A 144,179-nucleotide genomic window follows, 5' to 3' on the forward strand; every position below is an offset into this window, starting at 1 on the left:
AGAGCCTCGTTTCACAAAATTTACCCTTAAATGCTTGTAGTCCCCTCAACCAGACTGTACCTGCAAGGGTAAATTTACCCACTGTGAGCTCCCGGTATGGAGCTTTCCCCACTGGGATTCCATGTCAACATTTTCTACACATACCTCCCCCCGCCCCACCCCTCAGGAATTTTCCATTTTTCAAATTAATGTTGGCCAGGCTCCATGTTGGGAGTGTACATTTAGAAAATTTACCCTCCAAGGAAATCCTCAAGGAGAAGACTAAGGAAGCTGATGAAGTTTTGGTAAATACTGTGAAGGTTATATTTCGAGGAGATTCTTAAATACAAGAGTTGTTCTTGAGGACAAGAGGATATTTCATGTAATCCTAATATTTAGTCAAGGAATTCAGCCAGTTGGCGAGCAGTGCTGGTGGGGATCGTGCTCTCATTCATTTTAAGTTACGCGACCAATGTCTCTCAAAAGTTGATATAAAGAACAGTCTACATGGCTTTGGAAAACAATATATCATACCTGACAAATCAAACATAATTTTTTGAGGAAAGAGCTAACTTAGTGGTTCAGAGCTGTCATGTGAATAGAGTGCCCTTGAATTTTCACAAGACTTTTGGTGAACGGTCCATGTTTGAGAATTTGAAAGAAGTTGGAAGTAGTTGAAGTTTATAGGGAGTTAGCTAGGTGGGCTGAACAGTGCCTTTTGATTAGGAAGTAGAGGTGGGTCCAGTAACTAATGGAACGGTGCGAGATTGGGCACTTCGGGGGTGAATTTCGATTAAGCTAAAAAATGGGCGTGGGGATCACAGGCAGCACATAAACTCGTGCTCCCTACTACTTTGCATGATTGCAATGCACAGCCCAGCGCTGAACATGCTGCTGAAAGGCAGTGTGCTCAGCAGGGGGCCAAAATTTGAGATGATTACACGAGGCTAGCTTTACTTAAAGCTAACCTGCGCCTCTTAAAGTCAGCCTGCACCTCTTAGAAGTGAGCTGCCTTCTGGTAAGGAAAGATGTTAGAACTGCTTCAGCTCAAACCCAATTAGCTCAGCAGGCCAGGGAAAGAACAACCAGGGTCTCGCACGCAGCACTCGAGACCTATCTGCAGGGGGTCAACATTGGAATCAGCTCACCCCCTTGGAGGAGATGGTGCTGGCCATTCTTGGCAGGGGCATGGCTGAGCCCTTGGCCAGTGACAGGGCTGAAAGGATACAAGATGCCGGTATCCTCACACGTTATCCCCCTTCTCATATGCCACTTCCCCCTCATCCAACATCTTCTGATGTTCAAGCTGCACATAGTGTAAGCAGGCACCTCTTGCTTTCCTGCTCTCCCCTCATCACAACTCCACCCTTGTGCCTTCCTCATTTTACACACACGAGAAATGCAGCCCGCCCAGCGGCTGACCAGGAAGAGGAAGAGGAGTGCAGAAGAAGAAGAACCACCGTCACTCGATTTCACACTCCCAGCCACCAGCTCCTCGAGGTCATCCTGCAAAACCATCGGCATTGTTCCCCCACTGAAGGTCACCAGGGTCACACTGAGTAGGAACACTAGGATAGGCAAAGGCACCCACAAGACAGTCACTAATGGTCGGCACCAAGGGTGATTGGTTGAATTTTTGATATAATATTGGATGAATATATGGATACAGTTGGATTAGATTGCATTGTGGTGGCTTTTAATTCAGCATCGTAGCCAAGAGGACGCTGTGATGGTCAGTAACAGAGGGAAGGTAAGGTGTTGGACAAATGTTGAAATGGGAATTGGGGTTGTGGTCACTGGCACCGCAGGCAGATGATTTGCCCGGATATCCCGGCCAGAAAGGGGTTGTCTGGGTTGATTGCTTGCTTCCAATTCCTTCTCTTCTGCTTCTACTTCTTCTGCATCTTCTCTTCCTCCTCCTTTTTTCTACTCCTCCTCTTTCTCCTTCTTCTCTTCCTCCTCCCTCTGCGAGCAGCTTGTTCCCTTTGCTGCCTCGGCTCCATCTCCATGTCATACTGCAGCCCAAGAGGGACTGTGACTAGAGCCCCCAGGACTGGGAGCAAGTGTCTTCCTTTAAGAGCAAAGCCTTGCAAATGTCCAGCAGCACTCTCTGCACATTTTAATAACTTTTAAAAAATTTTGCACCAAGGCACATTCTTTGAGGATGTAACGAACAGGGTGGATAAAGGGGAACCAGTGGATGTGGTGTATTTGGATTCCAGAAGGCATTTGACAAGGTGCAGCATAAAAGGTTACTGCACAAGATAAAAGTTCACGGGGTTGGGGGTAATATATTAGCATGGATAGAGGATTGGCTAACTGACAGAAAACAGAGAGTCGGGATAAATGGTTCATTCTCGGGTTGTCAATCAGTAACTAGTGGGGTGCAGCAGAGTTTGCTGATGATACAAAGATGGGAGGAAAAGCAATGTGTGAGGAGGACACAAAAAATCTGCAAAAGTACATAGATAGTCGAAGTGAGTGGGCAAAAATTTGACAGATGGAGTATAATGTTGGCAGAAAATAAATCAAAGAGCAAGTTATTATTTAAATAGAGAAAAATTGCAAAGTGCTGCAGTACAGCAGGACCTGGGGGTACTTGTGCAGGAAACACATAAGGTTAGTATGCAGGTACAGCAAGTGATCAGGAAGGCCAATGGAATCTTGGTCTTTATTGCAAAGGGGATGGAGTATAAAAGCAGGGAAGTCTTGCTACAGTTATACAGGGTATTGGTGAGGCCACACCTGGAATACTGCATGCAGTTTTGGTTTCCATATTTAAGAAAGGATATACTTGCTTCGGAGGCAGTTCAGAGAAGGTTCACTAGGTTGATTCCGGAGATGAGGGGGTTGACTTATGAGGAAAGGTTGAGGAGGTTGGGTCTCTACTCATTGGAATTCAGAAGAATGAGTGGTGATCTTATCGAAACTTATAAGATTATGAGGGGGCTTGACAAGGTGGATGCAGAGAGGATGTTTCCACTGATAGAGGAGACTAGAACTAGAGGGCATGATCTTAGAATAAGGGGCCGCCCATTTAAAACTGAGATGAGGAGAAATTTCTTTTCTCAGAGGGTTGTAAATCTGTGGAATTCGCTGCCTCAGAGAGCTGTGGAAGCCGGGACATTGAATAAATTTAAGACAGAGATAGGGGATTAAGGAGTTATGGGGAGCGGGCAGGGAAGTGGACCTGAGTCCATGATCAGATCAGCCATGATTTTATTAAATGGCGGAGCAGGCTCGAGGGGCCATATGGCCTACCCCTGCTCCTATTTCTTATGTTCTTATGTTCTTACAACTCAAATAAACTGAACAGGAACCAGTCCAAAAGCAAAATAAAATATTACCTCAAAGTTGTGTATGTGTCTTTAAGTAGTGCTGGTGAGGGGTCTGTCTTGCAGCTGAACACAAGGTCAGCTGTGCGTGTTTTGAAGTGGGCATACAGTGGAGTGATGATGTTCAAAGTAGCAGGTCATGTGTCAAATCAGCATTGCATGCTGATAGACATCAAGATCTGCCTCATTACCATTTCACGAGTAAAATGGCAGCCGCCACAGGCTACGCCCAAGTGGGCGGAAGCGAGGCGGCCGCCATTTTTTTTTTCGAATTCAGCCTGAACAGCCAGTGCTAAGGTGGAGAATTTCACGGCCTTAAACTTTTACGCTGGATCGGGCCTCCACTATTACAACACGATAAAAATTGATTGGCGTGCCGTCAGGTGACTAGCGTATAGAGAGTTTGAAAGCTAGCACTCAACTGCATCAGGAAAACTTAAATAAGGAGGCCAAAAAATTATAGGTAGATATAAAGGTGAGTTCAGCGGTACTGTGCTCCAACCCATTGAGTGATGCTCCACCTCAGGGTTTTAGAACTGTGGAATGTTCCCTGTAAAGAAAAGCATGTCGGTACAGGAACCATGAGTTGTGTGTACATAACAGAAGGGAGTTTATTTGAAAAGGTGGAAAAGAAAAGGATATGTGTGTAATTATTGACCATTCGCTAAAAGCATGCCGTAACACAAGAGCTATCATTAACAGGAGGCAGGTTAAGAATTAGGATGCAGCTCAGGATCTTTGATAAGAGTCATAGGTTATCTGTAGAAGACTTTCGCATAAATTTCTGTCGGATAGTTCCTGATTTTCCTTGTAACTTTGCTGGAAAAATAGCAGAATGCCCGGAGAAACTGAGTAAACCTCGTTTATATTTCTAATGCTGTGTCCAGTTCTGCACTTCATGCTTACGAAAGGACATTGGTGGTTTGGGGAGGGTTCAAAGAAAGGTCACAGAACTGAACTTGTTTTCATTGAAGGAACGAAGATTGAAATGGGCCATAATTGCAGGTCTTTAAATGGTGAAAGGCATGGACCATATAGATGGAATCACATTAACTGACTTAAACAGTGATGAACTGTGGGCATGAACCGCACAGTACAAAGTGTTGGGGAGATTTTACATTCGTACGAATTCACTGCTGATGGGCTGAACGAAACTTTGTAATTTCTTACTTTGTCATTCCTCTGATCCTTCTCCACTTGACTCCCAATACCCCTCTACCCATTCAATGGCTCCAATGTGCCTCATTGCTCTGCAGTTAGAGAGGTTAATGCAACATAATCAGAGACTGGGCTACCTCACCTACCTCACCTCACACTCTACTACTATCACCGTAGACAACAGGCCCGATTCAGACCTTGAGGGAGAAATCCTAAAGTGCAAGACTGAAACACAAAGGGAGCAACATTATTTTAAAGGCATATCAGGCCAGCACGAAAGAGACTTCACAGCCCATTGAGTGGGCAAGGGGGGGACGGGGAACTCAGAGACACTGGGCAATTGAGGGGAGGGAGCCCAATTGTTTATACAGAGCAAGTGCCTCAAAGTACTTTAGGCAGATGCCAATACTACCTGAGTGCCTGAGGTGGAGGAAGGGCATCCATTAATGTAAAGTAAAACCTAGAAGGGTAGATTTTATGAACTTGCTGTGCTGGCTTGGAGCTTGGCAAGTCAGTGAAATATATCAATGATTTGAATGGATAATCCTGTAGGACTCGCTGATCTCCAAGCCCGCTAAACTCCTGGTATGCAAAGCTCCAGGTTGGGAGTGTGAGTTAATAAAATCTACCCTATGGTGTGCAATCTGAAAATACACATTGCCCTTGGTTCTACCAGAGTTCACGGAGTCAGTGGGAGGCCCCCTTTGCCTACCATTGGACGGTCCCCCAGGTACACCCCAAGTGTCATCAACACCCACCAGCAAGAAGGATAAACCTCGGGGAAAAGCGGCCTGGATGTGAGGAGGGGCTATGCCACAGTTCTCCCCACCCCTCCAGCCCCCATGAAGCAAGCTGCATGTGGTTCCCTGTTGTAAGGGTGGAGCGTGTGGCTGCTTTAAAAGTTACTAACAATGCTCGTTGCTGGATCTCCAGGGGGATCCATGCCATGATCCCAGGCCTGGACCTCCAGATGGAACCCACAGCCACCAGTGGTTGGGGAGGTGCTTCAGATCTGACTTCTGCTGATCTCTGTCTGAAGCCCACTGGTTTAGGTGCTCCCAAACTCCCTCCACTGATGATGATTTCTAAGGGCAGTAAAAACTTCGCCCACACAAGGCCATCCCAGGAAGTTGTCTGCAAGGTCAAGACCTGGTGAATCTGGGTCATGGAGCAATTTCTAGCCATTCTGGTAAACTCCCATTGTAATTACAATACTAGCCATTCTGGTAAATTCCCACTGTAATCATGGTGGGAGAATGCCAGAACGACCCTGGATTTTTGGGGCCTAGATGTTTAAGGTTCACTTAGGCACAAAAGATAAGGCTCAAAGAAACAGCCTCCTTGTTTTGTCTACCTATTTAAAGCTTCCTACAACATCCCAGTGAGAGATTAATTTCTACATTGTATTTGTCAGTTGTTTCTGAATGGAAACAAAACTGTCACAGCTAAAGTGATTTGACTGAGGCAACTAAAACCCTGATTTTGCTAACCAACTTCAGCTTAAGCTGAAACTGGCCTTTTCAGCTATTCCAACGGTACTTTAGAAGAGTTAGTGGAGACTGAATGACTAGTCTATGATAGTCAGCATAGCTGTTCCTCAGGAGATCAAATTGCTGATGTTCCCACCTCTGGAACTCTGTTCTTATACATTTGGGTGAAACATCTGTCATTGCCTTGGACATCTCCAATGCCTTTGATAGTGTCTGGCACTGAATACCTCTGAATATGTGACCACCAAAGCTATGTTCAAGGTTATCTGTTTTTTTCTCAAAGCAGTCTCAGTGCCCTGGTTGATATCTCATTCATTGACTGGAGTTCCATTGAACTCTCCTCTCTCCATGTTCCTTGCCCATATCAATGATTTTCTCGACTCATCACATTTTGTGAGCTGCTGATTATTCGACTCCACATGCATAATTTTCCATCATTTCCCACATAGCCAGAGCTCACAAACTCAGTCCAATTACAGTGCAGTAACCAACCCATTGTACTCCTCTAATGGGGCAATGAACATCTCTCACAAGTCGAAACCACTACCAATATCTCTTACTTTCAATGGCACCATTATTCATTCTTGACCTCACTACCCCCAATGTCATCAAGTGGACTTCCGACGTCTCCTCCATTACTGAAGCAGCCTTCGAGAAGTGTAGTTTCCTCTTTCTTGTCAAAGACTTTACTTTCCATCATGAACTCTCAACTCTGTAAAATGTCAGCACTCCTCTCAACTTTCTTGTTATTTCTGAACTCCACATGAACTGTCCTCCGTGTTCCTCCTCCTCCCAGTCTCCTACTGAAATGTCCTGTTCCAGGAACTCAACACCCTGATGTCCTTATCTCTCTCGGTCTTTCCTTCCTGATACCCAGCTTTGTTCTCACCTGCTCACCGCCTTCTGATTGACATTGACTTTGGACATTGTTTTGTCTGAACTTTGGTGGCGTACTGCACAATAGGACCTTCCAGCTTTCTCTGTAGACTATAAAGCTATGGTTGAGCATCCAAAGACTCTGATTTCTAAATGGATTTCCAGCTGGCAGATGCTTTGTGCCTCCAGTTTGCAGGTTATGCTTGACAGATGGCATTCTGTTTTAAGGCTGCGATTACTTTTACGATCTGTTGGGGAAATTTTACTGCCCGCGCAAGCGATAACCTTCATCGTTGCAAAAGTAAAAACATTACATCTGCAGGCGGATATTTCCATTTAAAAGCATTTAATATGTGCCGGATTGCAGAAGTCACCTATAATATAAATAGAAAGTCACACCAAGCAAACTATAAACCATGGTTTCAAACAGTGCTGGGGAAGCAAGTGACATTTACGTTTAGGAGAGCGCAGAAATAACCTTCCATTATCTGCACTGGTTTGTCAGTTACAGAAATCATTAACTTCTCTGATTCAAGTATGTGTGCAACCAGTATTGGGCAAAATGTCTGATTCTGTTAGTCCCTAGTCCACCCTCCAGCGTGAGCTTTTATGTAGAATTACAAATAATTTTACAGCACAGAAACAGGCCATTCGGCCCATCAGGCCAATGCTGGTGTTTATGCTCCACTCGAGCCTCTGCTCATCTAGCTCTAGTAACATAACCCTTTATTCCTTTCTCCCTTGTGTACTTATCTAGCCTCCCCTTAAATGCATCGATACTATTCGCCTCAACCACTCCCTGTGGTAGCGAGTTTCACATTCTCACCACTCTCTGGGTAAGGAATTATCTTCTGAATTCCCTATTGGATTTCTTGGTGACTATCTTATATTGATGGCCTCTAGTTATGCTCTTCCCCACAAGTGGAAACATTCTTTCTGTGTCCACTCTACCAAAACCTTTCATAATTTTAAAGACCTCCATTCGGTCACTCCTCAGCCTTCGCTTTTCTGGAGAAAAATGACCCAGCATGTTCAGTCTTTCCTGTGAGTTTGGTTAGTTGTTTGTCCTCAAAGAAGTGACATATAACACACAAGCTGCGACAATGCAGTTTTAAAAACTTTTTGGGGGTAGCTTTAATTAACGGGCGGTAATGACCCACCCCTGTTATGCACACGGCTCGATTTTTCTTTCCATTGATCCATTAACCCCCCATCTCCACCACTGCCAGAAGTTAAAATCAGCCTTTTATATTCCTCATCTTCATGTGTCACAAGACATATAATCGGGGCTGTGTTTGATCTGTTAGACCTTGGGGCTAGTTCTGCCTTTCTGAATCAGCTGGCCACTGTTTGCTAGCTTTCTAGGTTTGGGTGTGAGAAAGATTTTGTTAGTGATCATGCTGAAATACCGACCAATCATGACACACCTCCGATCGGTGATCCTTTACTACTTCTCAAGCAGCTTCTGAACTATTTAACCTTTCTAAATCTCCCAGAGCCTATTAAACCAACTGAGCAGTGACAGTCATAGTAGGAGATGGCTGAATGGCAGTAGATTGGGTAAATCCCCACTTACCCATAATGTTCGGCACGTGATCAAGACCCGAGTGACAGTGACAGACTGGTGCAGCTCTGCACTGAGATCTCAGCCCTAATACTTTGCCAATGCTTTATGTTCCATTAACACACGAGAACTGCTGAGTCACAAACTTCCAGTCAAGGCTTTGCAGGAGCCTTATTTATGACAGATCAAAATGTAAAATGATTCCACTGACAGGTAAAGGTCTTCAGGGCAGCAATAAATGTTTATGTCTAAGCTGAAGCTCTGTATAAATGTCACTGCATCCATTTTTAAATGGTAAAATGTACTCATTTGCAAGTTTAGAACAATATAGATTTTTAAATCATCGATAGGCCAAGACACAAGTTAGAATGAAAGCTTCATTTAATGCCTATGAATCTAGTGTCAATTATCTGCTGTAAAAATAATTAGAATCGTTCTGAAAAGGTAACTGATTCGTTCATAACAAAGGATGAAACTGAGTACTGTGTACACTGAGCAAGTGTGACCTTAGCTCCATTAATAAGACTCCAGAGTGCAGGTACCTCGTGGGTGGACAGCTTATATACTGTCGTCCCAAGGGCTGCTGGGATCCCTTGGGACTCCAACAGGTAGGCCCTCTGGTGATAGTGTGATACAGGTTACAAAGGGTTAAATACATCACATCACTCCCCTGTGAAGTCAGCAGTACACTTATTTACAAGGTGAGACGATCTGGGGCTTTTCACTCCCTTGTCGATTGTCTCGGTACAAATTCGGGTGTGGGTAAGTTGGTTAGTTCTTCACTGCGCTGTTGGGCAGCCGGCTTTGCCAGGCCCAACAGCTGGGGATGGTGAGTTCGGCTTCGTGGTCAACCATGATGTCAGTTGTCACTTGTGTGTGTGTTGGAGCGTCAAAGTTGATGGTGTCTTCTTCGGATTGTTCGTAGCTGTTGGTGAACCGCAATTTGATTCCAAATGTTTTCTGCATGGTAGTCCATTGGCCAATTTGATCTGAAACACCCTACTCCCCTCTTTGGCTATGAACATGCCAGCGAGCCATTTGGGGCCATGTCCATAATTGAGTACAATCATAGGATCATTGACCGCGTGACAAATTTGCGCGGTCATGGTACACATTTTGTTGATGCCGCCTGCCCTCCACATGATCATGGCGATCAGGCTGGACAAGAGAGAGCCTTGTTTTGAGTGCCCTTTTCATGATAAGCTCGGCTGGGGGAACTCCGGTGAGTGAGTGGGGTCTGGTGCGGTAGCTGAGCAGCACACGGGATAGTCGAGTCTGCAGGGAGCCTTCCGACATGCGTTTCAGGCTTTGCTTGATGGTCTGAACTGCCCGTTCTGCCTGGCTGTTGGATGCGGGCTTGAACGGGGCAGATATGATGTGCTTGATCCTATTGCGGGTCATGAATTCCTTGAATTCAGCACTGGTCAAACACGGCCAATTGTCGCTGACTAGGACATCAGGCAGGCCGTGCGTGGCAAACATTGTCTGTAGGTTTTCAATCGTGGCCGTGGATGTGCTTACAGATATTATTGCACATTCAATTCATTTTGAGTAAGGGTCCACGACAACCAAAAACATTTTGCCTCGAAATGGACCTGCATAGTCCACGTGGATCCTCAACCACGGTTTGGAGGGCCACGACCACAAACTTAATGGTATCTCTCTGGGTGCATTGCTCAGCTGAGTACAAGTGTTGCACTGGCGCACGCATGACTCTAAATCTGAGTCAATGCCGGACCACCACACGTGGGATCTGGCTATGGCTTTTATCGTTACAATGCCTGGGTGGGTGCTGTGCAGTTCACAAATGAACGTATTCCTGCCATTTCGTCTTTGCGCCTGTGGAACGGCTTAATCACCTCCTACATCTCCGCTGGGACACAGTTTTTTACCAAGGACAGTAAAGGGTCCTGTCTGGTCTAGGTCCTGATCTGGCGGGCCGTAACGGGGGACTTTTCGTTTTCGAATGCATCCATTACCATGAGCAAGTCCGCTGGCTGTGCCATTTCCACCCCGGTGGTGGGCAATGGCAGCCGACTGAGAGCCTCTGCGCATTTCTCTGTGCCCGGTCTGTCGTGGATTACATAGTTGTATGCTGACAGCGTGAGCGCCCATCTTTGAATACGGGCAGAGGCATTGATGTTAATCCCTTTGCTCTCAGAGAACAGTGATATGAGTGGCTTGTGGTCAGTTTCAAGCTCAAACTTGTGGCCAAATAAGTACTGGTGCATTTTCATTAACCCGTAAACGCACACCAGGTCCTCTTTTTCAATCATGCTGTCAGTCCTTTCGGCCTTGGACAAACTCCTGGATGCATAAGCGACCGGTTGCAAAATCCCCGATTCGTTAGCCTGTTGTAACACACACCCGACCACGTATGACGACGCATCGCAAGCTAGCACTAATCTTTTACAAGGGTCATACAGGACAAGCAGTTTATTTGAATGCAACAGATTTCTGGCTTTCTTAAAGGCAGCCTCTTGTGAATTCCCCCATACCCAGTCGTCAACTTTGCGCAGTAGCTTAACCCAGGTAGGAAATTATCGAAATAGTTAAGGAGTCCCAGGAACGACTGCAGCTCTATCACGTGCTGTGGTCTTGGCGTATTCTTGATGGCCTCTGTCTTGGCGTCGGTGGGTCTGATGCCGTGTGCTGCGATTCTTCTTCCCAAGAACTCGACCTCCTGCGTCAGGAAAACATACTTCGAGCGTTTCAACCTGAGCTCCATGCAATCCAACCGACTAAGAACCTCTTCCAGGTTCTTCAAGTGCTCAATGGTGTCCCGACCTTATACCAGTATGTCGTCCTGGAAAACCACGGTGCGACAAATCGACTTTAGCAGGCTCTCCATGTTCCGTTGGAAGATTGCCGCGGCCGACCGAATCCCGAACGGGCATCTGTTATAGATGAACAGACCTTTGTGCGTGTTGCTGCAGGTGAGGCCTTTCGAAGACTCCTCCAGCCAAGGTCGCAAATAAGTCATCTGCCTTGGGTAGCGGGTACTGGTCCTGTAGCGAAAAACAGTTAATCGTAACTTTATAGTCCCCACAAATTCTGACCGTGCCGTCCTCTTTAAGTACCGGAACAATCGGACTAGCCCAGTCATTGAATTCCACCGGTGTGATGATGCCTTCTTGCTGCAGTTTGTCCAGCTCAATTTCCACTTTATCATGCATCATATAAGGTACCGCCCGTGCGTTGTGGTGGATGGGTCGCATACCGGGAACCAAATAGATCTGTACTTTCGCCCCCGAGAAGCTTCCAATGCCTGGCTCGAACAACGATGGAAACCTGCTCAGAACCTGGGCGCATAAGGCATCGTCGATAGATGAAAGCGCTCAGATGTAGTCCCAATTCCAGCGGATTTTTCCCAACCAGATTTAGCCAAAAAATGTGGGGCCATCCCCTGGCACAATCCACAGCGGGAGTTCGTGTACTGCCTCCATCATAGGATACTTTGATTTCTGCACTGCCAATTACAGGGATTAGTTCCCTGGTGTAAGTCCTTAGTTTGGTGTGAATGGGGGTGAGCTTGGGTCTGTGTGCCTTTTTGCCCCACAGCCTGTCGAAGGCCTTTTTACTCATTATGGACTGACTCGCACCTGTGTCCAGATCCATCGATACTGGAATTCTGTTCAGTTCAACTTTCAACATTATTGGTGGACATTTCGTGGTGAATGTGTGTACCCATCCTGCCTCCTCGGTAAGAATCTCCAATTCAGCCTGATCCACAGTGGATCGATCTTCCTCTGCAACATGGTGGTTTGCAGGGTTTGCAGCTCGCCTGTGCATTTGCTGGAGGTATCCCATTGTTCTGCAACTGTTGCACGCTTAGTGCTTGGAGCGGCATTGATGGGGCCGATGATCACCTCCGCAGTGCCAACAATGTGTTAACTACCTCGCATTAACGATTGATGGTGGACTCTGGGTCAACTGAGGTCGGGCAGCAGCAGCCGGCGTGTACGTTCTCCATGTATATTCCTGCTCGAAAACGATGTTACTTTATGCACAGTACTGGCCGAAACTTCTTTACTCTGCAAAATCTGTTTGGTGTTGTCGCTGGTGGACATAAATGCCTGGGTTATTGTTATGGCTTTACTTAGATTCAGAGTTTCAATAGTCAACAGTTTGTGAAGGATTACCTCATAGCCAATGCCCAGTACTAAAAAGTCTCTAAGCATTTGTTCTAGGAATCCCTCAAACTCACAATGTCCTGCGAGGCGCCTTAGTTCGGCGACATAGCTTGTCACTTCCTGGCCCTCTGACCAATGACACGTGTAGAACCGATATCTTGCCATCAAAACGCTTTCCTTAGGATTTAGGTGCTCCCGGACCAACGTACACAATTCTTCATAGGATTTAGCTGTAGGTTTTGCCGGAGCTAGGAGATTTTTCATGAAGCAATAGGTTGTTGCCCCACAGACAGTTAGGAGGATTGTCCTTCTTTTGGCAGCGTTCTTGTCCCCTTCCAGTTTGTTGGCCACAAAGTATTGGTCTAGTCTATCCACGAAGGCCTCCCAATCATCCCCTTTTGAGAACTTCTCCAAGATACTAACTGTTCTTTGCATTTTCGCGCAGTTGTTCGTTACTTCATCGCCAATTGATACATTCATAATAAAGGATGAAACTGAGGACTGTGTACAATGAGCAAGTGTGACCTTAGCTCCTTTAATAAGACTCCAGAGTGCAGGTACCTTGTGGGTGGCCAGCTTATATACCGTCGTCCCAAGGGTTGCTGGGATCCCTTGGGACTCCAATAGGTAGGCCTTCTGGTGATAGTGTGATACAGGTTGCAAGGGGTTAAATACCTAACAGTAACAATTTGTGTGCTTCAGGTCCTGTTCGCAGATCATCCCTCGTTTATCAATGCATGAGTTCATTTGAGCTGATATTAAACCCCCTGAACTCTCCGCACCAATTCAGCTTCAAATCATAAAGTTCATCTCCCATACACATTCAGCCGTAGTGAACTAGAAAATTGTCCACCTTCGATTTACCAAGCTCCCCTCTGGCCCAGCACTGGGCGGGACCAGTGCACCCAGAGCATGCCATACCTGTCCGGGCTGAGGAGCCTCTAAGCTTCCTGTCTTGCACGATTACTGTGAGCCCATGGCTGGGCCTAGGCTGGTAACCCAGGGCAGCAAACAGGAGCACAGCTCAGGGCCTCAGAAGAGATCAGCAGCCAACAGGCCACAGGATCCAATGGGGAGGTCCAACTTACATTCAGGTGTCCTCTTTGTGTTTCCTGTCAGACCCCCTCAGACTCTGCAGTCCGGAGTTGGGTGGGTGGAGATTCCCAATGAAAGCCCAAAGTACCTGCATCTGGGCACTCCATGGTCGTAAATCCAGGAGAGAAAGGCAGTAGAGTGGGAATGATGTCCTGCCTCCATCATTAAGATTCTGCAGACACAGGTCCTGCTGCCTACCTCCTCCAGAATTGCTCCAGAGATCCCAGGGCAACGCAAAAGGAACAGACACCCCTCAGTGTAACCTCTAACCTCTGTACCAGGGTAATGGGCAAGGTCAGGAAATTCAGCTGCTACGTGCAGCCATTAGCCAGTCTCAGAACGGAGAAGTTGTGTTATAAATATAAGCACAGCTCACATGAGTTACATGTAACACTAGTCAAAGGCCTCTGCATACTGTTGGGTACAGTAGTATCGTGATTATGTTACTGGACTAATAATCCAGTTGTTTTGACTAATAATCCAGAAGCCTGGACTAATCTCAGCATGGCAGTTTGAGAATTTGAATTGAATTTACAAAAGAATCAGGAAATAAAAATCTGTTATCTCTAAAAGTGACCCTGAATATGTCAGATTGTCATAAAAACCCAACTGATGTTGTAGGGAAGGAATCCTCCCGTCCTTACCCGGTCTGGCCTATACGTGACTACAGTCCCACACCAACGTGGTTGACTCTTAATTACACTCAAGTGAACTGGCCATTCACTTTAATCAAACTGCTCAGAATTCGGCCTACGAAATTCTTCGGGTCACGAAAGATAAGCAATAAATGCCAGCTTGCCAGTGACGACCACATCCTGAGAATGAATATTAGAAATATATGAAAATGTAATGATGATAAAATAGCTCCAACATTCAAATCAGTAATGCTCACAGAAACCCAAAATAAGTAAATTACCCTCTATAATATATTAAAAATCTTATATATGCACGCATTTCCATTACAGATCCCACTGTGCACATTTACAATGTAAAGATGTCACTCAGCACTGCAGCACCTCAGCTTTGCACCTCCAGGCTCCTCAGTCTGTACTCCAACCAACTCTAGTTCTCTGCTTCCTAAATAATCCAGGTTTTATTATTTAAATATAAATAATGAGGCTGAAATTGGGGTCGGAGGCTTCCTGCGGGCAGATGCCTCCGACCTGAAACATTTCTACGAATTTATCCGGTGGTCCGGGAGGAGCTTGGGATTCCGGTGGGGAGGCCTTCTATTCCCGCGCAACGAAGCGCGCTCCCGTCCTCCAGGTTCCCACGGAGACTGTGCAGTCACATGTGACTGCTCAGCCAATCAGGTACGGTATTCCACAGCTTTCCCATTAATTGCAATGGGAACTCCGTATCTACCAGTTCTCAGTGCTATGAATGGGAAAAAAAAACAAACACACTAAACACAGAAAATAAAAAATAAAAAAGACATCTCACATAATTAAAATTAATTGAAATTAAAGTGAACAAATATCTGAGAGAAAAATCTTTTTCCAAGTTTTTAAAAAGTTTTTAAAATTATGGTTAAAAATAAATGAAACTTAAAGGATTTATAAAAATAATATGAGCTTTTTTAATTTAATTTTATAATATTTGTGTATGTTTTTAAACTCTCATGCCTGCAACAGTAGGCTATGTGCCTCCTTTTATCAGACGCAAGAGTTTTGAGGACATTTGCTGGACAAGATATGGGTAAATCCCGCAATCTTGCCCTTGCAAATGTCCTCGCTCCCGAGATGCGGGAAATCTGTCGAGCTCCAGCTTGACAGATCAGAAAAGTCGTCTTTCAGCGCATGCGCATTGTGCGCTGTGAACCTGGCTTTTGTGATGCCTTCCCGGGTCCGTAGACACTCCGTACGGACCTGGCGAGGCGGCGATTTTCAGTCCAATACTAAAAAATTATGAAAGTATGACACAAAAGTAAGGGCAGAGTACATGACTTTATAATTAGAAACATAGAAACCTAGAAACATAGAAAATAGGTGCAGGAGTAGTCCATTCGGCTCTTCGATCCTGCACCACCATTCAATATGATCATGGCTGATCATGTAACTTCAGTACCCCTTTCCTGCTTTCTCTTCATACTCCTTCATCCCTTTAGCCATAAGGGCCACACCTAACTCCCTTTTGAACATATCTAACGAACTGGCCTCAACAACTTTTTGTGGTAGAGAATTCCACATGCTCACAAATCTCTGAGTGAAGAAGTTTCTCCTCATCTCGGTCTTAAATGGTTACCCCTTATCCTTAGATTGTGACCCCTGGTTTTGGACTTCTCCAACATCAGAAACATTCTTCCTGCATCTAACCTGTCCAATCCCGTCAGAATTTTATATGTTTTTATGAGATCCCATCTCATTCTTCTGAATTCTTTTGAATATAAGCCGAGTCGATCCAGTCTTTCTTCATATCTCAGTCCTGTCATCCCGGGCATCAGTTTGGTGAACCTTCGCTGCACTCCCTCAATAGCAAAAATGTCCTTCCTCAGATTAGGAGACCAAAACTGTGCACAATATTCAAGGTGCGGCCTCACCAAGGCCCTGTACAACTGTAGTAAGACCTCCCTGCTCATATACTCAAATCCTCTCGCTATGAAGGCCAACATGCCATTTGCCTTCTTCACCGCCTGCTGTACCTGTATGCCAACTTTCAATGACTGATGTACCGTGACACCCAGGTTTCGTTGCACCTCCCCTTTTACTAATCTGTCACCATTCAGATAATAATCTGCCTTCCTGTTTTTGCAACCAAAGTGGATAACATCACACTTATCCACATTATACTGCATCTGCCATGCATTTGCCCATTCACCTAACCTGTCCAAGTCACCCTGCAGCCTCTTAGCATCCTCCTCACAGCTCACACCCAGCTTAATGTCATCTGCAAACTTGGAGATATTACATTCAATTCTTTCGTCTAAATCATTGATGTATATTGTAAATAGCTGGGGTCCCAGCACTGAACCTTGTGGTACCCCACTAGTCACTGCCTGCCATTCTGAAAAGGACCCGTTTATTCCTACTTTTTGCTTCCTGTCTGCCAACCAGTTCTCTATCCATGTCAATACATTACCCCAATACCATGTGCTTTAATTTTCCACACTAATCGCTTGTGTGGGACCTTGTCAAAAGCCTTTTGAAAGTCTAAATACGCCACATCCACTGGCTCCCCTTTGTGCACTCTACGAGTTACATCCTCAAAAAATTCTAGATGGTTTGTCAAGCATGATTTCTCTTTCATAAATCCATGCTGATGTGGACCGATCCTGTCACTGCTTTCCAAATGCGTTGCTTTACATCTTTAATAATTGATTCTAACATTGTCCCCACAACCAGTGTCAGGCTGACTGGTCTATAATTCCCTGTTTTCTCTCTTCTTCCTTTTTTAAAAGGTGGGGTTACATTAGCTACCCTCCAGTCCATAGGAACTGATCCAGAGTCTATAGAATGTTGGAAAATGACCACCAATGCATCCACTATTTCTAGGCCACTTCCTTAAGTACTCTGGGATGCAGACTATCAGGCCCTGGGGTTTTATCGGCCTTCAATCCTATCAATTTTCCTAACACAATTTGCTGACTAATAAGGATTTCCTTCAATTCCTCCTTCTCGCTGGACCCTCGGTCCCCTAGTATTTCCAGAAGGTTATTTGCTTCTTCCTTAGTGAAGACAGAACCAAAGTATTTGTTCAATTGGTCTACATTTCTTTGTTCCCCATTATAAATTCACCTGATTCTGACTGCAAGGGACCTACATTTGTCTTCACTGATCTTTTTCTCTTCACATATCTGCAGAAGCTTTTGCAGTCAATTTTTATGTTCCCTGCAAGCTTATTCTCATACTCTATTTTCCCCCTCCTAATTCAACCCTTTGTCCCTCCTCTGCTGAATTTTAAATTTCTCCCAGTCCTCAGGTTTGCTGCTTTTTCTGGCCAATTTATATGCCTCTTCTTTGGATTTAACACTATCCCTAATTTCCCTTGTTAGCCACGGTTGAGCCACCTTCCCCATTTTATTTTTACGCCATACAGGGATGTACAATTAGGACAGAATTACGTCTGTGCATTGTAGCCTGATTGTCCCCTGCAGTCTAACCCTAGTTCATTGGAAGACTATACTTAATCTGCACTCACTATGTGCAACGCCATGGGAGATCAACTAGTTACACCAGGGCAGCAAGTTGAAAATCTACCCTGTGAATTCCTGCTGCACAACCTAACCCCAAATATTGCATTTACAATCTTATAATATCAGACATAAATAATATATATATCTTTTTGAATCAACATTTATTGGGTTTTTGAAATGCCTGCAATAACTCCCCCAGAAGCCTGCCTCTGTCCCTCAGGCTTGGGCCTTGAGTTCGACTACATCCCAGGAAATAGCAGCTTTTTCTGCCGAGATTCCCTAGACTCAGTGCCTGTCAATTCCTCGTTTAAGACCTTTGTGCATGCTTTGGCCTTCAGTACTGTTTTATTTTATATGCCCTTTCCTGCTCCTGCTCCCTCCAACTCCCAAGGCCAGATGTGGCTCCCTCAAGGCCCTTTCCTCAACTGTTGTCAGGTTCCAGAATCCCCAGACGTTACTGGCATCAGCTGCTGTTACTGGGAAACACAAATCCTCTGCTAGAAAATTAGTCAAATTAAATTAATTTGCCTAGAAATTCCATAGGGAGAGATTAAAAGCAGCATCCATCAGAGAACTCCTGTCCAACCTCTCCTTCCTCATGCTGTTCCCTGTCACCCGGGCATAGGACAACAACTTGCATTTATATAGTGCCTCTAATGTAAGGTGTTTCACAATGGAGAGAGATAGGGACGTGGATTACAGGCTGGGGAGGCAATGATCGGGAGGATTGACTCCTCCCTTGATCAACCTCACTAAAACACTCCCACACAAGTGCCAGGCAATGACCATCTCCAGCAAGCGAGAGTTTAATCACCATCTCTTAACAATTAACGGCATTACCATTGCCGAATCCCGCATCATCAACATCCTGGGGTCACCATTGACCAGAAACTTAACTGGACCAGCCACATAAGTACTGTGGCTACAAGAGTGGGTTAGAGGCTGGGTATTCTGCAGCGAGTGTCTCACCTCCTGACTCCCCATAGCCTTTCCACCATCTCTGAGAAACAAGTCAGGAGTGTGATGGAATACTCTTCACTTGCCTGGATGAGTGCAGCTCCAACAACACTCAAGAAGCTCGACACCATCCAGGACAAAGCAGCCCGCTTGATTGGCATCCCATCCACCACCTTCAACACTAACTCCCTCCACCACCAGCGCACCATGCCCACATCCCAGGAACGAATAAAAAATATCCCTGCCTCTCTCTGCCCCAGATTCATCGCGCTTTCCCTCGATGCGAGCAGCTTGTCTTTCTGGTTCTGTTACTTTTCCCTGTTTGAATTTCTCAGGTCTGCACCTTTCGAAGGTTCTGTTTTCATTGCAGCTATTAGTGAATTAAAGATTTTATCCATCAGTTATGGAGCAGCATTACACTTTCTAATACCCCCAGCAGAGAAACTCAAGCAATGGCAATGACAGGCCTTCAAGGCTGAGAAAGCCTGTGTACAAACCAAGTATATTCCCCAAAATAGTAAAGATGGGGCTGCTTGGATGACAACAGAAATAGAAGTAACAATAAAAGCAGAAAAAGGAGGCTTACAGCAAATGTCAGGTACAGAATACAGAGAGTGCAGGGGGAAATTAAAAAAGAATAAAAGGGCAGAGAGAGAATATGAGAAAAGATTAGCGCGTAACATAAAAGGGAACACAGGAAGAGGATGAAATTAACATTGCAGTAGAGGAGGGGGGAGTAGAGATATTAGATAGGATAAAAAAAAGATAGAAAGAAGGTGCTAAATAGGCTGGCATTACTCAAAGTTAACTAATCATCCAGTCCAGATGGGATGCATCTTAGATTACTCAGGGAAGTTAGGGTGGGGATAACAGAAGTTCTGACCACAATATTTCAATTTTCCATGGATATGGAATGGTTTGGATTGGAAATGTTCCACTCCTGTTCAAAAAAGGGAAGCGGGATAAAGCTGGTAACCATGGGCCAGTCAGCCTAATGTCAGTCATGGGAAAGTAGTGGACTAATTTGCAGGTTATGGGGAAAAACCTGGGGTGTGGGACTAAATTGGACAGCTCTTTCAAAGAGACAGCACAGGCACAATGGGCTGAATGGCCTCCTTCTGTGCTGTGAGACTCAGTGGGAGCAAAATTGTCCTGCGTCTCGATTGGAGGCAGTAATCAACTGTGGCTGGGACTTTCTGCAGAAGTCCTGCCTCGAGGCTCCACTTCCTTTAAGAGAGGGTCCCGGGGCGCTGCTGGGGCTACGCATAGCACTCACATGCTGCAACTCCCCTCCCCTTCACTTAAAGTGGAGGGCTCTCTGCGCACTCTGCAAGAGCTATGATGGCCTCCACTAGGCTACCAGCATAGCGTGGTACCAGGCCTGCAGCCCGACACCGAGGACCGAGTGCTAAGCTGCACGATGGTGGCCAGGACTATGCTAGGAAGCCATCAGTGGAGCCGACCCGAAAGTTGCCAATCCACTTAAGATGGTGGCTCGAGGAGCTGGCGCCCTCCCCTTTAAGACCCACGAAGCTGGCGTAGACACCCGCTCGCACCAGGCTCGCGGGCCGTGGGGCAGTTTCGCTCGCACCAGGCTCGCGGGCCGTGGGGCAGTTTCGCTCGCACCAGGCTCGCGGGCCGTGGGGCAGTTTCGCTCGCAGGGTGGTAAGGGGTCAGCACACGGCGCAGAGTGGTCGCTGAGCATGGGGATGACGTGATCGCTTGTTGCACGGCAGCCCAAGGTGCTACCCGCGTGGCATAGTGCTGCCATGGCAGTGCCTCCACATACTCCTGGTAGTGACCCCCCCCCCGCCCCCTGGGCGAAAAGGCTCTTCCATCCCGTTAGCCCCCCTCGGAGTTGCTAATGGGCCATCAGAAAAGGGGCAATTTCTCCCCCTGTGAGTTTACGAAAAACCAGCATGGGCAGATATAGAAACACAAATGGACTGAGCTTCGCTGTGGGCGTCTCACTCTCCTGCTCCCGTGAGAGTTCCATAACTCATCCTAGTAAATCTCCTCTGCTCCCTCTCCAAGGCCTTCACATCCTTCCTAAAGTGTGCTGCCCTGACTTGGTCACAGTACTTGGCTGAGACCTAACCAGTAGATGTTTGGTCTATCTACCTGTTATTTGACACTGTTGGGCAGTCTGACTATGGGAGGTTACTTATGGTCTGCCACCTTATTCCCAGGCCCTGTGGGTACTCCTTCCACCATTGACCATGTTGTCTGTTCCTGTCATACATGTAGCTCTCACTCCCATGCCACATCTACATCTTGTTTGATGCCTCAACTATCTTTATGTTGTCCACAATTCTTTTTGCTTCCAATGGCCACTTGCCTTTAAAAACCTGTTTCGATTTAAACAGCCCTTTAGGTCGCAATCGCATGAGCTGTTTGGAGGGCAGCTGCAAGCATTTAGGAAGAATCTTCCAGGCCCCGGGCTGATTATACATTTACCTCAAGCTCCTGTTCATTCACTCCATGAATAGCAGGATGATGTGCAAATTGGAGCTTGTGGTACATTTATAATGAACGTTGACCCTAGGAGATTCAGCAAGAACAGCCAAGTGGATTGTAGGTGCTATTACTGAACACTTATCACAAAATAATAATGCATGTGTGGCATTTCTGTGAGGTGATATTGTTATAAATAGTGCATTTTATTAATAAAGGCGTAGACTGGAGCCAGGAATTTTCACTCTTTCAAAACAAATCCAATCCTGATTCTCAGGGTTGTTTATGCTATTAGTTCTTGTTATTCTATGTCTAAATTTGGATATGTAAAACTGCAATAGATATAAATCATTCAATATTTGTATATGTGTGCGTGTAGTTTGTAAAGTTTGCTGCAATTTTATGCAATAAAAACTGTGCAATAATTACATTCTTTGAATGCCCCAAATCTTAATGAATTCATATAAATACACACAACAGACCCTAATCCTAAATACATGCTGTTGGCTCCATGATGGCTGTCACAGTTTTCACTGCCTTTTGGCTGACAATTATTTATATAGGCAAATTTTCTTATGAATGAGGATTTTGTAAAACAACATGTACAGGTCTAGGGACATACAGTAACCATAATGATCAACGTTCAAAAGTTTTATGTGCCTTTTATGTGCTGGTCTTAATCCTCAAGTTGCATAATTAAGACTATTCGCAGAGTAACTGCCTCACATCTGAAGGGAGAGATACCTGGGTCTGTGCCCACAAGCTTTGGATTGCCTGGGGGCAGTGATTAGCCTGAAGAAAACAGGGGTTTGGAGCTTCGACTGGTAAATGGCAGTGCCCAGGCAGCTTAGACTGATGACAGTGCCCAGGCAGGCCAGGGCACTTGGGCACAGCTGCAGGAAAGTCCTTTCCGCTATTAATCACTGTGCAGCCAGGAACACTTGACTTCAGAGTAACTATTCATCCAAATGGTGAAATTCAACAGATGGAGCCCAATATTTGACTGGTTCGAGTCTGATTTGCTGGAAGAGTTTAATTTAATTGGGCACCATCTTGTCAACCAGTATCTCTGGCTTTGCTTTTCCTTTTTGTTTTTGCTCTTTTCTACTTTTTATGTTTGCTGCCTGTATATAATTGCCCCAGACAGTGCACATTTGCCATTTTTATTTTAAATGTGATGTTCCCGATTTTAATCCCCATCTGATTCTTGTTAACATGATATATTATGACTGCCTACATAATATCAGTCACGGATCTCCAAAGGAAATTCACTGTGTGCAGAGAGTTTTGGCAATGATAAGGCACTATATAAATGCAAGCACAATATAACAAAAGAAAGAATTGCATTTATATAGCTCCTTTCATGACCTCAGGACATTCTAAAGAACTTTACAGCCAATGAAGTATTTCTTGAAGTGTTGTCACTGCTGTAATATAGAAAACGCAGCTGCCAATTTGCACACAGTGCATGTAACCCTAACCCGAACCTTAAGCTTCCACAAACAGCAATGAGATAAATAACCAGATTATCTGTCTGAGGTGATTACATGGCTGCGGGGGTGGGAACGGGGGGGGCTGGGTGAGGGGCGGTGGGGAAGGGGGGGTGGGGGCAGGGAGGAAAGGAGTGTCTAGTCAGGAGGTCCCGTCCATCGTGTGTGTGGGGTAGGCTTGATGAACCAGATGGTCTTTCCTCCCCATTATTTTCATTTTTTGTCTGTTCATATCGCATTCTCTTGAGTATAGAAGATTGAGGGGTGATCTAATTGAGGTCTTTAAAATGTTAAAGGATTTGATATGGAAGTTAGAGAGAAACTATTTCCTCAGGTGGGGGAATCAAGAAGAAGGGGACATAATCTTAAAATTAGAGCCATGCCATTTGGGAAATCAGGAAGCACTTTTTCCACACAAAGCAAACTGGAAATCTGGAATTCTCTCCCCAAAAGGCTGTGCAATCAGGGACAACTGGAGCTTTTGCGGGGGTAAATTATCTCCGCAGCCCCCCCCTGCCTCTCCCCCGCAACCTCCCCACCGCACTCACACCACCACTACACCATCTGAAAAGGGAATTCAGAAATGTTGTGTTCAATCTTGCCGTGGAAGCAGTTTTTGGCCTGATGGTAATTTCTACCTGTCGATCAGGAGATGGAATTCATTCTGAGGCAAAGGCAGTCACATCTGGTGGGCGTAGCAATAATCCAAGTGGGAAATCGCTAAGAATTTTGTTCAAGGTCAGCTGTGTAGGATAATTAGATCCATCTGTAATAAATCTAACTTCTGAGAAGAATCTATTTAAGTCCTGTAGTTTGGAAATAAAAAGTGTGCATTCAGCCATTTGCTTTCTGATACGTCCTTACTATACAGTATAAATGCACACGAGGCCCATGCTTGAGAGAAGGTTAGTCTGTGACCTGTCCTTTATTCCTTAGCACTCAAGTGATGAAAGTGGGTGGAGCTTCCCCTTTTATACCTGAAGGTCTAGGTTAGGAGTGTCCCCCACCTAGTGGTCAGTGTTCTCATGGTGTACAACTTAGGTCAGATTATATATGGGTTACAATGCTGGTTGAAAAAATAACATCACCTCCCCCCCAAAGTCTTATTGGGATCGCAGGTTGAGTCTCTCTAGTGGTTTACGCTCTCTTGTAGAGCGCCTGAGTTGGGGCTCCGGTTGTTGGGCGCTGGCCTGAGTGTCTGCTGTCTGCGGTGCCTCAGGCCTGTCCGGACTGCCCACAGTGATTGGCCTCTCCTCCCTTTGGTTCCGGTGTGCAGTCACCTATGGTGGAGTGAACTCTACATCGTGTTCTTCCTCTGCTTCTTCTATGAACATAAGAACATAAGAAAATAAGAATTAGGAACAGGAGTCGGCCATCTAGCCCCTCGAGCCTGCTCCGCCATTCAATAAGATCATGGCTGATCTGGCCGTGGACTCAGCTCCACTTACCCGCTCGCTCCCCGTAACCCTTAATTCCCTTATTGGTTAAAAATCTATCTATCTGTGACTTGAATATATTCAATGAGCTAGCCTTAACTGCTTCCTTGGGCAGAGACTTCCACAGATTCACAACCCTCTGGGAGAAGAAATTCCTTCTCAACTCAGTTTTAAATTGGCTCCCCCGTATTTTGAGGCTGTGCCCCCTAGTTCTAGTCTCTCCGACCAGTGGAAACAACCTCTCCGCCTCTATCTTGTCTATCCCTTTTGGGGGTTGCTGAACCTCCTTTTTGTTTGATCCACGTGTTTGCGGCAGATTTGTCCATTGATAAGTTTAACTGCAGCGTAGTTGAGGACAAAAACAGGATCATTAACATCAATAATCGCTCCCTCGCATTCCTGTCATGGTAGTCATATTGTGGCTGGCGCCTGCTCTCGACAATTTCTTTCATGGTGGGGTGTATAAGGGATAACCTGGTTTTGAGCGTCCTTTTCATTAGCAGCTCTGCGGGTGGAACCCCTGTAAGCGAGAGTGGTCGGGATCTATAGGCCAACAGGAGGCGTGATAAGCGGCTTTGTAGGGAACCCCCTTGGATTCTGAGCATCTTCTGTTTGATTATCTGCACTGCTCGTTCTGCCTGGTCGTTTGAGGCCGGCTTGAACGATGCCGTTCTGACATGGTTAATTCCATTGCCTGCCATGAAGTCCTGGAATTCAGTGCTTATAAAGCACGGGCCATTGTCGCTGACCAAGACATCCGGCAGACCGTGGGCGGCGAACATTGCCCGTAGACTTTCTACCGTGGCAGAGGATGTGCTTGAATTTAAAATGTCACACTCGATCCATTTGGAGTAGGCATCTACTACAAACAAAAATATTTTTCCCATGAAAGGACCTGCGTAGTCCACATGGATGCATGACCAAGGCTTGGCAGGCCATGGCCAGGGGCTAAGGGGCGCATTGCCCAGCTGGGCACACGTGGTGCACCTGCGAACACAAAGTTCCAGATCTGCGTCTATCCCTGGCCACCAAACGTGTGACCTGGCAACTGCCTTCATCATGACAATGCCCGGATGCTCATTGTGGAGTTCTATGATGAACACCTCTCTGCCCATCTGGGGCATGACTACGTGGTTTCCCCACAGTAGGCAATCGGCCTGAATCGAGAGTTCATCCCTGCTCCTGTGAAATGATTTAAATTCCTCAGGGCATGCCCTGTAAGTGGCTGCCCAGTCCCCATTCAGGACACATTTCTTGACTAGAGACAATAGCAGGTCTTTATTTGTCCAGACTTTAATCTGACGGGCTGTCACGGGTGAGCCTTCGCTTCCGAAAGCTTCAACAGCCATGACCATCTCAGCAGCATGCTCGGTAGCCCCCTCAGTGGTGGCTAGTGGGAGCCTGCTGAGTGCATCGGCGCAGTTTTCAGTGCCCGCTCTGTGCCAAATTGTATAGTCATAGGCGGCTAACGTGAGTGCCCACCTCTGTATGCGGGCCGATGCGTTTGCATTTATGGCCTTGTTGTCGGCCAAAAGGGATGTTAGGGGTTTGTGATCTGTCTCCAGCTCAAATTTCCTGCCAAACAGGTACTGGTGCATTTTCTTTACCGCATATACACATGCGAGCGCCTCCTTTTCTACCATCCCATAACCCCTTTCTGCCTGGGACAGACTCCTGGAGGCATAGGCTACCGGCTGTAACTGACCCTTGGCATTGACATGCTGCAACACACACCCGACACCATAGGACGACGCATCGCACGTTAACACAAGTTTCTTACATGGGTCATATAGTATTAACAGAGTGTTGGAACATAACAAATTGCGTGCTCTATTAAAAGCCCTTTCCTGGCTGTCCCCCCAGACCCATTCGCGACCTTTGCGTAGGAGCACGTGTAGCGGCTCTAACAGCGTGCTCAATCTGGGAAGAAAGTTAACAAAATAGTTCAGGAGCCCCAGGAATGAACGCAGCTCCGTCGTGTTACGGGGTCTGGGTGCTCTCTGGATCGCTTCCGTCTTGGGCGCAGTAGGGCTGATCCCGTCTGCTGCTACCCTCATCCCCAGGAATTCTACCTCTGGAGCTAGGAAGACGCGCTTCGCCTTTTTCAGTCGCAGCCCTACCCGGTCCAGTCTGCATAGCACCTCCTCCAGGTTGTGGAGGTGTTCTTCAGTATCGTAACCCGTGATGAGGATGTCGTCCTGAAAAACCACCGTCCCTGGAATCGACTTGAGGAGGCTTTCCATATTTCGTTGGAAGATCGCGGCGGCCGAGCGAATCCCGAACGGACATCTGTTGTACTCAAACAACCCCTTGTGTGTCGTGATGGTGGTCAGCTTCTTCGACTCACTCGCCAGCTCCTGGGTCATGTAAGCTGAGGGCAGGTCCAATTTTGAAAAAAGTTTGCCACTGGATAGCGTCGCAAAGAGGTCCTCTGCTCTCGGTAGCGGGTACTGGTCTCGGAGTGACACCCGATTGATGGTGGCCTTGTAATCACCACATATCCTGACCGACCCATCCGCCTTGAGCACCGGCACAATCGGGCTCGCAAAGTCACTGAATTCGACTGGCGAGATGATGCCATCCCTCAGCAGACGGTCCAATTCACCTTCTATCTTTTCCTGCATCATGTACGGCACAGCTCTGGCCTTGTGGTGTACTGGCCTGGCGTCCAGGTTTATGTGAATCACTACCTTGGCCCCATGAAAGTGCTGATGCCGGGTTGAAATAATGAGTCAAATTTGTCCAGGATCTGTGAGCATGATACTCGCTCCACAGAGGAAATTGCATTGACATCGCCCCATTTCCAGTTCATGACAGCAAGCCAACTCCTCCCCAGTAGTGCGGGACCGTCCCCTGGGACAATCCAGAGTGGCAGCCTGTTCTCCGAATCTTTGTGGGTCATGACTGCCGTGGCGCTGCCTAGCACCGGAATGATCTGTTTTGTGTAAGTCCGTAGCTGTGCGTCAATCAGCGATAATTTTGGCCTGGCCTTGGACGCCCACAACTTTTTGAACTGTTTGATATCCATCAGGGACTGGCTGGCCCCCGTGTCTAGCTCCATTGATACTGGGATGCCATTGAGGAGCACTTTCATCATTATCGGTGGCATCCTGGTGTATGAACTGTATACGTGCTCTACATGAACTCGCTGAACTTCAGCTTCCAGCGATTTCCCCCAGCGTTCATTTCTGCAATTTCTGCAGGTATATTGCTCATCTCTGCAAACTCCGGTTGAGTGTGTGCCTCCACGCCTCCAACATGAGCTGCTTTTGGAAACAAAAGGTCACTTGCCAGTCGATCGTCCCTGACTGCCCCTGTTATTGTCTAGAGTGTGCCATTAACAGCTGTTGATGGCCCCATTACTGGCCGCATTGTCCCTTGCAATGGCGTGAATTGCTGTTCAACTTGCCATTGTCTCTGTCGAACTCCCCCTCTGGGTTCGACTACATGTTGGGGCATGCCCGACTGCCCTTGTCTGCCTGGAGAACTGCGTGCTGCTTTAACAATGTTGAATCTCTGTCCCAACCATTCCTTAACACAGTACCTCTCGTCTGTTCTGCTAGTGGCCATGCTCGCGTGGTTTAAATCCCAGTTTCTCATCGCCATTGATACGTCCTTACTATACAGTATAAATGCACACGAGGCCCATGCTTGAGAGAAGGTCAGTCTGTGACCTGTCCTTTATTTCTTAGCACTCAAGTGATGAAGGTGGGTGGAGCTTCCCCTTTTATACCTGAAGGTCCAGGTTAGGAGTGTCTCCCACCTCGTGGTCAGTGTTCTCACAGTGTACAACTTAGGTCAGTTTATACATGGGTTACAATGCTGGTTGAATACATGACACTTTCAGTTCGGTGTCGAGGCTGGAGAAGCTCAGATTGTTCTCCTTCGAGCAGAGAAGGTTAAGGGGAGGCATTCAAAATTAGGAGGATTCTTGATGGAGTAAATAAGGAGCAATTGTTTCCAGTAGTAGGAGGGTCGGGAACCAGAGAACACAGATTTAAGGTAAGTGTCAGAGGAACCATAGGGGAGATGGGGAGACGTTCATTTACGTAGCGAGTTCTTACAATCTGGACTGCACTGCTTGATAGTGTGGTGGAAGCAGATTCAATAATAACTTTCAATAGGGAATTGGATATATACTAAAAAATGAAAACATTGCAGGGCTATAGGGAAAGAGCAGGCGGACTAATTGGTACTATTATTAATGTGTGTGGGTGAGTGTGATTACTCCTCTGAGTTTCATTGTGACTGTAATGCATGTATGCACGAATGAGAGTGAGATTGTGTGTTTAAGAGAAAAAAGCATGTGAATTTGCATGTTTCTGAGTTAGAGTCTGAGTGTATGTGTGATTGTGAGTGTGTGATTGTGAGTTTGTGATTGTGAGTGTGTGATTTTTAAAAATGTGGGCGTCGCTGGCTAGGCCGGCATTTATTGCCCATTCCTAATTACCCTTGAGAAGATGGTGGTGAGCCGCCTTCTTGAACCGCTGCAGTCCGTGTGGCGAAGGTACTCCCACAGTGCTGTTAGGGAGGGAGTTCCAGGATTTTGACCCAGCGATGATGAAGGAACAGCGATATACTTCCAAGTCAGGATGATGGGAAATTTAGGACTGAGATGAGGAGAAATTTTTTCACTCAGAGGGTGGTGAACCTGTGGAATTCTCAACAACTGAAGGCTGTGGAGGCCAAGTCACTGAATATATTTAAGAGGGAGATAGATAGATTTCGATTAACAAAAGGCATCATGGGGTAGGGGGAAAAAGCGGGAATATGGTGTTGAGATGGAGGATCAGCCATGATCATACTGAATGGCGGTGCAGACTTGAAGGGCTGAATGGCCTACTACTGCTCCTATTTTCTATGTTTTTATGTTTCTATGTATGTTACTTGGAGGGGAACGTGGAGTGATGGTGTTCCCATGCGCCTGCAGCCCTTGTCCTTCTAGGCGGTAGAGGTGGCGGGTTTGGGAGGTGCTGCCGAAGAAGCCTTGACGAGTTGCTGCAGTGCATTTTGTAGATGGTACACACTGCAGCCATGGTGCGCTGGTGGTGGAGGGAGTTCGTGTTTAAGGTGGTGGATGGGGTGCCAATCAAGTGGGCTGCTTTGTCCTGGATGGTGTCGAGCTTCTTGAGTGTTGTTGGAGCTGCACTCATCCAGGCAAGTGGAGAGTATTCCATCACACTCCTGGCTTGTGCCTTGTAGATGGTGGAAAGGCTTTGGGGAGTCAAGAGGTGAGACACTCCCCGCAGAATACCCAGCCTCTGATCTGCTCTTGTTGCCACATTATTTATGTGGCTGGTCCAGTTAAGTTTCTGGTCAGTGGTGACCCCCAGGATGTTGATGGTGGGGGATTCGGCGATGGCAATGCCATTGAATGTCAAGGGACGGTGGTTAGACTCTTGCTTGTTGGAGATAGTCATTGCCTGGCACTTGTGTGGAGCAAATATTACTTGCCCTTTTCAGCCCAAACCTGAAAGTTGTTAATGTCTTGCTGCATGTGGGCATGAACTGCTTCATTTTCTGAGGTGTTCCGAATGGAACTGAACACTGTGCAGTCATCAGCGAACATCCCACTTCTGACCTTATGATGAAGTAGTTGAAGAGATTGGGCCAAGTCACTGCGCTGAGGAACTGCTGCAGCGATGTCCTGGGGCTGTGATGATTGACCTCCAACAACCACAACCACCTGCCTTTGTGCTAGATATGACTCCAGCCAGTGGAGAGTTTTCCCCTGATTCCCATTGACTTCAGTTTTACTGGGGCTACTTGATGCCACATTCAGTCAAATGCTGCCTTGATGTCAAGGGCAGTCACTCTCACCTCACCTCTGGAATTCAGCTCTTTTCTCCATGTTTGGACCAAGGCTGTAATGAGGTCTGGAGCCGAGTGGTTTTGTAATGTACTTGTTTCCTGGGTTCTTTGCTTAAGAGTTCATAGCAACGCATTGCTATTAAGAACGAGTTGGTTTATTAGCAAAAGGTTTAACCATCACACTACACATTACCAGTTCATCCACCAGGCTCACAACTGCACACCTCATCGTGCATCCCCCGAGCCAAGCTGGCTGGGGTTTTATTGAGTCTGGTGAATATCGCGTGACTGGCTAAGCCACTCCCAGCTCAGCAGCTCGACAAACCTGTGACCATACTCAGGTGTATACATTACACTGCTTCCCCATTTTTTTGGAAGCAAGATATTTATACAATATTTCAAAAGATTATTTATCACGATTACAATTTTACAAATTCGACTGCTGAGTCTGAGTATATTCTCAATCTTCCTCGCTGCCATGCTCCAACCTCATACTCAACAAGCTCCCCACTGGAGTGGCACTAAACTACAGAACCAGTGGGAACCTGTTCAACCTTCGCCATCTCCAGGTCAGGTCCAAGACCACCCCAACCTCTGTTGTCGAGCTACAGTACGCGGACGATGCCTGCGTCTGCGCACATTCAGAGGCTGAACTCCAGGACATAGTCGACGTATTTACTGAGGTGTACGAAAGCATGGGCCTTACGCTAAACATCCGTAAGACAAAGGTCCTCCACCAGCCTGTCCTCACCACACAGCACTGCCCCCCAGTCATCAAGATCCATGGCGAGGCCCTGGACAATGTGGACCACTTCCCATACCTCGGGAGCCTCTTATCAACAAGGGCAGATATTGACAACAAGATTCAACACCACCTCCAGTGCGCCAGTGCAGCCTTCGGCCACCTGAGGAAAAGAGTGTTTGAAGATCAGGCCCTCAAATCCACCACCAAGTTACAGGGCTGTAATGATACCCGCCCTCCTGTATGGCTCAGAAACATGGACCATGTACAGTAGACACTTCAAGTCGCTGGAGAAACCACCAACGATGTCTCCGCAAGATCCAACAAATCCCCTGGGAGGACAGACGCACCAACTTTAGCGTCCTCGACCAGGCCAACATCCCTGCATTGAAGCACTGACCATACTTGATAGCTCTGCTGGGCAGGCCACATTGTTTGCATGCCTGACACGAGACTCCCAAAGCAAGCGCTCTGCTCAGAACACCTTCACGGCAAACGAGCCAAAAGTGGGCAGAGGAAACATGTCAAGAACACCCTCAAAGCCTCTCTGATAAAGTGCGACATCCCCACTGACACCTGGGAGTCCCTGGCCAAAGACCGCCCTAAGTGGAGGAAGTGCATCCGGAAGGGCGCTGAGCACCTCGAGTCTCATCGCCGAGAGCATGCAGAAATCAAGCGCAGGCAGTGGAAGGAGCGTGCGGCAAACCTGTCCCACCCACCTTTTCAACAACTATCTGTCCCACCTGTGACAGGGACTGTGTCTCTCGCATTGGACTGTTCAGTCACCTAAGAACTCATTTTAAGAGTGGAAGCAAGTCTTCCTCGATTCCGAGGGACTGCCTAGGATGATGTTGCAAGCTTTTAGCTTCCTCCTGCCCCTGCCACTGCCCCTACTCCTGCCCCTGCTCCTGCCCCTGCCCCTGCCCTTGCTCCTGCTCCTGCTCTTGCTCCTTCTCCTGTTCCTGCCCTCAGCAAAAAGCTGATATGGATCATCCACGCAGCACTTCTGGCTGAAGATGGTTGCAAACCATTCAGCCTTGTCATAAGAATATAAGAAATAGGCCATTTGGCCCTTCGAGCCTGCTCCACCATTCAATAAGATCATGGCTGATTTGATCTTAGCCTCAACTCCACTTTCCTGCCCGCTCCCCATAATTCTTTACTCCCTTATCATTCAAAAATATGTCTATCTCCACCTTAAATATATTCAATGACCCAGCCTCCACAGCTCTCTGGGGCAGAGAATTCCATAGATTCACGACCCTCTGAGAGAAGAAATTTCTCCTCATCTCAGTTTTAAATGAGCGACCCCTTATTCTGAAACTCTGCCCCCTAGTTCTAGATTCCCCCACGGGGGGAAACATCCTCTCTGCATCTACCCTGTCAAGCCTCCTCAGAATCTTATACGTTTCAATAAGATCACCTCTCATTCTTCTAAATTCAAATGAGTATCGGACTAACCTGCTCAACCTTTTTTCATAAGGCAACCCCTTCATCTCAGGAATCAACCTTGTGAACTTTCTCTGATCTGTACAATATAAGTATATCTCTCCTTCAACAAGGAAACCAAAACTGTATGCAGTACTCCAGGTGTGGTCATGCCAACGTCCTGTATAGTTGTAGCAGGACTGCCCTACTTTTATATTCCATTCCCCGTGCAATAAAGACCAACATTCCATTTGCCTTCCTGATTACCTGCTGTACCTGCATATTAACTTTTTGTGTTTCATGCACAAGGACCCCCAGATCCTTCTGTACCTCAGCATTTTGTAATCTCTCCCCATTTAAATAATAAGTTGCTTTTTTATTTTTCCTACCAAAGTGGATAACCTCACATTTTCTCACATTATACTTCATCTGCCAAATTTTAACCATTCACTGAGCCGATCTATATCCCTTTGCAGATTCTTTGTGTCCTCCTCACAACTTGCTTTCCCACCTATCTTTATATCATCAGCAAATTTGGCTACATTACACTCGGTCCCTTCATCCAAGTCATTAATATAGATTGTGAATAGTTGAGGCCCCAGCACCGATCCCTGTGGCACCCCACTAGTTACTGTTTGCCAACTTCAAAAATTACATATTTATCCTGACTCTCTGTTTTCTGTTAGTTAGCCAATCCTCTATCAATGCTAATATATTACCCCCAACCTTGTGAGCTTTTATCTTGTGCAGTAACCTTTTATGTGACACCTTATCGAATGACTTCTGGAAATCCAAATACATCACATCTACTGGTTCCCTTTATCCTCACCCTGCTTGTTAAATCCTCAAAGCTCTCCAGCAAATTTGTCAAACATGATTTCCCTTTCATAAAACCATGCTGACTCTGCTTGATTGTCTTACAATTTTCTAAATGTCCTGCTACTACTTTCTTAATAATGGACTCTAGCATTTTGCCAATGACAGATGTTACGCTAACTAGTTTATAGTTTCCTGTTTTCTGTCTCCCTCCTTTCTTAAATAGGGGCGTTACAGTTGTGGTTTTCCAATCCACTGGGACCTCTCCAGAATCTAGAGAATTTTGGTAAATTACAACCAATACATCCAATATCTCTGTAGCCACTTCTTTTAAGACTCTAGGATTCAGGCCATATGTCCAAGGGACTTCTCCACCTTTCATCCCGTTATTTTGCCTAGTACTTTTTCTCCTAGTGATAGTGATTGTTTTAAGTTCCCTGCTCCCAATAACCCCTTGATTATCAATTAGTGGGATGCTTTTAGTGTCTACTACCGTGAAGATCAATATAAAATATCTAGTCAAAGTCTCCATTTCTGTTTCCCCTTATTAATTCCCCAGTCTTGTCCTCTAAGGGACCAATGTTTACTTTAGCTACTTTCTTCCTTTTTATATACCTGTTGAAGCTCTTACTGTCTGTTTTTATATTTCTTGCTAGTTTACTCTCATAAACTATCTTCTCTCTCTTTTTTAGTTTTTTAGTCATCCTTTGCTTAATCTAAAAAATTCCCAATCCTCTGGCCTTCCTCTATTCTTCGCAATATTGCATGCCTTTGCTTTTAATTTGATACCATCCTTTACTTCCTCAGTTAGCCACGGATGGTTCATCCTTCTCAGAGTTTTTCTTTCTCACTGGAATATATCTTTGCTGAGAGTTATGAAAAATATCTCCATAAATGTTTGCCATTGCTCATCTGCCATCTTACCCTTTAATCTTTTTTCCCAGTCCACTTTAGCCAACTCTGCCTTTATTGAAGTTCAGGACACAAGTTTGAGACCGAGCTTTCTTACTCTCAAACTGACTTTGAAATTCTACCATGCTATGATCACTCTTTCCAAGAGGATCCTTTACTCTGAGATCATTAATTAATCCAGTCTCATTACCCATTACCAGATCTAAAATAGTCTGCTCACTGATTGGTTCCACAATGTATTGTTCTTGGAAAACATCCCAAATACCTTCCTCCAGGCTACCTTTGCCAATTTGATTTGTCCAATCAATATGAAGATTAAAATCGCCCATGGTTATTGCTGTACCTTTCTTACAAGCCTCTATTATTTCTTGATTTATATTCTGTCCTTCAATGTAGCTATTGTTCCCACCAGCAACTTATTTCCCTTATTATTTCTTATCTCCACCCAAACTGATTCCACATCTTGATCTTCTGAGCTAATATCATTTCTCACTACTGCACTGATCTCATCCCTTATTTACAGAGCTACCCCACCTCCTTCTCCTTTCTGCCTATCCTTCCAAAATGGCAAATACTCTGAATATTCAGTTCCCAGCCTTGGTCATCTTGCAACCACGTCTCTGTAATGGCTATCAGATCATACCCATTTGTCTCAATTTGTGCCGTCAACTATCTTGCTACAAATGCTGCATGCATTCAGATAAAAGAGCTTTTACTTTTGTCTTTTTACAATTTTTCCCGAATTTGACCCCACTTTCTGATGCACTCTTATGTTGAGATGCACTGTCCCTATTTATCACACTGGTTATCATTACCCTTATCGCTGCCCTGCACTGTTGCTTTCTTTCTTTTAGACTTTTAACATTTCCACTCACCTGATCCCTCCCCCGCACAATTTAGTTTGAGGCCCTATCTACAGCCCTAGTTATTTGATTCACCAGGACACTGGTCCCAGCACGGTTCAAGTGAAGCCCATCCCGATGAAACCGCTCCCTCTTATCCCTCTTATCCCAGTACTGGTGCCATGAATCGAAACCCATTTCTCCCATGAGCTACGTGTTTAACTCTCTGATCATATTTACCCTATGCCAATTTGCTCGTGGCTCAGGTAGTAATGCAGAGATTATTACCTTTGTGGTTCTGCTTCTTTATTTAGCTCCTAGCTACTCATACTCCCTCAGCAGAACATCTTTCTTTGTCCTACTTACGTCGTTGGTACCCACGTGGGCAACGACAACTGGATCTTCCCCCTCCCACTCCAAGTTTCTCTCCAGCCCAGAAGAGATGTCCTTAACCCTGGCACTGGGCAGGCAACACAGTCGTCGGGGCTCATGCTCTCAGTTGCAGAGAACCATATCTATCCCCCTAACTCTACTCCCCCAACTTGAATGGCCCCCTGCACCATGGTGCTGTGGTCAGTTTGCTCATCCTTCCTGCAGTCTCTACTCTCATCCACAGTTGACATGCTGGGCTCCGCCATCTTTGAGGATGGGGATATTCATGGAGCCTCCTCCTCCCGTTAATTGTCTAATTGTTCACCACCATTCACGACTGAACATACCCAGGGATGGTGATGGAGGAGTTTGGGACATTAGCGGAAAGGTATGATTCTGTGAGTATGACAATGTCAGGCTGTTAATTAACTAATCTGTGGGACAGCTCTTCCAATTTTGGGACAGGTTCCCAGATGTTAGTGAGGAGGAATATGATAGTGTGTGTGTGATTGTGACTGTGTGATTGTGAGTGTGTGTGAGTGTGAGTGGTTTTGATTGTGAATGTGTACATGTGTGTGATTGTGCCTGCGGGTGTGTGTGATTAATACTGTGTGATTGTGTGTGCGATAATAAGTGTGCATGTGATTGTGAGTGTGTGTGTGTGATTGTGTGTGTGTTTGTGAGTGTGTGTATAAGATTTTTTGTGTGTGTGCTTGTCTGTGACTGAGTGTTTGTGCGTGATTGCTTGTGTGTGATTGTGACTGAGTGTTTGATTGTGAGTGTGTGTGAGTGTGAGTGGTTTTGATTGTGAGTGTGTAAGTGTGTGTGATTGTGACTGCGGGTGTGTGTGATTGTGTGATTGTGTGTGCGATAAGTGTGAGTGTGATTGTAGGTTTGTGTGTGTGTGATTGTGTGTGTGTGATTGTGACTGAGTGTTTGATTGTGAGTGTGAGTGGTTTTTATTGTGAGTGTGTAAGTGTGTTTGATTGTGACTGCGGGTGTATGTGATTGATAATGTGTGGTTGTGTGTGTGATAATAAGTGTGCATGTGATTGTGAGTGTGTGTGTGTGTGCTTGTGAGTGTCTGAGTGTGATTGTGAGTGTGTGGGTGTGTGATTGTGAGTGTGAGTGTGATTGTGAGTGTGTGTGCATGATTTTGAGTGTGCATGTGTGTGATTGTGATAGTGTGTGCGCGATTGTGAGTGTGTGTGTGATTGTTAGTGTGTATGTGATTTTGAGTGTGTGTGCATGATTGTGAGTGTGATATTGTGAGTGTGTGTGTGATTGTGAGTGTGTGTATAAGATTTTGAGTGTGTGTGTGCTTGTCTGTGACTGAGTGTTTGTGCGTGATTGTGTGTGTGTGATTGTGACTGAGTGTTTGATTGTGAGTGTGTGTGAATGTGAGTGGTTTTGATTGTGAGTGTGTAAGTGTGTGTGATTGTGACTGCGTGTGTGTGTGATTGTTGCTGTGTGATTATGTGCATGATAATAAGTGTATGTGTGTAATAGTGAGTGTGTGCATGTGATTGTGAGTGTGTGTGAGCATGTGATTGTGAGAGAGTGTGTGTGATTGTGAGAGTGTGATATTGTGACTGCATGTGTGATTGTGAATATGTGTGTGTGAGTATGTGATTGTGAGTATGTGAATGTGTGATTGTGATTGTGAGCATGTGTGTGATTGTGATAGTGAGTGTGTGATTTGGAGTGTGATTGCGAATGTATGACTGTGTGATTGTGAGTTTGTGATCGTCATAGTGAGTGTCTGAGTGAGTGATTGTGAGTGTGTGTCTTTGAGTGTGTGAGTATGAATGTGCAATTGTGAGTGATTGTGAGTGTGTGGAATTGCGAGTGTATGATTGTGTGTGTGTAAGCGTGTGTGTGATTGTGAGTGCGGGTGTGTGATTGTGAGTGTGTGACTGTGTGTGCGATAATAAGTGTGATTGTAATTTTAAGGTGAGTGTGAGTGTGATTGTGAGTATGGGAGTGTGTGTGTGATTGTGAGTGCGTGTGTGAATGTGAGTGTGTGTGTGATTGTGAGTGCGTGTGTGATTGTGATACTGTGTGTGTGTGATTGTGATGGTGTGTGTATGATTTTGTCTGTGTGTGTGTCTATGACTGAGTGTATATGTGTGATTGTGAGTGTGTGTGTGAATGTGATTGTCTGATTGTGAGTGTGTGTATAAGATTTTGAGTGTGTGTGTGCTTGTCTGTGATTGAGTGTTTGTGCATGATTATGTGTGTGTGATTGTGACTGAGTGTTTGATTGTGAGTGTGTTTGAGTGTGAGTGGTTTTGATTGTGAGTGTGTAAGTGTGTGTGATTGTGACTACGGGTTGTGTGATTGATACTGTGTGATTGTGTGTGCGATAATAAGTGTGTGTGCGATTGTGAGTGTGTGTGTGCTTGTGAGTGTCTGAGTGTGATTGTGAGTGTGTGATTGTGAGAGTGTGTGCATAATTGTAAGTGTGCGTGTGATTGTGAGTGTGTGTGTGACTGTGATAATGGGTGTGTGATTGTGAGTGTAATTTTGAGTGTGTGTGCATGATTGTGAGTGTGTGTGTCTGATTGTGATTGTATGTGCATGATTGTGAGTGTGTGATATTGTGAGTGCGTGTGCAATTGTGTGTGTGTGTGATTGTGTGTATGTGATTATGAGTGTGTGTGAGCTTGTGATTGTGAGAACGTGTGTGTGTGTGACTGTGATAGTGAATGTGTGATTTGGATTGTGATTGCGAATGTACAAGTGTGGGATTGTGAGTTTGTGATTGTCATAGTGAGTGTTTGAGTGAGTGATTGTGAGTGTGTGTCTTTGAATGTGTGAGTATGAATGTGCGATTGTGCGTGATTGTGAGTGTGTGGAATTGTGAGTGTATGATTGTGTGTGTGGAAGCGTGTGTGATGGTGAGTGCGGGTGTGTGATTGTGAATGTGTGACTGTGTTTGCAATAATAAATGTGATTATAATTTTAATTTGTGTGTGTGTGAGATTGTGAGTATGTGAGTGCGATTGTGTGTGTGAGAGTGTGATTGTGAGTGTGATTGTGAGTGTGAGTGTGAGTGTGATTGTGAGCGTGTGTGTGAATGTGATAGTGTGCATGTAATTGTGATTGTGTGATTGTGAGTGTGTGTATAAGATTTTGAGTGTGTGTGTGCTTGTCTGTGACTGAGTGTTTGTGCATGATTGTGTGTGTGTGATTGTGACTGAGTGTTTGGTTGTGAGTGTGCGTGATTATGAGTGTGTGTGTGATTGTGAGTGTGCGTGTGTGCTTCTGAGTGTCTGAGTGTGATTGTGAGTGCATGTGTGTGAGTGATTGTGAGAGTGTGATATTGTGAGTGTGTGTGTGTGATTGTGACTGAGTGTTTGATTGTGAGTGTGTGTGAGTGTGAGTGGGTTTGATTGTGAGTGTGTAAGTGTGTGTGATTGTGACTGCGGGTGTGTGCGATTGATACTGTGTGATTGTGTGTACGATAATAAGTGTGCCTGTGATTGTGAGTGTGGGTGTGTACTTGTGAGTGTTTGTGTGATTGTGAGTGTGTGAGTGTGTGATTGTTAGTGTGATTGTGAATGTGTGTGCATAATTGTGAGTATGTGTGTGTGACTGTGATAGTGTGTGCGTGATTATGATTGTGAGAGTGATTGTGAGTGTGAGTGTGATTATGAGGGTTTGTGTGATTGTGATAGTGTGATATTGTGAGTGCGTGTGTGATTGTGAGTGTGCGTGTGATTGTGAGAGTGTGATATTGTGAGTGCGTGATTGTGATTGTGATTGAGTCTGATTGTGAGTGTGATTGTGAGTATGTGTGCATGATTGTGAGTGTGCGTGTGATTGTGATAATGTGTGTGAGTGCGTCTGTGTGTGTGATTGTGAGTGTGTGATATTGTGAATGTGTGTGTGATTGTGAGTCCGTGTGTGTGTGATTGTGTGTGTGTGATTGTGAGTGTGTGTGAGCATGTGATCGTGAGAGTGTGTGTGTGATTGTGAGAGTGTGATATTGTGACTGCATGTGTGATTGTGAGTGTATGTGTGAGTATATGATTGTGAGTATGTGAATGTGTGATTGTGATAGTGAGTGTGTGATTGTTAGTGTGAATGTGTGATAGTATGTGTGTGATTGTGAATGAGTGTGGGATTGTGAGTATGTGATTGTGAGTGTATGAGTGTGTGATTGTGAGTGTGTGAATGAGAGTGTAAGATTGGGTATATGAGTGTGTGTAAATATGAACAGGTGATTGTGAAGTGAGCTTGTGATAGTGAGTATATGATTGTGAGCATGTGTGTATGATTGTGATAGTGAGTGTGTGATGTGGAGTGTGATTGCAAATGTACGAGTGTGGGATTGCGAGCTTGTGATTGTCATAGTGAGTGTGAGAGTGAGTGATTGTGAGTGTGTGCCTTTGAGTGTGTGAGTATGAATGTGCGATTGTGAGTGATTGTGAGTGTGTGGAATTGTGAGTGTGTGATTGTGTATGTCTGTGTGATTGTGAGTGTGTGAATGTGAGTATGTGTGTGTGATTGTGAGTGTGTGTGATTGTGAGTATGTGTGTGTGCTTGTGAGTGTCTGAGTGTGATTGTGAGTGTGTGAGTATGTGATTGTGAGTGTGTGCATGATTGTGAGTGTGTGTGGTTGTGATAGTGTATGTGTGAGTGCGAGTGTGTGATTGTGATTGTATGCGAGCATGTGATTGTGAGAATGTGTGTGTGATTGTGAGAGTGTGATATTGTGACTGCATGTGTTATTGTGAGTGTGTGTGTGAGTACGTGATTGTGAGTATGTGAATGTGTGATTGTGATAGTGAGTGTGTGATTGTACATTTGTGAATGTGTGATTGTGATAGTGAGTATGATTGTAAGTATGTTAATATATGATTGTGAGTACGTGAGTGTGTGATTGTGCATGTGAGTGTGTGCTAGTGAGTGTGTGATTGTGAATGAGTGTGTGATTGTGAGTATGTGATTGTGAGTGTATGAGTGTGTGATTGTGATTGTGTGAATGAGAGTTTAGATTCGTTGTATGGGTGTGTGAAAATGTGAACATGTGATTGTGGAGTGAGTTTGTGATTGTGAGTATGTGATTGTGAGCATGAATGTATAATTGTGAGCGTGTGTGTGTGTTTGTGAATAGTGAGTGTGTGATTTGGAGTGTGATTGCAAATGTACGTGTGGAATTGTGAGCTTGTGATTGTCATAGTGAGTGTGTGAGTGAGTGATTGTGAGTGTGTGTCTTTGAGTGTGTGAGTATGAATGTGCGACTGTGAATGTGTGGAATTCTGAGTGTGTGATTGTGTGTCTGTAAGTATGTGTGCGATTGTGAGTGTGTGACTGTGTTTGCGATAATAAGTGTGATTGTAATTTTAAGTGTGTGTGTGTGTGTGTGTCAGATCGTGAGTGTGTGAGTGTGAGTGTGATTGTGAGTGTGAGTGTGGGAGTGTGGGTGTGATTGTGAGTATGTGTGTGAATGTGAGTGTGTGTGTGATTGTCAGTGTGTGTGATTGTGACTGTTTGATTGCGAGTGTATGTGAGTGTGAGTGGTTTTGATTGTGACTGTGTAAGTGCGTGTGATTGTGATGTGATTGATACTGTGTGATTTTGTGTGTGATAATAAGTGTGTGTTTGATTGTGAGTGTGTGTGTGCTTGTGAGTGTGTGATTGTGAGTGTGATTGTGAGTGTGAGTGTGATTGTAAGTGTGTGAGTGTGTGGTTGTGAGTGTGAGGGTGTGATTGTGAGTGTGTGATTGTGAATGCGTGTGTGATTGTGAGAATGTGATTGTGAGTGTATGAATGTGTGATTGTGATTGTGTGAATGAGAGTGTAAGATTGGGTGTATGCGAGTGTGAAAATGTGAACGTATGATTGTGGAGGGAGTTTGTGATAGTGAGTATGTGATTGTGAGTGTGAATGTGTGATTGTGATATTGAGTGTGTGATTTGGAGTATGATTGCAAATGTACGAGTGTGGCATTGTGAGTTTGTGATTTGCATAGTGAGTGTGTGAGTGAATGATTGTGAGTATGTGTCTTTGAGCATGTGAACATGAATGTGTGATTGTGAGTGATTGTGAGTGTGTGGAATTGTGAGTGTGTGATTGTGTGTGTATAAGTGTGTGTGATTGTGAGTGCGGGCGTGTGATTGTGACTGCGTGACTGTGTGTATGATAATAAGCGTGATTGTAATTTTAAGTGTGTATGCGTGAGATTGTGCATGCGTGAGTGTGATTGTGAGTGTGTGAGTGTGATTGTGAGTGTGAGTATGGGAGTGTGGGTGTGATTGTGAGTGCGGATGTGTGATTGTGAGTGTGTGTGTGTGTGTGTGTGTGATTGTGTGTGTGATTGTGACTGAGTGTTTAATTGTGAGTGTGTGTGTGCTTGTGAATGTCTGAGTGTGAGTGTGTGAGTGCCTGTGATTGTGAGTGTGTATGCATGCTTATGAGTCTGTGTGATTGTGATAGTGTGTGTGAGTGCAAGTGTGTGTGCAATTCTGAGTGTGTGATATAGTGAGTGTGTGTGTATGTGATTATGAGTGTGTGTATATGTGATTGGGTGTGTGTGTGTGTGTGTGTGATTGTGAGTGTGTGTATGTTATTGTGTGTGTTTGAGCATGTGATCGTGAGAGTGTGTGTGTGTTTGAGTATGTGACTGTGAGTATGTGAATGTGTGATTGTGATAGTGAGCATGATTGTAATTATATGAATGTGTTATTGTGAGTGTGAGTGCGTGATAATGTATGTGTGATTGTAAATGAGTGTGTGATTGTGAGTATATAATTGTGAGTATATGATGGTGTGTTTGTGAGTGTGTGAATGAGAGTGCAAGATTGTGTGTATGAGTGTGTGAAAATGTGAATGTGTGATTGTGGAGTGAGTTTGTGATAGTGAGTGTGTGATTGTGAGCATGACTGTGTGATTGTGAGTGTGTGTGTGTGGATGTGAAAGTGAGTGTGTGGTTTTGAGTGTGATTGCGAATGTACGCGTATGGGATTGTGAGTTTGTGATTGTCATAATGACTGTGTGAGCGAGTGATTGTGAGTGTGTGTCTTTGAGTGTGTGAGTATGAATGTGCGATTGTGAGTGATTGTGAGTGTGTGGAATTGTGAGGGTGTGATTGTGTGTGTGTAAGCGTGTGTGTGATTGTGAGTGTGGGTGTGTGATTGTGGGTCCGTGACTGTGTGCGCGATAATACGTGTGATTGTAATTTTAAGTGTGTGTATGTGGGTGTGTGCGATTGTGAGTATGTGATTGTGATTGTGAGTGTGTGAGTGTGATTGTGAGTGTGTGAGTGTGATTGTGAGTGTGAGTATTGGAGTGTGAGTGTGATTGTGAGTGTGTGTGAATGTGAGTGTGTGTGTGATGGTGATAGTGTGTGTGTCTGTGTGATTGTGATTGTGTGTGCATGTGATTGTGAGTGTGTGAGTGTGATTGAGATTGTGAATGATTGTGAGTGTGTGGAATTGTGAGTGTGTGATTGTGTGAGTGTAAGTGTGTGTATGATCATCAGTGCAGGTGAGTGATTGTGAGTTTGTGACTGTGTGTGCAATAATAAGTGTGATTGTAATTTTAACTATGTCTGTGTGAGATTGTGAGTATGTGAGCATGATTGTGAGTGTATGAGTGTGATTGAGATTGTGAGTGTGTTTGGAGTGCGTGTGTGTGTGCGAGTGTGTGATTGTGTTTATGTGTGTGATTGTGAGCGTGCGTGCGTGATTGTGAGAGTGATTGTGAGGGGTGTGCGTGAGTAATTGTGAGTGTGCATGTTATTGTGCTTGTGTGTGTGTGATTGTGAGTGTATGAGTGTGATTGTGAGTATGTGATTGTGTGTGTATGTGTGTGTGTGTGTGATTTTAAATGTGTGTGTGCTTGAGTCTGAATGTGTGTGTGATTGTGAGTGTGTACATTTGTGTGTGATTTTGAGTGTGTGTATGTGTGATTGTGAATGTGTGATTGTGTGCGATGATAAGTGTGTCTGTGATTGTGAGTGTGATTGCAAGTATGTGTGAGCGTGTGATTGTGGGTGCGTGTGTATGATTGTGAGTGTGTGTGTGAATGTGAGTGTGTGTGTGCTTGTGAGTGTGTGTGTGATTGTGAGTGTGTGTGTGTGATTGTGATTGTGTGCATATGGTTTTGTCTGTGACTGTGAGTATATGTGTGATTGTGAGTGTGTGTGTGAACATGATAGTGTGCATGTGATTGTGATTGTGAGTGTGTGCGCATAAGATTTTGAGTGTGCATGCTTGTCTGTGATTGAGTGTTTGCACATTATTGTGTGTATGATTGTGACTGAGTGTTTGATTGTGAGTGTGTGTGAGTTTGAGTGGTTTTGATTGTGAGTGTGTAAGTGAGTCTGATTGTGACTACGGGTGTGTGATACTGTGTGATTGTGTGTGCAATAATAAGTGTGGGTGTGATTGTGAGTGTGTGTGTGTGCTTGTGAGTGTCTGAGTGTGAGTGTGTGAGTGTGTGATTGTGAATGTGTATGCATGCTTGTGAGTGTGCGCCTGATTGTGATAGTGTGTGTGAGTGCAAGTGTGTGTGCAACTGTGAGTGTATGATATTGTGAGTGTGTTTGTGTGATTATGAGTGTGTGTGTGTGTATGATTGTGAGTGTGTGTATGTGATTGTGAGTGTGTGTGAGCATGTGATTGTGAGAGAGTATGTGTGTGAGTATGTGACTGTGAATTGGCTAGAATAGACTGGCGAGTATTACTTAAAGGGTTGATGGTGGATAGGCAATGGCAAACATTTATAGATCACATGGATGAACTTCAACAATTGTACATCCCTGTATGGAGTAAAAATAAAACGGGGAAGGTGGCTTAACCATGGCTAACAAGGGAAATTAAGGATAGTATTAAATTCAAGGAAGAGGCAAATAAATTGGCCAGAAAAAGCAGCAAACCTGACGTCTGGGAGAATTTTATAATTCAGCAGAAGAGGACAAGGGGTTTACTTAGGAGGAGGAAAATAGAGTATGAGAGGAAGTTTGCTGGGAACATAAAAACTGACTGCAAAAGCTTCTATAGATATGTGAAGAGAAAAAGGTTAGTGAAGACAAACGTAGGTCCCTTGCAGTCAGATTCAGGTGAATTTATAATGGGAACAAAAAAATGGCAGACCAGTTAAACAAATACTTTGGTTCTGTCTTCACGAAGAAGACACAAATAACCTTCTGGAAATACTAGGGGACCGAGGATCCAGTGAGAAGGAGGAACTGAAGGAAATCCTTATTAGGCGGGAAATTGTGTTAGGGAAATTGATGGGATTGAAGGCCGATAATTCCCCGGGGCCTGATAGTCTGCATCCCAGAGTATTTAATGAAGTGGCCCTAGAAATAGTGGATGCATTGGTGATCATTTTCCAACAGTCTATTGTCTCTGGAACAGTTACTATGGACTGGAGGGTAGCTAATGTAACACCACTGTTTAAGAAAGGAGGGAGAGAGAAAACGGGTAATTATAGACTGATTAGCCTGACATCAGTAGTGGGGAAAATGTTGGAATCAATTATTAAAGATGAAATAGCAGCACAGTTGGAAAGCAATGACAGGATCAGTCCAAGTCAGCATGGATTTATGAAAGGGAAATCATGCCACCAAATCTAGAATTTGTTGAGGATTAGTAGAGTGGACAAGGGAGAACCAGTGGATGTGGTGTATTTGGACTTTCAAAAAACTTTTGACAAGATTCCACACAAGAGATTTGTGTGCAAAATTAAAGCACATGATATTGTGGGTAATGTATTGACGTGGATAGAGAACTGGTTGGCAGACAAGATGCAGAGAGTCGGGATAAACGGGTCCTTTTCAGATTGGCAAAGAGTGACTAGTGGGGTGCCACAAGCCTCAGTGCTGGGACCCCAGCTCTTTACAATATACATTAATGATTTAGATGACACTAAGCTGGGTGGTGGTGTGAGATGTGAGGGGGATGCTAAGAGGCTGCAGGGTGACTTGGACAGTTTAGGTGAGTGGGCAAACGCATGGCAGGTGCAGTATAATGTGGATAACTGTGAGGTTATCCACTTTTGTGGCAAATACACAAAGGCAGAATATTATCTGAATGGTGGCAGATTAGGAAAAGGGGAGGTGCAACGAGACCTGGGTGTCATGGTACATCAGTCATTGAAAGTTGCCATGCAGGTACAGCAGGAGGATAAGAAGGCAAATGGTATGTTGGCCTTCATAGCTAGAGGATTTGAGTATAGGAGCATGGAGATCTTACTGCAGTTGTACAGGGCCTTAGTGAGGCTTCACATGGAATATTGTGTTCAGTTTTGGTCTCCTAATCTGAGGAAGGACGTTCTTGCTATTGAGGGAGTGCAGCGAAGGTTCACCAGACTGATTCCCGGGATGGCAGGACTGACATATGAGGAGAGACTGGATTGACTGGGCCTGTATTCATTGGAGTTTAGAAAGATGAGAGGGGATCTCATAGAAACATATAACATTTTGACGGGACTGGATAGGTTAGATGCAGGAAGAATGTTCCCAATGTTGGGGAAGTCCAGAACCAGGGGACACAGTCTAAGGATAAGGGGTAAGCCATTTAGGACTGAGATGAGGAGAAACTTCTTCATTCAGAGAGTTGTTAACCTGTGGAATTTCCTGCCGCAGAGAGTTGTTGATGCCAGTTCATTGGATATATTCAAGAGGGAGTTAGATAAGGCCCTTATGGCTATAGGGATCAAGGGGTATGGAGAGAAAGCAGGAAAGGGGTACTGAGGTGAATGATCAGCCATGATCTTATTGAATGGTGGTGCATGCTCGAAGGGCTGAATGGCCAACTCCTGCACTTATTTTCTATGTTTCTATGTTTCTATGGGTGAATGTGTGATTGTGATAGTGAGCGTGATTTTAGTATGTGAATGTGTGATTGTGGGTATATGAGTGTTTGATTGTGAGTGTGAGTGTGTGATAGTGTTGTGTGATTGTGAATGAGTGTGTGATTGTGAGCATGTGATTGTGAGTGTGAATGTGTGATTGTGAGCGTGTGTTTGTGATTGTGATAGTGAGTGTGTGATTTGGAGTGTGATTACGAGTGTGGGATTGTGAGTTTGTGATTGTCATAGTGAGTGTGTGAGTGAGTGATTGTGAGTGTGTGTCTTTGAGTGTGTGCTTATGAATGTGCGATTGTGAGTGATTGTGAATGTGTGGAACTGTGAGTGTGCGATTGTGTGTGTGTGTAAGCGTGTGTGTGATTGTGAGTACAGGTGTGTGATTGTGTGACTGTGTGTGTGATAATAAGTGCGATTGTAATTTTAAGTGTGTGTGTGTGTGATTGTGAGTATGTGAGTGTGATTGTGAGTGTGAGTGTGATTGTGAGTATGTGAGTGTGATTGAGATTGTGAATGATTGTGAGTGTGTGGAATTGTGAGTGTGTGTGCGTGATTGTGAGTTTGTGACTGTGTGCGATAATAAATGTGATTGCACTTTTAAGTGTGTTTGTGTGTGTGATTGTGAGTATGTGAGTGTGATTGTGAGTGTGAGTATGGGAGTGTGAGTGTGATTCTGAGTGTGTGTGTGCAAGTGTGTGACTGTGTGTATGTGTGTGATTATTAGTGTGTGTGTGATTGTGTGTGTATGATATTGTGAGCGTGTGTGTGATTGTGAGTGTGTGTGTGTGATTGTGTCTGTGTTGGTGATTGTGAGTGTGTGTGATTGTGAGTGTGATAATAAGTGTGTGTGTGACTGTGAGTGTTTGACAGTGAGTGTATGTTTATGAGTTTGAGTGTGTGTGTGATTGTGTGATATTGTGAGTGCGTGTGTGATTGTGAGTGTGTGATTGTGAATCTGTTGGTGATTGTGAGTGTGTGTGTGATTGTGAGTTTGTGCGAGTGTGTGATAGTGAGTGTGTGTGTGTGTGTGTGTGTGTGATTGTCAGTGTGTGGATGTGAATGTGATTCCGATTGTGAGTGTGAGTGTGTGATTGTGAATGTGCATGTGTGTGATTGTGAGTGTGATTGTGTGTGTGTATGTGATTGTGAGTGTGCAAATGTGAGTGTGATTCTAATTGTGAGTGTGTGTGATTGTGGGTGTGTGTGCATGATTGTGAGTGTGTGTGTGATTGTGGTAGTACATGTGTGAATGTAAGTGTGTCTGTGATTTTGAGTGTGATTGTGAGTGTGTGTGTGTGTGAGTGAGTGTGATTGTGAGTTTTCTGTGTGAGTGATTGTGAGTGTGTGTGTGTGTGTAATTGTGAGTGTATGAATGTGTTTGTGTGCACTTGATTGTGAGTGCGTGTGCAATGGTGAGTGTAGAAACATAGAAACATAGAAAATAGGTGCAGGAGTAGGCCTTTTGTCCCTTCGAGCCTGCACCGCCATTCAATGAGTTCATGGCTGAACATGCAACTTCAGTACCCAATTCCTGCTTTCTCGCCATACCCCTTGATCCCCCTAGTAGTAAGGGGAGTGTGAGTGGTGTTTGATTGTGAGTGTGTGTATTTTTGTGAGTGTGTGTGATTGTGAGTGTGTGTGCGATTGTGAGTGTGCGTGTGTGATTGTGAGTGTGATTGTGAGTGGGTGTGAGTGAGTAATTGTGAGTGTGCATGTGATTGTGCGTGTGTGTGATGGTGAGTGTGTGAGTATGATTGTGAGTGTGTGATTGTGTGTGTGTGATTTTAAATGTGAGTGTGTGCTTGATTCTGAATGTGTGTGTGGTTGTGAGTGTGTATGATTTTGATTGTGAATCTGTGAGTGTGTGTGTGTGTTGGTGATTGTAAGTGTGTGGTTGTGAGTGTGAGTGAGTGTGTGTATGAGTGTGTGTGTGATTGTGTGATATTGTGAGTGCATATGTGATTGTGAGTGTGTGTTAGTGAGTCTGTTGGTGATCGTGAGTGTTTTTATGATTGTGAGTGTGTGTGAGCATGTGATGGTGAGTGTGTGTGTGTGAGTGTGCGAGTGTGCTTGTATTGTGTGAATGTGTGTGTCTGATTGTGTGTGTGTGTTTGTGATTATGACTGTGTGTGTGATCGTGAGTGTGTGATATTGTGAAGTGTGGTTGTGATTATGAGTGCGTGTGTGTGGAATTGTGATTGTGTTGGTGATTGCGAGTGTGTGTGTATGATTGTGAGTGTGTGATTGTGAGCATATGTGTGTGAGTGTGATTGTGAGTGTGAGTGGCTGTGTGTGTGTGAGTATGTGTGAGCATCTGATTGTGAGTGTGTGTGTTTGATTGTGATTGTGTGAATGTGAGTGTAATTGTGATTGTGAGACTGAGTGTGTGATTGTGAGTCTGTGTGCATGATTGTGAGTGTGTGTGTGATTGTGATAGTGTGCGTGTGAGTGCGAGTGTGTTTGTGATCATGAGTGTGTGTGATTGTGAGTGTGCGTGTGTGATTGTGAGTGTGTGTGAGTGTGATTGTGAGTGAGTATGTGATTGTGAGTGTGAGCGTGAGTATGATTGTGAGTGATTGTGTATGTTATTGTGAGCGTGAGTGTGTGATTATGAGTGTGATTGTGATTGTGTGTGTGTTTGTGAGTGTGATTGTGATTGATTGTGAGTGTGCATGTGTGATTGTGCATGTCTGTGATTTTAGTATGCATATGTATGATTGTGAGAGTGTAAGTGTGTGTGTGATTGTGACTGTAAGTTTGTAAGTTTGTGTGTGATTTTGAGTGCATGCATGTGATTGTGAGTGTGTGATTGTGTGCGATAATAAGTGTGTCTGTGATTGTGAGTATGATTGTGTTTGTGAGCATGTGATTGTGGATGCCTGTGTATGATTGTGAGTGTGTGAGTATGTTGTGATTGTGAGTGTGTGAGTGCAAGTGTGTGAGTGTGTTTGTGTGTGTATGTGCGATTATGAGTGTGTTGCTGATTGTGCCTGTGTGATTGTGAGTGAGTGAGTGCGTGTGTGATTGTGAGTGAGTATGTGATTGTGAGTATGTAAATATATGTGTGGTTGTGTGTGTGTGTGTGATTATGACTGTGTGATTGTGTGTGTGAGTGAGTGTGATTGTGAGTATATGTGAGTGTAAGTGTGGGTATGATTGTGAGTGATTGTGTAATTGTGTGTGTGTGATTGTGAGTGTGGGTGTTTGATTGTGTGTGTTGGTGATTGTGAGCGTGTGTGTGATTGTGTGTTGGTGATTGTGAGTATGTGTGATTGTGACTGTGTACGTTTGTGTGTGATTGTGTGTGAATGTGTGTGATTGTGATTATGTGTGGGAGTGTGTGTGTGATTGTGTGATATTGTGAGTTAGTATTAATTGTGAGTCTGTTGGTGATTGTGAGTGCGTTGGGGAATGTGTGTGTGTGTGATTGTGTGTGTGCATGTGTGTTTGTGATTATGAGTGCGTGTGTGTAATTGTGATTATGTTGGTGATTGTGAGTGTGTGATTGTGAGTGTGATAGTGAGTATGTGAATGTGAGTGTGATTCTGATTGTGAGAGTGTGTGCGATTGCGAGTCTGTGTGCATGATTGTGTGTGTGTGATTGTGATCGCGTGCGTGTGAGTGCAATTGCGTCTGTGATCGTGAGTGTGCGTGATTGTGAGTGTGTGTATGTGATTGAGAGTGTGATTGTGAGCGTGTGTGAATGAGTAATTATGGTAATGTGTGTGATTGTGAGTGTGTATGTATGCGTGTGTGATTGTAAGTGTGTGCTCGTGAGTAATTGTGAGTGTGTGTGATTGTGAATGTGTGTGTGTGATTTCGAATGTGTGATTCTGAGTGTGTGATTGTGCATGTGTGTGTGATTGTAATTGGGAGTCTGAGTGTGGTTGTGTGTGTTTGATAGTGAGTGTGTGTACCATTGTGAATGTGTGTGTGATTGTGAATGTGTGAGTGTGATTGTAATTGTGAATGTGTTTGTGTGTGATTGTGAGTATGTGTGTGTGTATGTGTATGTGCGATTGTGTGTGTATGTGTATGGTGATTGTGACTGTGTGATTGTGAGTGCGTACGTGTGTGAGTGTGCGTGTTATTCAGTGTGAGTGTGTATGATTGTGAATGTGTGTGGGTGCGAATGTGTGTGAGATTGTGAGTGAATATGTGACTGTGAGTGTGCAAATATGTGTGCGGTTGTGTGTGTGTATGATTGTGATTGAGTGATTGTGAGTGTGTGTGGGTGTGAGTGTGGGTATGATTGTGAGTGTGTTTGGAAGAGTGTGAGTGCGAGTGTGTGATGTTGAGTGTTATGTATTTTACTCTTTGTAACCTGCACCAGAGTGCCCACCTGTGGGAGTCCCAAGGGATCCCAGCATCACTTGGGAGCGCAGTATATAAGCAGGTCACCCACGAGATACCTGCACTCTGGAGTCTTATTGATGGAGCTAAGGTCACACTTGCTCATTGTACACAGTACTCAGTTTCATCCTTTATTTTAAACTTATCAATTGGCGATGAGGTAACGAACGTGAAAATGCAAAGAACAGTTGGTATACTGGAGAAGTTTTCAGAAGGGGATGATTGGGAGGCCTTCGTGGAGAGACTCAACCAATACTTTGTGGCCAACAAACTGGAAGGGGACGAGAATGCTGCCAAACGAAGGGTGATCCTCCTAACTGTCTGTGGGGCAACAACCTATTGCTTCATGAAGAATCTCCTAGATCCGGCAAAACCTACAGCTAAATCCTATGAAGAATTGTCTACGTTGGTCCGGGAGCACCTAAATCCTAAGGAAAGCGTTTTGATGGCAAGATATCGGTTCTACACTTGTCAAAGGTCAGAGGGCCAGGAAGTGGCGAGCTATGTCGCCGAACTAAGACGCCTCACAGGACATTGCGTATTTAAGGGATTCCTAGAACAAATGCTTGAAGACTTTCTTGTACTGGGCATTGGCTATCAGGTAATCCTTCACAAACTGTTGACTTTTGAAACTCCGAATCTAAGTAAAACCATAACAATAGCCCAGGCATTTATGTCCACCAGCTACAACACGAATCAGATTTTGCACCAAACTAAGGACTTACACCAGGGAACTAATCCCTGTAATTAGCAGTGCAAAAGTCAGAGTCTCCTACGATGGAGCAGTATACGAACTCCCGTTGTGGATTGTGCCAGGGGATGGCCCCACATTGGTTGGCAGAAGCTGGCTGGGAAAAATCCGCTGGAACTGGGACAACATCCGAGCGCTCTCGTCCGTCGATGACGCCTCATGTGCCCAGATTCTGAACAGGTTTCCATCGTTGTTTGAGCCAGGCATTGGAAGTTTCTCGGGGGCAAAAGTGCAGATCCATTTGGTTCCTGGTATGCAACCCACCCACCACAAGGCACGGGCGGTACCATATATGATGCGTGAGAAAGTGGAAATTGAGCTGGACAAGTTGCAGTGAAAAGGCATCATCACGACGGTGGAATTCAACGAATGGGCCAGTCCGATTGTCCCGGTATTTAAAGAGGACGGCAAGGTCAGAATTTGTGGGGACCATAAAGTAACGATTAATCATTTTATCGCTACAGGACCAGTACCTGCTACCCAAGGCAGACGACCTATTTGCGACCCTGGCTGGGTCACCAAGCTGGACCTGACCTCGGCCTACATGATGCAGGAGCTAGAGGAATCTTCGAAAGGCCTCACCTGCATTAACACGCACAAAGATCTGTTCATCTATAACAGATGCCCGTTCGGGATTCAGTTGGCTGCGACAATCTTCCAACGGAACATGGAGAGCCTGCTAAAGTCAGTTCATCGCACCGTGGTTTTCCAGGACAACGTACTGGTTACAGGTCGGGACACCATTGAGCATTTGAAGAATCTGTAAGAGATTCTTAGTCGGTTGGATCGCGTGGGGCTCAGGTTGAAACGTTCGAAGTGTATTTTCCTGGCTCAGGAGGTCGAGTTCTTGGGAAAAAGAATCGCAGCAGATGGCATCAGACCCACCGATGCCAAGACGGAGGCCATCAAGAACGCGCCGAGACCACAGAATGTGACGGAGCTGCGGTTGTTCTTGGGAATCCTTAACTATTTCGGTAATTTCCTACCTGGGTTAAGCACCCTGTTAGAACCCCTGCATGCGCTACTGTGCAAGGGAGATGATTGGGTATGGGGGAATTCACAAGAGGTTGCCTTTAAGAAAGCCAGAAATCTGTTGTTCAAACAAACTGCTTGTCCTGCATGACCCTTGTAAAAGATTAGTGCTAGCTTGCGATGCGTCGTCATACGGGGTCGGGTGTGTGTTACAACAGGCTAACGAATCGGAGATCTTGCAACCCGTCACTTATGCGTCCAGGAGTTTGTCCAAAGCCGAAAGTGCTTATAGCATGATTGAAAAGGAGACTCTGGTGAATGAAAATGCACCTGTACTTATTTGGCCTCAAGTTTGAGCTTGAAACGGACCACAAGCCGTTCATATCGCTGTTCTCTGAGAGCAAAGAGATTAACACCCTGGCCTTTGCCCGCATCCAAAGATGGGTGGTCATGCTGTCGGCATACAACTATGTAATCTGCCACAGACCGGGCGCAGAGAACTGCGCAGGTGCTCTCAGTCGGCTGCCTTTGCCCACCACCGGGATGGAAATCGCACAGCCAGCGAACTTGCTCATGGTAATGGATGCATTTGAAAACGAAAAGTCCCCCGTTACGGCCTGCCAGATCAGGACCTGGACCTGCCAGGATCCATGGGAGTTGGTCCAGCGTCCCAGTGGAGATGCAGGAGGCAATTAAGCTGTTCCACAGGCGCAAAGACGAAATGTCCCTGCAGGCGGACTGTCTGTTGTGGGGCAATCACGTGGTCTTGGCCAAGAAAGGCAGAGATACGTTCATTTGTGAGCTGCACAGCACCCACCCAGGCATTGTAATAATGAAAGCCATAGCCAGATCCCACGTGTGGTGGCCTAGCATTGACTCAGATTTAGAGTCATGTGTGCGACAGTGCAACACTTGCTCTCAGCTGAGCAATGCACCCAGAGAGGCACCGCTAAGTCTGTGGTCGTGGCCCTCCAAACCATGGTTGAGGATCCACGTGGGCTATGTGGGCTCCTTTCTCGGCAAAATGTTTTTGGTTGTCGTGGACGCTTACTCAAAATGGATTGAATGTATAATAATGTCTGTAAGCACGTCCACGGCCACTATTGAAAGCCTACGAACCATGTTTACCATGCACAACCTGCGTACTAGTCAGCGACAATGGGCCATGGGGTATGATTGTGAGTGTGGGTATGTTATTGTGTGAGTGTGTGTTTGATTGTGAGTGTGTATGTGTGATTATGATTATGAGTGTGTTTGGAAGAATGTGAGTGCAAGTGTGTGATTTTGAATGTGAGTGAATGTGAGTGTGCATGTGTGTGAGTGTGCAATTGTGAGTGTGTGTGTATGATTGTGAGTGGGTGAGTGTGACTGTGATTGTGAGCGTGTTTGGGAGTGTGTGCGTGCGCGAGTGTGTGATTGTGTGTATGCATGTGATTATGTGTGTGTGTGATTGTGATTGTGTGATATTGTGAGTGCGTGTGTGATTGATTGTGTGTGTGTGATGGTGTGTGTGTTGGTGATTGTGAGTGTGTGTGTGATTCTGTGTGTGTAAATTTGTCTGTGATTGTGAAAGCATGTGTGTGTGATTGTGAGTGTGTGTGGTTGTGAGTACGTGTGTGTGTGTTTGTGACTGACTATTTGATTGTGAGTGTGTGTGTAATTGTGATTGTGCATGTGATTCTGTGTGTGTGTGTGTGTGTGCATGATTGTGACTCAGTGTGTGTGTTATTATGAGTGTGACTGTTTGTTTGTTAGTGAGTGGGTATGTGTGATTATGATTGTGAGTATGTTTGCGAGTGTGTGATTCTGTGTGTGTGTAAAATTGTGACTGTGATTGTGAGTGTGTGAGTGTGTGATTGTGATTGTGTGTGTGTGATTATGAGTGTGTGTATGTGTGTGCTTGAGATTGTGTGTGTGTGTGATTGTGAGCGTGTGAGTGTAAGTGCGAGTGTGAGTGTGAGTGTGATTGTGAGTGTGTGTATGATTGTGAGTGTGAAATTTGTGTTTGAATATCAGTGTGTGTGGGTGATTGTGATTGTCTGTGTGTTTGTGAGTAACTGTGTGATTGTGAGTGTGCGAGCATTTGATTGTGAGTATATGTGTGAGATTGTGAGTGTGTGATTGTGAGTGTGCCTGAGTGTGATTGTGTGTATGTGTGTGATTGTGAGTGTGTGATTGTGAGTGGGTGTGAGTGTGAGTTTGTGTGTGATTGTGAACGTGTGTGTTTGTGAGTAAGTGTGTGAATGTGAGTGTGCGAGCATGTGATTGTGAGTATGTGTGTGATTGTGAGTGTGCGATTGTGATTGAGAGTGTGTGTGTGTGTGAATGTGAGTGTGCGTGATTGTGTGTCTGTATGATTGTGAGTGTGATTGTGTGTATGATTGTGAGTTTGTGCATGTGTGTGATTGTGAGTGTGTGAGTGCGATTGTGAATATGTGAGTGTGTGATTGTGAACGTGAGTGTGTGTTATTCAGTGCGAGTGTGTGTGATTGTGTGTGTTCCTGTATGAGTGCGAGTGTGTGTGTGATTGTGTGTGTGTATGTGATTGTGATTGTGTGATTGTGTGCGTGATTGTGAGTGTGAGTGAATGTGATTGTGAGCATCTGTGTGTATATGTGACTGTGGGTGTGATTGTGAGTGAGCGTGATTGTGAGTGTGTAAGTGAATGTGTGATTGTGAGTGCGATAATAAGTGTGATTGTGAATGTGTGAGTATGAGAGTGTGATTTTGAGCACGAGAGTGAGTGCGATTGTGAATGTGTGCATGTGTGTGTGTGATTGTGAGTGTATGTGTGTTTGTGAGTAAGTATGTGTTTGTGATAGTGTGTATGATTGTGGTTTTTTGTGTGATTGTGACTGAGTGTTTGACTGTGAGTGTGTGTGAGTGTGATTGTGAGTGTGTAATTTTGTGTGCAATAATAAGTGTGTGTGTGACTGTGAGTGTGTAAATGCGTGTGTGCTTGTGACTGCGTGTGTATGCTATTGTGAGTGTGACTGTGTTCAATTATGACTGTGAATGTGTGATTATGATTGTGAGTGTGTTTGCGAGTGTATGATTCTTTGTGTGTGTGTGTGTGACTGTGAGTGTGCCTGTCTGTGTGTGATTTGTGAGTGTGTGTGAGTGTGTGAGTGTATGATTATGTGTGTGTGAGTGTGAGTGTGAGTTTTTTTGATTATGAGTGTGCAAGAGTGTTTCTGATTGTGCATGTGTGATTCTGAGTGTATGTATGTTTGTGCTTGTGATTGTGTGAGTATGATTGTGTTTGTGAGTGTGAGTGTGATTATGAGTGTGTGTATGATTGTGAGTGTGTAAATGTGTGTGTCATTGTGTGTGTTAGTGCACGTGATTGTGACTATGAGAATTTGTGTGTGTTTGTCAGTGTGTGAGTGAGTGTGACTGTGAGTGTATGTGCGAGTTTGTGTGATTGTGACTCAGTGTGTGTGTTATCGTGAATGTGACTGTGTGTTTGATTGTGAGCATGTATGTGTGATTATCATTGTCAGTATGTTTGTGAGTATGTGATTCTGTGTGTGTGTATGTGTGTGTGTGTCATTGTGAGTGTGTATGTGTGAGTGTGATTTTGAATGTGTGTGAGTGTATGATTGTGTGTGTGTGTGTTTGAGAGTATGATTGTGAGTGTGTGTGTGTGTGATTGTGTGTGTGATTGTGAGTGTGTGTGAGCATGTGATTGTGAGTATGGGTGTGTGATTGTGTGTGAACTTGTGAGTGTGCATGAGTGTGTGTGATAGTAAGTGTCTGTGATTGTGTGCATGTGTGATTGTGGGTGTGTGTGTGATTGTGAGTGTGTGTGAGTAAGTAATTGTGACTGTGTGTGATTGTGACTGTGTGCATGTGTGTGATTTTGTGTGTGATTCTGTGTGTGTGTATGTGATTGTGACTGTGTGATTGTGTGTGTAATTGTATGTGTGATTGTGAGTGATTGTGATTGTGACTGTGTGATTTTGTGTGTGATTCTGTGTGTGTATGTGATTGTGACGGTGTGATTGTGTGTGTGATTGTGATTGTGTGTGGGTGTGATTGTGAGTGTGAGTGTGTGTGTGATTGTGAGTGTGTGTGAGTGAATAATTGTGAGTATGTGTGTGATTGTGAGTGTGTGCATGGATGTGATTGCGAGTGTGTGAGTGTGATTGTGAATGTGTGTTTGTGTGATTGTGAGTGTGTGTGCATTTCTGAGTAAGTATGTGATTGTGAGTGTGTGTTTTATTCAGTGTGAGTGTGTGTGATTGTGAGTGTGTGTTCCTATGTGTGTGCGAGTGAGTGAGTGTGCGTGTGTGATTGTGACTGTGTAATTTTGTGTGTGATTGTGTGTTTGCATGTGATTGTGACTGTGATGGTGTGTGTTATTGTGAGTGACTGTGTGTGTGATTGTGAGTGTGTGTGTGTTTATGAATGTGAGTGTCTGTGTTATTAAATGTGACTGTGCTTGATTATGAGTGTGTGTTCGTGCGTGAGTGTGAGTGTGAGAGTGATTGTGAGTGTGTGATATTGTGAGTGCATGTGTGATTGTGAGTGTGAGTGTGTGTGTGTGACTGCATGCGTGTGTGTGTTATTCAGCGTGTGAGTGATTGTGAGTGTGTGTTCCTGTGTGAGTGTGATTGTGAGTGTGTGTGTGTGTGATTGTGAGTGTGTAAGTGTGTGTGTGGTTGTGTGTGTGTGTGTGTGATTGTGACTGTGTGATTGTGACAGTGTGATTGTGAGTGTGAGTAAGTGTGATTTTGAGTGTGTGTGTGATTGCGAGTGCAGATGTGTGTGATTATATATATGTGAGTGCGATTGTGAGTGTGCTTTTGAATGAGTGTGTGTGTGTGATTGTGAGTGTGTGTGCCTTTGTGAGTAAGTGTGTGTTTGTGATAGTATGTGTGTGTGATTGTGAGTATGTTGGTGATTGTGAGTATGCATGTGTGTGATTGTGAGTGTGAGTGAGTGCAATTGGGAGAATGTGTGTTTGTATGTGAGTGTGGGTGTGATTGTGAGTGAATGTAGTTGTGAGTGTGTGATTGTGCATGCAATAATAAGTGTGATTGTGATTGTGAGTGTGTGAGTGTAATTGTGTGTGTGTGTTTGCAAATGTATGATTGTGTGTGCAATAATGTGTGTTTATGATTGTGAGTGTGTTTATATGTGTGTGCTTGTGTGACTCTGAGTGTTATTGTGAGTCTGAGTGTGATTGTAAGTGTGTGTTTGATTGTGATTATGTAAATGTGTGTGTGATTGTGTGTATGCATTTGTGAGTGAGTAAGTGTGTGTATGAAATTGTGAGTGCATGTGTGATTGTGAGTGTGAGTGTGTGTGTGTGACTGAGTGTATGTGTTATTCAGTGTGAGTGTGAGCGATTGTGAGTGTGTGTTCCTGTGTGAGTGTGAGTGTGATTGTGAGTGTGTGTATGATTGTGAGTGCGTAAGTGTATGTGGTTGTGTGTGTGTGATTGTGACTGTGTGATTGTGAGCGTGAATGAGTGTGATTGTGAGTGTGTCGGTGTGATTGTGAGTGTGGGTGTGTGTGTGATTATAAGTATGTGAGTGTGATTGTGAGTGTGTGATTGTGAGTGTGCTTTTGAGTGTGTGTGCCTTTGTGCGTAAGTGTGTGTTTGTGATAGTACGTGTGTGTGATTGTAAGTATGTTGGTGATTGTGAATATGTATGTGTGATTGTGAGTGTGAGTGAGTGAGATTGTGGGTGTGTCTGTGGGTATGATTGTGAGTGAGTGTGAGTGTGTGATTGTGAGTGTGTGATTGTGTGTGTGATAATACGTATGTTTATGATTGTGAGTGTGTTTGTATGTGTGTGCTTGTGTGACTCTGAGTGTTATTGTGAGTCTGAGTGTGATTGTAAGTGTGTGTATGATTGTGATTATGTAAATGTGTGTGTGATTGTGTGTGAGTGTGTGTGATTGTGACTATGTGAATGTGTGTGCGTTTGTGAGTGAATGTATGATTGTGAATTTCTGTGAGTGAGTGTGTGAGTATGTGTGTCATTGTGACTGAGTGTGTATGTTATTGTGAGTATGACTGTGTGTTTGATTGTGAGTGTGTATGTGTGATTACGATTGTGAGTATGTTTGTGAGTGTGTGATTGTGAGTATGCGTGGGTGTGTGATTGTGTGAGTCTATGATTTTAATATGTCTGTGAGTTCTGTGTGATTGTGAGTGTGAGTTTGAGTGTATGTGAGCATGTGATTGTGAGTGTGTGTGTGATTGTGAGTGTGGGAGTGTAGTGGTGAGTGTGTTTTGATGTGTGCGATTTTGAGTGTGCTTCAGAGTGTGTGATTGTGAGTGCGTGAGTGCGTGTGTATGATTGTAAATGTGAGAGTGTGATTGATTGTGAATGTGTGTGTGATTATGACTGTGTGTGTGATATTGATTGTGAGTCTTTGCGTGTGACCAACATGCGGTGGCCCGGGCTGGAAATCGGCATGGTCCCAGCCTGCAAGACCATCAGCAGTCCAGGGCCATTGGCGGCATAGCACTGTAGGAGGGCGACGGCGAAGCCAGGTCGCTGATTGCAGTGCGGGCAGGCACAGCAGGAGGGACGAAGGAGGCAAGAGTTTGTAGAAGAAAGTGACCAAGACCCAGGAGAGGCGTGAATCTGGGGCTCAGAAGAGGCGAGGGCCCAGGGGCAGCACTGGCCAGCCCACACTGCGATATGTGTGCGCGCGCTCAGTCTGTGCAGCAGAGCTGGTCTCCAGTCAGTCTTGGGTAATCCTTGCCACTGGACCAAGACCTAGCTCTGTCAAGCCCGTGTGGTGGCTGGCGTGCAATGGTCACCACACGTTAAAACAATCCATGCACAGGCATCTTCCAGCCTTCGAGATTTAGTTTGGGATCTGGAATATTAGGTCCTTCATTGAAACACCTGTGAACTCACCCCTTTTTGGCAGGAAGCAAGTCACCCTCACTTCGAGGGATCGCCTATGATGATGATTGTGTTTGTGTGATTGTGAGTGTGTGTGTGAGTGTGTGATTGTGTGTCTGTGATTTTAGTGTGAGTGTGTATGATTGTGAGTGTGTAAGTGTGTATGGTTGTGAGTGCATGTGTTTGTGATTGTGAGCATGTGATTGTGTGTGTGATAATTCATGTATGTGTTATTGTGAGTGTGATAGTGAGTGTCATCATCATAGGCAGTACATTGAGATTGAGGAAGACTTGCTTCCACTCTAAAAGTGAGTTTTTAGGTGACTGAACAGTCCAATACAGGAATTACAGTCTGTCACAGTGCGTGTGTATGTGATTGTGAGTATGTGATTGTGTGTGATAATTAGTGTGTATGTGATTGTAAGTGTGATTGTGAGTGTGTCTGAGCATGTGATTGTGAGTGTGTTTGTGTGATTGTGAGTGTGTGAGTGTGATTGTGATTGTGCGTGTGATTTGGAGTGTGAGTGCAAGTGTCTGATTGTGTGTGTGTGTGTGATTATGAATGTGTGTGTGATTTTGAGTGTGTGATATTGTGAGTGTGTGTATGATCGTTAGTGTGTGTGTGTGATTATGAGTGTGTTTGTGATTGTGAGTGTGAGTGTGTGTGTGAGTATGAGTGTGTGTTATTGTGAGCATGTGTGTGATTGCAATGTGTGTGTGACTGTGAATGTGCGTGTTATTCAGTGTGAATGTGTATGATTGTGAGTTTGTATCCTGTGTGAGTGCGAGTGTGATTGTGTGTGTGTGTGAGATTGCGAGTGTGAATGAGTGTGATTGTGAGTGTATGTGTGATTATGTGTGTGTGTGTTTGTGACTGTGTGATTGTGAGTGTGAATGAGTGTGATTGTGAGCGCGCGTGTGATTATGTGTGTGTGATTGCGAGTGTGAATGAGTGTGATTGTGAGTGTATGTGTGATTGTGTGTGTGTGTGTGATTGTGACGATGTGATTGTGAGTGTGAATGAGTGTAATTATGAGTGTGTGTGTGATTGTGAGTGTGTAAATGTATGTGTGATTGTGTGTGTGTGATTGTGAGTGTGTGTGTGATTGTGAGTGCGAGTGCGTGTGATTGTGAGTATGTGAGTGTGATTGTGAGTGTGTTTGCCTTTGTGCGTAAGTGTGTGTTTGTGATAGTGTGTATGTGTGATTGTGAGTATGTTGGTGAGTGTGATTGTGAGTATGTGATTCTGTTTGTAATAATAAGTGTGATTGTGAGTGTGTGAGTGTGTGATTGTGAGTGTGTGTGCGTTTGTGAGTATGTTTGTGATTGGGATAGTGTATGTGTGATTGTGATTGTGTGTGTGTGTGTGTTGGCGAGTGTATGATTGTGTGTGCGATAATAAGTATGTTACTGACTGTGAGTGTGTTTGTATGTGCGTGCTTGTGTGAGTCTGAGTGCTATTGGGAGTCTGAGTTTGATTGTAAGTGTGTGTATGATTGTGATTATGTAAATATGTGTGAGTGTGTGTGTGAGCGTGTGTTTTTGTGACTGAGTGTGTATATTATTGTGAGTGTGACTGTGTGTTTGATTGTGAGTGTGTATGTGTGATTATGATTGTGAGTATGTTTGTGAGTGTGTGATTGTGAGTGTGATAATAAGTGTGATTGTGATTGTGAGTGTGTGTGTGCATGTGAGATTGTGAGTATGTGAGTGTGATTGTGAGCATGAAGTGAGTGCGATTGTGAATGTTTGAGTTTGTGATTTTGAATGTGTGTGTGTTTATGAGTAAGTGTGTGATTGTGATAGTGTGTGATTGTAATTGTGTATGTGATTGTGACTGGGTGTTTGATTGTGAGTGTGTGTGAGTGTTTTTGAATGTGAGTGTGTAAGTGTGTGTGTGATTGTGAGTGCGGGTGTGTGTGTGATTGTGAGTGTGTGCTTTTGCGTGCGATAATAAGTGTTTGTGTGCATATGATTGTGTGCGTATGATTGTGAATTTGCAAATGTGTGTGTGATTTTGTGTGTGTGTGTGTGTGAGTGTGTGTGCGATTGTGACTGTGTGTGTGTGTGCTACGGTGAGTGTGACTGTGTGTTTGATTGTGAGTGTGAATGTGTGATTATGATTGTGACTATGTTTGCGAGTGTGTGATTCTGTGTGTGTGTAATTGTGAGTGTGCTTTTCTGTGTGTGATTATGAGTGTGTGTGTGATTGTGTGTGTGTGATTGTGTGTGTGTGAGAGTTTTTTTCATTGCGAGTGTGTAGCATGTTTCTGATTGTGAGTGTGAGTGTGGGTGATTCTGAGTGTGATTGTGAGTGAGTGTATGATTGTGAGTGTGTAAATGTGTGTGTGATTTTGTGTGTTAACGTGCATGATTGTGACTATGTGAATTTGTGTGTGTTTGTCAGTGTGTGAGTGAGTGTGATTGCGACTGTATGTGTGAGTTTGTGTGATTGTGACTCAGTGTGTGTTATTGTGAATGTGACTGTGCGTTTGATTGTGAGTGTGTATGTGTGATTATGATTGTCAGTATGTTTGTGAGTGTGTGATTCTGTGTGTATGTGAGTGTGTGTGATTGTGAGTGTGCACGAGTGTGTGATTGTGTGTGTCTATGATTTTAATATGTGTGTGTGTTCTGTGTGATTTTGAGTGTGTGTGAGCATGTGATTGTGAGTGTGTGTGTGAGTGTGTTTCAATGTGTCTGATTTTGAGTGTGTTTCAGAGTGTGTGATTGTGAGTGAGTGAGTGCATGTGTATGATTGTAAATATTAATGTGTGTGTGATTGTGAGTGTGTGTGTGATATTGATTGTGAGTCTTTGCGTTTGAGCAGCGTGTGGTGGCCCGGCCCGGAAATCGGTGCGATCCTGGCCTGCAAGACCATCAGCAGGTCTGGACCATTGGAGGGAGCAGTGTATGGCAGCATACCACTGCAGGGAGCAGCGCATACTGCTGCAGGAAGGTGGCGGCTGGGAAGCCAGGTCGCTGATTGCAGTGCGGACAGGCACAGCAGGAGGGGCGAAGGAGGCAAGAGTTTGTAGAGGAAAGTGACCAGGGCTGAGGAGAGCATGGGCCAGCCCACACTGCAATATGTGTGCGCGCTTGGTCTGTGCAGCAGAGCTGGTCTCCAGTTGTCTTGGGTAATCCTTGCCACTGGACCAAGATTTAACTCTGTCAAGCCCGTGTGGTGGCTGGTGTGCAACGGCCACCCCACGTTAAAAAAATCCACGCACAGGCATCTTCCAATCTTCAGAATGTAGTTCGGGATCTGGAATATTAGGTCCTTCATTGAAACACCTGTGAACTCATCCCTTTTTGGCTTGGAAGCAAGTCATCTTCGTTTTGAGGGACTGCCTATGATGATGATTGTGTTAGTGTGATTGTGAGTGTGTGCGTGAGTGTGAGTGTGAGTGTGTGATTGTGTGTCTGTGATTTTAATGTGCATGAGTATGATTGTGAGTGTGTAAGTTTGTGTGTGGTTCTGAGTGCATGTGTTTGTGATTGTGAGTATGTGATTGTGTGTGTGATAATTCATGTATGTGTTATTGTAAGTGTGATTGTGAGTGTGTGCCATCATCATAGGCAGTCCATTGAGATTGAGGAAGACGCTTCCACTCTAAAAGTGAGTTCTTAGGTAACTGAACAGTCCAATACAGGAATTACAGTCTCTGTCACAGTGCGTGTGTGTGTGATTGTGAGTATGTGATTGTGTGTGATAAATAGTGTGTGTGCGATTGTAAGTGTGATCTTGGGTGTGTGTGAGCGTGTGATTGTGAGTGCGTGTGTGTGATTGTGAGTGTGTGTGAGTGTGTGATTGTGAGTGTGTGTGAGCGTGTGATTGTGAGTGTGTGTGAGTGAGTAATTGTGAGCATGTGTAAGTGACTAATTGTGAGCGTGTGTATGTGTTTGATTGTGATTGTGAGTCTGTGAGTGTGTCAATGTGAGTGTGTGTTTGATTGAGTGTGTGCGGATGTGATTGTGAGTGTGATTGTGATTGTGCGTGTGCATGTGTGTTTGTGATTGTGTGTGTGTGTCCGTGTGTGAGTACGAGTGTGTTTTTGATCATGAGAGTGTGTGTATGTTATTGTGATTGCACGAGTGTGATTGTGAATGTGTGTGAGTGAGTAATTGTGAGTGTGTTTGTGTGTTTGATTGTGTTTGTGAGTCTATGAGTGTGTGAATGTGAGTGTGTGTTTGATTGTGAGTGTATGTGTGTGAGTGTATTATTGTGTGTGTCTGTGATTTTAGTGTGGGTGTGCATGATTGTTAGTGTGTAAGTGTGCTTGTGATTGTGAGTATGTGTGTGTGATTGTGAGTGTGTAGATGGTTGTGGTTGTGTGTTTGATTGTGAGTGTGTGAATATGATTGTGATTGTGAGTGTGTTTGTGAGTGTTTTAGCATGATTGTGGTGTATGTATAATTGTGACTCAATGTTTGATTGTAAGTGTGTGTGAGATTGAGTGTGTATGTAATTGTGAGTGTGTGTTCCTGATTGTGAGTGTGTGTGTGATTTTAAGTGTGATTGTGAGTGTGTGTGCATGAGTAATTGTGAGTGTGTGAATGTGAGTGTGTGTTTGATTGTGAGTGTATGTGTGTGTATTATTGTGTGTGTCTCTGATTTTAGTGTGGGTGTGCATGATTGTTAGTGTGTAAGTGTGTATGTGATTGTGAGTGTGTGTGTGTGGTTGTGAGTGTGTAGATGATTGTAGTTGTGTGTTTGATTGTGAGTGTGTGCAAGTGTGTGAGCATGTGATTATGGGAGTGTGTGTATGATCGTGAGTGTGTGAGTATGATTCTGATTGTGAGTGTGTTTGTGAGTGTGTTTGGGAGTGTGTGAGTGTGTGATTGCCTGTGTGTGTATGTGATTGTGAGTGAGTGTGTGATTATGAGTGTGTTTGTTATTTAAGTGTGTGGCTGATTGTGAGTGTGAGTGTGAGTGTGAGTATGTGTGTGTGTGATTCTGAATGTGATAGTGCATGTCTGGTGACTGAGTGTAAGTGTGTGATTGTGAGTATATAAGATTGTGACTGAGTGTTTGATTGTGTGTGTGTGAGTGTGATGGTGATTGTGTGTATGATTGTGAGTGTGTAAATGTGTGTGTGTGATTGTGTGTGTGTGTGTGAGCATGGGTGTGATTGTGAATGTGTGTGAGTGTGTGATTGTGAGTGTGTGTGTTTGTGTGTGATTGCGAGTATATGAGTGTGATTGTGATTGTCAGTGTGTTTGGGAGTTTGTGATGTATGCATGTGATTCTGCGTGCATGTGTGATTGTGAGTGTGTTTAATTGTGAGTGTGTAATATTGTGAGTGTGCATGTGATTGTGTGTGTGTTGGTGATTGTGAGTGGGTGTGAGAATGTGACTGTGTATGTTATTCAGCATGAGTGTGTTTAATTGTGGGTGTGTTTAATTGTGAGTGTGTGTGATTTTGAGTGTGTTGGTTATTATGAGTGTGTATGTGTGATTATGAGTGTGTGATTGTGTGATTGTGATTGTGTGTGTGTGTGTCCCCGTGTGTGAGTACGAGTGTGTTTTCGATTGTGAGAGTGTGTGCGTGTTATTGTGATTGTGCGATTGTGATTGTGAGTGTCTGTGAGTGAATAATTGTGAGTGTATGTGATTGTGAGTGTATGTGTGTGATTTTGAGTGCGATTATGAGTGTGAGTGAGTAATTGTGAGTGTGTGTGTGTGTGTGTGTTTGATTATGATTGTGAGTCTGTGAGTGTGTGAATGTGAGCGTGTGTGTGATTGTGAGTGTGTGAGTGTGTGTGTGTTATTGTGTGTGTCTGTGATTTTAGTGTGTGTGTGCATGATTGTGATTGTGACTGTGTGATTGTGTGTGTGGTTGTGAGTGTAAGTGAATGTGATTGTGAGTGCGTGTGTGTGAATGTGAGTGTGTGTGATTTTAAGTGAGTGTGGGTGTTATTGTGAGTGTGAATGTGTGTTTTGGTTGTGAGTGTGTATGTGTGATTATGATTGTGGGTGTATTTCGAAAAGTGTGGGTGAGAGTGTGTGATTTTGTGTGTGTGCGTGTATGATTGTGTGGTTTTGAGTGTGTGTGTGTGATTGTGAGTGTGTCTGAGCATGTGATTGTGAGTGTGAGTGTGTCAGTGTGAGTGTGTGTGTGATTGTGAATGTGTTTGGGAGTGTCTGTGTGTGAATGGGTAATTGTGAGTGTGTGTGTGTGTGTGTGTGATTGTGAGTTTATGGGCTAGACTTTCCACTTCACATCATCCATCTAAGGCCCATCTATCGCCCAAAACGGACCTCTATCGCCCATTTTGAGCAAAAAGTAGAAATTAGGCCCAAAACATCGGCGGAAAAATAGTCCCCCAAATTTCCACTTTGATCGGCCAAATGATCGCCCACACAAGGCCCATCCCAAGTTTCGGCACCTAGCATGCACATCGCTGGGCTGATACAAGGCCCAAAAGAGTGCTCAAAAATAGTTGCTTTTTCAGGGCCCTAGAGAGGGAAATGGGCGCTACAGACACCATTTTTAGCCTCTGAGGAAGGGTGGAGAATTACTTTTGAGTTATTTAGAGAGTAAAATTGAAGCAAATTGTACTCAGAAATTTGGGATAGGAAATATAAATAGGTATTATCAACTTATTTATGCGAAATAGATGTCATATATTGGAATTATTTTGTAAATAGCTTTTACATAGTGAAGTTATTTACATAGAAACATAGAAAATAGGTGCAGGAGTAGGCCATTCAGCCCTTCTAGCCTTAATGATATTATTGGAACAGGCAGGAGAGGACGTGGGCGAGGACATAGGGGAGCTTAATCAGCATGGTGATCTAGCACCAGAACCACCACACCTTTCCCGAAGACCAGTAGCCAGTGGCAGTTACACGGTCACTAAGCTTTTGCGTCAGCAGCTCATTAATGAACGCTTTGCATGAATTATTATTGTTGATATTCAAACGTTCAAGTACAGTTACGTTTAAACAAAAGTTTCATTTCCGTGGGGAAACAGAATAAACAAACAAATATGCATGAAAAATTGTACGTTGTAAAACTTATGTAAATAAGACAGAAGGTACAAAAGTTGTAGAAATTTTTTTTTATTAAGAAACAAAATTTTTTTTAAGGACAAATGAACAACACCCTCCCTCCAACCCCCACCCCCCGCACCAACCCGCCCTTCCCTCAAAATCCCCAAAACGTTAGAAGAAGAAGAAATTGAACATTTTAAAGAACAAGTGGCCACTTAAGTAATGATAACAAGTGAACATTTAAGTATTGAATACAAGTGACCAATTCAGTAACAATAACAAGAGAATAATAAAGTGATAACAACAAGTGAACATTTTAAAACAAGTGAACTATAGAGAAGGACTCCCCCCTCCCTACCTGCGGCCACGTTTCCCTCCAGATCCTGTCCCACCCCGTGTTCGCACCCCACCCGCCCGTTTTGGTCTACGCAGACTGACACCAAGATGTTGTGCAGAGTGGGACGTCAAGCCTTCCTGTCGTGGTGGAGGTGACGGAGAGGAAGCAGAAGCCTGAGGCTCCACTTCCGAGTCAGGAGGAACTGTGTCCTCCGTACTCGCTTCCGTGCTCGGGGTCTCGCTGTGAGCAGACACGACACCTTGGGGTGTAGCGCTGTGTTCAGCCAGCAACGCGTGCCGTAGGGCATTTGTTGCAGCTGTCAGCTCCCTGATCACCTCCAATGTCTCCCGAGCAGTCTGTGACTGCTCAGAAGACCAGCTGGAGAAGCGCGTGCAGAACTCACTCCAGATTGTAGAGAACTGGCTCCAATTGTCTGAGAAACCCGCGAACCCCTGGATAAGGTCACAACCGATCGCAACCGTCTCCCTGCACAGGAAAAGTAAGCTCTCCGTCTGGTCCTCAGTGGCAGGCGAGTGCATATCACGCTGACCGGACCGCCGTGGGGTCGGCGTCTGCAATGTCACACACCTTGGCATCACCACCTGCACACCGCTTGGTCCCGGTGCCTCACCTGTCTCAAAAGAGATGGCCGCAGGTTGTTCCTCCCCCCACAAAAAAATCTCCTGTTCTTCCTCCTCCTCCTCCTCCTCCTCCTCCTCCTCCTCCTCCTCCTCCTCCTCCTCCTCCTCCTCCTCCTCCTCCTCCTGCTCTCGCACAGCCGCAGCAGGAGTCTGCACTGGCTCCTCCTCTGGCTCTTCCTCCTGGGAGTTTCCTGATTGGTCAGTGGACGTGTCCATTGACTCCATCAATACTTGTTGACCTTTGAAAGACAAATGGAAGTTATAAACAATGTTTAACAATGCAAATCAATTCATCTCAATTAAGAACTCAAAACATTACCATTAACCCATATGCACAAGCGGTCACCAGGCCTAACATGACCTCATTTGAAGATCAATAGTACATCTCAATAGTACAACTCAATTATATATCAAAATAAAGTATCATTGCATAGAATTACCCGCGTAACAAATATTTACTATTGATGCACACATTGCACAATGCAGTTCTCATTACTCCAGTGACTCGAGAGTGGGTTCGGCCACACCACGGGTTGTGACCGAACGGCTTTCTGGCCCCACCAAGGCCACTGCAAGCTCCTCATAGGCATTGAGCGACTGCAGCATGGCACAGCCCCGCCCGTCCTGCGTTGCTCCCACTGGTTGATGGAAATCTTCTTCTGTAATAGATAAGGTAACATTGCACGGCATAAGCAGATGGAGTTGGCAATAAACATTTAGGACTGACAGATTTATAAGTTCAATTTCAAGTTTGCAATACATTGCATAGGAATAAGATATTTCATACTGTACCATTCAAATTTATGTTGTGGTGCATAAATGTAATCATAATTTAATTCTAATTTAGTTACTTAGTCATGCTTAAAGATTACGATATAACATTGCAGATTCTAATTAGATTTTCCATACAACATTAAATAATAAATATGGATGATTCCAAATTTAAATTTCAACTCACTCTTGCAGCCGCCAGTAGACTGTTCCATCTTTTCCAGCACTGGTCCGGTGTCCGGGCTTCATTAGATGCCGATGTGACCACGTCGGCAATCTCTGCCCAAATCCTCTGATATGCACGGGGTGGAGGTTTCCCATGCCCACCCTGTGTCAGATCCTCCCACCTTGCGCTGACACTGTTCACTAGGGCCTCATTGGCCTCCTCGCTGAAGGGTTTGGCCCTTCACTTTCCTGCAGCTCCCTCCATTCTTTAAATGTATCTGTTTTTTTAGCAGCTTAAGATAACCTGCTTCCTTTCTCCTCTCTCTCTCTCTCTTTCTCTCTCTCCCAGACCCACATAGAGCTTCTGAGCATGTGTGAAGACCCTTGACCTCTCAAAACGCGGGAAGGAGCATCAACCAGAAAAAAAAATCAACCTGCATATGCGCAGTAATGCGTTGCTGGGGAAGCTTTTTTTTCATTAATTTCCGTTTTCTTTGGCCGATCGTGAGATTGGCGAGAAATCACATCGCCCATTTGACATCGCTGGGCTAAGGCCAAGTGGAAAATCGCAAAAAAAAAAAATGGGCCTTGAGCCGGCAATCAGCACGGGCGATACATCCCGCATCGCTGGAACAAGGCCCATTTTTTTCGGCCTTAGCCACCAAGTGTCAAGTCTAGCCCTATGTGTTTGTGTGATTTTGAGTGTATGAGTGTGATTGTCAGTGTGTGAGTGTGTGATTGTAAATGCGAGTGTGTGTATGATTGTGAATGTGTGATTGTGAGTGTGTGTGTGATTGTGATAGTGTGTTTGTGCGATTGTGATTGTGTGAGTGATTGTGAGTGTGTTGGTGTGATTGCGAGTGTGTGTATGATTGTGACTGTGTTTGATTGTAAGTGTGTGTAGGTTTTTAATGTGTTTAATTGTGAGTGTGTGTGAGTGAGTAATTTTGAGTGTGTGTGTGTTTGATTGCAATTGTGAGTCTGTGAGTGTGTGAATGTGAGTGTATGTTTGATTGTGTGTGTGTGTGTGTGTGATTGTGAGTGTGTGGATGATTATGACTGTGTTTGATTGTGAGTGTGTGTGAGATTGTGAGTGTGTGATTGTGGGAGTGTGTGTGTGTGCTCGTGATTGTGAGGCTGGGAGTGTGTGATTGTCAGTGTGTGAGTGTGATTGTGAGTGTAATTGTGAGTGCGTGTGTAATTGTCAGTGTGTGTGCAATTGTGAGTCTGTGTGTGATTGTGAGTGTGTGAGTGTGAATGTGTGTGTGATTGTGTCTGCGTTTGATTGTAAGTGCTTGTGTAATTGTGAGTGTGTGTATAATTGTGAGTGTGTGTGCGATTGTGAGTGTGTGTGCGTGATTGTGAGTGTGTGTGATTTTGACTGTGATTGTGAGTGTGTGTGAGTGAGTAATTGTGAGTGCATGTGTGTGTTTGATTGTGATTGTGAGTCTGATTGTGTGTGTGATTGTGATTGTGAGTGTGTGAGTGTGAGTGTGTTATTGTGTGTGTCTGCGATTTTACTGTGTGTGCATGATTGTGTGTGTACGTGTGTATGTGATTGAATGTGTGTGTTCTTGTGAGTGTGTGGATGATTGTGACTGTGTGTTTGATTGTGAGTGTGTGTGGGTGTGTGAGCATGTGATTGTGGGAGTGTGTGTATGATCGTGAGTGTGTGTGATTGTGAGTGCGTAAATGTGTCTATGATTGTGAGTGTATATGATTGTGACTGTGTGATTGTGTGTCTGCTTGTGATGTAAGTTGAATGTGATTGTGAGTGCGTGTGTATGAGTGTGAGTATGTGTGTGATTGTGAGTGAGTGTGAGTGTGAGATTGTGTGTATATGTGTGATATTGTGTGTGTGTGTGATTGTGATTGTGTTGTGTGATTGTGAGTGTTGGTGATTATGAGTGTACGTGTATGTATGTGTGATTGATAGTATGTGTGTGTTATTCAGTGTGAGTGTGTGTGATTGTGAGTGCGTGTTCATGTTTGAGTGTATGTATGATTTTGAGTGTGTGAGCGTGATTGTGTGTGAGTGAGTAATTGTGTTGTGTGTGTTTGTGTGATTGTGAGTTTATGTGTTTGTGTGATTTTGAGTGTATGAGTGTGATTGTCGATGTGTGAGTGTGTATGTGTGATTGTAAATGTGAGGCTCTGTTTGATTGTGAATGTGTATGTGATTGTGAGTATGTGTGTGTGATTGTGATTGTGAGGTTGTGCATGTGTGATTGTCAGTGTTTAAGTGTGATTATGAGTGTGCGTGTGATTGTGAGTATGTAAGTGTGATTGTGAGTGTGAGTGGGATTGTGATTGCGTGTGTGATTGTGAGTGTGTTGGTGTGATTGTGAGTGTGTGTATTATTGTGACTCAGTGATTGATTAATTGTGTGTGTGTATGATTGTGTGTGTGTGTAATTGTGACAGAGTGTGTGTGTTATTGTGAGTATGAGTGTGTGTATGAATGTGCGTATACGCATGATTATGACTGAGTGTGTTTGAGGAATGTGAGTGCAAGTGTGTGATTTTGTGGGTGTGCATGTGGGTGTTATTGTGAGTGTGATTGTTAGTTTTTGTGAGTGTGTGATTGTGAGTGTGTTTGGGAGTGTGTGGTTAAATGTGTGTGATTGTGTGTGTGTGTTTGTGATTGTGAGTGTGCATGTGTGTGTGTGATTGTATGTGTTTTTGTGTGTGAGTGCGAGTGTGTGTTCGATTGCGGATTGTGATTGCGATAGTGTGAGTGTGATTTTGTGAGTTCGATTGTGAGTGTGTGTGAGTGTGAGCTTGTATGTGTGTGTGATTGTGAGTGTGTGAGTGTGAACGTGTAAGTGTGTGTATGGTTGTGAGTGTGTGTATTAATGTGTAAGAGTGATTGTGTAAGTGTGAGTGTAAGTATGAGTGTGTAAGTGTGATTGTGAGTGTGTTTGGGAGTGTTTGTGTGCAAGCGTGTGATTCTGTTTATGTGTGTGATTATGATCATGTGTGTGATTATGAGTGTGTGATATTTTGAGTGTGTGTGAATGTGATTGTGTGTGTGTGATTGTGAGTGCATTGGTGATTATGAGTGTGTGTGTGAGTATGAGTGTGTGATTGTGATTGTGAGTGTGAATGTGTGTGTGTGAGAGTGATAGTGTGTGCATTATTCAGTGTGAATGTGTATGATTGTGAGTGTGTGTCTGTGTCTGAGAGTGTGTGTGATTTTGAGTATGAGTGAGTGTGAATGTGTGTGGTGTGTGTGATTGTGAGTTTGTGTGTTTGTGTGATTTTGAGTGTATGTGATTGTCAGTGTGATTGTAAATGTGAGTGTGTGTTTGATTGTGAATGTGTATGTGATTGTGAGAGTGTGTGTGCGATTGTGATTGTGAGGCTGTGATTGTGTGATTGTCAGTGTGTGAGTGTGATTGTGAGTGTGCGTGTGATTGTGAGTATGTGAGTGTGATTGTGAGTGTGTGTATGATTGTGAGTGTGTAAATGTGTATGTTTTATTGTGAGTGTGAGTGTGTGTTTGAATGTGTGCACGTATGATTATGATTGTTAGTGTGTTTGGGGGGTGTGAGTGCGAGGGTGTGATTTTGTGTGTGTGTGTGTCATTGTTAGTGTGTGTGAGCATGTGATTGTGAGTGTGCGATATTGTGAGAGCATGTGATTGAGTGTATATGTGTGATTGTCTATGTGTGTGTATGTGTGTGAGTGTGCGACTGAGTGTGTGAGTGTGTAAGTGTGAGTGTGTGTGTGTGAGTGTGTGTGATTGAATGTGTAACTGTGAATGCTCATGATCGTGTGTGAGTGTGTGCATGGGTAAGTGTGAATGAAAGTTTGAGTGAGTATAAGTGTGAGTGTGTGTTTGTGTATGTGTGTGAGTGTGAAAGTGTGAGTGTAATTGTGAGTGTGTGAGTTTGTGTGTGTGAATGTGTATGTGTGAGTAAGTGTGTGAGTGTGTGTATGAGTGTGTGAGTGCATGAGTGTGAGCGTGGTGTGTGTGGCTGTATGAGTGTGTGATTGTGATTGTCAGTGTGTTTGTGAGTATGTGTGTGATTGTGTGTGTCTTGGTGATTGTGAGTGTGTGAATGTGTAAGTGTGAGTGTAAGTGTGAATTTGAGTGTGTGAGTGAGTTTGTGTGTGTGAGTCTACGTGTGTGAGTATGTGTGAGTGTATAGTATGAATGTGTTTGTGAGCGTGTGAGTGTGTGTGCATGAATTTGTAAGTATGTGTTTGATTTTGAGCATGTGTGTGATTGTCAGTGTGTCTGTTTAAGTGCACGTGTGAGTGTGTGAGTGAGTGTGTGAGTGTAAGTGTGTATGAGAGTGTGTGAGCATGTAAGTGTGAACGTGTAAGTGAGCATGTGTGTGATTGTGACAGTGTGATTGTGTGTGTGCTTGTGAGTGTAAGTGAAAGTGATTGTGAGTGCGTGTGTGTGAGTATGCATGTGATTGTGAGTGAATGTTTGTGTTATTGTGAGCGTGAGTGTGTGTTTGGTGGAGTACGTATGTGTGATTATGATTGCGAGTGTATTTGCGAGAGTGTGAATGCAAGTGTGTGATTCTGTATGTGTGTGATTGTGTGATTTTGAGCATGTGTGTGATTGTGAGTGTGTCTGAGCAAGTTATTGTGAGTGCGTGTGTGTGATTGTGAGTGTAATTGTGAGTGTGTTTGCGAGTGTGTGCTTGTGTGGATCTGTGTGATTATGAGCGTGTGTGTGATTGTGAGTGAGTGATTGTGTGTGTGATAATAAGTGTGATTGTGAATGTGTGTGTGTGTGTGTTTGTGTGTGTGATTGTGAGTATGTGACTGGGATTGTGAGTGTGTGATTGTGATTATGAATGTGAGTGTGATTGTGAGAGTGTGTGTGAGTATGATTGTGAAACATAGAAACATAGAAAATAGGTGCAGGAGTCGGCCATTCGGCCCTTTGAGCCTGCACCACCATTCAATAAGATCATAGCTGATCATTCACCTCAGTAGCCCTTTCCTGCTTTCTCTCCATACCCCTTGATCCCTTTAAGGGCCATATCTAACTTCCTCTTGAATATATCCAATGAACTGGCATCAACAACTCTGCAGCAGGGAATTCCACAGGTTAACAACTCTCTGAGTGAAGAAGTTTCTTCTCATCTCAGTCCTACATGGCTTACCCCTTATCCTTAGACTGGTTCCCCTGGTTCTGGACCTCCCCAACATCGGGAACATTCTTCCTGCATCTAACCTGTCCAGTTCCGTCAGAATTTTTTATGTTTCTATGAGATCCCCTCTCATCCTTCGAAACTCCAATGTATAAAGGCCCAGTAGATCCAGTCTCTCCTCAAATGTCAATCCAGCCATCCCAGGAATCAGTCTGGTAAACCTTCGCTGCACTCCCTCAATAGCAAGAATGTCCTTCCTCAGATTAAACCAAAACTGAACACAATATTCCAGATGAGGCCTCACTAAGGCCCTATACAACTGCAGTAAGACCTCCCTGTTCCTACACTCAAAACCTCTAGTTATGAAAGCCAACATACCATTTGCCTTTTTCACCGCCTGCTGTACCTGTATGCCAACTTTCAATGACTGATGTAGCATGACACCCAGGTCTCATTGCACCTCCCCTTTTCCTAATCTGCTGCCTTTCAGATAATATTCTGCCTTCATGTTTTTGCCCCCAACGTGGTTAACCTCACATTTATCCACATTATACTGCATCTGCCATGCATGTGCCCACTCACCTAATCTGTCCAATTCACCCTGCAGCCTCTTAGCGTCCTCCTCACAGCTCACACCGCCACCCAGTTTAATGTCATCTGCAAACTTGGAGATATTACACTCAATTCTTTCATCCAACTCATTAATGTATATTGTAAATAGCATGAGTCCCAGCACTGAGCCCTGCGGCACCCCACTAGTCACTGCCTGCCATTCTGAAAAGGACCCGTTTATCCCAACTCTCTGCTTCCTATCTGCCAACCAGTTCTCTATCCATGTCAGTACCTTATTCCCAATACCATGTGCTTTAATTTTGCACACTAATCTCTTGTGTGGGACCTTGTCAAAAGTCTTTTGAAAGTTCAAATACACCACAACCACTGGTTCTCCCTTGTCCACTCTACTAGTTACATCCTCAAAAATTCCAGAAGATTTGTCAAGCATGATTTTCCTTTCATAAATCCGTATTGACTTGGACCAATCCTGTCAGTGCTTTCCAAATGCGCTGCTATTTCATCTTTAATAATTGATTCCAACATTTTCCCCACTACAGATGTCAGGCTAACCGTTCTATAATTACCCATTTTCTCTCTCCCTCTTTTCTTAAAAAGTGGTGTTACATTAGCTATCCTCCAGTCCATAGGAACTGATCCAGAGTTGATAGACTGTTGGAAAATGATGGCCAATGCATCCACTATTTCTAGGGCCACTTCCTTAAGTACTCTGGGATGCAGACAATCAGGCCCTGGAGATTTATCAGCCTTCAATCCCATCAATTTTCTTAACACAATTTCCCACCTAATAAGGATATCCTTCAGTTCCTCCTTCTCACGAGACCCTCAGTCCCCTTTTACTTCCAGAAGGTTATTTGTGTCTTCCTTCGAGAAGGCAGAATCAAAGTATTTGTTCAACTGGTCTGCCATTTCATTGTTCTCCATTATAAATTCACCTGAATCTGACTGCAAGTGACCTATGTTTGCCTTCACTAATCTTTTTCTCTTCAAATATCTACAGAAGCTTCTTCAGTCAGTTTTTATGTTCCCATCAAGCTTCCTCTCCCCCTCCTAATTAAACCCTTTGTCCTCCTCTGCTGAATTCTAAATATCTCCCATTCCTCAGGTTTGCTGCTTTTTCTGGCCAATTTATATGCCTCTTCCATGAATTTAACACGATCCTTAATTTCCCTTGTTAGCCACGGTTGAGCCACCTTTCCCGTTTTATTTTTACGCCAGACAGGGATGTACTGTTGTTGAAGTTCATCCATGTGATCTTTAAATGTTTGCCATTGCCTATCCACCGTCAACCCTGCAAATATCATTTGCCAGTCTATTCGAGTCAATTCACGTCTCATACCATCGAAGTTACCTTTCCTTAAGTTCAGGATCCTAGTCTCTGAATTAACTGTGTTACTCTCCATCTTAATAAAGAATTCTACCATATTATGGTCACTCTTCCCCAAGGGGCCTCGCACAACAAGATTGCTAATTAGTCCTTTCTCATTACACATCACCCAGTCTACGAAGGCCAGCCCTCTAGTTGGTTCTTCGACATACTAGTCCAGAAAACCATCCCGAATACACTCCAGGAAATCCACCTCCACCACATTGCTACCAGTTTGGTTAGCCCAATCTATATGTAGATTAAAGTCGCCCATGATGACTGCTGTACCTTTATTGCATGCATCCCTAATTTCTTGTTTGATGCTGTCTCCAACCTCACTACTACTGTTTGGTGGTCTGTACACAACTCCCACTAACATTTTCTGCCCTTTCGTATTCCACAGCTCCAGCCATACAGATTCCACATCATCCAAGCTAATGTCCTTTCTTACTATTGCGTTAAGTTCCTCTTTAACCAGCAACGTTACCCCATCTCCTTTTCCATTCTGTCTCTCCTTCCTGAATGTTAAATATCCCTAGATGTTGAGTTCCCAGCCTTGGTCACCCTGGAGCCATGTCTCCGTGATGCCAATTATATTAATTAATTGCTGCCTATACAGTTAATTTGTCCACCTTAATACGAATACTCCTCGCATTGAGGCACAGAGCCTTCAGGCTTGTCTTTTTAATGCACTTTGCCCTTTTAGAATTTTGCTGCAATGTGGCCCTTTTTGCTTTTTCCCTTAGGTTTCTCTGCCCTCCACTTTTACTTTTCTTCTTTCTATCTTTTGCTTCTGACCCCATTCTACTTCCCTCTGTCTCCCTGCAGAGGTTCCCATCCCCCTACCATATTAGTTTAACCCCTCCCCAAAAGCACTTGCAAATACATTGCAAATACTAGGACATTGGCTCCGGTCCTGCTCAGGTGCAGACTGTTCGGTTTGTACTGGTCCCACCTCCCCCAGAACCGACTCTAATGTCCCAGGAATTTGAATCCCTCCCTTCTGCACCACTCCTCAAGCCATGTATTCATCTGATCTATCCTGCGATTCCTACTCTGACTAGCACGTGGCACTGGTAGCAATCCTGAGATTACTACCTTTGAGATCCTACTTTTTAATTTAACTCCTAGCTCCTTAAATTCAGCTTGTAGGATCTCATCCCATTTTTTACCTATATCGTTGGTACCTATATGCACCATGACAACTGGCTGTTCACCCTCCCCCTTCAAAATGTCCTGCAACCGCGCCGAGACATCCTTGACCCTTGCACCAGGGAGGCAACATACCATCCTGGAGTCTCGATTGCGGCCGCAGAGATGTCTATCCATTCCCCTGACAATAGAATCCCCGACCACTGTAGCTCTCCCACTCTTTTTCCTGCCCTCCTGTGCAGCGGAGCAACCCACAGTGCCATGGACTTGCTGCTGCTGCCCTGTCCTAATGAGCCCCACCCCCCCAACAATACACAAAGTGGTGTATCTGTTTTGGAGGATGATGACCACAGGGGACCTCTGCACTAACTCCCTTCCACTGCTCTTCCTGTTGGTCACCCATTCCCTGTCTGTCTGTGTAACTGTTACCTGCGGTAAGACCAACTCACTAAACGTGCTATTTACGGCATCCTCAGCATCGCGGATGCTCCAGAGTGAATCCACTCGCAGCTCCAGTACCGCAATGTGGTCTGTCAGGATCTGCAGCAGAGTACACTTCCCGCACACTTTGTCATCAGGGACACTGGAAGCGTCCCTGAGTTCCCACATAGCACAGGAAGAGTATGACACGTGTCCGAGCTCTCCTGCCATGACTTAACCATTACATTAACTTAATTTGGCAATGAGAATGATAAAGGTTACCTACTAATAGGGAAAAGCAAAAGAAAAACTACTCACCAATCACCAGCCAATCACTTACCCCCTTAGCTATGATGTAACCTTTCGATTTCTTTTTACTTCTTTGTTTACCTTCTGCCCCTGCAGCTGCACCAGCTGGCCTCCGACTCCCCGGACTCCCGCTGCTCGACCTCCCGCCTCCGCCGACTGTTGGGCCTTTTATCGGCCTCCGACTCCCCGGACTCCCGCTGCTCGAACTCCCGCCTCTGCAGACTGTTGGGCCTTTTATAGGTCTCCGATTCCCCGGACTCCCGCTGAGAGTATGTGTGTGTGTGTGTGTGTGTGATTCTGAATGTAATAGTCCCTTTCTGGTGACTGAGTGTATGTCTGTGATTGTGAGTGTGTGTTTGATTGTGACTGAATGTTTGATTGTGAGTGTGTGTAAGTTTGGGAGTGGGAGTGTTTTTGAATGTGAGTGTGTAAGTGTGTGTGATTGTGAGTGTGGGTGTGTGTGATTGTGTGTGTGATAATATGTGTGCATGCAATTGTGAGTGTGTGTGTAAGTGTGTGCTTGTGAATCTGTGTGTCATTGTGAGTGTCAGTGTTTGTAATTGTGAGTGTGATTGTGAGAGTGTGTATATGTCTGTGACTGAGTGTATGTGTGTGATTGTGAGTGTGTCTGATTGTGACTGAGTGTTTGATTGTGAGTGTGTGTGAGTGTGTGAGTGTGACTGAGTGTATAATGGTGAGCGTGTGTATGATTGTGAGAGTGTAAATGTGTGTGTGATTGTGTGTGTGTGTGTGAGTGTGGGTGTGATTGTGAGAGTGTGTGAGTGTGTGATTGTGAGTGTGTGTGTGATTGCGAGTTTGTGAGTGTGATTGTGATTATCAGTATGTTAGGTAGTGTGTGATTGTATGTATATGTGTGATCCCAAGTGTATGTGTGATTGTGAGTGTGAAATATTATGAGTGCAAGTGTGATTGCGAGTGTGTGTGTGTGATTGTGTGTGTGTTGGTGATTGTGTGTGTGTGAGTGTGTGACCGTGTGTGTTATTCAGTGTGAGTGTGTGTGATTGTGAGTGTGTGTTTGTGTGTGAGAGTGTGAGTATATGTGTTATTGTGATTATGTGAGTGTAATTGTGAGTGAATGAGTGAGTGAGTAATTATGAGTGTATGCGTGATTGTGAATGTGTTCGTCAGCATGTGTGTGTGTGTGCATGTGTAAGTATGAATGTAAGTTTGAGATTGAAAATATAAGTGTGAGTGTGTGAGTGTGTGTGTATGTGCATGTGAGTATAGGTGTGAGTGTGTGATTGTGTGTGAGTGTATGAGTGTGTAAGTGTGAGTATACGTGTGTGCGTGAGTGTGTGTGTTAATATGTAACTGTGAATGTAAGTGTGAGTGTGCAAGTATGTGAGTGTGAGTGTGTTCATGAGCATGTGTGTGTGTGCATGTGTAAGTGTGAACACAAGTGTGAGTATAAGTGTGAGTGTGCGAGTATGTGTGTATATGTGTGTGAATGTGTAAGTGTGAGTGTAGGTGTGAGTATGTGATTGTTAGCGTTAGTGTTTTCTCAGAAGAATCACTCAACACTCAGAGTCGGTTCCAATGCTGATGCGGCCTTTATTACGCTTAGCGGGGAGGAAATCACAAGACTGAGTCCAGGCTTCTCGCCACAGAACAAAGGGTTACATTCACTTTTATATGTTTCACAACAGTTACAAACATTTTACTACAGTTACACAGCCCATCACGGCTGGCCACAAGCCAATCACAATGATTATAGATTACATATAGGTTCTTTTAACCCAATAGAATTCCCCTTATGTCTCAGGAACCATGTGTTTGTCTCTTGTCAGCTTGGGCTGATTGATATAGGTTCTCTCACTAGTTCTTTCTTCTTGGAGAAATAATTGGCTTATAACCTTGTTTACAGGAGATGGGTTCTCTTATCTCTTTCTTCCTGGGGAATTAATTGGTTTATGGCCTTGAATACGGGAGATGGGTTCTCTCCTCATTATTCTTATCCTGCATCCAAGGCATTCCTATAGTGGGCCTCACAGGGTTATTGCTCGGTCATTGAACATTCAACAGTTCACAGCTTGACTACCTGATTTCCCATCATGCCTGGGCAGCCATTTTATGTGTGGCCACTTTAAACTTATATGCGTTTAGATATATCTAGCAGGTGCCTAATGCCTAGTATTCTGGTATATTCTAAAGGTGCCTACCTCCTACAACAACTCCCCCTTTCGGTAAAGGGACTAGTCCTAGTCCCCTTTTAACCGACCATTCGACCTTTATTAGATTTTGTGCACGGCCCGGTACTCCCTGCCTCAACGTGCTGGCCAGTCACACGGTTTCAGGAGTCCCGGTTGCTTAAATCGAATTGACAAAGGCCAAATCCTCCTGCCCCCTTATAAAACAGGCTTGTTTAGTATCCGGGGAACGGTGATTTGTCCGTCTTCGTTGTGCGTGGTGTCTGCATGCCTGGCAGGCCATTACGCCCCATGTTATTGCTAAGATCAATTGTATCCCGACCAGTATATGTGAAATTATTCGAATCCATGGGTGGATGTTCACATTTATTCCCCAGTCCCAAACCTTTCTCTACCAACTCTGACTTTGTAAGTCTACCTCGATATCTTCTTCCAGTACTTTGATTTTAGTTTGCAGTTGGTGGTAGAGCTTTACGGATTGACCCACTCTGAGCCTCAACTCTCGTAATACTTCGGTTAGATGTGGGATAGGGACCTGCTCTGGCTCGTCATAATCCTGCAAATGATCATGGAGCTGATCGGTTACCTCAATAACTTCAGACTTCCGGCGCCTAACCTGGGTGATATGCGCTTGCCCGATCGCGACAGGTCGTAGTGGTGTAAAGCAAAAGTTTGGCTGTGGTATAGGGCACTGCAGGTCATTATACTGGAATGAACGCTCAGTAGTAGAGACGCAGTATCTTCCCTTCCCTCCGTAGCCTGCCCTCGCGAAGTGCATGTGTACGGGCACTATTTCTAGTACACACCCATCGGTTCGGTTAAACCCGCATTCGTCTAGCTCCCCTCGGCCCACCAGGTGAGGGCATACTGTGATTTTCCCCTTTTGCTTGCAATCTGCTAGGGAAATCGACGAATGGCAGAGGTGGTGGTCAGGTAGTAGCGTATGGAGACATTTTCCCGTATTACTCCGATATTCTCTCGTTGGTATAGGGGGAGCAGCCCTGAGTCCGGCGTGGCTATAGTGATCATCAGGACTGTCCCTATCCCGGTAGTCCTACCCATCTGGCAATCTGGAATTGCTGGGTATACTCTGGTCAGTCCCTTCAGAGTACAATTATCCAGTGTCCCCCTTTGGTTAGCCAACTGAGCTAAATGTGAACTGTCTATCCAATTGGGTACTTCCCCACGTTGGATCTGGTCGAGATTGTGGTGGATCTGTCCCACCATCCACAGACCATAAGCGTGACAGAGTTGCCCCTGTCTTTGCTTTCCCTGTATCTTCCTGTTCTCTATCAATGAGGTGATTGATGGTTTTGGCGTGAGCTTCCAGGACTGAAATGCCATCCAGCTGGATTTTGGCACCCTCCTTTCCTAGGTTGGCTTGGTCTTCCTGGTTTTGCTCCACCCTCTCCAATAACCCCTTCATCACCCCTCTAAGCTGTTCCACCCTCTCATTTAATCCTTGTATGTCTATCGAGTTCACTACGGAGGTCCCTGTATTGAAAACGGTAGCAACATCATTAACTATTTCCCTCTTCATCCTGGGGGCTAACCCCTGTCCCCGGAACCTACTGGCACCCATTGCATCAGCAGCCTGCTGCATTACAACTTTTCTTAATACATTGTACATCTTCCTTGACTGTTCTGTACAGTATTCCGGCATCTGGATGCCTGAAATATTGATCAGAACAGGCACAATTTCATGTTTAACATTATCATACAACAGTTCCCCCTCGTTGTACATTACAATCCCATTCTCTGGTCCCTTCGTAGTTATGGGACAAGGCAGTTCCTCGGGCAATGTAGTGATTCTTATGGGGCGTGATGTCGGAGGGGGTGAGAAACATACATACAATGATATTGCAGCCGCCCCCGCCTCCTCGTAATACCCACCAGCCCCATTCCCTTCTTGCGGATGACTGATTGCTGGGATTGTCCCGGAGGTGCGCAAATTATGCCGAAAGTACATTCATCAGGCCCTTTGACATCCCTTCATTTAATGCATCTGCTCCTTATACCCGTGGAGCACTGTACACATACTCTTATTCTTATTAGGATTCTTATTAGGATTCACTTGTAACCATGCATTAAAATAAGTCCTGTCCTTGCTCCAGTCCTTGGCTGCTGGGATGCACATTCCGTCCGTTAAATTAAACAAGACTCCATAGTTCATGTAGTTGTTTATTTCCAGCATGCTCTGCTGTCCGTCGGTGTTGCCCAGGGTACGTGCATGTCGCAGGGCTATCCATATTACGAGTAGCGCCGTTCGTATTCCCATTCCGGTAAGTATTATCTGTAATTTTAAACAGACGGCCTGGTCGTCACCAGGGGTTAAGTTTTTTGCTCTACGAGTGTCCCTATCACCCTGCAAAATCAGAAGCACAAGGTTATAATCGAACCATTTCGAGCTGAATCTGTAGGGCGTGCGCCCATGTCTTTACCCACTTAAATATTACCCAAACTCCTATTATGACCAAGGCCAAAGCTATTCCTCCAAACATCGCTGTCTGCTTTACCGTTAGGTTGGGTTTGTGGACTACACCTACCCACCGTGGGGTACATTGGCTCTATTGCCAGAGGTGATGGTGCTATGGCTGCGCACTGCATTATCCGTCTCGTCCCATTATCTCTTCCAGCCTGTTTATCTTAAGCTTTTAACTCTTCAATTTGTTTTATTGAGTATCTATTTCTTTATTGTATCAGGCAAGTATTATTACATAAGCTAGTTCTGTTTTTATTTTTGTTTCCTCTGTTAGGTGAGTCTTTTTTTTCCTATTAAGAAATCCAAATTAATAATGTTCAGTATAAAACGGCTGTCAATGGAAAGGGTTAACTCCTTTCCAGGTTTGTAAGAAGACCTGATGTCATTACGTGACTTCACGTAATCATCTGATAAAAAGTCTTTGTGCCTTCAAAACTGGCTTCGAAATTAGGAATCTGTTAAAAACAGCATAAATCATTAGAGTAAACTCCAATGTTTTCTTAACTTCTAATTCAAGTACTTGCCAAAGAATTTTTTTTTTTAATTGTTTTAAAACAAGACCACGCATACAATAGCAATTTTGTTTACTGAAATTCAATTCTGTTTTTTTTATTTCTGTCTTTCTCCTCGTTATCTTCAAAACCCTCCTGCTTGTTTAGACTGTTTGGGACCTTTTTTGATAAACACTGTCCATTTTGGAAATCTTTTCAAACTGCATTGAAACTTTTTCATAATTTAAAATTCGAATCCATGTAGAGTGTTTTTTACTTATTCCAATTTTTTTTTTCCTTCTAATTAAACCAATATCTTTTTCACAGCAAACATCAACTAGTATTTAGTAAGTTATGTCTTTTTCCATTTATTCCGTTACATCTTTTTTTTCTTTCTTCAAATTAGGTTTTGTATTTTACACGGAGGGTTCGTAACTCCATAAAGTTGTTAATTTAAAATCATTTGTTTACTTTCAAAGTGGCGTCTTTATCTTTTTCTTTTTCTCCATAACTGGAATGGAGTCCAGCTTTGAGAGTTTGAGGGCTGCCTTTCGTTATCTCAAAATGCTCCAGTTTCAAAGTCGTTACTAAAGCTTGCTGTTTTTAACATTTTCCAAAAGTCCCTTTTACACCTTCGCAGATAGCTCGCCACTCGCCCAGAAGTTTGACCTGATCAGATTTAATTTAATAATTTTTTTTTTTGAATCCACCTCAGTATTTTCTGTGCCTTCTCTGAATATCTCAAAATCCCAATTCAAACTTTGTAATTTCAATCTTTATTTAAAACTTTTTTTTTTTTGCTAGAAGCTCTTTTTTTTTAAAGCATTCTTTATCTCATTCCGAGACTAAATTTATGTCTTTCAACCCAATCAATCATTGCATGTTTTCTTTCGGCAAGTAAGTGAGCGTGTCAAATAAATCTTTTGCTCAACAAACCTATCCTTTATTTGTTTATCATCCGAATAAATCCACACCTGCGTTTCTAACTTAAATGTCTTAAAACTTCCCACATGCAGGACAACATTACAAAGGGTTAAAAAAAGACTTTCACTCTGTTTCTAAAATAAACAGACACTTGCATTCCTCTTCCAACCAGGCTTTCGGAACATGAAAACATAAAAAAATTCATTCTGCAGTCAAAAATCACACAGACACTTCTCACTCAACGATCAGACATTTACAACAGTCTCTCTTCTTGTTTTGGCCGGCTCTATTTTTGGATCCATGACCTTTCAGGGAATTCATAGTTTTATCTAAATAATTCCTCACATAACTAGTTCCTGAGGATTCCACCCTGCTTTAATCATTTTTTTCGATTAGCTTCTTTTGTTTTTCCGCCAGGTGGCGGGTAAGCGACCCTTCTGGTCCCCACTCGAGTTTACTTGTTTTCATGGCCATTCCTGGGTAGGACTAGTACCGTTAGGAATCTACTCTCAGAGGTCCGCTTTCTTTCTAGCGCAACTTGGAGTAGACCGTCTCCTAGCTACTGTCAGGTCACAAGTTCTGCTGTTACACAAACTTATACAATTCTTAAAAACGCGTTTAAGCAATTCCCGCAGTGCTCTACGTATCCTTAACGACTACCTACCACCGCTCGGCCCGTTGGTCCGACCCTGTTCACAGGTTTGGATTCCGTTAGCCGCTGTACACCGCTTGGTTCTACCCCGGGGTATTTCAAATCACACTACTGGGTCCGGAAGATGTCTCTCGGTATCACGATCCCACGGTCTAAGTGTGTTCCCTACGCCTACTTGGTTCCTGGCCGTCACGTGGGACAAAAGTCCTCTTAATTCAGGCTCAGGCTAGGCGTTTGAGATATTAGACCGTCTCCTCGTGTCGATCAACCAGCTTCCACCTTCCGCACCCTTTATACTTAAAAATCGTTTTTTTTTATACTCACCCGGGTTTTTTCCAAGGGCGTCCAGCGACTCCGGGAAATCCCGTCGACTACGCCACTGTTAGCGTTAGTGTTTTCTCAGAAGAAGCACTCAACACTCAGAGTCGGTTCCAATGCTGATGCGGCCTTTATTACGCTTAGCGGGGAGGAAATCACAAGACTGAGTCCAGGCTTCTCGCCACAGAACAAAGGGTTACATTCACTTTTATATGTTTCACAACAGTTACAAACATTTTACTACAGTTACACAGCCCATCACGGCTGGCCACAAGCCAATCACAATGATTATAGATTACATATAGGTTCTTTTAACCCAATAGAATTCCCCTTATGTCTCAGGAACCATGTGTTCGTCTCTTGTCAGCTTGGGCTGATTGATATAGGTTCTCTCACTAGTTCTTTCTTCTTGGAGAAATAATTGGTTTATAACCTTGTTTACAGGAGATGGGTTCTCTTATCTCTTTCTTCCTGGGGAATTAATTGGTTTATGGCCTTGAATACGGGAGATGGGTTCTCTCCTCATTATTCTTATCCTGCATCCAAGGCATTCCTATAGTGGGCCTCACAGGGTTATTGCTCGGTCATTGAACATTCAACAGTTCACAGCTTGACTACCTGATTTCCCATCATGCCTGGGCAGCCATTTTATGTGTGTGTCCATTTTAAACATATGCGTTTAGATATATCTAGCAGGTGCCTAATGCCTAGTATTCTGGTATATTCTAAAGGTGCCTACCTCCTACAACATGATAATGTGTGTAATGAGTGTGTAAGTGTGAACGTGTGAGTGTAAGTGTGAGTGTGTGAGTTTGTGTGTGTGAAAGTGTAAGTGTGAGGGTGTGTGCGAGAATGTGTAGGCGTGAGTGTGTGAGTGTGTGGGCACGTGCGTGTGAATATGTCACTGTGAGAGTGTGTGTGTATGAGCGTGTGAGTATGTGAATGCATGAGCATGTGTGTATATGAGCGTGTGAATGTGTAAGTGTGAGTGTAAGTGTGAGTATGTGAGTGCATAAGTGTCAGTGCGTGTGAGCGTGTGAGTGTGCAAGTGTGAACGTGTGCATGTGTAACTGTGTATGTGACTGTGCAAAGGTGAGTGTAATGTGCATGTGGGAGTGTGTAAGTGTGTTTGTGAGAGCGCGAGTGTGAATGTGTAAGTGTGATTGTGAGTATGAGTGTGTGTGAGTGTGAGTGAGTAAGTGTGAGTGTAAGTGTGAGTATGTGTGTGCAAGTGAGTGTAAGTGTGAGTCTGTGAGTGATTAAATGTGAGTGTAAGTGTGAGTGAGTGTGTCCGTGAGTGAATGTGTGTGTGTGTGAGTGAGTGTGAGTGTATATGGGTGTGCGAGTGAGCAAGTGTGAGTGTAAGTGTGAGGGCGTGAGTGCGTAAGTGTGAGTGTGGTGAGTCTGTGTGTATGAGTGTGTGAATGTGCGTGTGTGAGTGAGTGAGTGAGTGTGAGTGTGTGAGTGTAAGTTTGTGTGTATGTGTGTGAGTGAGTGTGTAAGTGTAGGTGTGTGAGTATGTGTGAGAGTGTAAGTGCAAGTGTAAGTGAGCACTTGAGTATGTACGTGTGAATGTAAATTTGAGTTCGAGTATAAGTGTGAGTATGTGATTGCGTGTTTGTTTGAGTGTGTAAGTGTGCATGTTTGTGCAGATGTAAGTGTGAATGTAAGTGTGATTGTGTGAGTGTATGTGTGTGAGAGAGTGTGTGTATGTAATTGTGAGTGTGTGAGTGAGTGTGTGAGTGATCAAATGTGAGTGTAAGTGAGAGTGTGTGAGTGACTTTGCGAGTGTGTCGGTGTGCCAGTGTGTGTGTGTTTGCATGTGTAAGTGTGAATGTAAGTGTGAGTGTGTGAGTGTGTGTGTGAGTGTGTGTGTGTGTGAGTGTGTGTGTTCGTGGGCATGTGAGTGTGTATGAGAGTGTGTGTGTGCATGCATGTGTAACTGAATGTAAGTTTGAGTGTGAGTGTAAGCGTGAGTATGCGATTATGTGTATATGGGTGTGTAAGTTTGAACGTGTGAGTGTAAATGTGTGTGTGTGAGTTTGTGTGTGTAAATGTGTAAGTGTGAGTGTGCGATTGTGTAAGTGTGGTTATGTATATTAGTGAGTCCGTGTGTAAGTGTGCGTAAGTTTGAGTGTGTGAGTGTTTAATTATGAGTGTAAGTGTGAGTGTGAGTGTATGACTGAGTGTGTGAGTGTGTAAGTGTTCATGTGAATGTGTGTGTGTAAGTGTATGTGTGCGCATGCATGTGTAAGTGTGAATGTAAGTTTGAGTGTGAGTATAAGTCTGAGTGCGCAAGTGCGAGTGTGAGCATATGAGTGTGTAAGTGTGAGTATGTGATTGTGAAAATGTGAGTGCAGTGTGCATGTGTGAGTGTGTTTGTGAGAGTGTGTGTAAATGTGTAAGTGTGAGTTTAAGTGTGAGTGTGTGTATGAGTGTGTGAGTGTGTCATTATGAGTGTGAGTGTGTGTGTGTGTGTGATTGTGAGTGTGTGCATGAGTGTGTGAGTGTATGTGTGTGCATGTGTAAGTGTGAATGTAAGTGTGAGTATGTGAGTGTGTGTGAGTGTGTGTGTGTGTGAGTGTGAGCTTGTTCATGAGCATGTGAGTGTGTGCGAGAATGTGTGTGTCCGTGCATATGTAAGTGTGAATGTAAGTTTGAGTATGAGTGTACGTGTAAGTATGAGCTTAAGTGTGAGTTTGTGTGTGCATGTGTGTGTGTGTGAGTGTGTGAGTGTGTGAGTGTGTGAGTGTGAATGCGTCTGTGAGCATGTGAGTGCAAGTGTGAGTGTGTGGGTGTATGAGTGTGTTAGTTGTAAGTGTGATTGTAAGTGTGAGTGTAAATGTGCCTGACTGTGTGTGCATGTGTGCATGTGTGAGTGTGTGTGTGTGAGTGTGAAAGTGTGAGTGTATGTATCAGTATGTGATTGTTTGTGCATTTAAGTGTGTAAGTGTTCATGTGTGAGTGTAAGTGTGAGTGTGTGAGTTTGTGTGTGTGTATGAGTGTGTGAATGTGTGTGCGAGTGTAAGTGTGAGTGTGTGTGTATGAGTGTGTGAGCGTGTGAGATTCACCAGCAGCTAAAAGACTAATAAGCACCAAGAACATAGTTGGCACTGAGCTTTTGTCCAACAAATAATATGTAATATGGAAGGGATGGTCGAGTCATTGCAGCTGGTTGCCAGGAACACTGGTGGCAGAGGGCTCCCAATGGTCCTGGAGCGCTGCACTGCACCCCAAGGTGCCGCACCCCCATTGCCAACCACGCAAGAGCCAGGAGCAACATCATGCTTCTGGCTCGGAGCACGTTTCCAGCTCGGGACCGTCCTCTCCCATATCCGTCCAAGCAGGGTGAGTGTGTAAGTTTGAGTGTAAGTGTGAGTATGTGATTATGTGTATATGAGTGTGTGAGTATGTGTGTGCGTATGTGTGAATGTGTGAGTGAGTGTGTGAGTGTTTAATTATGAGTGTAAGTGTGAGTGTGAGTGTGCCACTGTGTGTGAGTGTGTGAATGTGTAAGTGTGTGTGTGTGAGTGTAAGTATGAGTGTGTGTGTGTGTATGAGCATCTGAGCATGTGTATATGAGTGTTTGAGTGTGTAAGTGTGAGTGTGTGATTTTGTGAGTGTGTAAGTGTGAGTGTGTGTGTGTGTAAGTGTGAATGTGAGTGCATGTGCCTGTAAGTGTGTGAGCGAGTAAATGTGAGTGTAAGTATGATTATGTGAGTGTGTCTGTGAGTGTGTGAGTGAGTGGGTGTATGTCTCTGTGAGTATGTGTGCATGTGAGTGTGTAAGTGTGAGTGTGTGAGTGAGCACGTGAGAGTGTAAGTGTGAGTGTAAGTGAGCGTGTGAGTATGTAAGTGTGAATGTAAGTCTGAGTGTGTTTGAGTGTGTACGTGTGTATGTGTGAGTGTAAGTGTGAGTGTGTGAGTGTGTGTGTGTGTATGCTCATGTATCCATCCAAGCAGGATAAGTGTGTAAGTGTGAGTGTAAGTGTAAGTGTGAGTGTGTGAGTTTGTGTGTGTATGCATGTGTAAGTGTGAGTGTGTGATTGTGTAAGTGTGATTATGTGCATGAGTGTGTCAATGTGTAAGTGTGTGTAAGTGTGAGTGTGTATGTTTAATTATGAGTATAAGTGTGAGTTTGAGTGTGCGAGTGTGCAAGTGTGCATGTGAGTGTGTGTGTGCATGTGCAAGTGTGAATGTAAGCGCGTGTGAGTCTAAGTGTGAGTGTGCAAGTGTGAGCGTGAGCATGTGGGTGTATAAATGTGAATACGTGACTGCAAAACTGCTCGTGTAATGTGTGTGTGAGTTTGTTTGTGAGAGTGTGAGTGTGAATGTGTAAGTGTGGGTGTAAGTGTTAGTGTGTGTATGAGTGTGTGGGTGTGTAATTGTGTGTGTGAGTGAGTGTGTGAATGATGAAATGTGAGTGTAAGTGTGAGTGTGAGCGAGTGTGTGCGTGTGTGAGTGGGTGAGTGTGTGTGTATATGCAAGTGTAAGTGTGAACGTAAGTGTGAGTGTGTGTGTGAGTGTATGTGTGTGTGTCAGTGTGAGTGTGTTTGTGAGCATGCATGTGTGTGGGAGTGTGTGTGTGCGTGCATATGTAAGTGTGCATCTAAGTTTGAGTGTAAGTGTAAGTGCGAGTGTGTAAACATGAGCTTAAGTGTGAGTGTGTGAGTGCGAGTGTAGGTGTACATGTGTGAGTGTGTGTGAGTGTGTGAGTGTGTTTGTGAGCATGTGAGTGCGAGTGTGAGTGTGTGTGTATGCATGTGTGAGTGTATGAGTGGGTTAGTGTATAAGTATGAGTGTAAGTGTGAGTGTAAATGTGTGTGATGTGTGAGTGTGTGAGCGTGTGTGTGTGTGAGTGTGTAAGTATGAGTGCATGTGTCAGTATGTGATTGTGTGTGCGTTTGAATGTGTAATTGTGCATGTGCGAGTGTATGTGTGAGTATGTGAGTTTCTGTGTGTGTATGAGTGTGAGTGTGTGTGTGTGAGTGTAAGTGTGAGTGTGTGTGTATGAGTGTTTGAACATGTGAGATTCACCAGCAGCAAAAAGACTACTAAGCACCAAGAGCAAAGTTGGCACCAAGTTTTTGTCCAACAAATAATATGTAACATGGAAGGGATGGCTGAGTCTCTGCAGCTGGTAGCCAGGAACACTGGTGGCAGAGGGCTCTGAGTGGAGTGGTCCCGGAGCACGGCACTGCACCCCAAAATGCCGCACCCCCATTGACCTGCAACCACATATGAGAGCCAGGAGCAACATCTTGCTTCTGGCTCGGAGCACGTTCCCACCTCGGGACCATCTTCTCCCATATTTATTCAAGCAGGGTGAGTGTGTAAGTGTGAGTTAAGTGTGAGTGTGTGATTATGTGTATATGAGTGTGTGAGTGTGTAAGTGTATGTAAGTGTGAGTGTGTGAGTGAGTGTGTGGGTATTTAAGTGTGAGTGTAAGTGTGAGTGCAAGTGTGTGACTGAGTGTGCGAGTGTGTACGTGTATGTGTGAGTCGGTGTGTGAGTGTGTGAGTTTGTGTGTGTGTTTGAGTGTGTTAGTGTGAGTGTGTAAGTGTGAGTGTGTAAGTGCGAATGTGTGTGATTGTGTGAGTGTGCAAGTATGTGTGTGAGTGTGTGAGTTTGACTGTGAGTGTGTGTGTCTGTAAGTGTGACTGTGCGAGTGAGTAAATGTGAGTGTAAGTGTGATTATGTGAGTGTGTGTGAGTGAGTGTGTGTATGACTGTGTGAGTAAATGTGAGTGTAAGTGTGAATGCGTGAGTGAGTATGTGTGTATGTGTGTAAGTTTGTGTGTATGAGTGTGTGTGAGTGTGTACATGTGAGAGTGTTTGTGAGTGTGTAAGTGTGAGTGTAAGTGTGAGTGTGTGAGTGAGTGTGTGAGTGTAAGTTTACATGTATGAGTGTGTGTGAGTGCGTAAGTGTGAGACTGTTTGTGAGAGTGAGCGCACATGTGTGTGAGTGTGTAACTGTGAGTGCGTAAGTGTGAGACTGTTTGTGAGAGTGAGCGCACATGTGTGTGAGTGTGTAACTGTGAGTATATGTGTCAGTATGCAATTGTGTGCATGTTAGAGTGTGTAAGTGTGAATGTGTGAGTGTAAGTGTGAGTGTGTGAGTGTGTGCATGCAAGTGTAAGTGAGTGTGTGAGTATGTGTGCGTGTGAATATGTAAGTGTGAATGTAAGTTTGAGTGTGAGTATAAGTGTGAGTATGCGTGTGACTGTGCAAGTGTGTGGGTGTGTAAGTGTGAGTGTATGTGTCAGTATGTGATTTTGTGTGTGTTTGAGTTTGTAAGTGTGAATGTGTGTGTGAGTGTGAGTGTGAGTTTGTGTGCGTGCTTGAGTATGTGAGTGTGTATATGCGTGTGTAAGTGTGTAAGTGTGAGTGTGTGAGCATGCACATGTGAGTGTGAGCATGTGAGTGTGCGAGTGTGTGACTCTGAGAACGTGAGTGTAACGTGCATGTGTGAGTGTGTTTGTGAGAGTGTGAGTGTGAATGTGTGAGTGTGCAAGTGTGAGCGGTGATTGTGTAACTGTGAGTGTGTGAATGTATAAATGCGAGTTTAATGTGTGTGTTTGAGTGTATGAGTGTGATTCTGATAGGGTGAGTGTGAATGTTTAAGTGTGAGTGTGTGTGAGTGTGTGTGTATGAGTGTGTGATTGTGTATGTGTGTGTGTGAGTGTGTAACTGTGAAAATGTGAGTGTAAGTGTGAGTGCGCCTGTAAGTGTGTAAGTGTGAGTGAGCAAATATGAGCGTAAATGTGAGTGTATGAGCGTGTGTGAGTGTGTGCATGTGTGAGTGAGTGTGTTTATGACAGTGTGAGTGGAAGTGTGAGTGTGTGTGTGTGCGTGAGTGTGAGTGTGTGAGTGTGTAAGTGTGAGTGAGATCATGTGAGTATGTAACTGTGAGTGTGTGACTGTGTAAATGAGAGTGTAATGTGCATGTATGACGGTGTTTGTGAGAGTGTGAGTGTGAATGTGTAAGTGCGAGTGTAAGTGTGAGTGTGTGTGTATGAATGTGAGTGTGAGTGTGTATGAGTGTGTGAGTTTGTAAGTTTGAGTGTGAGTGTGTGTGTGTAAGTACGAGTGTGTGAGTTAGTAAATGTGAGTGTAAGAGTGAGTGTGTGAGTGAGTGTGAGTGTGTGAGTTAGTGTGTGTATGACAGTGAGTAAGCGTGAGTGTAAGTGTGAGTGCGTGAGTGAGTGTATGAGTGTGTGAGTGTGAATGTAAGTTTACACGTATAAATGTGTGCGAGTGTGTAAGTGTGAGAGTGTTTGTGATAGTGAGCATGTGTGTGTGTGAGTGTAACTGTGAGTGCATGTGTCAGTATATGATTGTGTGCATGTTAGAGTGTGTAAGTGTGAATATGCGAGTGTAAATGTGAGTGTGTGTGTGTGCAAGTGTAAGTGAGTGTGTAAGTATGTGAGTGTGCATGTGTAAGTGTGAATGTAAGTTTGAGCGTGAGTATAAGTGTGAGTGTGTGTGAGTATGTGTGTGTGTAGGTGTGTAAGTGTTAGTGTGTGTGTCAGCATATGATTGTGAGTGTGTTTGAGTGTGTAAGTGTGAATGTGTGTGTAAGTATGAGTGTGTGAGTTTGCGTGTGTGCTTGAGTGTGTGAGTGTGTACATGTGAGTGAGAGCGTGTGTGTAACTGTGAGTGTGTGATTGTGTAAATGCGAGTGTAATGTGCGTGTGTGACTGGGTTTGTGAAAGTGTGTGTGTGAATGAGTAAGTGTGAGTGTAAGTGTGAGTGTGTGTGTATGACTGAGTGTGCAGTTGTAAGAGTGATTGTAAGTGTGAGTGTGAGTATAAATGTGAGTGTGTGACTGAGTGTGTAACTGCGAGTGCATGTGTCAGTATGTGATTGTATGCATGTTAGTGTGTAAGTGTTAATGTGTGAGTGTGAGTGTGAATGCGCGAGTTTGCGTGTGTGTATGAGTGTCTGAGTGTGTGCATGTGTAAGTGTGTAAGTATGTGTTTGCGAGTGTTAGAGCATGAGTGTGTTTGAGTGTGTTTGTGAGTGTGTGTGCATGAATTTGTAAGTGTGATTGTGTTTGTGAGTGTTGGAGTGTGAATATAAGTGTGTGTGTGAGTGTGTGAATGTGTAAGTGTGAGTGTATGATTGTATGGGTGATTCTGAGTGTGTGTGTGTGATTGTGAGTATGTGAGTGTGTGATTGTGAGTGTTTGTGTGTGTGCGTGTGTGTGTGTGTGAGTGTGTGTGAGATTGTGCGTGTGTGTGATTGTGAGTTTGAGTGTGCATGTGATTGTGAGTGTTTGGGAGTGTGTGATTGAGAGTGTGTGATTGTGTGTGTGTGTATGTGTGTGTGTTTGTATGTGATTATTAGTGTGCATGTGTGTGTGATTGTATGTGTGTCCAGTGTGTGTGTGCGAGTGTGAGTTCAATTCCGAGAATGTGATTGTGATTGTCTGAGTGTGATTGAGTGTGTGTAAGTGTGAGCATTTAAGTGTGTGTGATAGTGAGTGTGTGAGTGTGGGCATGAGTGTGAGTGTGAATGTATGTGTTATGGTTGTGAATGTGATTTGTGAGGGTGAGTGTGTGTTTGATTGTGAGTGTGTATGTATGATTTAAACTATGACTGTACTTGGAAATATGTGAGTGCTTGTGTGTGAGAGTGTAAGTTGGAATGTAAGTGTGAGTGTGAGTGTGTGTGTCTAAGTGCCAGTGTAAGTGTGAGTGTGTGTGAGTGTGAGTGTGACAGTGTATAAGTGTGAGTGTAATTGTAAGTGTCTGTGCGTGTGTGAGTGTGTAAGTGTGAGTGTAATTGTGAGTGTTTGCGAGTGTGTGTGTGAGAGAGTCTGTAAGTGGAAGTGTGTTTGTTAGTGTGTGCGTGTGTGTGCATGAATTTGTAAGTGTGTGTTTGATTGTGAGCATGTGTGTAACTGTGAGTATGCCCATGTGTGTTTGTTGGTGTGCAAGTGTGAGATTGTAAATAGTGTGTGTGTGTGATTGTGAGTGTGTGTGTGTGTGTGTGTGATTGTGATTGTGTGTGTGTGTATGTGTGTGATTGTGATTATGTGTATGTGTGTGATTGTGTGTGTGTTATTGCGACTGTGTGTGTTATTGCGATTGTATGTGTGATTGTGATTGTGATTGTGATTGTGTGTGTGTGTGTGTGTGATTGTGATTGTGTGTGTGTGATTGTGATTGTGATTGTGGATGCGTGAGTGTGTGATTGCGAGTGTTTGTCTGTTTGTGTGTGTGAGTGTGTGTGTCCAATTGTGAGTGTGTATGCGTATGATTGTGAGTGTGTGCATGTGATTGTGAGTGTTTTTTATTGTGAGTGCGTGTGTGTGAATATGAGTGTGTGAGTGTGAGTGTGATTGTGAGTGTTTGAGTTCGAGTATGTGATTGGGTGTGTGTGATTGTGAGTGTGCATGTTTGTGATTATGAATGTGTAAATATGTGTGTTATTGTGAATGTGTGTGATTTTGAGTGTGTAAGTGCATGTGTGACTGTAAGTGTGTGTGTGTGATTGTGTGTTTGATAATGAGTGTGTGTGACTGTGTGATTGTGAGTGTGTAAGTCAGCTTGTGAGTGTGTGATTGTGAGTATGTGAATGTGCGATTGTGAGTGTGAGTGTGTGTGTGTGTGAGAGAGAGTGTGTGAGATTGTGTGTGTGTGTGTGTGATTGTGAGTGTGTGTTTGATTGTGAGTGTGTATATATGATGTAAATGATGAGTGTATTTGTGAGTATTTGAGTGAGTGTGTGTATGAGTGTGCGAGTGAGTAAGTGTGAGTTGTGTGAATGTGTATGTGTGAGTGCAATTTTGGTGTGTGAGTGTGAGTGTGTAAGAGTATGAGTGTGTGAGTGAGTGTGTGAGTATGTGCCTATGAGTGTGTGAGTGTGTAAGTGTGTAAGTGTGAGTGTAAATGTGATTGGGTGAGTGTGTAAGTGTGAGAGTAAGTGTGAGTGCGGTGATTGTGTTTGCATATAAGTATGTGAGTGTGTAAGTATGAGCTTAATGTGAGTGTGTGAGTATGTATGTGTGATATGTGTGAGTGTACGTGTGTGAGTGTGTAAGTGTGAGTGTGTTTGTGCGTGTGTGAATATGTGTGCATGTGAGTGTTAGTGTGCATGTGAGTGTGCATGTGTGAATGTGTAAGTGTGACTGTAAGTGTGAGTGTGCTTGTGCATGTGTAAGTGTGAGTGTGAGTGTATGTGTGTGTGTGTGAGTGTGGTGATTGTGTTTGTGTATGAATGTAAGTTTGAGTGTGAGTGAAAGTGTGCGTGAGTGAGTGTGTAAATGTGAGTGTGTTTGTGTGAGTGCAAATGTGTGAGTGAGTGTGTGAGTGTGAGTGTGGCTGTGTATGAGTATGTGAGTTTGTGTGTTTGTATGAGTGTGTGAGTGTGTAAGTGTGAGATGTAAATGTATGTGACTGTGTGTGTATGTGTGAGTGTGAGTTTGAGTGAGTTTGTGAGTGTAAGTGTGCATGCATGAGTGTGTGTAAGTGTCTAAGTGTGAGTGTGTGTATGTGTGTGTGTGTGAGTGTTTGAGTATGTATGTATGAGTGTAAGTCTGAGTGAGTGAGTTTGAGTGTGTCTGTGTGCGTATGAGTGTGTGTGTGAGTGCGTGTTTGCATGTGTAAGTATGAATGTAAGTTTGAGCGTGTGTATAAGTGGTGAGTGTGAATGTGTGAGTGTAAGTGTGAGTCCGTGAGTGAGTGCGTGAATGTGGAATTCTGAGTGTAAGTGTGTGTGTGCGTGGAGGAGTGTATGTGTGCACGTGTGAGTGTGAGTGTAAGTGTGAGTCCGTGAGTGAGTGCGTGAATGTGGAATTCTGAGTGTAAGTGTGTGTGTGGCTGTGAGTGTGTGTGTGAATGTGTAAGTGTGAATGCAAGTGTGAGTGTGTGACTGTGAGTGTGTTCGTGAGCTTGTGAGTGTGTGTGTGTGTGTAAGTGTGAATGTAAGTTTGGGTGTGAGTGTAAGTGTGAGTGTGTGAGTGCGTGCGTGTGAGTGTAGGTGTGAGTCTGTGAGTAAGTGTGTGTGTGTAATTGTGAGCATAAGTGTGTGTGTGTTTATTTGTGTGTGTGCATATGTAAGTGTGAATGTAAGTCTGAGTGAGTATAAGATTGAGTGTGTGTGTTTGAGTGGGTGAGCATGCAAGTGAGAGTGTAGATGTGAGTAAGTGATTATGTGTGTATGAGTGTGTAAAGTGTGAGTGTAAGTGTGAGTATGTGAGTTTGTGTGTGTGAATGTGTAAGTGTGAGTGGGTGAGTGTGAGTGTAAGTGTGAGTGTGTGAGTGAGTGTGCGCATGTGAATGTGTAACTGAGAGTATGAATGTGTGAGTGTAAGTTTGCGTGTATCTGTGTGTAAGTATGAGAGTGTTTGTGAGTTTGTGAGTATGCGTGCATGTGAGTGTTAGTGTGCGTGTGAGTGTACGTGTGTGAATGTGTAAATGTGAATGTAAGTGTGAGTGTGTGTGTGTGTGTAAGTGTGAATGTAGCTTTGAGTGTGAGTATATGTGAGTGTGTGAGCGTGTGTGTGGATGAGTGTGTGAGTGTGTAAGTGTGTGTGTAAGTGTGTGTGTATGTGTATGTGATTGTGTGTGTATGAGTGTGTAAGTGTGAAAGTGTGAGTGTAAATGTGAGTGTTTGAGTTTATTTGTGTGTATGAGTTTGAGTGTGTGTGAGTGTTAGTGTGTCAGTGTTAGTGTACATGTGAGTGCGTGATTGTGTGTGTGTGTATGTATGAGTGTAATTGTGCATGTGTGAGTGTGTGTAAGTGTGTGAGCGAGTGTGTGAGTGAGTGTGTGTTTGAGTGTGTGTGTTTGCATGTGTGCATGTGTGTGTATGCGTGTGTAAGTGTGTAAATGTAAGTGTGAGTAAGTGAGAGTGAGTAAGTGTGAGTGTGCAAGTGTGTGAGTGAGTGTATGAGTGAGTGTGCATGAGTGTGTGAGTGCGAGTGAGTGACTGTGTATGGGTATAAGTGTGTGTGAGTCTGTGAGTGCATAACTGTGAGTGAGTATGTAAGTGTGAGTGTGTGAGTGTGTGTGTGAGTGCGTGAGTGAGTGTGTGTGTATGTGAATGTGAGTGTGCAAGTGCAAGTGTGAGTGTGTAGGTATGAGTTTATAAGTGTGAGTAAGTGTCAGTATGCTTGTGAATGTGTAGCTGTGTGTGAGTGTGAGTGTGCGAGTGTGAGTGTGTGTGGGTGTGTGAGTCTGTGTGTAAGTGTGAGTATGTATGTGTGGGTGTGTAGCTGTGAATTTGTATGTACGAGTAAGTGTGAGTGTGCAGGTGTGAGTGTGTAAGTGGGAATGTGTGAGTGTGCGTGTGAGTCTGTGAGTATGAGTGTAATTGTGAGTACGCGAGTATGAGTGTGTGTGTGTTTGTGTGAGTGTGCATATATGAATGTGTGAGTGCATAAGTTTGAGTATACATGCGAGTGTAAGTGTGTGTGTGTGTGAGTGTATAACTGTCTTTGTGTGTGCGAATGTGTAAGTGTGATTATGTGTGAGTGTGTATGCACCTGTGAGTGTGTGCGTGCATATGTGGGTAAGTGTGTAAATGTAAGTGTGGGTAAGTGTGAGTGAGTGTGAGTGTGCAAGTGTGTGAGCAAGTATGTGAGTGAGTGTGTGTCTGTGTATGCGAGTGTGTAAGTGTGAATGTGTAGCTGTGAGTTTGTAAGTGTGAGTAAGTGTGTGTGGGGGTGTGAGTGTACAAGTGTGAGTGTGTAAGTGTAATTTTGAGTCGGCGAGTGTAAGTGAATTTCTATACGTGAGTGTGTAGGTATGAGTGTGTAAGTGGGAGTGTGTGAGTGTGTGTGAGTCTGCGAGTGTGAGTGTAATTGAGTGTGCGAGTGTAAGTGTGAATATGGTGAGTGTGTGAGTGTGTGTGTGCGCGTGTGTGCATGTGAGTGTGTGAGTGAGTGTGTGAGTGTGTGTGTGAGTGTGTAAGTGTGAGTGTTTTTGTGAGTGTGTGAGTGTGAGTGATTGAGTAAGTGTATGAGTGTGTGAGTGAGTGTGTGATTGTGTGAGTGTGTAAGTATGAGTTTATGTGTGAGTGCGTGAGTGTGAGCGAGTGCATGAATGAGTGTGCGTGTGCGTGTAAGTGTGAGTGAGTGTGCCTGTATGAGAGTGTGAGTGTTTAAGCGTGGCTTTAAGAATGAGCGTGTAATTTTGATTGAGCGTGTAAGTGTGAGTATGTGAGTATGTGCGTGAGTGTGTGCGTGTGTGAATGTGAGTGTGTGAGTGTGTAGTTGTGAGTTTGTAAGTGTGAAAATGTGTCAGTGTGCAAGTGTGCGTGTGTAGCTGTGTGTGTGAGTGCTAGAGTGTGAATGTGAATGTGAGTGTGCGAGTGTGTGTATAAGTGTGAGTATATAAGTGTATGTGTGAGTGTGTAGGTGTGAATTTGTATGTGTGAGTAAGTGTGAGTGTGTAGATGTGAGTGTAAGTGGGAGTGTGTGAGTGTGTGCATGAGTCTGCGAGTGTGAGGGTAATTGTTAGTGTGCAAGTTTGAGTGTGAGTGTGTGCGTGAGTGTGTGGGTGTGTGTGTGAGTGTGCATGTATGAATGTGTGAGTGTGTAAGTGTGAGTATAAGTGCAAGTGTATGTGTACATGTGTGAGTGCATAACTGTCTTTGTGAGTGTGAATATGTAAGCGTGATTATGTGTGAGTGTGTATGCGTGTGAGAGTGTGTGCGTGTATATGTGTGTGAGTGTGCAAATGTAAATGTGAGTAAGTGTGTGGAATGAGTGAGTGAGTGTATGAGTGTGTGTATGCATGTAAGCATGAGTGTGTGTGTATGAGAGTTTAAGTGCTTATGTGTGAGTGTAAGTTTGAGTGTGTAATTGCAATTGTAAGTGTGCGCGAGTGAGTGTTTGTGAGTGTGTGAGTAAGAATGTGTAACTGTGATTGTGTGTGTGTGAGTGTATGAGTGTAAGTGTATGAGTGTGAGTGTGTTTGTGTGTGTGTGTATGAGTGTGAGTGTAAGTGTGAGTGTGTAAGAGTGTTTGAGTGTGTGAGTGAGTGTGTGTACGCCTGTGTGAATGTGTAAATGTGATTGTATGTGTGAGTGTGTGAGTGTGAGTGAACGATTGTATGAGTGTGTGTATGTACGTGTGAGTGTGTGTGTATGCGAGTGTGAGTGTTTGTGAGTGTAAGTATGAGTGTGTAATTGCAATTGCAAGTGAGTGTGAGGGAGTGTTTGTGAGTGCGTAACTGTGTTTGTGAGCGTGTGAGTGAGAATGTGTAACTGTGACTGTGTGCATAAGTGTGAGTGTGTGTATGTATGGGTGTGTGTGTGTAAGTGTGAGTATAAGTGTGAGCGTGCACGTGTGTAAGTGACAGAGTAATTGTGAGTATGTGTGAATGTGTTAGTGTGAATGTAAGTGTGAGTGTATGATTGTATGGGTGATTCTGAGTGTGTGTGTGTGATTGTGAGTATGTGAGTGTGTGATTGTGAGTGTTTATGTGTGTGCGTGTGTGTGTGTGAGTGTGTGTGAGATTGTGCGTGTGTGTGATTGTGAGTTTGAGTGTGCATGTGATTGTGAGTGTTTGGGAGTGTGTGATTGAGAGTGTGTGATTGTGTGTGTGTGTGTGTGTGTTTGTATGTGATTATGAGTGTGCATGTGTGTGTGTTTGTATGTGTGTCCAGTGTGTGTGTGTGCGAGTGTGAGTTCAATTCCGAGAATGTGATTGTGATTGTCTGAGTGTGATTGTGATTGTCTGAGTGTGATTGAGTGTGTGTAAGTGTGAGCATTTAAGTGTGTGTGATAGTGAGTGTGTGAATGTGGGCATGAGTGTGAGTGTGAATGTATGTGTTATGGTTGTGAGTGTGATTTGTGAGGGTGAGTGTGTGTTTGATTGTGAGTGTGTATGTATGATTTAAACTATGACTGTACTTGGAAATATGTGAGTGCTTGTGTGTGAGAGTGTAAGTTGGAATGTAAGTGTGAGTGTGAGTGTGTGTGTCTAAGTGCCAGTGTAAGTGTGAGTGTGTGTGTGAGTGTGAGTGTGACAGTGTATAAGTGTGAGTGTAATTGTAAGTGTTTGTGTGTGTGTGTGTGTAAGTGTGAGTGTAATTGTGAGTGTATGTGAGTGTGTGTGTGAGAGAGTCTGTAGTGGAAGTGTGTTTGTTAGTGTGTGCGTGTGTGCATGAATTTGTAAGTATGTGTTTGATTGTGAGCATGTGTGTAACTGTGAGTATGCCCATGTGTGTTTGTTGGTGTGCAAGTGTGAGATTGTAATAGTGTGTGTGTGATTGTGAGTGTGTGTGTGTGTGTGTGTGTGTGTGATTGTGATTGTGTGTGTGTGCATGTGTGTGATTGTGATTAGGTGTATGTGTGTGATTGTGTGTGTGTGTTATTGCAATTGTGTGTGTTATTGCGATTGTATGTGTGATTGTGGTTGTGATTGTGTGTGTGTGTGTGTGATTGTGATTGTGAGTGTGTATGTGTATGATTGTGAGTTTGTGCATGTGATTGTGAGTGTTTTTTATTGTGAGTGCGTGTGTGTGAATATGAGTGTGTGAGTGTGAGTGTGATTGTGAGTGTTTGAGTTCGAGTATGTGATTGGGTGTGTGTGATTGTGAGTGTGCATGTTTGTGATTATGAATGTGTAAATATGTGTGTTATTGTTAATGTGTGTGATTGTGAGTGTGTAAGTGCATATGTGACTGTAAGTGTGTGTGTGTGATTGTGTGTGTGATAATGAGTGTGTGTGACTGTGTGATTGTGAGTGTGTAAGTCAGCTTGTGAGTGTGTGATTGTGAGTATGTGAATGTGCGATTGTGAGTGTGAGTGTGTGTGTGTGTGTGTGTGAGTGTGTGAGATTGTGTGTGTGTGTGATTGTGAGTGTGTGTTTGATTGTGAGTGTGTATATATGATGTAAATGATGAGTGTATTTGTGAGTATTTGAGTGAGTGTGTGTATGAGTGTGCGAGTGAGTAAGTGTGAGTTGTGTGAATGTATATGTGTGAGTGCAATTTTGGTGTGTGAGTGTGAGTGTGTAAGAGTATGAGTGTGTGAGTGAGTGTGTGAGTGTGTGTCTATGAGTGTGTGAGTGTGTAAGTGTGAGTGTAAATGTGATTGGGTGAGTGTGTACGTGTGAGTGTGTCATTGCAAAAGTGCGCATGTGTGAGTGTAGAACTGCCTTTGTGAGTGTGAATGTGTAAGTTTATATGTGTGAGTGTGTGTATGTGTGTGTGATTGTGTGTGTGTATATGTGTGTGAGTGTGTAAATGTAAGTGTGAGTAAGTGAGAACGAGTGTGTGAGTGAGGGTGTGTGTGTGAGTGTGAGTGAGTGAATGTGTGTCTGAGTAAGTATGTGTGAGTGTGTAAGTGTGTAAATGTGAGTGAGTGTGTAAGTGTGTGAGTGAGTTTGCGAATGTGTGAGTGAGTGTGTGTGTGTGTGTGAGTGTGTGAATATGAGTCTGCAAGTGTAAGTGTGAGTGTGTAAGTGTCAGTAAGTGTCAGTGTGCAATTATTAGTGCGTAGCTGTGTTTTTAAGTGCTTGTGTGTGAATGTGTGTGAGTGTGCAAGTCTGAGTGTGTAGGTGTGAGTGTCTATGTGTGAGTAAGTGTGAGTATGTAGGTGTGAGTTTGTAAGTGGAAGTGTAATTGTGAGTCTGCGAGTGTGAGTGTAATTGTGAGTGTGTGAGTGAGTGTGTGAGTGTGTGAGTGTGTGTGTCAGTGTGCAAGTGTGAGTGCTGTTGTGAGTGCGTGAGTGTGTAAGTGTGTGTGAGTGTGTGTGTATGAGTGTGAGTGTTTAAGTGTGTGTAAGTATGTGTGTAATTGCAATGGTAAGTGTGTATGTGTGAGTGTGTTTGTGAGCGTGTGAGTGAGAATGTGTAACTGTGAGTGTCTGTGTGTGAGTCTATGAGTGTATGTGTGTGTGTGTGTAAGTGTGAGTTTAAGTGTGAGTGTGAGAGTGAGTGCTTGAGTATGTGAGTGAGTGTGCGTATGACTGTGTGAATGTGTACATGTAAGAGTATGATTGAGTGTGTGTGAGTAAGTATGAGTGTAAGTGTGAGTGTTTGAGTGTGAGTTTGTCAGTGTGATATTGCATGTGTAAGTGAGAATGTAAATTTGAGTGTGATTATGAAACTGAGTGAGTGTGTGCGTATGTGTGAAAGTGTGAGTGTAAATGTGGGTGTGTGAGTGTGTGTGTATGAATGTGTGAGTGTGTAAGTGTGAGTGTAAGTGTGAGTGTGTGAGTGTTTCTGTGTATGTGTTAGTGTGCATGTGCGCATATGTGTGAGTGCGTATGTGTGAGTGTGCAAGTGTGTGTGTGTGAATGTGTGTGGGCATGTAAGTGTGAGTGTGCAAGTGAGTGCATAAGTGTTAGTGCTTGAGTGCGTGTAAGTGTGTGTGTTCGAGTGTGTGAGTAATTGTGAGTTATGTGAGTGTGTAAACATGAGTGGGTCATTGCAAGTGTAATTGTGCATGTGTGAGTGTGTGTGCGTGAATATTTAAGTGTGCGTGCATGTGTGAATGAGTGAGTGTGTAACTGCATAATTGTGAGTGAGTGTGCAAGTGTGTAAGTGTGAGAGTGTCCTTGCTAGTGTAAGTGTGTGAGTGAGTGTATAACTGTCTTTGTAAGTGTAAATGTGTAAGTATGATTATGTGTGAGTGTGTGCGTATGCGTGTGGGAGCGTGTGCATGTCTACGTGTGTGAGTGTGGGAGTGTGTAAGTGTGAATGCGTGTGTATGTATGCATGTGTGAGTGAATGTGTGAGTGAGTGTATGAGTGAGCATGTGTGTGTGTGAATGTGAGTGTGTAAGTGTAAGTGTGAGCATGTAGGTATGAGCTTGTAAGTGTGAGTAAGTGTCAGTGTGCATGTGTGAGTGTGTAGCTGTGTATGTAAGTGCTTGAGTGCGAATGTGAGTGTGCGAGTCTGAGTGTGTGAGTCTGTGTGTAAGTGTGAGTGTGTAAGTATGAGTATGTGGGTGTGAGTTTTTATGTGTGAGTAAGTGTGAGTGTGTGAATGTGAGTGTGTGTGTGCGTTTGAAAGTGTGAGTGTAAGTGTGAGTGTGAGAGTGAGTGTGTGAGTGAGTGTGTGTATGACTGTGTGAATGTGTAAGTGTGAGTGTAAGTATGAGTGTTTGAGTGTGTGCGTATGTAAGTATGAATGTAATTGTAAGTGAGTGTGTGAGTGCATACATGTCAGAGTAATTGTGAGTGTGCTGTTGCATGTGTAAGTGTGAATGTAAATGTGAGTGTAAGTATGAAAGTGAGTGTGTTTGTGTGTGTGCTTGTGTACATGTGAAAGTGTGAGTGTAAGTGTTTATGAATGTGTGGGTGTGTAAGTGTGAGTATAAGTGTGAGTGTGTGAGTGTGTGAGTGTTTCTGTGTATGAGTGTGTGTGTGTGTGAGTGTATGTGTGTGCATGTGTGTGCGTGTGTGAGTGTGTAAGTGTGTGTGTATGTGTGAGTGTGTAAGTGTGTGTGTAAATGTGTATGGATGTGTAAGTGTGAGTGTGCAAGTGAGTGCATAAATGTGATTGCGTGAGTGTGTAAGTGTGTGTGTTCGAGTGTGTTGTACTGGGGGTACAACATAGTATTGGGGGTAATGTACTGGCGTGGATAGAGAACTTGTTGGCAGACAGAAAGCAGAGAGTCAGGATAAACGGGCCCTTTTCAGAATGGCAGGCAGTGACTAGTGGGGTGCCGCAGAGCTCAGTGCTGGGAGCTCAGCTATTTACAATATACATTAACGATTTAGATGAAAGAATTGAGTGTAATATCTCCAAGTTTGCAGATGACACTAAGCTGGGTGGCGGTGTAAGCTGTGAGGTGGACGCTAAGAGGCTGCAGGGTGACTTGGTCAGGTTAGGTGAGTGGGCAAATGCATGGCAGATGCAGTATAATGTGGATAAATGTGAGGTTATCCACTTTGGTGGCAAACACACAAAGGCAGAATATTAGCTGAATGGCAGCAGATTAGGAAAAGGGGAGGTGCAACGAGACCTGGGTGTCATGGTTCATCAGTCACTGAAAGTGGGCATGCAGGTACAGCAGGCGGTGAAGAAGGCAAATGGTATGTTGGCCTTCATAGCTAGGGAATTTGAGTATAGGAGCAGGGAGGTCTTACTGCAGTTGTACAGGGCCTTGGTGAGGCTTCAGTTTTGGTTTCCTAATCTGAGGAAGGACATTCTTGCTATTGAGGGAGTGCAGTGAAGGTTCACCAGACTGATTCCTGGGATTGCAGGACTGACATATGAGGAGAGACTGGATCAACTGGGCCTTTATTCACTGGAGTTTAGAAGGATGAGAGGGGATTTCATAGAAACGTATAAGATTCTGACAGAACTGGGCAGGTTAGATGCGGGAAGAATGTTCCCGATGTTGGGGAAGTCCAGAACCAGGGGACATCGTCTTAGGATAAGGGGTAGACCATTTAGTACTGAGATGAGGAGAAACTTCTTCACTCAGAGAATTGTTAACCTATGGAATTCCCTGCCACAGAGAGTTGTTGATGCCAGTTCATTGGATATATTCAGGAGGGAGTTAGATATGGCCCTTATGGCTAAAGGGATCAAGGGCTATGGAGAGAAAGCAGGAAAGGGTACTGAGGGAATGATCAGCCATGATCTTATTGAATGGCGGTGCAGGCTCGAAGGGCCGAATGGCCTACTCCTGCACCTATTTTCTATGTTTCTATGTGTCTATGTGTGAGTGAGTGTGTAAATGTGAGTGTGTGAGTGTGTGTAACTGTGAGTGTGTTATGTGAGTGTGTAAGCGTGTGTGAGTGAGTTATGTGAGTATGTAAGCGTGAGTGTGTCATTGCGAGTGTAAGTGTGAGAGTGTATAACTATCTTTGTGAGTGTGAATGTGTAAGTGTGATTGTGTGTGAGTGAGTGTGTATGCATGTGTGAGTGTGCACGTGTATACGTGTGTGAGTGTGTAAATGTAAGTGTGAGTAAGTGAGAACACGTGTGTGAGTGAGTGTGTGTGTGAGTGTGTGAATGTGAGTGAGTGACTGTGTTCGTGTGTAATTGTGTGTGAGCGTGTAAGTGTGTTAATGTGAGTGGGTGTTTAAGTGTGTGAATGTGAGTGTGAGTAAGTGTAAGTGTGAGTGTGTAGGTATGAGTTCGTAAGTGTGAGTTAGTGTCAGTGTGGAAGTGTTAATGCGTAGCTGTGTTTGTAAGTGCTTGAGCCTGAATGTGAGTGTTGAGTGTGTAAGTCTGGGTGTGTGTGAGTGTGTGAGTATGTGTGTAAGTGTAAGTATGTAAGTGTGTGTGTGTAAGTATCAGTTTGTATGTGTGAGTAAGTGTGAGTGTGTAGGTGTGAGTGTGTAAGTGTAATTGCGAGTCTGCGAGTGTGAGTGTAATTGTGCGTGTGTGTATGAGTGTATGAGTGGGTGTATGAGTGTGAGTGTGTGTGTCAGTGTGTCAATGTGAGTGTTTTTGTGAGTGTGTAAGTGTGTGTGTGTGAGTGTGTAAGAGAGTGAGTGTATGCCTGTCTGTGTGTGTTTTTGAGTGTGTGTATATGAGTGTGTGAGTGTTTAAGTGTGTGTAAGTATGTGTGTGTAATTGCAATGGTAAGTGTGCATGTGTGAGTGTTTGTAAGTGTGAGTGCATTTGTTAACGTGTGAGTGAGAATGTGTAACTGTGTGTGTGTAAGTGTGAGTGTGTGTGAGTGTGAGAGTGAGTGTTTGAGTGTGTCAATGTGTAAATGTGAGTGTATGATTGAGTGTGTGAGTGAGTGTGAGTGTGTGAGTGCATAAGTGCCAGAGTAAGTATGAGTGTGTGTGAATGTGTAAGTGTGAATGTAAGTGTGAGTTTGTGAGTGTGATGTTTCATGTGGAAGTGTGAATGTAAATTTGAGTGTGAATATGAAAGTGAGTGAGTGTGTTTGTGCATGTGAAACTCTGAGTGTAAGTGTTGGTATGAATGTGTGAGTGTGTAAGTATAAGCGTGGCCATGTGAGTGTTTCTGTGTATGAGTGTGTGTGTGTGAGTGTGTGAGTGCGAGTTTGTATGTGTGTGTGTGAGTGTGTGTGTGTGTAAATGTGAGTGTGTGTGAGTATGAGAGTGAGTGTTTGAGTGTATGAGTGTGTGTGTATGTTTTAGTGTGCAAGTGTGCATATGTGTTCGACCGTGTGAGTGAGTGTGTAAATGTGAGTGTGTGAGTGTGTGTAATTGTGAGTGAGCCGTGTGAGCGTGTAATTGTGAGTGTTTCATTGCGAGTGTAATTGTGTGTGTGTGTGTGAATGTGTAAGTGCGCATGTGTGTGTGTGTTTGAATGAGTGAGTGTGTAAGTGTGTAATTGTGAGTATGTGTGCGAGTGTGTATGTTTGAGAGTGTCCTTGCGAGTATAATGTGTGTGTAACTGTCTTTGTGAGCATGAATGTGGAAGTATGATAATGTGTGAGAGTGTGTGTATGCGTGTGTGAGTATGTGCATTTCTACGTTTGTGTGTGTAAATGTAAGTGTGAGTCAGTGAGAGTGAGTGTGTGAGTGAGTTTGTGACTGTGAGTATGTGAGTGAATGATTGTGTGTGTAAGTAAGTGTGTGGGAGTGTGTAAGTGTGAGTGCGTAAGTGTAAGTGTGAGTGTGTTGGTATGAGTTTCTAAGTGTGAGTACGTGTCAATGTGCAATTGTGAGTGTATAGCTGAGTGTGTGAGTGCTTGAGTGTGAACATGAGTGTGAGTATGCAAGTGTGAGTGTGTGAGTCCATGCGTACGTGTAAGTGTGTAAGTATGAGCATGTAGGTGTGCATTTGTATGTGTGAGTAAATGATAATGTGTGAGAGTGTGTGTATGCGTGAGTAAATGATAATGTGTGAGAGTGTGTGTATGCGTGTGTGAGTATGTGCATGTCTACATGTGTGAGTGTGTAAATGTAAGTGAGAGTGAGTGTGTGAGTGAGTGTGTGTCTGTGAGTGTGCGAGTGAGTGACTGTGTGTGTGAGTAAGTGTGTGTGAGTGCGGGAATGTGTAAGTGTGAGTGAGCGTGTAAGTGCCTGTGTACATGTGAGTGTAAGTGTGGGTGTATGAGTGTGAGAGTGTTGCGAGTGTAAGTGTGTGTGTGTGAGTGTATACCAGTCTTTTTGAGTGTGAATATGCAAGTATGATTATGTGTGAGAGTGTGTGTATGCCTGCGTGAGTTTGTGCATGCCTACGTGTGTGAGTGTGTAAATATAAGTGTGAGTAAGTGAGAGTGAGTGTGCAAGTGTGTGTCTGTGTGTGAGTGAGTGACTGTGTGTGTGAGTAAGTGTGTGTGAGTGTAGGTGTGTAATTGTGAGTGAGTGTGTAAGTGTGTGTGTGAGTGAATGTGAGTGAGCATGTGTGTGTGAATGTGAGTGTGCAAGTGTAAGTGTGAGTGTGTTGGTATGAGTTTGTAACTGCGCGTAAGTGTCAATGTGCAAGTGTGGGTGTGTAGGTGAGTGTGTAAGTGCTTGAGTGTGAATGTGAGTATGAGTGTGTGAGTGTGAGTGTGTGCGTGAGTACATGTGAACATGTGAGTGTAAGTGTGAGTGTGTGTGTGAGTGTATAAGTGTGAGCATACGTGTGCGTGTGTGAGTGTATAACTAGCTTTGTGAGTGTGAATGTGTAAGTGTGAATACATGTGAGTATGTGCATATGTGTGTGTGAGTGTGTGCATGTATATGTGTGTGAATGTGTAAATGTAAGTGTGAGTAAGTGAGAGTGTGCAAGCGTGTGGGTGTGTCGCTGTGTGTGTGAGTGCTTGAGTGAGAATGTGTGTGTGAGTGTGAATGGGTGTAAGTGTGAGTGTGTGGGTGTGAGTTTATAAGCGTGAGTGTGTAGATGTGAGTGCATAATGTGAGTGTGTGAGTGTAATTGTGAGTTTGCACATGTAAGTGTAATTGTGAGGCTGCATATAGTGTGTGAGTCTGTGTGTGAGTGTGTGATTCTGTGTGTGAGTGTGTGAGTGAGTGTGTGTGTGTGTGTAAGTGTGAGTGTTTTTGTGAGTATGTACGTGTGAGCGTATGTGTGAGAGTGTGAGTGTGAGTGAGTGAGTGAGTGAGTGTTTGCGTGTGTGCGTGTAAGTGTGATTGTTTTGTATGAAAGTGGGTGTTTAAGTATGACTGTAAGTATGGATGTGTAATTGCAATTGTAAGTGTGAGTCTGTAAGTGTGAGTCGGTGTGTGTGTGAGTGACTGTGTGAGTGAGTGTGTGTGTGTGTGAATGTGAGTGTGTAAGTGTGAGTGCGTGGGTATGACTTTGTAAGTGTGAGTAAGTGTCAGTGTGCAAGTGTGAGTGTGTAGCTGTGTGTGCAAGTGCCTGAGTGTGATTGTGAATGCGAGTGTGTGAGTGTGAGTGTGTGTGTGTGTGAGTCTGTGTGGATGTGTGACTGTGTAAGTGTATGTTTGAGTGTGTAGGTGTGAATTTCTATGTGTGAGTAAGTGTGAGTGAGTAGGTGTGAATGTGCCAGTGGGTGTGTGTGTGTGTGTGAGTCTGCAAGAGTGAGTGTAGTTGTGAGTGTGCGTGCGTGAGTGTGAGTGCGAGTGTGTGTGTGTGAGTGTGAGTGTGTGTGTATGAGTGTAAGTTTGTGTGAGTGTGTGAGTGAGTGTGTGTATGACTGTGAATGTGTGAATGTCAGTGTATGTGTGCATGTGTGAGTAAATGTGAGTATAAGTGTAAGTGTTTGAGTGTGTGAGTGTGTAAGTGTGAGAGTAAGTGTGAGTGTGTATGTATGAATGAGTGTGGGAGTGTTTAAGTGCAAGTGTAAGTGTGTGTGGCAGTGTTTGTGTGTGTGAATGTGTCAGTATGAATGTAAGTGTGTGTGAGCGTGTACGTGTGAGACTAAGTGTGAGTGTGTGTGTGAATGAGTGTGGGAGACTGTAAGTGTGAGTGTAAGTGTATGTATGTGAATGTGTAAGTGTGAATGTAAGTATGAGCTGGTGAGTATGATTGTGCGTGTGTAAGTGTGAATGTAAATTTTAGTGTGAGTATAAAAGTGAGTGTGTGAGTGTGAGTGTAAGTTTGAGTGTGTGAGAGTGTGTGTATGTATGAGTGTGGGCATGTGAAAGTGTGAGTGTAAGTGTGAGTGTGCAAGTATGCGTGTACGTGTGAGTGTGCACGTGAGTGCATAAGTGTGAGTGTGTGCAGTTGTGTGAGTGTGTGTTTGAGTGTGTGAGTGAGTGTGTAAATGTAAATGTGTGAGTGAGTGTGTGAATGTGAATGTGTAAATCTGAGTGAGTGTGTGAATCTGTACGTGTGAGTATGTGTAAGTGTGCATCTGTGAGTGTAAGTCTGAGAGTAAGTTTGAGTGTGAGTGTGAGTGTATGTGTGTATGAGATTGTACATGTGAAAGAGTGAGTTTAAGTGTGAGTGTGTTTGAGTGCGTGTGAGTGTGTGAGTGTGTGGCTGTGTAAGTGTGATTGTGTAGGTGTGCATGTTAGTGTGTGAGTGTTTAAGTCTGTGTGTAAGTGTGAGTGTGTGAGTTTGTGCATATGAGTGTGTGAGTGTGTATGCATCTGTGTCTGTGTAAGTGTGTGTGAGAGTGTTTAAGTGTGAGTGTAAGTGTGAATGAGTAAGTGTGAGTGTAAGTTTGAGTGCCTGAGTGAATGCATGTATGTGTGACTGTGTGTTTGTGTGTATGTGTGTGTGTGTGGTGTGAGTGTGTGTGTAAATGTGTGTGTAAGTGTGTGCGTGTGTGTAATTGTGAGTGTGCATGAGTGTGTAAGTGTGAGTGTGTGAATGTGCATACGTGTGTGTGTGTGTAAATGTGATTGTATGAGTGAGTGTGTGCATGATTGTGCAGTTGTGGGTGAGTGTGTGAGTTTGTAAGTGTGAGTGTGTGAGTGTGGTATTGCGAGTGTAAATATGCATGGGAGAATAAGTGTGCACGAGTGTAAATGTGAGTGTGCAAGTGATCGTGTAAGTGTGTCTGAGTTTGAACGTTTCAGTGTAAGTCTGAGTGTGTATGTTTGTGCATAGGAGTGTTTAAGTGTGAAAGTGTGAGTGTATGTTTGATTGTGTAAGTGTGAATGTAAGTGTGAGTGTAAGTATGAGTGTGTAAATGTGAGTGTGTGATTGTGTGGGTGTAACTGTATGAGTGTGTGTGTGTAACTGTGAGTGTGTTACTGTGTAAGTGTGAGTGCGTGTAAGTGTGTCTGTGAGTGTGTGAACGTGTATGATGTGTGTGAGTGTATATATGTGTGTGTAAGTGTGAGTGTAAGTGTGAGTTTGCGAGTGTGTGAGTGAGTGTTAGTGTGAGTGTGTGTGAGTGTGAGTGTAAGTGTGAGTGTGTGATTGTGTTGGTGTGTGAGTGAGTGACTGTGAGCATGTTACTGTGTAAATGTGTGTGTGTAAGTACGTTTGTGAGTGTGTGAGTGTATATATGTGTGTGAGTGCTTGAGTGTGTAAGTGTGTGTGCATGTGTGTAAGTCTGAGTGTAAGTGTGAGTGTGTGTATAAGTGTGAGAGTGCCAGTGTGTATGTGAATGGGTGTGGGAGTGTGTAAGTGTGAGTGTAAGTGTGTGTGTGAGTATATGTGTGTGTGTGTGAATGAGTAATTGTGAATGTAAGTGTGAGTGTGTGAGTGTGATGGCGCATGTGTAAATGTGAATCTAAATTTGAGTGTGAGTATGCAAGTGAGTGTGTGAGTGACTGTGTATGGGTATGTGAGTGCGTGAGTATGTGTGTGTGTGTATGAGTGTGTACGTATGGAAGTGTAGGTGTGAGTGTGTAAGTGTGAGTGTGAGTGTTTCTGTGTATGTGTGTAAATGTGTGTGAATGTGTGTGAGTGGGCATATGTGCGTGTGTGCGAATGTGTATGTGTGAGTGTGCGAGTGTGTAAGTGTGTGTGTAGGTGTGCATGAGTGTGTATGTGTGAGTGTGCATGAGTGTGTACATGTGAGTGTGCAAGTGAGTGCATAACTGAGTGTGCACACATGTGTATGTGTGTGTGAGTGTGAGTATGTGTGTGTGTGTGTGATTGTGAGTGAGTCTGCGAGTGTGTAAGCATGAGTGTGTGTGTGTCATTGCAAGACTAATTGTATGTGGGTGCATGTGAGTGTGTGTGAGTTTCAAAGCGTGAGTGTAAGATTCAGTGTATGTGTTTGTGTGTATGAGTGTGTAAGTTTGAAAGTGTAAGTGTGAGTGTAAGTGTGAGTGAGTGAGTTTGTGTGTATGAGTGAGTGTGTGTGTATGAATGTGTATGCTTGTGTATTTGTGAGTGTGTGAGTGTGTACGTGTGAGTGCATGTGAGTGTGTAAGTGTGAGTGTGTATGTATGTGTGTAAGTGTGGGTGTGTGATTGTGTGGGTGTGAGTGTGAGTATGTAACTGTGAGCGTGTTACTATGTTAATGTGAGTGTGTAAGTATGCCTGTGAGCGTGTATGAATGTGTGAGTGTGGGTGTGTGTAAGTGTGTGTGTGTATGTAAGTGTGAGTGTAAGTGTGAGCGTGTGATTGTGTAAATGTGAGTGTAACTGTGAGTGGTATGTGTGAGTGTAAGTGTGAGTGTGTGACCGTGTGGGTGTGAGTGTGTGTGTGTGTGACTGAGTGTGTTACTGTGTAAATGTGAATGTGTAAGTATGTTTCTTAGCGTGTGAGCGTATATATGTGTGAGTGTGTAATTTTGAGTGAATGTGTGAGTGTGTAAGTGTGAGTGTGTCATTGCGAGTGTTGGTGTGCATGTGTGAGTGTAAGTGTGCATGAGTATGTGAGTATGAGCATGAGTATGTGAGTGAGTGTATATGGGTGTGCTAGTGTGTGAGTGTGTGTGCGAGTGCATGTGTATGAGTGTGCACGTATGAAAGTGTGAGTGTATGTGTGAGTGTGTGTATGAGTTTGTGAGTGTGTATGTGTGAGTGTGTGAGTGTGTAATTGTACATGTAACTGTGTGATATGTAAGTGTGAGTGTGCAAGTGAGTACATATGTATGAGTGTGTGCATGTGTGTACGTGTGTGAGTGTGATGGTGCATGTGTAAGTGTGAATGTAAATTTGAATGTGAAGATGAAAGTGCATGTGTGAGTGACTATGTATGGGTGTGTGCATGTGTAAGTGTTAGTGTGTGTGAGTGTGTGGGTGTGTATGAGGGTGTAGTTATGAAAGTGTGAGTGTAGATGTGAGTGTGTGTATGAGTGTGCGAGTGTGTACGTATGTGTGAGTGTTTCTGTGTACATGCGTCAGTGTGTATGTGTAAGTGTGAGTGTGTAAATGTGTGTGTAAGTGTGAGCACACAAGTGAGTGCATACGTGTGAGTATGTTCATGTGCGTACGTGTATGTGAGTGTGTAAGTGTGATTGTGTGATTGAGTGTGTGTGTGTGTGAGTGTGTAACTGTGAGTGAGTGCGTGATTACGTGTGAGTGTGTGTGTGTCTTTGCGAGCCGAAGTGTATGTGGGTGAGTGTAAGTGTGTGTGGGTGTGTAAGCGTGAGTTTGAAAGCGAGTGTATAAGTGTGGATGTGTAAATGTGAGTCTGCATGTGTAAGTGTGAGAGTAAGTGTCAGTGTGTGTGTGAATGGGTATGGGAGTGTGTAAGCGCAAGTGTAAGAGTGTGTGTGTGTGAGTGTATGTGTGTGTGTGAATGTGTAAGTGTACGTGTGCGTGATGTGTAAGTATGAATGTGCAAGTGAGTGCATATGTGTGAGTGTGTACGTGTGTGTATGTGTGTGTGAGTGTGTACGTGTGTGTAAGTGTGTAAATACGTGTAAGTATGTGTGAATGTGTAAGTGTGAGTATGCAAGTGAGTGCATATCTGTGAGAGTGTAAGTATGCATTTGTAAGTATATAACTGTGTTGTGAGTGTGATTGTATAAGTGTGAGTATGTGTGAGTATGTGCTGATGCATGTGTGAGTATGTGTGTAGGTGTGTGTGGATGTGTAAATGTAAATGTGAGTAAATGTGAGTCAGTAAATGCGAGTGTGCATATGTGTGAGTGTGTGTAACTGTGAGTGTGTTACTATGTAAATGTGAGTGTGTAAATATGTATGTGAGTGTGTGATCGTACATGTGTATTAAGTGTGTAAATGTGAGTGTGAGAGCGTGCAAATGAGTGTGCAATTGTGAGCGTGTGGGAGTGAGTGTGTAATTGTGTGGGAGTGCGTGAGTGTGTAAGTGTGAGTGTATGAATGTGTGAGTTTGTGTGTGTATAACTGTGTGAGTGTGTAAATGTAAGTGTGAGTGAATGAGTGTTTACATGTATGAGTAAGTGTGAGTGAGTAAGTGTAAGTGTGAGTGTGTGAGTGGGTGAGTGAGTGCAAGGGTGTGAGTGCGTAAGTGTGAATGTGTTTGTGAACAGGCGAGTGTATGTGTAAGAGAGTGAGTGTGCAAGTATGAGTGTAAGTGTGAGTGTAAGTCTAAGTGTATGTGAGTAAGTATGCGTGTAAGTGTGAGTGTGTGAGTATGTAAGTGAGTGCATAAGTGTGAGTGTGTGAGGGTGTGTAAGTGTGCGTTTGAGTGTGTGAGTGAGTGTGTGAATGTGAGTATGTGAATGTGTGTGTGTGTGATTGTGTAATTGTGTGTGTATATGCGAGTGTATAAGCGTGAGTGTGTGAGGTGGCCATTGCATGTGTGAGTGTGTGTGTGTGAGTGTAAGTGTGCGCGAGTGTGTAAGAGTGAGTATAAGTGTAAGTGTGTGAGTGTTTCTGTATATGAATGTGTGAGTGTGTATGAATGTGTGAGTGTGTGTGAGTGTGTGTATGCACGTGTGTGCGTGTTTAAGTGTGTATGTGTGAGTGTATGAGTGTGTACGTCTACGCGTGTGAGTGTGTAAATGTGTGTGTAAGAGCATGTGGGAATGTAAGTGTGAGTGTGTGAGTGAGTGCATACGAGTGAGTATGTGAGTGAGTGTGTGAGTGTGAGTGTGTGAGTGTGTGTATGGATGTGTGAATGTGTACATTTGAGTGTGTGAATGAGTGTGTGTAAGTGTGTAATTGTGAGTGTAACTGTGAATGTGAGTGAGTGTATGCGTGTAAGTGTGATTATAAGTATGAGTGTAAGTGTGAGTGTAGATGTGTATTAGAGTGTGCGTGCTTGTGTGCAAGTGTGAGAGTGAGTGTCAGTGTGTGTGTGAATGGGCGTGGGCATGTGTAAGTATGAGTGTAAGTGTGTGTTTGTGTGTATGAGTGTGTACGTATGAAAGTGTGAATGTAGGTGTGAGTGTGTGTATGAATGTGTGAGTGTGTGAGTGGTTCTGTGTATGTGAGTGAATGTGTGTGAGTGTGCATATGCGCATGTGTGTGAGTGTGTATCTATAAGTCTCAGTGTGTAAATGTGCGTATAAGTGTGAGTGCACAAGTGAGTGCATATGTATGAGTGTGTGCGTGTGTGTACGTGTATGTGACTGTGTAGCTGCGAGTGTGTGATTGAGAGTGTGTGTGTGTGTAATTGTGAATGAGTTTACGAGTGTGTAAGTGTGAATATGCGTGTGTCATTGCGAGCCTAAGTGTACGTGGATGAGTGTAAGTGTGTGTGAGTGTGTAAGTTTGAGTGCGCAAGTATGTGTGTAAGTGTGTGTGTTTGAGTGTGCATGTGTGCATGTGTGTGTGTGAATAAGTGTGCATATGACTGTGTGAATGTGTAAATGTCAGTGCATGTGTGAGCATGTAAGTGAGTAAACGTGAGTGTAAGTGTGAGTGTGTGAGTATATAAGTTTGAGTGTAAGTGTGAGTGTGCATGTATAAGTGTGAAAGTAAGTATCAGCGTGTGTGTGAATAGGTGTGGGAGTGTGTAAGTGCGAGTGTAAGTGTGTGTGTGAGTGTATGTGTCTGTGTGTGAATGTGTAAGTGTGAATGTAAATTTGAGTGTGAGTATGAAAATGAGTTTGTGAGTATGAGTGTGTGAATGTGTACATGTGAGTGTGTGTGTGAGTGTATGTGTGTGTATGTGTACGCATGCAAGTGTGAGTGTAAATGTGAGTGTGTGTGTGAGTGTGTAAGTGTGAATGTGAGTGTTTTTGTGTGTATGTGAATGTGCATATGTGCATGTGCGTGAGTGTGCATGTGTGAGTGTGTGTGTACGCGTGTGTGTAAGTGTGTGTGAGTGTGTAAGGGTGAGTGTGCAAGTGAGTGCATATGTGTGAGTGTGTGCGTGTGTGTACATGTGTGTGGGTGTGTACATGTGAGTGTATGCATGAGTGTGTGTGTGTGGGTGTGCAAATGTGCATGTAAGCGTGAGTGTGTAAGTGAGTGCATACGTGTGAGTGTGTGTGCATGTACGTGTATGTGTGTGTGTAAGTGCGAGTGTGTGATTGAGTGTGTGTGTGAGTGTGTGAGTGTGAGTGAGTTTGCGAGAGTGTGAGCGTGTGTGTCATTTTGAGTCTGAATGTACGTGGATGAGTGTACGTGTGTGTGAGCATGTAAGTGTGAGTGTGCAAGTGAGTGTAAGTGTGAGTGTTTGTGTGAGTAAGTGTACTGATGACTTTGAGAATGTGTAAATGTCAGTGCATGTGTGAGCGTGTGAGTGTGTACATGCGAGTGTAAGTGTGAGTGTGTGAGTGTGTGAGTATATAAGTGTGAGTGTAAGTGTGAGTGTGCATGTGTAAGTGTGAGAGTAAGTATCAGTGTGTGTGAATAGGTGTGGAAGTGTGTAAGTGCGAGTGTAAGTGTGCATGTGAGTGCATGTGTCTGTTTGTGAATGTGTAAGTGTGAATGTAAGTGTTTGTGTGTGTGAGTGCATGTGTGTGTGAATGTTTAAGTGTGAATGCAATGTGCGTGTGTGTGAATGTGTAAGTGTGAATGTAAGTGTACGTGTGTGAGTGAGTGTGTATGGGTATGTGAGTGTGTGTGTATGAATGTGTATGCATGCACATGTGAGTGTAGGTGTGATTGTGTATGAGTGTGTGAGTGTGAGTGTGAGTGTTTCTGTGTAAGTGTGTATGTGTGTGAGTGTGCATATGTGCGGGTGTGTGAGTGTGTATGTGTGAGTGTGTGTGAATGTAAGTGTGCGTGTATGTTTGCGTGTGTGTGTAAGCGTGAGTGTGCAATTGAGTGCACATGTGTGAGTGTCTGCATGTATGTACGTGTGTGTTGTGTAAGTGTGAGTGTGTGAGTGCTTGTGTGTATGAGTGTGTGAGCGAGTAAGTGTGAGTGTAAGTGTGAGTGGGTGAGTGAGTGTAAGGGTGTGAGTGTGTAAGTGTGAATGTGTTTGCGAAGAGGTGAGTATGTATGTGAGTATGTATGTAAGTATGAGTGTAAGTGTGCGTGTAAGTCTAAGTTTGTGTGAGTAAGTATGTGTATAAGTATGAGTGTGTGAGTGAGTGTGTGAGTGTGAGTGATTGAATGTATGAGTGTGTGTGCCGGTGAGTGTGAGTGTGTGTGTATGAGAGTGTGAGAGTTTAAGAGTGAGTGTAAGTATGAGTGTGTAATTGTGACTGTAAATATGCATATGTGAGTTTGTTTTTGAGTGTTTGAGTGTGAGTGTTTGAGAGCTTGTGATTGAGAATGTGTAAAGGTGAGTGTGTGAGTGTGAGTGTGTGAGTGCAAGTGTGTATGATTGTGTGAGTGTTTGTGTGTATGAGTGTGTGTGTGTAAGTGTGAGTGTAAGCGTGAGTGTGTGAGTGAATATGTGTAAGTGAGTGTGAGTGTGCAAGTGTGAGTATGCAAGTGAGTGCATAAGTGTGAGTGTGTGAGGGTGTGTACGTGTATGTGTTTGAGTGTGTGTGAGTGTGTAATTGTGAGTGTGTATGCGAGTGTGTAAGCCTGAGTGTGTGAGGTGGTCATTGCATGTGTGAGTGTGTGTGTGTGTGAGTGTAAGTGTGTGTGTGTGTAAGTGCATGTTAGAATGTAAGTGTGAGTGTGCAAGTGAGTGCATACATGTGAGTGTGTGAGTGAATGTGTGAGTGTGAGTGTGAGTGTGTGAGTGTGTGAATGACTGTGTGAATGTGTAAATTTGAGTGTGTGAATGAGTGTGTGTAAGTGTGTAATTGTGAGTGTAACTGTGAATGTGAGTGAGTGTCCGTGTGTAAGTGTGAGTATAAGTGTGAGTGTGTAAGTGTGAGTGTACGTGTGAGTGTAGATGTGTATTAGAGTATGAGTGTGTGTGTAAGTGTGAGAGCAAGTATCAGTTTGTGTGTGAATGGGTGTGGGAGTGTGTAAGTGTGAGTGTAATGTGTGCTTGTGTGTGAGTGTGTTTTATGAACGTGTGAGTGTGTGTATGAATGTGTGAGTGTGTAAGTGTGAGTGTGCGTGGTTCTGTGCATGTGAGTGAATGTGTGTGAGTGTGCATATGCGCATGTGTGTGAGTGCATATCTGTGTGGGTGTGTAAATGTGCGTGTAAGTGTGAGTGTACAAGTGAGTGCATATGTGTGAGTGTGTGCGTGTGTGTACTTGTATGTGAGTGTGTAGGCATGAGTGTGTGATTGAGTGTGTGTGTGTGTGTGATTGTGAATGAGTTTACGAGTGTGTAAGTGTGTGTAAGTGAGTGTGTGTGTGTCTGTGTTTGTGTGTGTGAATAAGTGTGCATATGACTGGGTGAATGTGTAAATGTCAGTGCATGTGTGCGCATGTAAGTGAGTAAGTGTGAGTGTAAGTGTGAGTGTGTGAGTATATAAATTTGAGTGTAAGTGTGAGTGTGCATGTGTAAGTGTGAGAGTAAGTATCACTGCGTGTGTGAATGGGTGTGGGAGTGTGTAAATGCGAGTATAAGTGTGTGTGTGCGTGTATATGTCTGTGTGGAAATGTGTAAGTGTGAATGTAAATTTGAGTGTGAGTATGAAAGTGAGTGTGTGAGTGAGTGTGCATGGGTGTGTGAGTGTGTACATGTGAGTGTGTGTGTGTGTGTATGTGTACGCATGCAAGTGTGAGTGTAAATGTGAGTGCATGTATGAGTGTGTGAGTGTGTAAGTGTGAATGTGAGTGTCTCTGCATGTGTATGAATGTGCATATGTGCATGTGTGTGAGTGTGTATGTGTGAGCGTGTGTAAGTGTGCGTGTAAATGTGCGTGAGTGTGTAAGCGTGAGTGTGCAAGTGAGTGCATATGTGTGAGTGTGTGCGTGTGTGTACATGTGAGTGGGTGTGTACGCGTGAGTGTATGAGTGAGTGTGTGTGTGAGTGTGTAAATGTGCATGTAAGTGTGAGTGTGTAAGTGAGTGCATACGTGTGAGTGTGTGCGTGTGCACGTGTATGTGAGTGTGTAAGTGTGAGTGTGTAATTGATTGTGAGTGTGTGAATGTGTGAATGTGAGTGTGCATGTCATTGCGAGCCTAAATGTACGTGGATGAGTGTAAGCGTGTGTGAGTGTGTAAGTGTGAATGTGCAAGTGAGTGTGTAAGTGTGTGTGTTTGAGTGAGTGTGTGTGTGAGTAAGTGTGCTTATGACTGTGAGAATATGTAAATGTCAGTGCATGTGTGAGCGTGTGAGTGAGTAAATGCGAGTGTAAGTGTGAGTGTGTGAGTGTGTGAGCGTGAGTATATGAGTGTGAGTGTAAGTGTGAGTGTGCATGAGTGTGTGAGAGTAAGTATCAGTGCGTGTGTGAATGGGTGTGGAAGTGTGTAAGTGTGAGTGTAAGTGTGTGTGTGAGTGTATGTGTCTGTGTGTGTGAATGTGTAAGTGTGAATGTAAGTGTGTGCATGAGTGTTTGCATGTATGTACGTGTGTGTCGTTGTGTAAGTGCGAGTGTATGAGTGAGTGTGTGTGTGAGTGTGTAAGTGTGAGTATGTGAGTGTGTGAGTGAGTGTGTGAGTAAGTGTGAGTATGTGCGGGTGTGCGGGTGTGAGTGTGAGTGTGTGAGTGTGAATGTAAGTGTGAGTATGTGAGTGTGTGTAAGTGTGAGTGAGTGTGTGAGTGTGTATGCGTGAGCATGTGTATGTAGATGTGCATGTGTAAGTGTGAGTAAGTGTGCGTGTACATGTGTGAGTGTGTAGATGTGAGTTTGTGAGTGTGTAAGTGTGAGTGTGAGTGTGTGAGTGAGTAAGTGTGAGTGTGTGTGTAAGTGTGAGTGTGTGTGCGTGTGAGTGTGAATGTAAGTGTGAGTATGTGAGTGTGTGTAAATGTGAGTGAGTGCGTGAGTATGTGAGTGAGTATGTATGTGTAAGTGCGTGAGTGAGTGTGTGAGTGAGTAAGTGTGAGTGTGTGTGTAAGTGTGAGTGTGTGTGTGTGTGAGTGTGAGTGATTGTGTGAGTTTGTGAGTTTGTGAGTGTGAGTGAGTAAGTGTGAGTGCGTGTGTGTGTGTGAGTATGAGTATTTGAGTGTGTGTGTAAGTTTGATTGTGAGTGTAAGTATGAGTATGTGAGTGAGTGTTTGAGTGTGTAAGTGTGAGTGTGTGAGTGAGTGTGTGAGTGTGTCAGTATGAGTGAGTTTGTGAGTGATTGCGTGTGTGAGTTTGTATGTGAGTGTGTAATTGTGAGTGTAAGTGTGAGTGTGTGAGTTTGTATGTGAGTGTGTAATTGTGAGTGTAAGTGTGAGTGTGAGTGTGTGAGTGAGTGTTTGTTTTACCAGTGCCTTTGTGTGGCTCACTTCCCACCGATCCAGCAAGTATTCAGAGGGGTCTGGAGGCACCACCTTCGATTCTCTGTTCAATGAATGAAGGAATGGAGACTGTGGGCAGAGTGCCCAGAACTTGCCACTTCGCCCATGGAATTGTATAATCGACCCCTTAATGCTCTATCAAGTACAAGAGATTTATTTCAATGATTTGAGCAAACCTATGACAGTGAGATCAAGCATGCACACCCACTGACAATTTGAAATTCAAAATCGGACTATTTGGGCATTTAGACTTGTTTTTGTAACCTGTCCCACTTTCTGATTGATTATAATGTGCTTTGGATTTCAGTGCTGTACGGGAGCGTGTCATAGGAATAGGAAGAGGCCATTCAGCCCCTTGAGCCTGTTCCACCATTCAATAAGGTCATGGCTGATCTGTCGATGGAGATAGATTATGACAATTGTGATCTAGTGATGCAGTTGCCTGTTTTATGAACAGTTGCTATCATCTTTTCTCTTCTACTTTCTGTCTTACTACTTCACTCCAAAGATTTAATCTCACGTAGCCTGTGAGAGCGCAGGTGAGAGTTTTATTGTTCTCGCCCATCCCCACATGTCAATGTTTGTAGTTACAGTCAGCACTTCCGACAACTTTAAGCTTCAGAAAGAGAAGACCTGGTTAAAAGCAAACATCAACACGACATGGAAGCGAATGAAAGCTAATTTTAATTGCAGCTCCACACCGGAAAGCTCCAGGGTTTAAATATTGAGGTTATTGAGAAAGACAAATGATCCATTTGAAGCTGCAATCGCTCAGGCTTTTATTTAGTCCAAATCAACGGTACTTCCCAAGTGAATTCGCTTTTTGTGGAAAAAAAGTTAATTATTCATCATTTGCATGGTGACAGCATCCAGCACATCCCATAAGTGGGCCAAGATAAGGCTATAAAGTGGGACTGCAAAGAGGGCCCTTTTAAGAGACAATTTAATATAACCCACATGCTGTTGCTGATGGGGCTGGCTTGACGGACATGGAATTGATGATCTGCTGATTCGAATTTATGATCTCATCGAGGAGCTAAACCCGAATCCAATCTACAGCACAGATAATTTTTAAAAAACTGTTATAAATAGGATCATTATCACATTGCTCCAAGAATGTATTCAGCATTTGTGTTGCAACACACTGCAATGATATGAATGGAGTGTTACTGCACTGGAATCCCTGCTTCTGGAGACTAACGTGGTCTGAAGCTTATTTCCGCTTAATGCAAATGACCGCCCCCAGAAATGTCCTCCGTTTGTGAAAGTCTCTGAGACATCTTGATTTTGACATTTAGGAATTAAAATAAGTGCGCTGCAATTCTGATGTAAAGCTCAGTGTATATTCTCAATGCATGGCAGATGTGTGATCGAACTGACCACTGTGCCATGTAGACACTGGTTTTCATTAAGGTAGAGAGGCTCAGCTCTGGAATGTGCGTTCACTGTGTGTTAATATAACAGAGCACGCATGCAACAAGCACCTTAGAGTCCCTGTTGATGAAGCAGGCTACTCGAAGCACATTTTGTTTTTATTGTACACTGCAGATATTCCAAATCTACATTTGAATCAGATATCCACAGACGAGATCTACAGATTTCATGCATTGCCTGGGACACCACAGTCATCCTGTTGTGATAGTCATTTAACATCAGAGCAGAATGTACCTGATCAGCCATTGAGCACCTCTGTGTTTGGATATCAGAGTGCACAAAGCCTAGTTCCTGCAGGAAGCTGTAAACCGTATGGAAACAGTTTCTCCTTATTCACTCTATCAAATCCCCTCTTAATTTTGAACACCTCTATTAAATCTCCCCTTAACCGTCTCTGCTCTAAGGAGAACAACCCCAGCTTCTCGGAGTCCCTCATCCCTGGTATCATTCTAGCAAATCTCTTCTGCACCCTCTCCAAGGCCTTGACATCCTCCCTAAAGTATGGTGCCCAGAATTGGACTAAATTCTCCAGTTGAGCTCCTTCTGTGCTATATGATTCGATGAAATCTTCCCTTTACCTTCTGTAGAAATTGAGTATCTCAACTCTCTCCTCATAACTGTAGTTTCCCATCCCTGGCATCATCCTGGTTATCCTATGCTGTATGATGCCTGTGGGGTGCCCAAACTGCACAGTGTCATAAATGTATACTCTGTACATACTATGCTAGTACCACTAGAGGGTGCAACTCTGGGAGGCCCAGGCAGCAGCTGTATAAAAGGCTGGTCACCACATTGTTGCCTCACTCTGCAATTTGAGGCAGAAATATGGTGACCAGCCTTTTATACTGCTGCTGCCTGGGCCTCCCACAGTTGCACCCTCTAGTGGTACCAGCATAGTATGTACAGAATATACATATATGACACACAGGGTGCTCAGACTGTGGCCTAGTTGAGGTTTTGTATAAACCTGTATTTATCCTTCATTCTTTTACTCTATGCCCCCTTTACAAAATCCCCAAATGTCATTGGCTTTATAATGTGGCTTAATCTGGCACATTCACACATTTAGGGCATTCTGTATTTGAAGCCGAAGATCTCTCTATTGATCCACATCCTTCAGTGCCTTTCCATCCAGGATGTACTTCCATTCCTTGTTTGTCCACCCAAAATGACTTATCTTCAAGTGCTAAAAAGTTTACTAATAAGTTGAGGCAGCATCCTTCCTGTAAGTTTTGAGTCTCCCTGCTCCCATTTTCTTCCTGCATTTTTTCCTTCATTTTCTTCCTTCACTATTTTGAACGATAAGGGAGTCAAGGGTTATCGGGAGTGGGCAGGGGAGTGGAGTTGAGGCCAAGATCAGATCAGCCATGATCTTATTGAATGGTCAAGCTGGCTCAAGGGGCTAATTGGCTTGCTCCTACTCCTATTTCTTATGTTCTTGACCTTCCCATTCCCTTCAGAAGGCTACTGGCCTGTCTCCATTATTAATTGTGAAGGCCAATTTTGTAATTTTAATTGAACATAGGGACAAGAGGAGGCCTCTCACGCCTGCTCCTTCATTCAATTAGATCATGATTGATCTGTAGCTGAACACCATTTATCCAGTTTAGCTCCATATTCCTTGATACTCTTACCTAAGAAAAATCTACTGATCTTAGGGGGCTAAATTCGGAGGTCCCGCCCCGCGACTTAAATTCAGGTTACCCCCACCCTCTCCCCCCGCCCCCCGAGAGGAAGTGCAACGCAAAATATTGTGCTGTACTTCCTCTTGGGGGCGGGAGCAAGGCGCAAAGTCCCGCGAAGTTAGCAGCGCTACAAGGTGGGACGTGTAGTGTTGGCACGTAGTCAAGGCCCTCCCCTTCTTTAATCTTCATCCTGTGAGCAGCCTACAGCCCGGTACACATTCCGATAAGCTGTTGTGGGAATTGCCAGCAGCAGCTCCAGGGGGTGTTACCCAATAATCGCTTCAGGCGAAAACGGGTCGCTGCGCATTGTGATGATGTCATTGCTGCCACAGCAGAATGGGGAGCTACCAGTACTGGTGCCGTGCCCGGGTGAAAAGTCGTTTGCGACCCATTAGCGCCCCCCGGGGATGTGCAAATAGCCAAAATTTTTCCTCCCATGTCTTGAAAGCTCCAATTGTCCCGCAGCATCCATAGCCTTTTTAGGGGGAGTGGGAAGGATTTCACAGATCTACTACCCTTCGTGTAAAAATGTGCTTCCTGATTTCAATCCTAAATGGCCTGGCTCTAATATTAAGATGATGTCCCCTCGTTCTTAATTCTCCCACCAGAAGAAATAGTTTCTCCATATCTACCTTATCAAATCCTTTTAACATTTTAATAACGTCAATCATATCACTCCTCAATCTTCTATACTGAAAGAATACAAGTTTATGCAACCTGTCCTCATAATTCAACTCTCTGAGTCTGGTATAATTCTGCTGAATCTGTGCTATACACAATATATCCTGAGGTGTCGTGCCCAAAAATGAACGCAGTACTTCAAAATGTTGTCTGACCAAGGCACTAATCAACTGAAGCATAATGTCCTCCCCTTTGAATTCCAGCCCTTTGAGATAAAGGTAATGCTCCACTAGCCTTTTTGATTTATTTTTGTAGCTGTCCACTAGCGTTAATTGATTTGTGTACTTAGACTCTAAAATCTCTTTGCTCCTTTACAGTTGCTAGTTTCTCACCATTTAGAGAACACTCTGATCTATCTTTCTTTGATCCAAGGTGGATGACCTCACGCTTGCCCACATTGAACTCCATCTGCCACAGTTTTGTCCACAGTTTGGATGGAAACTGATGGGGAGTGCGCTGCCATTGCCGAATACGTGCATCTGTTAGCTCAGTCCTGTGGTATCTACTCAGGGTGCACAGAGCAGAGAAATATCATTTTATCCAAAGACCTTCATTGGCTTGTGTGAAAGCTGTCAACCATCCGGCCACAATGTCATTAGTAACTGGATGTGAATCACCCTGCGATGGACAGTTTGGTTGTGTGGTCTTGACCGATGTTTGTAGTCCTTGTCCCTCCTCCACCACGGGCCACCAAGTTCCAGGATAGGTCGGATACAATAGAAGGCTAAATTCATCAATCTCCTATCCCCAGCAATAAGCCATCCTAAAGGAAGCATTAATCGAAGCATACACCTGCCCTGACTCTTTGACCCTGCCCTCGTCGCTAGGGCGACTCTGCTGGGTGCCTGGGGTTGGTCAATTTACCCTAGCATTTGCAACTGGAACCTACATCAAAGCAAGGCCTCTGAGGTGCATGTCGGGCACTGATGTGGATGCAGTTTCCAAGCAGGTTAGGAGATCAGGATCTGATCTCCACAACAGTATTGCACGAAAACTATACCTAGGTTCTAAGACAAAACAAAGACTATGGCTGATAATACCCTCAAAATATTTGGCTTGGAGATATATGTACTTGATTTTTCAATGCTTCCTTAAAAATGAAAGAACTTGCATTTAGACAACATTTTTCACATCCTCAGGCTGTCCCAACATGCTTTACTGTGTCAGCTATGGCTCAGTGGGCAGCACTCTCGTCTCTGAGTCAGAAGGTTGTGGGTTCAAGTCCCACTCCAGAGACTTTGAGCACAAAATCTAGGCTGACACTGCAGTGCTGTCTATAGATCAGGCCCCCTCTGCCCTCTAAGATGGACATAGAAGATCCAAAGACACTATTTTGAAGAAGGTCAGGGGAGTTCTGGCCAGTATTTATCCCTCAACAAACATCACTAAAAAAACAGATTATCTGGATATTTATCTCATTGTTGTATGTGGGCCCTTGCTGTGTACAAATTGGCTGCCGTATTTCCTATATTACAACAATGACTACATTTTAAAAGTACTTAATTGGCTGTAAAGCACTTTAGGATGTCCTGAGGTTGTGAAAGGTGCTATCTAAATGTAAATCCTTCTTTCTTTGCAAGTGGTGAAGTTGAAAATTACCCACCAAAGTTTTACAAATCCATCTTCATATTATTCTAGTTCTCATCCGCAAATTACCAAATTTACTGAAATCAACTTCACAATTGGACATGGTGGGATATGAACTCATGATCTCTGCATTGCCAATCCAGGATTCCTGAAAGAAGACCCCCACAGTATAACCTGGAGGATCAAGCCTTCCTTGCCAATAGTGGACAACCATTAGAACATAAGAAATAGGAGCGAGAGTAGGCCATTCGGCCCCTCAAGCCTGCTCCAATCAACCGCCTCAGAACCGGTCATGGTAGATGCTGCTACCTTCTCCATAGATGGAAGATTAATGCATCCCCAACATGCGATTGTAGAGCTCCTAATCAGACCCTGGATCACATCATTGAGCACTGCCCTCAGAGGGAATTCACAGGCAGCTTGCAAGATATCCTCACTGTTACACCAGAGGCTTTGACCTGGAGATCTGACTTAGATATTGACATTTGATTTGCTACTACCATACTAGGCTTCCCAACCGTATGCATTTATTTCAGCATTGTCTCATGTCCTCAGAATATGCCATAGTGTTTCAAACCCAATGAGTTAACTTGAAGTGTAGTACCTGTTGTTATGCAGTTATACATGGCAGCCAATTCAGACAGCTGGGTCCTACAGACAGCAAACTGATCAATGAAAGGAATGGTCCTACAGACACAGTAACAAGAGTACAAGTGAGTACTGGCTTTTTTTTAAAGTCCCTTAAAAAGATAGATATCGCTTTAACTGTATCGCTAAAGTTCAACTAAATGAAGAATCAGAATTAAATCAATTTACTTCTTGATGCATTAAAATACTGTCATCAAATGTTAAGCGGTTTGTTGTGCTACGCTGCAGCCTGTTAATTCGGATTAACTGGACTCCCAGTGAGCTGACACAGTCTAAACAAGGAACAAAACACACACTGGCAAATACTCTGGAGCAGTGTCCAATCACCTGCTCTCCTTGGGACATTTCAGTGTGTACCACCTTTATATCTTCTGAGTTTGAGTGGACACAGAGCAGGGAGAAATTAATACCAGGCGGAGAATCACACACGCACAATAGAGCCCGCCCGATTTCCCTCTCTGTGCTTCACCTGGGCCATTGTTTAACGTTCAAACGCAAATGAGGAAAATCTGCCTGGTGAATTTTCGACCCATGTCCCCATTCAGTTAAATCTATCGCGAGTTGCTGATACGGACCGACCTCAGTGATTTATCCACCAACAGCGCTCAGATCAGCCTTTCCAAACCTCCAGGCCCACAAAGTTCAAACAAGTCATACCAGTGAATAAGAAATCTAAGCAGAGAAAGGGCTGAATTGCACGGGTCATACTCCGGGCAAAGTAACTGCAGTGGGAACACAGTTAGTGAGAAAATGGTTAACAGAATTCCTCCTGCAAATGATTCTAAAAGTATTTTTGCCATACAAAAGGCTTTGGTCGTATTTTTCTGGTATTTGAGCCTGAGTTTCACAAATATATCTGTATTGCTTTATTTTGATTAGGAGCTGAACTCACTTTCATGAAGTCCCATTTACTTGACAGTAAAATAAAATAGTTCTAGGGCCCCAAGTTTCCACACGCTACAAAACGGGCGCCCCTCCGAGCTGGGCGCCCATTTTTCGCGCCAAAAACGGCGCCTGAAAAAAAACACACAATTCTGGAGCACCCTGCAGCTCCATGTCTGTTTGGCGCGGCGCCCAGGGGGGCGGAGCCTACCACTCGCGCCAATTTTGTAAGGGGGAGGGGGCGGGTACCATTTAAATTAGTTTTTTTCCTGCCGGCAATGCTGCGCGTGCGCGTTGGAGCGTTCGCGCACGCGCAGTGTGAAGGAAACATTTTAATAAAAGCACATTGCCATCAGCACATCAGCACTGAGGCTTCTTGCAGCAGTGAGAAGGCTGCTGGAAGCCTCAGATGTTGAGGCAGCCATTTCTCGATGGCCTCCCCCCCCTGCCGTCGGGAATGGCTGCTCAACTTCTGAGGCTTCCTGCAGCCTTCTCACTGCCTCCTTCCCCCCCACCCGCCGTCGGGAACGGCTGCCTCCTCCCACCCTCCCGTTCGCGGGAACGACGCCACATCGCTGAGCTGACTGTAAGGCTTCCACCTCAAGTGGAAGGCTGCTTGCTGCCTGCTTACTGCCCGACTGCCCCTCCCTCCCTCCCTCCTGTTCGCGGGAACGACGCCACACCGCTGAGCTGACTGAAGCACTTTCACACAGGTAGGAAGATGGTTTATTTAATCTTTTCTTTGCTTATAAATGTTAATTCAGGTTGGATTTATTTGTATAATATTTGTATAAGTATAAATAAGGATTTATTGTAGAATTTAATGACTTCCCTTCCCCCACCTCGTTCCCTACGCCTAATTTGTAACCTGCGCCTGATTTTTTAATGTGTAGACAAGGTTTTTTCAGTTCTACAAAAATCTTCACTTGCTCCATTCTAAGTTAGTTTGGAGTACGTTTTCACTGTGGAAACTTTGAAATCAGGCGTCAGTGGCCGGACACGCCCCCTTTTGAAGAAAAAATTCTGTTCCAAAGTGAAACTGTTCTAACTGACTAGAACTGCAGAAAAAAAAAATGTGGAGAATTGCGATTTCTAAGATAGTCCGTTCTCCACCAGTTGCTCCTAAAAATCAGGCGCAAATCATGTGGAAACTTGGACCCTAGATCTCTACTTAAGGGAAATTGCATTGCAAAGTCAATTATATTTTCCATGGCTCAGAAACTAATTGCTTTTTACTTTACAACCCTCCTAATGTAGCAAGCCACTTTTATTCACTACTTTATAAATTCCTGTACATCACAGCCGATGTCATCTTTAAACAAACTGGTAATAGAGTGCAGATATAATGGTTATCATGGAATCATTAGTTAGACAGTAACTATGGTTACAGACGAGTATCTCAGCTCTGCTATTTATGTAACACCAGTTTATAAACCATCATTAAGGTGATTGGCAGAAGAACCAAAGGCAACATGAGGGAAAACGTTTTACGCAGTGAGTGGTTACGATCTGGAATGCTCTGCCTGAAAATGTAGTGGAGGCAGACTCATCGTGGCTTTCAAAAGGGAGTTGGATAAGTAGCTGAAGGTAAAAAATTGCTGGGCTACGGGGAAAGGGCGGGGGAGTGGGACTAGCTGAGGTGCTCTTACAGAGAGCCGGCACGGGCTCAACGGGCCATTTGGCTTCCTTCTGTGCTGTAAACCTTCTATGATTCTATGGCTTGAACCCCAAGGTGAGGGTTGTGCCTGAAACCAAACCTCATTCTACATTTTAGAATAGATTGTGTGGGGGCGAAGACACAACTTAATTCTGTTTCCTACTCTTCTTCTTTGGCTGCCAGCAGCTGTTGTGCCAGATGTTGATGGCCAGGATTGTCCATGCAACTGAACTGCGATTATAGGAGGATTAAAAAATAGGACAGCCAACGTTACAAGATCATGCTCCTAGCAGAGAGTCTAGTGTACCAATAGTCTCAATTACAACGGTCCGTGATGGAGCCTTCGATAGATTTCACCTCAATAGCTAAGGAGTAATGTTGCGATGCCACATTGTCATAAACTTAGTAAATATTCAACATTAATTATGTGACTGGTATGTGTTGAGACATAAACTAAAAATATTTTGTAAAGGATATTTTAAATTAAGGAAAAATAAGCTTCTAACTCCGTGGCGCCTTCATTTCTTTTTTAGTTAGAATTTGCACCACAGAAGCAGGCCACTTGGCCCAGCAGGTCTATGCCGGTGTTTATGCTCCACACGAGACTCGTTCCACCTGGCTTCATCTCATCCTATCAGCACAACCTTCTAATCCTTTCTCCCTCATGTACTTACCTAGATTCCCCCTAAATTGACATAGTTAGTAGCTGAGCCAACAAACCAGGAAAGTCCCTCACTTGATCAGTTGGGGTAATGATAGGCATGCTACAATTGGTCTCAGTGCCTCTAGGCTAGGAATAAAGAAAACTTGCATTTATATAGCGTCTTTCACAACCTCAGGATGTCCCAAAGTGCTTTACAGCCAATGAAGTACTTTTTAAAGTGTAGTTACTTTTGTACTGTAGGAAACACAGCAGCCAATTTGCGCACAGCAAGCTCCCAAAACAGCAATGTGATAATGATCAAATAACCTGCTTTAGTGATGTTGGTTGAGGGATAAATATTGACGAGGACACCAGGGAGAACTCTTCTGCTTTTCTTCAAATAGTGCCATGGGAGCTTTCACGTCCACCTGAGAGAGCAGGTAAAACATCTCATCTGACAGTGCAGCACTCCCTCAATACTATCCTGGAGTATCAAGCCGAGATTTTTGTACTCAAGTTTCTGGCATGGGACTTGATCTCACAACCTTCTGGCTGCATGATAAGAGAGCTACCCACTGAGCCATGCCTGTCAAAGGGATGGCGATATTTGGGGCTAGAGCTCCTGTTGGTGGTGGATGTCAAATTGTGTGACTGCCAGAGGAGGACAGAATTAGTTTTGGCTGTGGAGCAAAGCAAGTCCATGCTCTACTTAATCTATGGTGATTCCAACCGGTCATCATAGGAGGTCCCTCGAACGAGGATGACTTGCTTCCACATGAGTTCACAGATGTTTCAATGAAGGACCCGATGTTCCAGTCCTAAACTCCAATTGAATGGGTGGAAGATGCCTGTGCGTGGATTTTTTTAACGTGTGGTGACTGTTGCGCACCAGCCACCACACGGGCTTGACAGAGCTAGGCATTTTATCCAGTGGCAACGGTTAAACCAGGAGGATTGGAGACCTGCTCTGCTGCACGGACCGAGTGCGCAAACATATCGCTGTGTGGGCTGGTCCGTGCTGTCCCTGGGCCTTCGGCTCTTCTGAGCCCCATACCCTCATTCTCCGCACCTCCGCCACGATCTCTCATCGCTCCTCCGCCACAAACTCTCGGCGCACCTCCACCACAAACTCTTGCCGCTCCTCCGCCGCAAACATTCGCCGCACCTCCGCCACGATCACCCACCAAATCACAGTCACGATCACTCCTCCACCCCGATCACTCGTCGTAAGTTCGCCACGACCTTCCCAAACCTCCGCTGTACCAGGGCCCCGCCGATGCTTCTGCCCACGCTCCAAACGATGACCTGGGTCCTGATGACGTCACCCAGTCGCCCACCTCAAAGCCGTCACACATTTGTGTCGGCTAGCACTGGCACCTGCAGTGGCTTCAGCTCTTATACTCTCGACCTGCGGTGGTGTCCTCTCGTAACTTCAGGTTGGATTCCTGGTCCGCATGAGTTTTGGTCCATGGCGAAGTCTATCTTCTGAAAGGTCCCAAGGCTAAAAAGGTCAGCTGGAATCAGGAGCACATCTCCATCTGGGGGGTGGGGGGCAGAAGTCCCACCCTGTTCCAAAGGTATATCCCAATCAGCAGGAACAGCTGAAATTTTACGGCTTGGGTCTCGATTTTTCCAGTGGAAGAAAATCTATACTGATGTCTGCTGGACACGGAGGCCAGGGATTTTGTTGATCTCAGCGGGTCTGTGGCGGGTGATGTCGGGGGCGGGTACCGACTCCACTGATGGCTGCAGCCCGCTCTGTGAAATGGTTTTATGCTGATTGGCCTCCCAGCACATTTCCCAGCCAATTAGAGGAAGCAGGTCTGGTGATGTCATTTGATGACGCATCATCAGCTGGTTTCCTTTAAGGGACCATGTGCAAATTGATCTTGACAGTTGTGCTGTCAGTGTTCTACATCATTGAGGTGCTGCAAAAACTGACAATGTCTGCACAAAGGTGCACGGCTGCACACAGGCTCTCCCGTGACTCCCTCCATATGCTTATTGAGGGAGTTACAAAATGCAGGGAGATCCTCTTTCCTTCCCATGGGCGGAAGAGACCTCCCCAGGAGATCAACACAGCCTGGTTGAACATTGCAGAGGAGGGCACAAGCAGTGATGTGGTAAGGATGACCTGGGTGCAGTGCCACAAACGTTTCAATGATCTCTGTAGATCATGAAATGTTAGTACAAAGCCATACTCAATCTCATCCTGCTGTGCCACTCATCACATCCTCATCACTCTGCTTTCCCTACCGTAGTCTTCCACATCCTCAGTACATACGTTGACTACGTCCTGGAGTTCAGTCTCTGTATGTGCGCAGACGCAGGCATCGTCCACGTACTGTAGCTCGACGACAGAGATTGGGGTGGTCTTGGATCTGGCCTGGAGACTGGGAGGACAGGCGCACCAACATCAGCGTCCTCATTCAGGCTAACATCCCCAGCATTGAAGCACTGACCACACTCGATCAGCTCCGCTGGGCAGGCCACATAGTCCACATGCCAGACACGAGACTCCCAAAGCAAGTGTTCTACTTGGAGCTCCTTCACGGCAAATGTGCCAAAGGTGGGCAATGGAAAAGCTACAAAGACACCCTCAAAACCTCGCTGATAAAGTGCAACATCCCCACTGACACCTGGGAGTCCCTGGTCAAAGATCGCCCTAAGTGGAGGAAGTGCATCTGAGAGGGCGCTGAGCACCTCGAGTCTCAATGCCGAGAGCATGCAGAAATCAAGCACAGACATCAGAAAGAGTGTGCGGCAAACCAGTCCCACACACCCCTTCCCTCAACGACTATCTGTCCCACCTGTGACAGAGTCTGTGGCTCTCGTATTGGAATGTTCAGCCACCAAATAACTCACTTCAGGAGTGGAAGCAAGTCTTCCTCGATTCCAAGGGACTGCCTATGATACTCCACATCCTTACTCACACCAACTTACCTTGCACCTCCACCCATCCCTCTCTATCTACATTATCACAAGCCACCCCTCACAGTCACCCTCATCCTAGTCCAATCATACCAACTAACAACACACAAGGGTAGGCACTTGGGTGCTTTATGCAATATTCATGTAAAGCTTCTGTTCATGTGGTGTCAAACATTGAAACCTTTATTTTCAACACTTTTTTTGGACAAATTTGTGTGCACCTTTGGAAGTGGATTAGTGAGCTGCAGTGAATGGTGAGACATAACAGTAGACCTTGCAATTGTCATTGCAATTGTGTGAAAGGAATAGCATGGGCATTGTAGGGATACTTTATGGTTGGTGGGCGGTGGTGACAACCTGACGCATCATGTGACAGCGAAGGTGTACAGCATCAAGCGTCAAGTAAATCTGGCCATGGTGAGGCCATCCTTGGCCTCCCAGGAAACAATGTGGTCGGGTGCTGATACCCTGTGTCCTGTGCAGCATCAGTTAATTGCGGAGAAGGTTGGTGTTGTTGCGGGTGTTGCTGGTGTGCCCGGTGCTGCTGGTGTTGGTGCTGATCGTGGTGGGATTCTGAGAACCAAGGTGAGAGAGTATAAAGGGCATCCATGTTGATGGAATAAATGGCAGGTGAAGTAGAGATGACAGAAGCATTATTTCAATGAAGCACTAACCACACTTGATCAGCTCAGGCTGGGCAGGCCACATTGTTCGCATGCCACACACGAGACTCCCAAAGCAAGCGCTCTACTCGGAACTCCTTCACGGCAAACGAGCCAATGGTGGGCAGAGGAAACGCGACAAACACACCCTCAAAGCCACCGTGATAAAGTGCAACTGACACCTGGGAGTCCCTGGCCAAAGACCGCCCTAAGTGGAGGAAGTGCATCCGGGAGGGCGCTGAGCACCTCGAGTCTCGTTGCCGAGAGAATGCAGAAATCAAGCGCAGACAGCAGAAAGAGTATGTGGCAAACCAGTCCCACCCACCCTTTCCCTCAATGACTATCTGTCCCACCTGTGACAGGGACTGTGGTTCTCATATTGCACTGTTCAGCTGCCTAAGGACTCATTTTTAGAGTGGAAGCAAGTCTTCCTCAATTCCGAAGGACTGCCTATGATGATGATGATATTTCAAAAGGTGCATACCGGGGATCCTGTGGTCTGTGCATACCGGGGATCCGGTGGTCTGTGCATACCGGGGATCCTGTGGTCTGTGCATACCGGGGATCCTGTGGTCTGTGCATAACGGGAATCCTGTGGTTTGTGCATACCGGGGATCCTATGGTCTGTGCATACCGGGGATTCTGTGGTCTGTGCATACTGGGGATCCTGTGGTCTGTGCACACCGGAGATCCTTTGGTCTGTGCATACCGGGGATCCTGTGGTCTGTGCATACCGGGGATCCTGTGGCCTGTGCATACTGGGTATCGCGTGGTCTGTGCATACTGGGGATCCTGTGGTCTGTGCAAACCGGGGATCCTGTGGTTTGTGCATACCGGGGATCCAGTGGTCTGTGCATACCGGGGATCGCGTGGTCTGTGCATACCGGGTATCGCGTGGTCTGTGCAAACCGGGGATCATGTGATCTGTGCATACCGGGGATCCTGTGGTCTGTGCATACCGGGGATCCTGTGGTCTGTGCATACCGGAGATCCTGTGGTCTGTGCGTACCGTGGATCCTGTGGTTTGTGCATACCGGGGATCCTGTGGTCTGTGCATACCGGGGATCGCGTGGTCTGTGCATACTGGGGATCCTGTGGTCTGTGCATACCGTGGATCCTGTGGTGTGTGCATACCGGGGATCCTGTGGTCTGTGCATACCGGGGATCGCGTGGTCTGTGCATACTGGGGATCCTGTGGTCTGTGCATACCAGGGATCCTGTGGTTTGTGCATACCGGGGATCCTGTGGTCTGTGCATACCGGGGATCCTGTGGTCTGTGCGTACCAGGGATCCTGTGGTCTGTGCATACCGGGGATCCTGTGGTCTGTGCATACCGGGGATCCTGTGGTCTGTGCATACCGGGGATCCTGTGGTCTGTGCATACCGGAGATCCTGTGGTCTGTGCGTACCGTGGATCCTGTGGTTTGTGCATACCGGGGATCCTGTGGTCTGTGCATACCGGGGATCGCGTGGTCTGTGCATACTGGGGATCCTGTGGTCTGTGCATACCGTGGATCCTGTGGTGTGTGCATACCGGGGATCCTGTGGTCTGTGCATACCGGGGATCGCGTGGTCTGTGCATACTGGGGATCCTGTGGTCTGTGCATACCAGGGATCCTGTGGTTTGTGCATACCGGGGATCCTGTGGTCTGTGCATACCGGGGATCCTGTGGTCTGTGCGTACCAGGGATCCTGTGGTCTGTGCATACCGGGGATCCTGTGGTCTGTGCATACCGGGGATCCTGTGGTCTTTGCATACCGGGGATCCTGTGGTATGTGCATACCGGGGATCATGTGGTCTGTGCATACCGGGGATCCTGTGGTCTGTGCATACCGGGGATCATGTGGCCTGTGCACACCGGGGATCCTGTGGTTTGTGCATACCGGGGATCCTGTGGTTTGTGCATACCGGGGATCCTGTGGATTGTGCATACCGGGATCCTGTGGTCTGTGCATACCGGGATCCTGTGGTCTGTGCATACCGGGGATCCTGTGGTTTGTGCATACCAGGGATCCTGTGGTATGTGCATACCGGGGATCATGTGGTCTGTGCATACCGGAGATCCTGTGGTTTGTGAATACCAGGGATCGCGTGGTCTGTGCATACCGGGATCCTGTGCTCTGTGCATACTGGGGATCCTGTGGTTTGTGCATACCGGGATCCTGTGGTCTGTGCATGCCGGGGATCCTGTGGTTTGTGAATACCAGGGATCGTGTGGTCTGTGCATACCGTGATCCTGTGCTCTGTGCATAACTGGGATCCTGTGGTTTGTGCATACCGGGGATCATGTGGTCTGTGCATCTCGGGAATCCCGTGGTCTGTGCATACTGGGATCCTGTGGTCTGTGCATACCGGGGATCCTGTGATCTGTGCATACCGGGGATCCTGTGGTTTGTGCATACCGGGGATCCTGTGGTCTGTGCATAATGGAGATCCTGTGGTTTGTGAATACCAGGGATCGCGTGGTCTGTGCATACCGGGATCCTGTGGTTTGTGCATACCGTGGATCACGTGGTCTGTGCATCTCGGGATCATGTGGTCTGTGCATACCGGGATCCTGTGGTCTGTGCATACCGGGGATCCTGTGATTTGTGCATACTGGGGATCGTGTGGTCTGTGCATACCGGGATCCTGTGGTCTGTGCATACCGGGGATCCTGTGGTATGTGCATACCGGGGATCCTGTGGTCTGTGCGTACCGGGGATCCTGTGGTCTGTGCATACCGCGGATTGCGTGGTCTGTGCACACCGGGGATCCTGTGGTTTGTGCATACCGGGGATCCTGTGGTCTGTGCATACCGGGGATTCTGTGGTCTGTGCATACCGGGGATCCTGTGGTTTGTGCATACCGGGGATCACGTGGTCTGTGAATATGGGGATCCTGTGGTCTGTGCATACCGGGGATCCTGTGGTCTGTGCATACCGGGGATTCTGTGGTCTGTGCATACCGGGGATTCTGTGGTCTGTGCATACTGGGGATCCTGTGGTCTGTGCATACTGGGGATCCTGTGGTCTGTGCACACTGGAGATCCTTTTGTCTGTGCATACCGGGGATCCTGTGGTCTGTGCATACCGGGGATCCTGTGGTCTGTGCATACCGGGGATCGCGTGGTCTGTGCATACCGGGTATCGCGTGGTCTGTGCAAACCGGGGATCCTGTGGTTTGTGCATACCGGGGATCCTGTGGTCTGTGCATACCGGGGATCCTGTGGTCTGTGCATACCGGGGATCCTGTGGTCTGTGCATACCGGGGATTGCGTGGTCTGTGCATCGCGGGGGTCCTGTGCTCATGAAGTTAAAGACAAAAGGCAAGTGAAAAAATTCTGTTAAGCATCTGGCAACTAGATGCTCATCATTTTAATTGAGTCTCCCATCGCTGCCTGTTGGGTCTGCTCAGTGTTGATAGACCCGACATTGGGAAAGGCGTGTGGTAGCAGGTTCCCACCGACCCGCCCGCTGACACCCTGGAAAATTCCAGCCTAAGATTCAATGACAGAGATCTAAACACAGCCTCATATATCCACCAGTATTCAGGATATTTTCTTACTCTGCCATCATTAACTACCTTTATCATTTCATTGACTATACCCGCGTCAATGGAGAATATGTGATATGGGGGATCTGTTGGCACATTTCACACTCTTCCTGATAAAATATATTTCCCATTGATGACTGGGTTGAGTTTAAAATTTGTCTTTAGTCCCTTGTGGGGTTTGGAAGCTGAGCAGAATGCCACATCATCTCTGTCGAAGAGTTTGTAAATTGTTGTGACACTTACAGAAAAATTATCTAGTTGGTTTGAGGCATTTTTCATGTTGCTATTCAATAGATAAATAAATGTGGCTGAGAGTGTGTTACACAGCTTTAACATATTTTGATAGATTCATAATGGGTCATACAATGAATGCATCATTGGCTGAAAGTTATCAGTTCCCCTGAGAAGGCACATAAATTATAAAGTTTATGTAGAATTGCATAGAATGTACAGCACAAAAACAGGCCATGCCGATGTTTATGTTCCACACAAGTGTCCTCCTACCCCTCTTCATCTAACCCTATCAGCATATCCTGCCATTCCTTTCTCCATCATGTACTTATCTAGTTTCCCCTTAACTACATCCATGCTATTCACCTCAACTACTCCATGTGGTAACAAGTTCCATATTCTAATAACTCGCTGAGTAATATAGGACCCAAATTTGGCCCACCCGGTTTTTCGGCGCACTCACGTGAGATGCATCAACTTCCTCGGCTCAAAACAGTGACAAAAAGATGTCTGGCCGCTCTGTTGACTCTCTCAGGGCTTGGCACAGTGTGCCGATTCCATTGGGGGCGGAGCTAGGCCCCTGCGCGTGAAAGCGTGCGGCAGCTGTCCGCATGCGCATTAGAGCATTTGCACATGCGCAGTAGCTCCTGCCGATGATGATGATGATGATGCGTGCTGCAGCATGGGATCCAATGCATCCCGCCCCTATCCTGGGCCGAGTAGCCTGCCGCTCAGTAACAAGAGAAGCCTGCCTTCTTCTAAAGCACTTGGTTCTTTTGTTGGCTGCCTGCATTATATTCTACACATAACTTGAAGACTTGAGGACATTGCCATGCAAAGGTTCAGGTAGAATTGTCTATTTTGAAATCCATCTCAAAAGTTTGATGGGGCGGGGTGTGGCGGGGGTGAGAGTTTTGATCAGGAAAGGGGGAGGGGGAGTTTTGATCCAGGGGGGTGGTCAGGGTGAGTTTTGATTGGGGGGGGAGGTTGATGGGGGGGAGGGGGGGTGATAACTGTGTAGCCAGTAATTTTAATGAGCTTACTCAAGACCTACCTTAACCCTGTTGATGAAAAGACATTCCTACATAAGAACATAAGAATGACTGGCGGACAGGAGGTACTTCTATTTTTTATTTGGATATTTTGAAAAAATTATGTAAATATGTTTTGTCTCTTTACTTCTTTTATATTTGCAGCTTAAGCTTCCATGAATGCTTCTGTTGTATAGTAAATTAACTTTGCGAAGTTTGTCATATGATGTCCTGTATAGCTATTTGATCTTATTCACATTCTTTAGTCAAAGTCATTAAGTAGGTACCTGCACTGATTTCTTAACTCTCTGCAAGGGTTTTCAGTGCGGCCACAAGTGGCCACATACGCTGGCCTAAGTTAGTTTGGAGTAACTATTAGCTGTCTAAAGTGGCCTAAATAGTAAAAACGGGCGGAGATGGCTGGTAACACCCCCTTTTGAACTAAACAAAATTAAACTCGGAAGACCACCTCATCACACCCAGCGGTAAAAAAAGATTAAAAAATCGTGGGTGGGTCAGCTTTCTGGCGTGCCTGAATTTCGACCCCAATGTTATCATTGAGATATAAATAATGGCTGGGACACCGAGGATAACTGCCCTGCTCTTCGTAAAAATACTGCCATTGGATTTTTTATGTCCACCTTAGAGAGCAGACAGGGCATTGGTTTTAATGTCTCATTGAAAAGACAGCATGTCCAATAGTGCAGCACTCCCACAGCACTGCACTGGAGTGTCAGACGAGATTTTTGTGCTTAAGTTTCTGGAGTGGAACTGGAACCCACAACCTTCTGCCTCAGAGACAAGACACTACCCACTGAGCCACCGCTGACAAAATTAGCAATCACATGTACGTTCTACTTAATTGTACACTGACGCCAAGTGGTAAATTTTAAAACTTAACGCTCCCAATGACATCATTGAGACCGACCTGTAATTTTAACTCATGCCTGAGCAGGGAATCCACCTGGAGTTAAAATCAGGGGAATCTAACAGAGTTAAGACATGAAAACTGACTGCACATGAATACTCTTACTGACGAGCAGAAACTCTAAAAGCCATAAACCAGTTTGACAAAAGAAAGTAACACTCTTTTATCAGGGCCACATAATGCACAGGGTCCCCAAGGACACAGACCGAATCGAGAGCTTGCTTTCATAAGAAAAGGAATTGACTGATGGGCTCGCAAAATAGGCAGGAATAGCCTGTAATCCAATTGGAACAGGAGTTCATTGCTGCAGTGTGGGCCACCCTGTGGATCATTGGTATTTGTCACTCTGACACATTTACAACACCGTAGAGCTTTACTGGCAGCAGGTATACCTTGACTAGACTTTCCATTTCGACTGGAACTTGGCCCTGGATGACAGAATATTATCTGAATGGTGATAGATTAGGAAAAGGGGAGGTGGAACGAGACCTGGGTGTCAGAGTACATCAGTCATTGAAAGTTGGCGTGCAGGTGCAGCAGGTGGTGAAGAAGGCAAATGGCATGTTGGCCTTCATAGCAAGAAGATTTGAGAATAGGAGCAGGGAGGTCTTACTGCAGTTGTACAGGGTCTTGGCGAGGCCACACCTTGAATATTGTGTTCAGTTTTGGTATCCTAAGCTGAGGAAGGACATTCTTGCTATTGAGGGTGTGAAGCGAAGATTCAACACACTGATTCCTGGGATGGCAGAACTGACATATGAAAAAAAACTGGATTGACTCGGCTTTTATTAACTGGAATTTAAAAGAATGAGAGGGGATCTCAGAAACATATAAAATTCTGACCGATTAGATGCAGGAAGAATGTTCCCGATGCTGGGGAGGTCCAGAACCAGGGGTCACAATCTAAAGATAAGGGGTAAGCCATTTAGGACTGAGATGAGGGGAAACTTCTTCACTCAGAGAATTGTGAACCTGTGGAATTCTCTACCACAGAAAGTTGTTGAGGCCAGTTCATTAGATATATTCAAAAGGGAGTTAGATATGGCCCTCACGGCTAAAGGGATCAAGGGGTATGGCGAGAAAGCAGGAATGGGGTACTGAAGTTGCATGATCAGCCATGATCATATTGAATGGTGATGCAGGCTCGAAGGGCCGAATGGCCTACTCCTACACCTATTTTCTATGTTTCTATGTGAAGGGAGTCACCCACCTCTCTATAATCGGCCCAGACTAGCATTGCCAACTCTGGTTGGACATATTCCTGGAGGTTTCATCACATGACTCTCCTGCCTCCATTTGCCCCGCCCCCACTCTCGCCATTGGTCGCCTGACATGTCCATCCACATAGTGCACAGCCTTCCTGTGCCAGTCAGAATGTGAATAGACTCAACATTACCCAATTGGATGACTTGACCATCTTTCACCACATTTATTCTCTGTCCAATATTTTAATAACTAATAAGAATATTTTAAACAAAAACAATGTTTGAATGCCCCTCTGATGTTTCTCCTGGCTTTGCTCACAGCAACCTGGAGGGTTGACAACTCTAGCTCAGGCTTTATTGGAAATAAAGTGCAGGTACTTTTCCAGAAACTGTTCGTAGTCTCCAGCCCTCTCAGCAAAACCTCCACCCTGTCAGATTAAGATGGTCCATCAACTCCCCCATTTTCCCCCGCCCCCACACACAACAACAACTTGGATTTATATAGTGCCTTTAACATAGTGAAACATCCCAAGGTGCTTCACAGGAGTATTACGAGACAAAAAATGTGACACCGAGCCACATAAGGAGAAATTAGCGCAGATGACCAAAAGTTTGGCAAAGAGATAGGTTTTAAGGAGCGTCTTGAAGGAGCAAAGAGAGTTAGAAAGATGAAGAGGTTTAGGCAGGGAATTCCAGATCTTGGGGCCTAGGCAACACAAGGCACAGCCACCAGTGGTTAAGCGATTATAATCAGGGATGCTCAAGAGGGCAGAATTCAAGGATCGCAGACATCTCCGGGGGTTGTGGGGCTGGAGGAAGTTACAGAGGTAGGGAGGGACGAAACCAAGGAGGGATTTGAAAACAAGGATGAAAATTTTGAAATTGCCACACACACATGGTGGAAAATCGCACAGATTACATCCACGGTTTCCCAATATGCAGAGCAAGTGAGCGAGGATCTCTACGGAGGCAAACTCTACAGAGGCCCTCAAACTTCAATTGATTCTCCCCCTCCCTTGTAAAGCTGGCTAAAACCAGAACGGGCCAGCCTCTTGTATCAGATACAGAGGCTACTACCTTAATCCTCCTTTGAAGTGAGTTTAATCGGAGAAACTGTCTCTCTATCCATGTAGCTTAATGTGTCAACCTCTGAAGCCACATTGCGCCAAAGTAACATTTGGTTATTGCAAAAAACAACTAAAAATTTCCAATAATCATTTAGCTTTCTCTATCGTTCTGCTCAACCCCAAAAAGATTACCAAGTGAGCAATCGGGTTAAATTCTAGACCAATGAAGCTTACAGCGCAGGGAAATGCCATTCAGCCCATTGCATTTGTGCCAGATCTTTGCTCGAGTATTCCAAAACTAATCCTGTTCTCCTAAATTCGTATATCTTTCTCTGCTTCAAATATATATCCAGTTTTGCCTTTCAAGGAGCAGAGGTCTCACGCCTCAACCATTCCCTGTGGCAAAGCAGTTCATGCTCCAACAACTCTTTGTGAAAAGAAATGTCAGCTAACCTCTCTCCTTGCTCTTAAATTGATGATCCCTTGTTACTGATTCTCCAACCAGTAGAAAGTAGTCTTTCTCTGTTCAGTGAGGGCTATATTGGGACATAAAGTGCCTGCTTTTTTAGGTGCTATGCAGCCACATAAAGAACAAAAGTGAAGTCTAAGATGCCCACACATACTTCTAATGTGTGTGTGCAGGATGCCATCTTGGTAAAGGACAAACAAGAGGCATCCTTTACCCACATCTGAAACGGATGCGGTTATTTGCACAAGCAAAATGTTCTGATTGGCTCTCCATGATCATATGACCTGATTGCTGATTGGTCCCCTTGGAGGATAAGACACACCCAGCAGTTTCTCTGGAATGTGTAATTAGAATCACAGCCCAAGTTCTCAGTGACTTTGCAAAGCGTAGTTTGAGCCATTCTGACTGCCGACTCCAGACAGGATAGAGCTCCCCCATCCCAGCCCAAGTTCTTGTCCCATCCCAGCCCAAGTTCCTGACACCCCCAACCCAAGTTCTTGTCCCCCCAGCCCAAGTTTATAACCCCCAGCCCAAGTTCCTGCCCTACCCCAGCCCAAGTTCCCGACACCCCCAGCCCAAGTTCATGTCCCCCGCAGGCAAGTTCATGACCACCTCAGCCTAAGTTCATGGCCCTCAGCACAAGTTCCAGCCGCAAGCCCAAGTTCTAGACTTCCCTGCCCCCTGCCCTCCTGCCCCCAGCCCAAGTTCCCGACCACCCCCACCCCATGCTGGCTGAAGTCTTGACCCCTTCCCCCCCCCCGCACCCCCATCCCCCCCCCATCCCAATATACCTGTCCCACTCCCAGCCCAAGTTCCTGACCTTACTTCCTGAGTCCAATGGGCAGTGGAGCATATGCCAAGGCTTCGGGAATGGAATCCAGGGTGCGCAGGTGCAGAAGGACGCTCAAAATACCAATGCAAATAATCACCCTGGTCTGAAGTAGGCATATGCAAATAAGGAGCCTAATGCCTGCTTCTGATTCCTGCTGCAACTTTGGTTTGCCCTGATGCAGGCAGTGCCAGTGCTGGTTGCCTCTGGGTAAAAACAGCTCTATACGCCACATAAGTCAAAAATGATAAGTACTTACCATATTTACTGCCACTCCCGGCCCCGAGATCTCCGATCTCCCACCCGACTTCGACATCCGGCCCCTCCAACCCCAATCTCCCCACTATTCCCCCGGCCCCAGCCCCAACCTCCTAGCACCGACCCACCTTCCCCTGACAGCATTCCCAAGTCCCTACCCGATCCCCCACCGAATCCTGATCATTGACTCCGAGACCCACATGTTCCTTCTCCACAACCCTGCGAGACAACCCTAACATTTATCATGGAAGTTGGAGCACTAACCTCTACGGGCTCCTACCCCAGCGCCATTTACTTTATGATGAGATCTGAGGCCCAAAATCCGTGACCGCACTAGGTGGGTGAGACGCCGACAAATGGGTCCTCCTGAATCTATCTTATGATAGATAATTAAGTAAATCTCCTATTAGCCTTCTCTATTCTGATAGAAATAGTCCCAGTATCTCAAGTCTCTGCACATAACTGTAGTTTCCCACTCCTGATATCATCCTAGTGAATCTACGCTGTACGTTCTCTGTGGCTTTAATGCCCTTTCTATAATGGGGTGTCCAAAACTGGGCACAGACTCGAACTGTGGTTAAACCAGTGTTTTGTATAAATTCATCAATACGGATTTAATTGTGTACTCTATGTCCCTATTTACATGCCTTGTTTGCCAAACCTCCTACTTCGTGCCGTCAGCAACTTTTGAAATTTTGTTCCCTTCTAAGTTCAATTTATCTTCCCCTGATTTCATAGAATGCAACGTATCTTCTCGAATAATTCTTCCCCAGCGTCGCAGTGAAAAGAGATACTCTGATTCAGTGAAATTCATTGATTTTCTGAATCTTTTCCCTCTGTGCTTCCTGTTCCTTATTTAAATGTCGATTCCCTCCCAGGAATTGTTTTATTCTTCAAAAAGCGAAATGCTGCACAGACTGGAAATCTGAAATAATAAAAGAAGATGCGGGAAAGACTCAGCTGGTCCAGCCGCATCTGTGGCGAGAGGAAGGTAGGATTAACCTTCCAGGTCGATAGAGTGTCACCCTCAGGCTCCTGCTTTCGAGAGTTGGGGACCTTGCCTGTTCGTCCTTTCCTGGTTTCTGGTGTCACCCTTGTGGATCTTCTCCACACCCTCTCCGGTGCCTCTATATCCTTTTCATAATATGGCGACTAGAACTGTACGCAGTACTCAAAGTGTGGTCTAACCAAGGTTCGATACACGTTGAGCATAACTTCTCTACTTTTCAATTCTATCGCTCTAGAAATAAACATAAATTGTTGACATAAATTGTGAGCAAAAGTGGTCCCAGCACTGATCCTTGTGGGACCCCACTTTTTACTTTCTGTCACTCTGAATAGCTACCCTTTACCCCAGCTCTCTGCTTCCTGTCTTGCAGCCAGCTAGCTATCCATTTTGCTATTTGACCCCTGACTCTGCATGCTCTGAATTATACATTAGTCTATTATGTGGTACCTAATGTGTCAGCTGTGGCTCAGTGGGTAGCACACTCATTTCTGGGTCAGCTGGTTGTGGGTTCAAGTCCCACTCCAGAGACTTGAGCACAAAAATCTAGGCTGACACTCCAGTGTCACTCCACTTCACTGGGCTTTCAGATGAAACGGTAAACCGAGGCCGCATCTGCTCTCTAAAGTGGACGCAAAATATCCTGTGGCACTATTTCGAAGAAGAGCAGGGGAGTTATCCCCGGTGTCCTGGCAAATATTTATCCCTCAATCAACATAACAAAAACAAATTATCACATTGCTGTTTGTGGGCGCTTGCTGTGTGCAAATTGGCTGCTGCGTTTCCCACATTACAGCAGTGACTACACTCCAAAAGTACTTAATTGGCTGTAAAGTGCTTTGAGATGTCCGATGGCCGGGAAGGGTGCTATATAAATATAAGTCTTTCTTTCTAATCGGAGGCTTTTGGAGATCTAGATCTGCTGCATCTGTTAGTCAGTGGTAGTGTGTCAGTGTGGGATTTTTGCTGTATCTGTCATAAATGCAAGTTGCTGTTGCTGTAGAAATGAGTCTTTTGTGTCACTTACAACCATTAACAATTACACAGGATTTTGACATAGCGATGATGAAGGAATGCCGATATAATTCCAAGTCAGGATGGTGTGTAACTTGGAGGGGGACTTATAGATGGTGGTGTTCCCATGCACCTGCTACCCTTGCCCCTAATAAGTGGTAGAGGTCGCGGATTTGGGAGCTGCTGCCAAAACAGCCTTGGCGAGTTGCTGCAGTGCATCTTGTAGATGGTATACACTGCAGCCATGATGCGTCGGTGGTGGAGGGAGTGAATGTTGAAGGTGGTGGATGGGTTGCCAATGGTGTCGTTCTTCTTGAGTGTTGTTGGAGCTGCACTCATCCAGACAAATGGAGAGTATTCCATCACACTCCTAACTTGTGCCTTGTAGATGGTGGAAAGGCTTTGGGGAGTCAGGAAATGAAACACTTGCCACAGAATACCCAGCCTCTGACCTGCTCTTGTTGCCACAGTATTTATGTGGTTGGTCCAGTTAAGTTTCTGGTCAATGGTGACCTCCAGGAAGTTGATGGCGAGGAATTTGGCGATGGTAATGCTGTTGAATGTCAAAGGGCGGTGGTTAGACTCTTGCCTGTTGGAGATATTCATTGCCTGGCACTTGTGTGGCACATATGTTACCAGCCACTTATCAGCCCAAGCCTGAGTGTTGCCTTGGTTTGCTGCATGTGGGCATGGACTGCTCCATTATCTAATGAATTGCGGATGGCACTAAATCAGCTATGATTCTGTGCTGGGGCCCCAGCTGTTTACATTGTACATTAATGATTTAGACGAGGGGATTAAATGCAGTATCTCCAAATTTGCGGATGATACTAAGTTGGGTGGCAGTGTGAGCTGCGAGGAGGATGCTATTAGGCTGCAGAGTGACTTGGATAGGTTAGGTGAGTGGGCAAATGCATGGCAGATGAAGTATAATGTGGATAAATGTGAGGTTATCCACTTTGGTGGTAAAAACAGAGAGACAGACTATTATCTGAATGGTGACAGATTAGGAAAAGGGAAGGTGCAACGAGACCTGGGTGTCATGGTACATCAGTCATTGAAGGTTAGCATGCAGGTACAGCAGGCGGTTAAGAAAGCAAATGGCATGTTGGCCTTCATAGCGAGGGGATTTGAATACAGGGGCAGGGAGGTGTTGCTACAGTTGTACAGGGCCTTGGTGAGGCCACACCTGGAGTATTGTGTACAGTTTTGGTCTCCTAACTTGAGGAAGGACATTCTTGCTATTGAGGGAGTGCAGCGAAGGTTCACCAGACTGATTCCCGGGATGGCGGGACTGACCTATCAAGAAAGATTGGATCAACTGGGCTTGTATTCACTGGAGTTCAGAAGAATGAGAGGGGACCTCATAGAAACGTTTAAAATTCTGACGGGTTTAGACAGGTTAGATGCAGAAAGAATGTTCCCAATGTTGGGGAAGTCCAGAACCAGGGGTCACAGTCTGAGGATAAGGGGTAAGCCATTTAGGACCGAGATGAGGAGAAACTTCTTCACCCAGAGAGTGGTGAACCTGTGGAATTCTCTACCACAGAAAGTAGTTGAGGCCAATTCACTAAATATATTCAAAAGGGAGTTAGATGAAGTCCTTACTACTCGGGGGATCAAGGGTTATGGCGAGAAAGCAGGAAGGGGGTACTGAAGTTTCATGTTCAGCCATGAACTCATTGAATGGCGGTGCAGGCTAGAAGGGCTGAATGGCCTGCTCCTGCACCTATTTTCTATGTTTCTATGTTTCTATCATATTGAATGGTGGTGCAGGCTCA

The sequence above is a fragment of the Pristiophorus japonicus genome, chromosome 3, assembly GCF_044704955.1.
Source record: "Pristiophorus japonicus isolate sPriJap1 chromosome 3, sPriJap1.hap1, whole genome shotgun sequence".
Lineage (NCBI taxonomy): Eukaryota > Metazoa > Chordata > Chondrichthyes > Pristiophoridae > Pristiophorus > Pristiophorus japonicus.